At 42.2% G+C, this 144,179-nt stretch overlaps 3 protein-coding genes and 2 long non-coding RNA genes across 10 annotated transcripts in view; 2 read left to right on the forward strand and 3 right to left on the reverse strand.

Moving 5' to 3' along the window:
• The first annotated feature begins 23,810 nt into the window (after positions 1-23,810).
• LOC100706980 (uncharacterized) lies at positions 23,811-102,494 on the forward strand. Of its 6 annotated transcripts, none has more exons than XM_025903673.1 (15): positions 23,811-24,013; positions 25,478-25,556; positions 25,639-25,861; positions 26,977-27,257; positions 28,501-33,740; positions 61,957-62,173; positions 64,472-64,704; positions 65,078-65,608; positions 65,697-65,830; positions 82,289-82,360; positions 86,040-86,111; positions 89,812-89,882; positions 93,569-93,640; positions 97,311-97,382; positions 102,410-102,494. In XM_025903673.1, the coding sequence occupies exons 2-15, from the start codon at positions 25,488-25,490 to the stop codon at positions 102,428-102,430; spliced, it is 7,308 nt and encodes a 2,435-aa protein (XP_025759458.1). In that variant the 5' UTR covers positions 23,811-24,013; positions 25,478-25,487; the 3' UTR covers positions 102,431-102,494. The 6 variants fall into 6 exon arrangements, with proteins under 6 accessions (XP_025759458.1, XP_025759460.1, XP_019201678.1 ...); XM_025903675.1 differs by having other exon boundaries at positions 97,311-97,370; XM_019346133.2 differs by having other exon boundaries at positions 93,569-93,628.
• On the forward strand, positions 47,575-49,132 carry LOC109194881 (putative nuclease HARBI1). Its single transcript, XM_019346189.2, has 4 exons — positions 47,575-48,254; positions 48,331-48,443; positions 48,529-48,640; positions 48,721-49,132. Exons 1-4 carry the CDS (start codon positions 47,822-47,824, stop codon positions 49,101-49,103), a joined length of 1,041 nt encoding a protein of 346 aa, XP_019201734.1. The 5' UTR covers positions 47,575-47,821; the 3' UTR covers positions 49,104-49,132.
• Positions 49,158-50,376, reverse strand: LOC106097248 (uncharacterized). Its single transcript, XR_002056643.2, has 4 exons — positions 50,077-50,376; positions 49,754-49,815; positions 49,619-49,678; positions 49,158-49,534 (listed from the first exon to the last, which is right to left on the reverse strand). It is a non-coding gene; the product is annotated as an uncharacterized LOC106097248 (long non-coding RNA).
• Positions 102,495-135,482: 32,988 nt separating the features above from the next.
• Positions 135,483-136,196, reverse strand: LOC109194907 (uncharacterized). The gene is made up of 5 exons (XR_002056654.1): positions 136,139-136,196; positions 135,947-136,006; positions 135,801-135,851; positions 135,637-135,687; positions 135,483-135,523 (listed from the first exon to the last, which is right to left on the reverse strand). It is a non-coding gene; the product is annotated as an uncharacterized LOC109194907 (long non-coding RNA).
• Positions 136,197-140,193: 3,997 nt separating this feature from the next.
• LOC106096713 (uncharacterized) overlaps positions 140,194-144,179 on the reverse strand; it is a 4,307-nt gene continuing 321 nt past the window's right edge. Inside the window, exons 2-5 of the mRNA XM_025903679.1 lie at positions 143,375-144,179; positions 141,775-141,933; positions 141,245-141,340; positions 140,194-141,169 (exon numbers count right to left, since the gene is read on the reverse strand). The exon at positions 143,375-144,179 is cut by the window's right edge and continues 197 nt beyond it. Coding sequence (XP_025759464.1) covers positions 140,849-141,169; positions 141,245-141,340; positions 141,775-141,933; positions 143,375-144,179 — 1,381 coding nt within the window. The 3' untranslated portion in view covers positions 140,194-140,848. The remainder of the gene's footprint in view (positions 141,170-141,244; positions 141,341-141,774; positions 141,934-143,374) is intronic.

The following is a 144,179-nucleotide window of genomic DNA, read 5'->3' on the forward strand; positions in this document are numbered from 1 at the left end:
GAGGGCGCGTGCATGCTATGTACTGCGTACGTGTCATGACCTCTCACTATTTGTCTGTCTGTGCGTGCAGAGTTTGCATCTGCTTTTCTGAACCTTAGTTGACCTTAAACTGAACTTTCCCCTATCAGTGATTCCTATAGATGTACTCTACTGAATTAATGTTTTGATCAAAAGCCTCTACTAAAAGCTTAAATCAAAGATAAATGCATACTAACTCTTTGGCTCTTTCTGCTTTCGGTTTCGCTTCTGCAAAACATGCTCTGCAGACGCGTTTCGTTTCCTGTCTCATTTTAGCACAGAGAGTATTTTCCTGTCTCTGCCCTCTACACAGAGATCATAAAAGCATTAATAATATTTAAATTATAGATTCAACAGAACCATTTAAAATGGTTCTTCTTTGGACCTGTAATAAAGGCTATAACCATATATTTGAACATCTGAATGCATCTAAATGCAACCTCACTATTAATACTGAAATGTTAATGATGATTATAAAAATAGCAGCAACTAATAGCAGGACAATATTTCTATTCCTGACACTCCCTCTCTTGACCTCTTGACCACAAGAGGTCACCATACTGTGTGTTGGGTCACTCCTTGGCCCATTCAGCTGCTCCCCTGTCCATCCCAGACATCATGGACATTAGGATCACTGTTCTTAGCTCTGACCCTCTCTTGGCATCCTGTGACTTAACAAATCAGACAACCTCATGTCATCTAGGTGGTCTTAGTTATAAAATGCCCGCTCCCACTTGAGAACACTTCAGGCTTAAGTGGTCTCTGCTCCTCTTCTGGGTCCCTCTCTTCTGGGCCTCCTGCAAAGGATAGAAAACACTTTCTCCCTACTATGCTCTAAGTTACTCTGTTCCTCGATTGTTCTCAAAACATGAACCTAATTTCGTATTTGGTTTTTGACTTTTATTCCTATATAATCTTAAACATCACTCATCTCAATCTACAGCTTTCTAACAGTCTTACAGCACTGCTGACATACGTTTCCTGTTTTTCCTTATCTGATCATCAACATCCTGTACACAAAACTGCCACTGCTGCAAGGGCCTCTCATCTAAAGTCACCTTTCACAAGCAAAATCATCATAAAATCATTATAAGGGCTTATTCTACTAAAAGGATCAAAGAAAAACAACCATTTTAATCAACTAAGTTTAAGCATATAATCAATTACTCCTAAATAACTTTCATCATAGCTAAAAGCTGAACTCTAACAGTATTTTGAACTCCCATTTCCTGGGTGATAACCTGTTTGAATATATCATTTTATTTCATTTTGCTGCTTTTAATGTAATGGTACATTCTAATTATATTTTATCAGTCATTATATTTTATCAGTTTTAACCAAAATACATAAGCTTTTCCCCCCTTGGACCTGGTTTAAAGCAAAAACTTGATCCCTTCAACAAGTATTTGTTATTCTGTAACTGCATTTTATATAAGAGGACTAATTTAGAACTGCATGTGTTATCTCCATATTTTACATGTCACCCAATTTAGTTACAAACGAAACTCCTATTCAGTTAAATGCTAAATGGATTTCAGGCCTTTTGCCTGGAATCAATACTGTCAGGTCTTAATGAACTCTATATGTCTGTAAGCGTGTGCAATCCTTCAATAACTCAGGTCATTCTCACAGTAGATTGGCTAATCATAACGTTAACCAAAAGTTTATGACCCTCAAGAGACGACTCTCTGAGCCACAACTCCGTCAAAGGCACAAAAATGCAATGTGTATGAAAAATCATTTCTACATATATAATCTCCAATATTATTCATCTTATCCTAAAAATCAAAAAGAAATCCCACATTTTCTACTCATAAAATCTTCACTATTTTCCCCAAAGCATATCCTTTATTCCCACAATTTCCCCTTTAAGTTTGGTGTACAACTTCTTATTAACCCCAGCAATTTATCTTCTAAACCTAATTCAGTTCACTTTAATCCTTTCTTTTAACAAGTCCTCAGTTTTACTATATCTAGATTATCAAACAACCCCAATCATTATAAAATCCTAGTAAAACCCCTTTCAAATTAAACAAATTAAATCTTAAATCCCTCTCTTTTTTTGACACATCTCATGTGGCAAAAAACTCAACATGCTTCACCCAAGCTTAACAAATCAAAAGGAAAAAAGGTTAGTCATTTCATTTCTCAGAACAGCTCAGCAATTCTCCTCTCCGGTGTTTTGCTCCAGCCCTGAAAACCTGTGTTTAAGGAACAAAATCAATTCAATCATCATGTCAAATCCCCTCCAACTCGTTGCTCCATGCAAAGTCTGGATCCTTGGAATTTCCTGAAAACAAAACCTTTACTCAACTCTCCCCCTATATGATCCAATCTGTGTCATGACACAAAATAAACTTAAACAGAACAGTTATTAATCATGTGTTACCTCAGTTAATGGTAACTTAAGTTACATCAATGTTTCCCTTTTAGCATTTTATAATGTATTAATATGGTCTAACCCAAATCAACAAAGCAGAAATTCACCCAAAGGAACATCAGCATCCCCAGATTTAAGTCTTCCACTTCTCCTGTTTGTCAACCTTTTATTTATTTCCCCCCTTGGTCCAACCACTCACATTCACTCACATGCATTCACACATGATATTTTTGCTGATCTGCAGCCTCCTGCGCACGTCATCAGATGCTCCACATCAGCAAAATGAGCTCAATCATTTGCATTTGTTTCGTTTCGTTTTCCTTTTTAGGAAAATAGTTCTCTATACTTTTGACTGGATTGAATCGATACAACCCATTTTAGACAGAGACTCGCCGCCAATCAGTCTCTGATTGTAATCAATTATAATTCCGTAATGCCCACCTGATTTTCGTACTTGGTAATTTTGTCAGCGCCGTCCATTCACTCTCTTCCAGGCCTGCTTAGAACAAAAATGAAAAAGAGAGCTGATTATTAGCTCATCAAAGTACAAAACAAAATCACCTGACAGGTTTTTTCCTGAGTGCACTACTACAAAAATTTTTGGGGCCCTCTCAGACATATCCATGTCTTAATTAAACACCCTCTCTGGAAATAAAACAACGGCCTCAAAAATCTGAAACAATCTTAAATTTCACCCGTTCAACACACCGAAAACCTCGTCAAAAGATCAAAGACCGTTTTCATTCAGCACAAGATAAAAACCAATTTCAACAACGTATCATCCTTAAATTATAAATTTCCTGTCCAAATCTGCCCCTCTGAACAGACCTGACCACCGTAATCAAATATCCTGATACTTTACCATTATATATTTCTCCCCATACTCTTCATCAGCCCCGATCTCTCTTGAACTGAAAGCCTCCGACACACACGCACACAGGAAGTGTCTTTGTCACTCACTCACTCCAGCTAATTTGCATAAACCCACAGCTCAACAGCCAACTTAACAAGAGGAATACATGTTTAAACCTTATCACATTATTGAATTATTTTCATTTTCTTTCTATACTAATCACTTACTTTGATCAATCAGTGCAAGAGCACTCCTAAGTAATTACTCCTCTTTTGTTTTTTGTTTTTTTCCATAACTCACTCCCTTGTCATACAGCTTCGTTTGAGTTATTCCACAACTCTATTTTATCCAAGTGTGTTTTAAGTGTATTTTCTTCAACATTCACACCATTTTAACCCTCATGAAATTATCAGGCTGATTTAATTACATATGTTTGTGTTCTTAGCCAGGTTTTAAATCATTATCTGTTCATTAATCTTCATGAGCTTGTCTCTGTAAGGTTAGTGCATTTTCTGTTTGTATGTGTGATTTTTATAAATGTTTCTTTATGATCTTTGTGATCTTGTAAATGTTTCTTTTCCAGTGTTTCAAACTCCTTTTGACAGGGTGTGTTTTCTCTCTTTGGCTCATCACTGATCCTTGTTAATGACATTTCCCCTCCGCCTGTGCCCAGTGGCCTTACCTGTTAAATCCCGTCTCCTCCAGTGACTCCAAGGTCACTCCGGGACTTAGGTTCGAGCAATCGTGACTGCGCCTTGCCTTAGGTTGTCCCAGGGTTTCGAGGTGGGATCTTACCCGTCATGGGCTGTCCAGCCTTCCATGCCCGCCTACTACAGGAGCCAACTGGGCAAGGGTGTTATCAGATCTAGGGGACACACTGGTTCTGGAAATTAAAGGAGTGTAAACTGCTTTCTTTATTAAACTTTCCAACAATAATTTCACATGTAACAGTTTGTGTACGTGCGTTTTCAATTCATTAATGTAATTGTTAGTTCCTGTATTTATTTCTCTCAGTCTGTCTCTTTTCTAAAACCTGTAATTAATATAATTTTATTACCTTATTACTTTTTCTTAAAACATGCATCCGCTTCATCTTCTTAGAGTTTAACTCATCTGTCTATTTCTCTGGGAGCTCCCCTGACATCATCAGTCACACACACACCTTCCTCTCACACACACTTTTAAATAGAGCTCTTCCAAACATCAGGACAACTAACACTTCTCCACGCACAGGACCATTCTTTAGGTCAGTTTTATAGCATCAGTCACCCAATAATCTCTTAACTGGGCTTCCCAAGTGTATATACTTATGTATTTTCAATCAGAAAAAATAAACTCAACCTGTCAAACTTTAAAACATCCTACTTTTTATCACAAAAGAAATATATTTCATACCCCTTTCTTTCATACACACTTTTAAAGGTTCTAACCTCTTTCAGACGCCATGACTCGTCTCACACACCCTGCCTTCTCTCTCTCAAACTTCCATTTTCCACTCACTCAGACAAATCATGCAGAGTCACTCAAATCAAATACTGACAGCCTTCACACAGTTAAAATCACGCAAAATACGCTTTCATACGAGTATTTTGGACATGCCTTCCATGATCAGAAAGAGCAAGTCAAAAGAAAAAAGAAAAAGAAAACTGAAACCTCTCATCGTCTCACCGCTTCTCCCCACACACACATAACTGAAAATAAAACACACCAACCTTTATGGCTCACGAAATATACATCTATCAAAATTCAGTCATTTACTATACATCCACACTAATATATTCACACTGTATTTACACTCTCATAATAATCAAAACCAACCTCTTATATACAGGCATTTAGCAAAAAGCTCAGTCCTCTCGAAAACTGAAACCACCCTCTCTGCGCGTCACTGCTGCTCATTTGCATTTACACACACAATCAGTGCACATCCGGCTGTGCATGACTAACACAAAGACTGATCTCACTCATAGATCTCATATTTTATATTACAGACGTCTTAAATTACAACTGCACAGATTTTTTAGGCCTTGTCGCTCCTACAAATTTCGACAAATTTATCCATAACGGTCCAACCGATAAAAGTCCCTGACTTTTTTGCGACCAATTTTAGCCAGTATTCCGTCCCTGACGGTGGCCCGATTGCTAATGCCCTAACCAAATTTATCGTAGCCAAAAAAGCGCAAATAGGAGACTCTAACTCCTAGCAATTTCAGAGGTTCCCAAGTTCTCTCCCGCTGTCGACGGTACTATCCCTACTGTCCTAGTAGGTCTAAGATCAGCGTCCTGTCTTAGCGCAAGCGTTACCAAGGAGAAAATGCGCTTCTTAAGGGTCCCAGACTCCTCGTCCTCAAGTAATTTTAGAATAATTTGAAACAACAATCTACACCCAAAACAGGATTAAGATTAAGGACAACCCTCAACAGTTTTGGAGATTCCCGAGTCCTCCTCGAATGTTGCCCGAAACTATCCCTAGTCATCGCTAGGTGAAGGATAAATTTCTCTATCCAGCAGGGAGCGTCACCTCCGAGAAACTTCTTAAGGGTTGCATAACCAATGGGACTTGAACCCACACAATGACCAAATTCCCTATCATTCTAAAAGTTCACTTCGCAGTCCAACTGCTTTAATTCTCTTTTCATTCCTTTATTCTCATTACTCAGTACTGTCACTTATACTTCCTTATCATTATCATTACTTCAACCTTCAACTTTTCACCAAAATCAAAGCAGACATCTACCAGTAGTTTCAGTGAGTAGACTTTCAATTTACACAGCCCAATTTGACACACTTTGGTTCATAAGATCAACAGGTGGTGCCTACCTTTTTGTTATATGCCGGCTTGTCACTCACTTTGACCACTGACCAATGCCTGAGCGCCTGACGCCTCGGACCTTTCTCCGTCCTGTCTCACTTCCCCCCTCGGACGAAGCCCCCAAATGTTAAGGTTCAAAAATATAGGGAAGGAAACACAGGAGGAATGCAAGTAACCACACTGGTCCAAAGGGTAAAGACGATGATTTTAATGAAATGACACGCGTGGGAGAATGAGCGGACTCCGTAAGCAGACAGCCCCACAATCTCATCCTCCTAACATCAAAATACAGTTTTATATGCATCAGAGTATATTTAGTGACGCCCCCTCATTGCGTCATCACATACATCAGCTTCAAAACCACAAATGTTCTATTTGACAACTTAAGGCACAATTAAAAGTACACTGGCTTCCATCTTCTCCCCGGTGGTTTCCCGTAAGCCAGCTCAGCTCTCGCATCGTGCATCTACTGCTTCATCAGTCAACTCTCACCTACACCCTAACAGTGTGTGTGTGTATGTGTGTCTGTGCGTACACGTGCGAGGGCGCGTGCATGCTATGTACTGCGTACGTGTCATGACCTCTCACTATTTGTCTGTCTGTGCGTGCAGAGTTTGCATCTGCTTTTCTGAACCTTAGTTGACCTTAAACTGAACTTTCCCCTATCAGTGATTCCTATAGATGTACTCTACTGAATTAATGTTTTGATCAAAAGCCTCTACTAAAAGCTTAAATCAAAGATAAATGCATACTAACTCTTTGGCTCTTTCTGCTTTCGGTTTCGCTTCTGCAAAACATGCTCTGCAGACGCGTTTCGTTTCCTGTCTCATTTTAGCACAGAGAGTATTTTCCTGTCTCTGCCCTCTACACAGAGATCATAAAAGCATTAATAATATTTAAATTATAGATTCAACAGAACCATTTAAAATGGTTCTTCTTTGGACCTGTAATAAAGGCTATAACCATATATTTGAACATCTGAATGCATCTAAATGCAACCTCACTATTAATACTGAAATGTTAATGATGATTATAAAAATAGCAGCAACTAATAGCAGGACAATATTTCTATTCCTGACAAAGCCTACACAACAATGAGGCTCATTAACATTGTACATGTTTTACAACAGCCTGTGCTGGATCATTGCGTTTTACCCTGAGGATGGTTCAGACTACTCTAAACACTCAGTTTCAGACTTTTCTTTTGCTCATGGGCAAATTTTGTTGTTAACTGTTTTTAGAACACTGGATTCAATAGCTCAGTGCAAGAAAAGTTTAAAGTTCAACAGATTATTAATAAATGTGGGGAAAGGGGGAGTCCAGAGGTCCTGATGTGTAAGTGAGGGCAGAACAGTAAGTCTGTAATACTCCAAAAGCACAGGTGACCAGAAGGTCTGAAAGCTTCACAAACCTGCTGAAACAAGGACTCTGTGATTGAGAGGAAGGCCTGCTGTGTTACTGGAGCAAGTGAGCTGCAGACACACAGGAACCAGGAGTCATCCTCACCAGAAAAACACACACACATAAACAGAGGTAGAAATAGTGAGTCATTACTGTTTGATAAGAGAAACAAATAAATAAACTGTATACAGAGTTTGTATTTTTAATTTATAGTTGTCTGAAATTATTTTAAAAAAGGAAAGGGGAGAGAGAGCAGACTATTGGCGAATAAGGGAGCTGAATCAGCTCAGCAAGCAGAAAACTGATGGATGCAGTTAATGAAAACATGAGATAGAATCTCCATATTTTCATCATGTTCACTTCAAACAAACCAACTGATGATGCTCGTGTGACAGCAGTGGATGGAAACAGGCTTAAATTTGTATTTTATTGTGACATTTTTCTTGGAATTGTGGGAATTTTCTTAACTTGATTTTAAAAAGAAAAAAAAGGCTACCAGAGTTAATGATTATACATTTTAATCATTTTAACCCACAATCATTGCTATAGAACTGAAATGAGGGTTAGTGATTAGAAAACTAAAGGAAAGCTTTATTTTGTTTTTTCTTACCACATTGTGAAACTGTCTGGATGAAGATAATTTGGAGATATTTCCACTTTTGTTTCTGTTTATCTGCAGTAACAGAAACAGAACAAATCATCTTTTTTCCCCTTCCTCAGTTAAAAAAAGACATCTAGATAGTGTGTGACAGATTTTATGTTGATGATGTTTGAATATTTGTGTCCTCTATGATGATACGAGTTGTCACTCACCCTGCTCTGCTGCCACCATGAGGCTTGAAAGTGTTAAAGCAGGGGTGTCGAACTCCAGGCCTCGAGGGCCTGCAGGGTTTAGATCTCACCTTGGGTCAACACACCTGAATCAAATGATTAGTTCATTACCAGGCCTCTGGAGAACTTCAAGACATGTTGAGGAGCTAATCTAGCCATTTAAATCAGCTGTGTTAGATCAGCCATAGCTCTAAAACCAGCAGGACACCAGCCCTCGAGGCCTGGAGTTCGAGGCCTGTGTGTTGAAGCATCAATCTGCAGCTCAGTGAATGGGAGCTCGAAGTAACCATAACAGCCAACGCATGCCGAACAATCTTAAGCGTTAGCAGTACAGCTGCTGTGCTGACAGGTCACACTTTCTGACAGGGGATTTCTTTAAATCACCCTGCCGTTCTTTCTTTAGCCAAGACTCCTGAGTTTAGAAAACACTAACACACTGCAGTTGTCTTTACTCGCGAGGGCAGCCATTAACGCAGGATCTGCGCCTATTGACTGTCCGCGTCCTTTATTTATACAAGATGTTCCTGTGCATGTGTGTGTGTGTGTGTGTGTGTGTGTACAAAGATAACATCACTCAAGGCAGCGGGTTTTTCCCTTTTCTACATCTGTATGTTCTCGTAAAAGAGCTGAGCTTGGTCTTCTCTACATCTAAATGTTCAGAACAACAGGATGCGGTTAGTATCTGCATAAGTTCAGCACACAAGTTACTAGGTGAAAAGTCACATAGACATATGCTTAATTATAAAAAGAATACATTTCATGTAACTGATCAAAACATGCAATATTCTCTTAACATTCCCTCCTGTTGATCACGAAATGAAATGTATAATTCATCAGTGAGTAACTACTTGTCTTTCACATTCTTAGTTACTACATCATTAGTTACACTTCATCTTCATCTAACAAATAGGAAAAAGTCTTCATAATCTTCATTGATTTCAATACATCTGCATATGCTGTGAATGACAAACATGTCGTCTGTGAAATTACAGCTTTTAAACAAGGAATAACTCAAATAAAAAATAAAATAAAACCAGGAAAAGTCCAATGACGATCAACAGTCTCTTTAAAATCTGAAATCATGTTTAAAGAATGTACATTATCTGGTATGTAAGTGCAGCATGTGGTGTTGAATAAGACACACAATCCTCCTTTCTCAGCCAGGATCACGTGCAATGCTACACGATGTTGCATTACAGCAATTCTGAGAGCGTCTATTTTTTGATTTTGTCCCTCGTTGACCTTGCAGGATGCTTTGAGAAACAAGCCGAATCTATAGTCCATTATCTCACTTCTGAGAGCATGTTTTCCAACTCCTGCCCACAGGGAGAGTGAGTTGAGTACCTTTCGTCCAGTTGTCCAGAGTTTGAATTCTTCAAGAACGTCGGTTCCCCACATTGAATCATGTGGTCAGACTGTTTAAGTTGAGCGTTTCTTCCTGGTTGAGGATGATGATGTTGTGCACTTTACAAAAGTCATTAGTCTTTCTCTGTGGTACTGTTAAACACGTATCTGTATCAGGCATTTTTCATCCAAGGATGGATGTGATCTTGTGTCATGTCCATTAGGTGTAAGTTGTCGTACGTCCATCTTCTCAGTCTGCCTCATGGCTCAGCTGCTGTTGGCATCAGCTAGGGTCCTGTAAGGGTGAGCTTTTGCAGTCAAGGTAACCAGGAGGTTTTCCCCTTTCCTTGGTTGCACCCAGGTCCATCACACCCACACCTGGTCGCCCTAAAGTTGATCGGATGGAGAGTGGAGTGCGGGCTTACCCGACGGGGGCCCGATCAGCACTCTCAAACAAAAAGATAAAGTTAAAGCTGTTGTGTTGATATTTAAAGTGCTGTGATTAGGGATGGGTATCGTTTAGGTTTTATCCGATACCGGTGCCAAACCGGTACTTTTGAAACGGTGCCGGTGCTTAAACGGTGCTCAAACCGGTGCTTAAAGAATGGAGAACACAAAATTGGTCCAAAAACCTCTCATGTTCAGCTGTTTTTTTTAAAAAAGATAACAATGTTAGCCTTTTCTGCAGCTATAGGGCATATATGGTCTCACTCTTGGCTGGAAGCAGTGCTTAAACAATGGAAAAAACACAAACTTTGTCCAAAAACCTCTCATGTTTAACTGTTTTCCACTTTTTCTTTGGTCATTTTAGCCTTTTTGGCCAGGGTGAAGGGAGTATCTGCCATCAAACAAGAAGACAGCCGCATGTAACTACGACGGTGTTTGCTAGTTCACCTTACATGCATTAATGTAATAATGTGGTTAGCGTACTCAACGTTAATTACACACGAACAACATGAAGCTACTCATGCAGAGGAGAACGGCTGCTGCTGCAATCATCAGTCATCATTTCTGCTATGCTAACAGGGCTAGGGGCCAGGACTCTACTCTTCGGGTTTTTGGGGGATGTTGCTAACTCCGGGTCCGATAACAGGCACCACACCCGCAGTAGATGTGCACGGTGTGAGGTCTCGCAGCAAGCTATCAAACACGGCGCATTTCTCGGCTTTAAAAAAAAACGCTATGCGTCGCCAGGTGTTTCATCAGATTTGAGGTGTTACCTCCTTTGACAGTATCACAGTATCAGCTTAAAGCACTTGTTGCAGGCTGCTGAGTTTGCATCTTTTGCTGTGAAGTACAGCCAGACTTTTGATCACTTCGCCTTGGGCATTTTTAATCTGTAGCTCTGCTCTAAAAGAACGTACGTACCTGGGCCAGCCTACTATCCTCGGAAACGTAAAATGATTGGCTAGAATTGGCTCAGGAAGAAAAAAGCACCGAAATAAAGCACCGAAATGTGCGTTGCTTTTCGGTCTGGTTACTACCGTTTATGTCAGAACCGGTGCCATCATGGCACCGGACACCGGTACCCATCCCTAGCTGTGATTATGTTTTTGATAACAAGAGAACATTTCGAGTAGCTAAGAAGGAAAGAAAGCAAATAAAAGGAGACTGAAGACTAACTTCATAAAATTGTTTTATTTTTTATTTTGAGCAGCTGAAAGTAGCTCCAAGCTATGTCCAGCAAATTTGTACAGTTACAGTTTTGTGAAGCAAGTACAGGAACTTGTTACCTTGATGAGCTCATATGTGATCAACATGTTATTGCAGGACAGCAGAGAATCAGAGACAGTTGAAGAAGAGAAGACGTCCACGTGCAGCAGAGGTGCGATTATGACGAAGATACAAGCAGAGATGAAGATGAGTCTGAGAGGCTTTGTGATCTACTGATGGAGTCCTGATGATACGATCGGTTATTGACTGATTTATGTAAATTTAACGGCTAAGAGCCACAGCTCAAACCTGCGGGAGTGTGTGGGCGTGACCTCAGTGTCACACGGGAGCATGTGGTGAAATAGAAATGCTGCAATCCCATATAAATGAGCAGTGGCGGTCCTAGCCTGTTTGGTGCCCTGGGCGAACACTCCCTCTGGCGCCCCACAACATAACCTAATAGACCTATACCTTAGTTCACAGATTCGCTTTGTCTAATGTTTATTTCTGGGATTTCGCACAACCCAGAATTCAAATCATGAATAGATAATGGGCTTGGATTTACAACGTTATAAATGAAATGTGCTCTATTTGGAAGCAGCAGGTCTCCCTCCCCTTTCGGACGGGTTGTGTGTGAGACTTTAAATCATCAAACTGTAAAATATACATTTTAAATTGTTATTGATCCCTTTACCCCGAGTCCTAAAGTGTATATTCTCGTCGTCTTGTCTCTCTATATCCTGGACTGTATGTAGCGGAGATGACAATAAAGTTTACTTTGACTTCAGCACCAAGCAGGCGCACCGAGGGCTCTCGCGCTCACTTTTCGCGTATAGAATTTCGAAAAACCATCGGCGTAGATTATAAGTCTGTATCATAATGTCTGGTGTTTTCGTGTTTGTTGGTTTGTTTTTATTTTGTTTTATTTTGCAAGTTGGTTATTAGATGCTGCTCCAGCCAGCCAGAGAATCCCCCGCCGCCCCGCCCTCTCCTCCCTGTGCCGCAAGCAGCAGGCGCACCTCGCAAACGGAGGGCGCCCTTACTCCCAGCAAATGGGCGATAGAAAACCGATCGGTGCTCGTGCCATTCCCAATTTGTGCTGGCATGACAGTCGGGGCAGCATGAGTACCAGCAATTTTTTTTCTTTTTTTTTTTTTTGCCGATGCCCGTGATGCCGCCCCCCACCACGATGCCGCCCCGGGCAACCGCCCGTGTCGCCTGTATCAAAAACCGCTACTGTAAATGAGTTACAGTTACAGGAGATCCGCTTAAAACAAAATAGTTTTGATTCTTGATCAGCTCTGAAGCACGGAGCCTGCCAGACGTTTTTTTTGGTCATTTGAGCCTCCTCGTTATTACGCACGTGTTTCTGATCCCACCCTCAGACTGTTTTTGCTCCTGTTCAAGACACAAACAGTTGTCAGAGCGTGATGCTCAGAACAAATGCACCTGTCATCACACTCAACCCTTACCCCGTAAGGATTAAACTGGGATGTCCTGTTCTCGGGAAATCTCGCCATCCTTTGGATATTTAGCGAACTCCGAAGAGTCGGATCAGCAGACTAATGAGGCGGAAATGGCTGCTGGGACATTTGAGCGTCTCTGCTGGAGTCACCGTCTGTGTCTGCATGTGAGTGTTCACTCGTTTAGACTCCAGCAGTGTCACACAGGAGTTTTCTTCATATTTAAAATGTAAACAAGTTTGTAAGTGACCACGTGGTACTGCACAGTAACAACAGTTACTGACACGGAGTGTGGAGTAACTCCAGAGAAGGTTGAATATGTTTTCTTTTTTTGTTTGCTGGCTCCATAAAACCTTACAGTTTAATAAGAAACGCTTGAGGATTTAAAACTGTTTGTGCGCAGTCACATGAAAAGTGGGCGTTTTGTTTTCCTGTGCTGTTTGAGCGCTGCCTGGTTTAGAGTGAAACATTACAGAGGACAGCTTACTTCTAAAGCAGACATGAGCCCACCAGCAGCTGTGAACACTCAGTGTGATCGTTTATTTCAGATATAAATAAATAAGAGCTGGAACATTAATTTGATTCTGCTGCTCAGTGCGTTCAGGTCTGACCCTGATCAAGAATGAAGGAAACCTGGACTGCATGACTTTAGTCTTTACTGATTGAAAGTTATCGGTGGTAATTATCCAACAAATGTAACTGAACACATTTTCTGATCTGCATTCTAGCACCTGCAGTTCCAGACTTGGAGGCATCAGGACCAAACATAAAGGCATTTATATGCCCCAGTAGCTGGATTCAGGCACGGTCCAGAGTGACGCACAGTTTGCGCTGCTGTAACTTTACAGCAGAGCTCCGTTTGGTTGGTTTAATCAGGCTCAAGATCCAAAAAGGCAGCACACATTACCGGGGCTCCTTAAATGGAAATTACAGCTGCCTTAACAAGAAACTCTGAACCGGTTAACATATCTTACATATCTCTACGTCACGTCATACCACATCGTACATTTCTCTGATAACTTTGAGATCCTCATCAGTGATTTCTGTTAAGAAACATGACTGTCTGAACCTGAAATTTATTTTATTGGCAGATTAAACTGTCCACAACTTTGAATCATTACAAAATTAAATCTGAAATGAGACGATGGTTTGTAAGAAAGGGCAGTGCTTAGTATTGTGTCTGTTCTGATACAACCGAAGCTTTGAAGAACTGGATCAGCATTCAGTTTCCTGAAACAGTCTGTTGAGATGCAGAGAAAATCAATGAAGATCAAAGAAACTCTTTGTTTCACCGCTGCTCTATATGTCAACCCTAACACTGTTTACTGATAAATCCAGAGTCAATACCAATGGAGGTATGATTTATTCTAAATTTTGCATTAAGTATATACTCTAACAGATACTTTGATTTTGTCAGTGGGTATAAAAAATAGCAGATGGTATCTTCGGGGTAGGCTCTACCACTGGAAACCACCTGGGCAAACACGCAACTGTGAACTCATCACATTCCTGATCTTAATTATCCTCTTCCTGTGGATTTCATGGCACGGAAGATTCTAGTATTTGTTGATATTTGAGTTCATGTAACGTCGCTGCAGTGTGCTGTATGTTATGCTGTTTATAAACCCGACTTGGACGCAGAGTCTAGTTGGATTTTCTGTTGATTTGTTGAGGGGTTTTTTTAATCTAAATTCCCAAATGTTTAAACATATTATTTTAAGTGAGTGTGTTTCTGTTTCGCTTTCTCAATGACCCATCCGTCGCTATGAAAGGGTTGGTATGCACTTGAAGGTTTCTACTTTCTGTTCAGGTCAGGCAGCTGCCACTCCTCTCTCCTCTCGCCTGCCATAGATGGCTTCTGTCAGATTTCTCCTCTTTTTGTCTTTAATATCTGCATCTACAGGTGAGTACAACAGACGGTTTTTTCCTCAACTTTTTTCTTTCTCATAGCAAACAGTCATTTAAGAAGTCACATGGATTTTTTTGTGTGTGTCTGTGGATGTGTAGCAATGGCTATGAAAAAAAAAATATGAGGAGCAGCTTGAATCTACAAATTAAACTGAACTGCTTCTTTATAATTCCAACTATTTATTTGGGGATTTTTGTTTTGTTTTGTTTTTTCAGGGCAGATAAAAATTAGACCATTTACTAAATAAATAATTTACTTTAATTAACCTTTCTTGTTTAAACTTGTGCCATGTTGTGTTCTCCTTTTGCATGTGTGTTCTTGACATTTTTAAATATGTCACTTAAACATAATGTTATACATAATATGTACTATACACTTTGAGAAGAGGTGGGGAATATGCTTGTGGTGTGAGGTCCTGCATCTACGTTGTTATCAGCTGACCTGCCGGTCTTTGTGGATTTTCATAACCAAATCAAATGTCAACAATTTCTCAAGCTATCAGGGCTGATGTCCATCCTCTACACTGATGCTATGCTGCTTATGCTGTCCTTATATGGTATAAAGTTGGAATTCAGTGATTAAATCTCAGCATCATCTGCTTAAATGAAAATTAATCTCTCCTACACTTGATGTGACCCAACACTTACTACCCACATAGCACAATTGTTATGGTCCAGATCTGGCCCACACAGTGTGCTTACACATGGCCCACATACCGCAAATAATGACGGCCCTTTGGCGGCCCAGACCAGGTTTGCCAGAGGTAATCCACACATGGGCCAGCAAAGGGCCACCAGTGTGTCTGCAACTGGCCTTGTGGTGGCCCATTTGTGGATTACCTCTGGCAAACCTGGTCTGGGCTGCTGTTTCCAGTAAGAATATTTCATAGCGCTTTAAATTTCAATCTGTTAGGCCTGGTTTAAAGAGCTAATTGTTAAATCATGAACTCACAAAATATCAAAATATCACCACCGGTGGATCACACCTCCCCAATTTTCTTATCTCAGTGCACTATAACAAAAGCAAAAACAAACGTAACCAACAAAATACTAATAAAACAACACATACTAGGGCCCATTGCAGACATGTTCAAGCATAAAACCATCTTTCTCTCTCTTAGAGAAAGAAAACAATCCAAACCTCACTGATAAAATCAACCTAGTGCTAAGCAAAACCCAAAAGTCAACCGAAACTTCATCAGAAAGTTTTTCTCCCTCCCGGGACAATATTGTATAGAAATGAGAACCTCAGGTACAGTAACACCTTTTGTTCCTCCTTGAATTAAATCTCAATCACAGAAAATGCGGCACTCCAAAATAAAACTCACACCGTTACTTCATCATTTTCACTCTGTACCACTGCTCCTTATCAGGCTGTGTGAAGCACAGCAAACAATTCAATCAAGGCCTTGAGCCATAAACAGACATCACGCACAGACATTGTTTTCATAACCAAACTGTTTTAGACCTTGTCCCTTAAATCTACATAAATGACCTCTGGGTGACAAAAAACACATTTAACCAATAATGAAACACATTTTAAGTAATCAATGGCTTCTTATAAAAATTATGTATTCGGATGTCTGTGTGCATTTTGTATATTTTGCATATCAGCATAAGCATTTGTTAGTAAAGCATTCTTCATTGCATCAGCATGTGTGTGTATCACTTCTCAGTGAATCAGCATTTCGATTTGTGTGTGTGTCATTTCTCACTCAATCAACGAGTGCACATGTGTTCATGTGTGTGTTTCTCTTCATTCTGAGTCAGTGTATGTAGATGTGTGTGTTTGTGTTCATCACTTTCCTGTTCTGGTGTTCTGGGTAAACCACAAAGCGTCTCCTGGGGTCCTGCCCTCCTCCATTTCAGTCTGTTTGCCACCCTTGCTGCTGTTCAAAGTTCAGTCTGTCCTGGTTCTGGCCCCAAATCAGGCAGTCCTTTTCTCCAGTGTCCATGTTCATCGCAGGTGAAACCTTCATCTTCTCCTTGTCCAGCTCCTCCTGAGCCATGCTCAGTTTCTGCTCTGATGCCTTGAGCTCTTACTGAGGGCAGAAACCTCAGAGTCTTTTCCGTACACGTCATATTGAAGCTTATTGATGTTTTCCTTGCTTTGCTCCAAGGCCTTCTGCAGCTCTGCTGTCCGGCTCTTCTCAGAAGTCAGCTCCTGGCCGAGCCCCGACACCTGTGCCTTCAGCTTATTTTTTTCTTCTTGTGCTTTTGTCCATTCTGAGGTGCCTCCTGACCTCAGTTGCTCCTCCTGTCTCTGGCACGCCCTTTTTGCTGCCCGACCATTCGTGTTGGTCCATCACTGTCCTGCACAGTGTTAAATGCAGAGTTATTAAGGTCAGCATTCTGTTGCTCGGCCTTACTTTTCATCCGGGCTTAATGGGCGTCTCGTCACAGCTCCGTCAGCTGAAGCTGTCTGGAATTTTCCCCCGTGTAGTGAAACAGGCCTTGGATTTAACGCTCTCCGTCTCTGCTGCATGAGATCGCTTTCCTGCAGCACTGTTGACATTTTCAGATTGTTGTTATGGGTCCAGCTGTTGCAGCATTTGGTCAGGGTCACGTCAAAGATGGTAGAGGGGAGAGCAGGAGTCCAGGTCAGCCTCGGCTTTCCGGGCTGGCAAAGCAGCCTGTAATTAAACATAAAGGGAAAAAAACAAAACAAAAACAGACGAACAGGAAAATGATGCTGTGTTGGTTGTGTGATTCAGAGAGGGGAGAAACACCGGGCCAGGCCCTGTGTCAGCCTTCTCTCCCCCTTTTTTGTTTTTTCTCACCATATAATCAACTCATAACCCACCAAGTTGACAGGACAACACAGGTACATGTTAAAATTCTTAAGATCATGTTTAAAAGGCCAAAAAGCAATTTCCTTCCTTCAGTAATCACCTCTATTATTCAATCAGCAGAAAACATCTCACAATTTGACTCTTAACCACTAAATTTGTTGTTTCATCGCTGGTTGGTCATACCAGTCTCTTTCTTTTTGAAGTTAAGTTGTTGTCCTGCAACCCAGAAAGTTTATTTGTTAGCAATGGATAAACTTCATCATTCAACAACAGGTGTATGTTAAGTTTCGCTGCTTTAACCTTGCTGGAAAATCTTCACAGGTTCATGAGTGTAAGCTGTTTTTTCATTGCATGTGTGTGCGTTTGTAGGAGGGTTATTTTTATTTTTTTTTTCTCAAACAAGGCATTACCTTAAAAGGAGCCTTTCTCTCACATTTCTCTGCTTGTGTTTTTTTGTTTCACCTTTTGTTGTGATGCTCCGGACGCCTTCCCAACCTCCACAAGTCCGTTGGCCCCAATGTTATGTGTTACAGCTTCTCTTAATTTCTCCTCTAATTCTCTCCTCACTGCTGTCAGTTCCACAGCTGCTGATTCTTGCTGGGTGTGGTTCCCATTACTATAGTTTTGTTCTGGGCGCTGTGCTTGTGGTGGGTGGTTGGTCCAGGTCCGTAGCCACCTGTATTAACACACTAAAACATACAATTAGTATTTCTTTTCTTAAGACGTCCATTTACTCCATCTGCCTAGATTTCACTCTCTCTCTCGCTGGGTTCACACTTCACACAGTCAGGCAGTTGCCTTTTATGGGCATGCAGAGTTCCGGTCATACACACACAGCTACTCACACCCAGCGGCTGCAAAGCAGTCTTCACATTATCTATGCACACACTCAGCCACAATCATCCGCTCCTCAATGTAAATGTATAAAACCAGTAGTCATTATCCCTAGAAACACACACATCCTCAAGAAAATTCACTGTATTTATTCATTTATTCGTACTCACTGTGACAAATGCAACTCATGTAAAGAAGATCCCCTATAGGTGAAATTTCAATTTGGCACGGCCCTGAAATAAGCATGCCTTTTATCTACATAAAATGAAGTTGCTACACCACATATGGTGGTAAAATTCGTGCCTAATCACCCCCTAAATACTGATAGAACCAAAGAGTAAAGTAAATTAAATGTACATGCTTATATTATTGAACTGAAAGAATAACCACTTAAAGATCTTATAAAATCATGCTTCACACCACAAAAATGAACCAAATCATTTTATGATTTTATCAATTTCAAATAAAATTTTCTTTAAAGTCTGTCTGTAGGTACAAATCAATTTAAACTTTTCACCAGACTTATGTTAAACTGCCCCTAACAAGTCCACTTTATTGCGTGCTCATAGATTTTCTTTTATCAGAGTTATTCACCAAATGTACTTTGTTTAAGCTTATTGATCTGTCACGCTTATTAGTGGCTCATGACTGCTTAAAGCCTATGTCTTAACTTGACCACAGAGGCAGAGCATCATTCAACCCTCCAGAATGACAAACTCTACTTTCTCTGTATCAAGATAGCTCATACTCTAAATACACCATACATTATACTAAAATCAAAAGGTAACTGCATTTTTCAAACATATCTATCTATGCGTTTTCAAACTGAAAGAAAAAGACACTCAAACTCTTACAGCATCACGTATACATTGCTTGAATCAAAAGCATTTTCAAACTCTAAAACATCCAGCTTTGCATCACAAGAGAGATATGCCAACCACAGCCATTAATCATACAGTGGCTTGCAAAAGTATTCGGCCCCCTTGAACTTTCCCACATTTTGTCACATTACAGCCACAAACATGAAATGGGCAAGGATTTCAGTCTCTAGATGTGCAAAGCTGGTAGAGACATACCCTAAAAGACTGGCAGCTGTAATTGCAGCAAAAGGTGGTTCTACAAAGTATTGACTCAGGGGGCTGAATAATTACGCACACCCCACTTTGCAGTTATTTATTTGTAAAAAATGTTTGGAATCATGTATGATTTTCGTTCCACTTCTCACGTGTACACCACTTTGTATTAGTCTTTCACGTGGAATTCCAATAAAATTGATTCATGTTTGCGGCTGTAATGTGACAAAATGTGGAAAAGTTCAAGGGGGCTGAATACTTTTGCAAGCCACTGTATATTCACAACAATAAATCAAAACTCATTTTTACTAATATGGTGAGCAAAATCAGCATCTTATTTACAGGCTTTTAACAATATTTGCAAATCATGATTATAAAACTCAGTAATACGCTAAACAGGAAGTACAAGCCCTCTGTGCGCTTCACAGCAGCCACCTCATTTGCATGTTCACACACAGTCTAAAAATAGCTCGCAGCGCTGGAGCGTGCTGTTGTCACACAGAGCCTCCTTCCACACCAAACTCTCTTATTTTATATTACAAAGACGTCTTTTATTTACAACTGCAGAGATTATCAGGCCTATTCACGCCTACACAATTTCGACAAATTTAAATTAATGGTCCAACCGATAAACTCCCCGAGTTTTTTGCGACCAATTTAACCAGTATCCGTCCCTGACGGTGGCCCGATTGCTAGTGCCCTAACTGAATTTAAAAGCGTTAACCAACCCAAACTTTGCCTGAAGCTCTATTTTTGGCATTTCACAGCCAAGGCTTTCTCGAAGTTTTAAGTTAAAGTTTCACGCCCGAAACCGGGTTTCTGCTGACCAAAAAGCGCAGACTACCGTTCCAAATGGTAAGGAGACTCTAACTCCTAGCTTATTCCAGGATGCCCTGTACCCCACGGTTAAGCCAAACCGAACTAACCCTATTCGCCGATAGGTCAATGCCGAGCGTCCTACGGCAAGGAGGGAGCGTAAATTCCGGGCTATGCGCTTCTTAGCAGCCCCGCTGCCGTTCTTAAAGAATTTATAATACTTTGAAACAACAATCAACACCTCAGAACAAGTGTATGACTGACGCAGGTCCAACCTTATGACCAATGGGGACTCTAACCCACAAAATAACCAATTCCCTATCTTCTACGTGAGACTCAAACTCACTTTCACTGTTTTCCTTTTCCTTATTCCCTTTTACTCAATACTTGGGACTTGAACCCACTTAAAAACTTCCATTATTCTTATTTCAACTTCAACTTCTCATGAGATTTTCACCAAAATCAAAACAGACATTCACCAGTAATTTCAGTGAGCAGACTTTTAATTTTGTCAATGTCCAATTTGGCACACTTCGGAGATAATTCAACAGGTAGTGCCTCACCTTTTAGATGTGCCGGCTTGCCCACTCACTTCAGACCACTGGCTCGCGCCTGTCCGTTCGACCACCTCGGACCGTCCAAGCCTCCAGATTCAATTTCCACCCCAATACCACAGGACGAGCCCCCAAACTGTCACGGGTTCAAAATATTGGGGATGGATACAGGAGGAAAACCAAAATAACAACACTGGTCCGGCCGGGTCAGGTCAAAAGGATGATTTTAATGCACACGTGTGGGAGATGAATACTGCACGCAGACAGCAAAAGATCTCTCACCGAAAACCACACAACAATAGTTTTTATGAACATCAGGGTATTGGAACGCCCCCTCATGCGTAAAGTAGGTACAATACAATCAATGTTGACAACTTTTAACACATTAAAAGAACATCTTCTTCTTCCCGAGGCCAGATCCTTCCCAGTAATCTTCTAACTCTGCTTATCCCCTGGAACAAACAGTCTCTCCTGCAAGCATAATCAAACAGCTACAAGGCCTTGCAAACTATTATTTAAATGTTTGAACTCTCCCCTCTACATGAGTTTAACTACTGCTTGTGTGTGTGCGTGTGTGCCTCGACCTCAGCATTCACTCTGTCTATAAGGACAGAGGCCAACTCTTCATGTGTGCAATAACCTAACTGAAACCATACATGTAATATGTTGAATAAATGTTCTAATCAAATGCCACTACTCAAAGCTTAATAAAAGAATATAAATGAATAAAGGATCATGATGACTAACATGATATATGTGTTTTGTAAGCGTGTGCGGCCTTCTACGCTCTACGTCACTTCACTCAATAGATCAGCCAGACATCCCGCTGACTGTAGCTTTTAACCCTTACTGACGTGAGCACAACTCCATAATAAGCACCAAGCGGCAATATGTATAAAGATGATCATGGTTACACCTGTAATGAAAGATTATATGATTATACCAACACCTGTGAATAGAAGATTAACATGAGGTTATAACAATCACTGTAATACAAACGTTAATGTAATGTCAATAGCTTCAATAAATGCTTTAATGCAATGCTTATTATATGATTCTGATGCAATGATAAAATAACAGTAAAATACCTCCTCTCAAGACACACACACACACAGACACACACAGAGAGAGGGGGGGAGGGGGAGGGGGGGGGATCATTAATACAAAGCATTGGAGTCGGTTTTGGATTTTCACTTGTTGTTGGCTTTAATATGAACAGTCACATAAAATTAATTCCAATTTTTTGCCTTTGCTTCAATTAGGATGTTTCTTTAAATCTACCATACCTTCTATTGTTCAGAAAGTTTACTGACATAGTAAGGAAGTAGTTAGGGAACTCCGTAAGTATGAGCAACAATAGGACAGTTGTCTTTATTGGACAGTTTCTCCAATAAAGAGGAATTCATCATCTGCAGTTCGTCAAAAAGTGACATTAAAACAATTCAGCAGATCCTCAAAGTTTGGATACAAACTGTTTTCAGCTGTAGAGGTACACTTCATGCACTTATCAACATACAGTTTAGAGGCTTGCATTAGAGTGCATTGGTGCTTGGGCCTCTTTTATTTAGCATGGTTATACCATTGTGAATCTAGCTATATAAATACGCTCAAGAGTCTATCGTATATTTGTCATGCAACTAAAAATTCAAAAATATATTTTTAAATCAGTAACTTTGCAAATTTAGAGGATTTGTTTTCGGACAACATATGTGTCACATTTTAAACAGGGTTTGAATAATCAGCACTGACATACAGACATTTATGCACTGGGTATAACAGACATGCTTACTGTGTGAAAGGCCCTCTAATGTCTTGGAGCAGAGAAACACGCTGTATTGTTGCTTTTCTCTGTTGTACAGGGAGTGCAGAATTATTAGGCAAGTTGTATTTTTGAGGAATAATTTTATTATTGAACAACAACCATGTTCTCAATGAACCCAAAAAACTCATTAATATCAAAGCTGAATGTTTGTGGAAGTAATTTTTAGTTTGTTTTTAGTTTTAGCTATTTTAGGGGGATATCTGTGTGTGCAGGTGACTATTACTGTGCATAATTATTAGGCAACTTAACAAAAATCAAATATATACCCATTTCAATTATTTATTTTTACCAGTGAAACCAATATAACATCTCCACATTCACAAATATACATTTCTGACATTCAAAAACAAAACAAAAACAAATCAGCGACCAATATAGCCACCTTTCTTTGCAAGGACACTCAAAAGCCTGCCATCCATGGATTCTGTCAGTGTTTTGATCTGTTCACCATCAACATTGCGTGCAGCAGCAACCACAGCCTCCCAGACACTGTTCAGAGAGGTGTACTGTTTTCCCTCATTGTAAATCTCACATTTGATGATGGACCACAGGTTCTCAATGGGGTTCAGATCAGGTGAACAAGGAGGCCATGTCATTAGTTTTTCTTCTTTTATACCCTTTCTTGCCAGCCACGCTGTGGAGTACTTGGACGCGTGTGATGGAGCAAAAGTATACATTATTATTAACTGATAGAGGTTTTTCTTTCAGGTTTGGTGACTTTTCATCCACATCCTTGGGGTCCCTCAAGGATCTATCTTGGCCCCAGTACTCTTTCCCCTTACATGATCCCATTAGGCTCTATTTTCAGGAAAAATTTAATCTCTCTGATCTTTTAACAAAAATACTCCAAACAGAACTCTCAGGTCAGCTGATAAGTTGCTTCTGATTGTCCCTAGAAACAGGCTGAAACAGAGGAGACCATGTCTTTGTGATTGCTGCTCCTAAACTTTGGAACAGTCTGCCTCTTCAGACTAGGATCTCTCTAACACTCCCATTTTAAAACCTGTCTGAAAACTCATCTTTACTCTTTAGCTTTTAATTGTGACAGAGTTTCTGTTTTATTCTTTGTGAGTGTTTGTTCTCCTTTTTACTTTTGTACTATGTACAGCACTTTGGATAACCTCTTTCCTTCTTGCTTCCTGTGGTGCTTGTAGCTTGAGCATGCACTGCTGCTCAGCTTTTTGTAAATCACGTGACTTACAAAAAGCTGAGTAGCAGAGGGAGAGGAAGCGAGGTCACTCCAGGGTCCACTCACACATTGTCATACCCTCCCTCTGCTGCTCAGCTTTTTGTAAATCACGTGATTTACAAAAAAATGTGTGAGTGGACCCTGGAGTGGCCTCCCTGTTTCCAGCCCTCCCTCATTCCTCTTCAGTCTGTTTTTAGGAGCACCCATCATATGAAAAAGATTTGTCTGTCTGCAGGGACCCAACTCTTCAAGTTCAGTGTTGAGACTCCTGTAAGTAAAGCTCATTGATTTTGGCTCTTGTGATAATTTAGAATATGAGTCTAATAAATGTTTGTCTTCCTTTTTAGTGAAACATCTTTATTGTCCTTGCTGATGCTTTCCATATTGATGCCTATAAACACATCTCTGTTTGCGTCTCCATCATCCTCTGTCTCGCTCCCTTGCTGTCCGTGTCTTAGTAGTGTAAATGGACTGACCCGTTCCCATGTTCTTCTCTTTGTGTTTCATCCTATGTGTCCTATTCTGCACTTTATTTTTAGTCACACATGAATCATCTTCATGTTCACTTCATGTTTTATCTCGTCTCCTTTTTCAGTCTTGTTCCCATGTCTGTCCACTCCTGATACTTTTGATTCTTGGTGCTGTGCTCCTGGAATCAAGTTTCCTTTTTCTTTGTACCATCCTTAAGTGCACTTTTTTAAAGTTGCTTTGTTAAGTTGTTGAAGCTAGGTTAAGAAGGGAGGTGAGGATCAGTGAGCAGCAGTATGGCTTCATGCTGAGAAAGAGCTCTACAGATGTGATGTTTGAATTGCAGGTAGCAGAGTGTCTGAGTATGCTCTGAAGAGAAGAGGAGTAAAAAGTCAACAAAAGCAAGACAGAATATATGTGTGAATGAGAAGGAGACATGCAGGGAGCAGTAATAATTCACCTGTATGATTTTAGGGTCTTACAATATAAAGCACCTTGGGGAAGTTGTTGTTGTTATTTGCACTCAATAAATATTTACATGTATCTATAAATATGATTGAATTGAATTTAAATTGAGATCAATTAATCTATGAGTAGCCAATGTTTAAATCCAGTGTTGTAAAAATAACTACCCGTCCCAGAGCTGATCAAACCAGGCCAGCATTCAAAACAGCCATCAAAACAATGTCAGCCAACAAGGCTAACATTGTTCTCTAGCTCACAATGTCTCCTTGTCACAACTGATCCTTGTGCAGCTGTCTGCTCCTCGCCGCCCCTGAACCCCCTGCACCACCCCTCCCTTGCTGCTGAGCCACAGATCACACCCTGGAACAATGCTGTACACATACAGACGTATCTGGGTCAGGCAGTATCAGAATTATGAGAAAGAAAACTATAACATTTTATTCTTGCCAGAAACCCAATGTGCAGTAAGGTTTGACTGTGTTTCAGCCACAGAACTCTGGTTTCTCCTTAGAGGACTAATCCACTGATTCCCACAGAGTGAGTTTTAAGCTTCCCAGCTGATCCCAGAGTTTGCTGCTGAACCATAAACTGAGTAAACATATCTGTTCCCAAGTTCCAGATAAGATTTTATTTTTCACACAGCTCCAGTGTTGGCTACTCATGACAACTGCTGAACAGACAAACAGGTTTTCTGTTAACTCAGTTTGTTTTCTGAGGAGCAGCTTGTGATATATACAGAATCACTTAATAAATAAATATTACTTTAAGAATAATAAGTATAGTCTGTTTGTTTTCTTACAGAGCCTGGACCATGGGGAGCTCCTTTACAATACATAATAAGACTCCATATGCCCTTCACTACTCCAGTGTGGGTAGAGGGGTAAGTTAGAAAACAGTATATAAAATGATTTTACCATTGTGATGATATAATCATCTATATGCCCACCCTTCTCTGTTTACAGGGTGTCCGTACAGTGCATGGCCATAGCAAAGGAAAGTACTTACATCCAATACCTCCGTTCAATTCTGAGGGCCTCCGTTTCAGATATGGAGATCACTCAGAGTGGGACCTCAGGTGTGCAGGTCACAGTGCTCCATACACCTTAAGAGAAAGCGATGACGGTGAAAAAATTGAACTGGTCAATGGAAGACTGAATGTCATTGCTGACTGCTGTGCAAACTTTGGTATGTATGAGTAATAGGTGCCTGGGTGTGTGTTTGCACATGTTGGAGAGAGTCATTTGAAATTTAAGAGGAAAGGTTAAAGATTTGTTAATAAGACTATTTAGGTTTTATCACCTAAACCTAACCAATCATTTTGCCTAAACAAATGTCTGAACAGTTTTTACATGAATATAATAATAATAATATAATGTTAAGCACCAAAACTTAACACAAGAATCAGATAATTCCCTAAAAAATGAACAAATGAAATTACAAGTTTACAGCGCTGGACCTTTGCGTGATATAATATTCTGCCTCACATTTCCCCATGGGCATCAATAAAGTATACATTATTATTATTATTATCAAAGATAACCTTGAAACTGGCCTTACAGCTTGTATAGTGAGACAATAACAAAGATTGTTATGGCTGTCTTCTCCCAACACAAACGTGGCAGTTTGCTCCAAATCCTCCTCGTTCAGTCCACGTCCGCTTACTTCCTCGACCTCCTATCTGCTCTTTTTCCTGGACTCAGAGAGACATGGACACAAAAACACCCTGCGTAGCCTTGATTATCTAATGTTATCATTCACTGTTCTTCTGCTTATTTTAGGTCTGGTTCAGGATATCTTGTTCGGACTCTATGACCCAGAGACCTATTAAAACCGTTATCAGTGTGTGTAAGCGTGTTGCAAAATACCCCTCTGCACTCAACGTCCACTCTTCAATATTTCAAATCCAGACAATAACGCTGAATGAAGCTCTTAACTCTCAAAACATGGAGCGCCAACTTATTTATGAGCACAACTGCATTGTGTATAAATAACATAATTAAAACAGCTTTATTTAATAGAAAAACGAAAAATGTTCAACCCTAACAGTCCCTCCTTTTACATGTATTTTACATGTGAAGAAAAGAGCATGTGTCTCATTCAGCCTGCCATCCCACAGGTTACCTTCTAGTGTGATACTTATTTTGTGTTATATAAATAAAACTGAATTGAATTCAACTGAATAGAACACAACAGCGTGCAGCTTGTGGTAGAGACCAGTTTACAAGTTCAAATAAATCTTTATTGTTTTACTAATTTAAAGCAAACTTCGTTAACTATAAGATTCATTCGTTTCCCTGCAGGAAGAATTGATGACCAGAAACAAGAGCATGAGAGATGCCAACAACAGAAGAAACGCAGGAAAATAGAAGATGAGACGAGGCAGCAGGCAGCGCTTCACCGGAAGAGGACAATCCAAGAGCAGATTGAAAAGGAGAATAAAAAACTGAGGGAACTGCTTTCTGAAGCACACGACAGGCTTCAGCTGGAGTTAAACCTCAAAGCCCAGAAGCATTACCACCAGCAGCACTCTCAAGTCCTGCATGAGCTTGTGGCAGAGGAGCATGGAATAGAAAGGGATGAGGTAGGGTTGTAAGCTAACATCTTAATCTTTTTGGAAATGGAAATGTAACCCATGTAAATGCATTTGAAACAAGGGTGAGTTAGGTGGGGCGTGCAGGTATTTGAAGTTTTTGATAAACCAATGATCCTCAGGACCAGGTCAGGTGATGGGGAAAATGGCCCATGGTTAAAATGGCTTTATTGTAACCACTGAGTATAGACTGCCATGGAAATATTAAGCTGTCTGCAAATAATTCACTGTGTGTGGGGGGGTGGGGTTCTTCCACATGCTGCGAATGCGTCCCTAATTCGCCCCAATGAGAAAATTGCTGATTTTCTCTTTGACCACAAACATTACAGGTACTGCAGTGGTTTGTATCATATCTATCTAATAGACTCCAAATTTGTTCATGTAAAAGGAGAGTCCTCTTCACACACTGAGGTTAATTACGGTGTTCCACAGGGTTCAATGCTAGGACCAATTCTGTTTACATTATACATGCTTCCCATAGGCAGTATCATCAGAAGGCATAGCATACACTTTAACTGTTATGCAGATGGGGTACTGCATGATATCCCATAATTAATGTTTTATTTTGTTTTGCTTTTCCTACATCTTAAAACTGGCCTCCTTTTAATACTAACATTATGGCAACACGTTCTCACTCCCAAAGCGTAACATTTCACGCTAGGTGACAAATCGTCAACATATTACGTTTTCGGCCACCCAACGCATTCCTACATGACGACATCAGAAAACTGCGGACACATGAGAACCGTTTGGACTCAACCTACACATCTTCGCTTTTTCCCTTAAAATCGCTTGGGAAAACACTATTTCACGTCATTAAAGTGCTGGTTAAGGTTAGGAATAAGGTCATGGTTAGGTTTAGGGGTAAGGTTAGGTTTAGGCGTAGGGACACGGTTATGGTTAAGGTTAGGAATAAGGTTATGGTTAGGCATAAGGTTATGGTTAAGGTTACAAATAAGGTTATGGTTAGGCTTAGGGATAAGGTTAGGTTCAGGGCTGCAATACAGGGCTGGAACCCGCCGCGTACCATAACAACGTGGAAGGTCGCCTTTCGCGTTCTTCAGGAACGCCGCAGGACGTGACAAAACGTCGGGATGCTACGCCTCAGGAGTGAGAACAGGCTGCATTATGGACAATTAAAAGTTACATAGGCTATGACATTGTACATAATATCAATGCTTCCAGATTTGCTTACTGAGACTAATCTTATGCTCTTTTTTCCTTTTCAATACAGGTCACTGATGTTAATGACAAGTTTAAAGAACTTTTATCAAAGTATGACATCAGAGAGGATCAAAATGTGAAGATTCCACTGAAAAACAGGATGAAAACTCTCCAAAATGAGCTGACATTACAATATTTTAAAGAGCACCACATCCCCACTTCATTACAGTGGGCTTTGGATCAGGCTACTGGATATGTGAACCTCTCTCTGACTGAGCGGTTCAATATTCTGAAGTCAGTTGTGAAGATGACCTTAGATGGTGACTCTGATATTAAATGTTTCCTCATGACTGGACAAGACAAGAAGACTGAGTTCCTCTTTAAATTGCAGGAACAGCTACAAGCTGAAAATCCAACGCTGGCCAGACAGGTGTTAGCAAATGTTCTGGATCTGTCCTCAAAGCTGCCCCAATCATGTAAGGAGATCCTCTGTCACATAGTCTTCAACAGCATCTGGACACCAAAAGAAATCAGGCTTTTCATTAGACAGACCTCGAGAGTGGATCAGGAAACAGTCGCAAAAATCCTCCACAAAGCGTGCACCTACAGGCTGAGCTGTGACGACGCTCTCTCTGCATTGAAAAAGAAAAATCCTGTAGACTACATCCAACATTGTGTGGACAGAGCTGAGCTTGACAAAGATGCTGACACACTATTGGCTGAACTGGAAGACAAAAACTATCCAGAGTGTATCCTGTCACTCCTGCGAAAAGTCCTGACGTATATTGAAGAAGAGCTACCCAAATATGTAAGTAAGCCCATTAAGGCGAAGAAGATTGAAGATTGTAAAAAGATAATAAATTCTCTTGATTTTAACAATCATAAGATTGATGCTCTGAAGAAAGTCCTGATCGTCGTGTCCAGAGCTGTAAAGGAATGCACCACCTTTACCACTAAAAGCAGTGAACAAGTTCAGGGCTACTTCCCAAGACTCAGTCAGCTGGCCTCACTGCTGCTACTCCTGCTGCCACAGACTGGGGATAAAAAAGGTAGTCTGTTGGAAATTGGCACCGGAGAGGGCAAAACTTGTATTTTAGCCATGTTTGCTACAATACAGGCCACACGAGGCATAAAGGTGGACATTGTGACAAACTCTTCTTTGTTAGCAAGTCGTGATCAGGATGAGTGGAGAAAATTATATGATATGTTTGGTATTACATCATCCACGGTGCCTCCAACACACATCGATAACTGCTCTTTTAAAGATCATGACAAGCTGCTTGAGGATGCATACAGCCAGCAGGTCGTTTATGGTACAGTTGGTACCTTTGCAGCAGATATACTGAGGCAAGAGTTTGAGAAGAAGACTACTCGAGGTCTGAGGGGGTTTGAATGTGTGGTAGCAGATGAGGTGGACTACATGACACTAGACTGTGGAGTGCAGGTCACATATCTGTCAGACCAAGCCCGTAGCCTAAGACACGTGAAGCAAGTCCTGGCAAGTATCTGGGCCATGATGTCTGCCTGCTGGCCAGTAGAAATGTTTGAAACGGGGGAGATCAGGTGGGGAACCAGGATCCAGCACTTCCACAAGGTGTTAATGCAAGCAGTGGTTGGCTCAGAATCAGAAGATTTTTCAGTCGCTGACCTACTGATGCTTGGTGGACAGATGGGGTTTTATTCACAGGAGGATGTGGATGAATTAAATAAAGCAGAGGGTCAGACACAAACAGAGACCGACAGCTTTAAGGATGCCAAGTGGACAGCCACAGAGAACATCATGGCCAACATTGGACTGGAAGAACAGTGTAAGCTTCTGAGACAACTTGAGACAAAAATAGAAAACAATGTGTCTGTAGATTGTTACTCACTAATGGACAACAAAGCCAAACTTTACAGGAAGGACAGCTCTCATAGATACCCTGATGTCAGCCTGCTTCTTCTGGAGAATGGCTGTGCCTGTGAAATCATGTCAGAGGAATCCCTCATCCAAGGAGCTGTGGACAAATTAAAATCAACAATTAAATATTCTGACGAGTGTTCTGTGAAATCATTGGATGAATGTAAGGGATTTATCATCGTCCCTTCATTTTTGAAAACATACATTGAGAATCGGTTACCACTTTTTGCAGAGAATGCCTTAAAAGCCATCAGAATGACTCCGGGGAGAGAGTACATGATTGAAAAAGCACCTGAAGCTGACACTGGCAGTTTCAATGATGCTGACAGTCATCAGTATGATGCCATAATTCCTGTGGACTTTGAGGCCAGTGGGATGTTGGAGAAAAACAAGCGATGGGGTGAGGGCCTACAACAGTTTCTGGAGATGAAGCACCAGCTGGCCATTTCACAGCTATCCAATGTGACAAATTACATGTCAAATTTCCATTTCTTTAAAAGGTACCTCAGTGGAAAAGGAATTTTTGGTGTTTCTGGGACATTGGGAGATGAAGCTGAGAAAGTATTTCTAGAACGGCATTACAAAACAGCAAGCTATGTCATTCCAGCTCACCGCCATAAAAAGCTTGTTGAGTTGCCAGCAGTTCAGGTGAGTGGAGGCAGCACTCAGTGGATCCAGGTGATCTGTGAAACTGTACAGAGAGCTGCAGACAGAGGTCAAGTTGTTTTGATCATTTGTGAAGATGTCAACACTGCAGATGAGCTGAAGACAAAAATGGATCTTCCAGAAAGACAAGCCAATGACATCACCATGTACACAATCAGCGAGAAGCACAAGATCGAGAAACAAAACTTTAGCCATGGAAACATTATCATTGCTACAAACCTCGGTGGCCGAGGTACAGACATTAATGTTCAGCAGAACGTAAATGAGTGTGGAGGTCTGTTTGTGCTCCTCACATACTTTCCTAGAAGTCACCGTGTGGAGCAACAGGTCTTTGGACGCACTGCCCGGAAAGGAAACCCAGGGATGGTCCAGATGGTTCTCAACCAGGGCCATCTTGCACCAGCATATCAAGGCCATTCAATCGAAACCATGAGGCTGCTCAGAGAGGAATATGAGCTCAGACATTTAGACAGCATGGAGAAATATAAGTGTGACATTGAAATTAAAGAAGCTCTCTTCTCCACATTTTGTGAATTTCTGTGTGACTTTGACAAGAATTACACGGTGGAAGAAAGGAGTGACCTGTCCAAGCTGAAACTGAAGGATGTTCCTGAATATTTTAAGATCCATCAGAACAAGTTTGACTATCAGACTGCACTGAATGCTTTGAAAGAATCCTGGGCTTTGTGGCTCATCCTTCATGAAGAGCACATCAGCAGACATGATGATATCAGCAAGCTGAGAGAAGACCTCACCAAAGACTTGAAGAAGACTGGTGACTTCCTTCTGCAGGGGACCAGCTGTAATTTCTATGATTACATCAAACAGGCAACAAGCAGAACCGACCTGCACTGCATGAACAAAACTAAATGTGACTTTGGAGCAAAGACTTACTGGCAGAAAGCTGCAGAGTGTGATCATTTCTACAGTGCTGTGGCGCTTTATAATCAAGCTTACATCACACTCAATCTCAGAAAAGAAGACTACATAGCTGAGGCAAAGAAATTATTGGAGGAAGCTCAGTCTGCAGTGGAAGTCTATCTCTCAGAATCAACAAATACGATGATGTTTTGTAATTTTTCAGTGATGAGTGCCTTTGTTCCACACCACACAAACAGCAACCTCCAGATCCAAATGCAAGCCAGTATGAATATCTTCAAATCTTGGAAAGGATACATTGAAAGTGCCCTGACAACTCTGAGACAGCTCGACGACAGCGAAGGTGATGCAGAAGTAGAGGATTCCAGTGTGTACCATCTTTCAAAAGATAAAGATTTAATCACCACCAACGAGCTGATGATGCTTTGTGAAAATGGCCTTAGCATAGTCTTTGAAGTTAAAAAGAAGCCAGAGTTCTGCTATGATGCCCTTGCTTGTTTTGTTCTTGGTGCCCTTCAAGTAGCAGCAGGTGTTCTTGTTTGTGCTCTGTCATGTGGTGGTGCCAGTCAGTTTGGACTTGGACTGACTTGTGAGGGGGTATCTGACATGATTGAAGGGATCAAGGGAATGATACAAGGAGGCTTTGACTGGGCTGAATGGGCAATCTCCAAGGCCACCACAATTGGATTGTCTCTGATCTCTGGTGGATTCAGCCGACTAAAGAAAGCTAGAAGTGCAGTGCGAAGTGGCACAAAAAGTCTGATCACAGGAGCAAAGAGTACATCTGTCTGTACAGTTAAACAGTGTTTTCTGAAGGTGGGAAAGTATGCAGTTCAGGAACTGGGGAAGCAAGGATGTATCAGTGATCTGACTCATACTGTTGAGAAGGAAACTGATCCTTTTTTCCAAAAGGTTCTGAAGGACGTCTTTGAGAAAAAGGTGTTTTCACTGATAAAAGCCAACCGTGAGCTGGATGAAGTTCTCACAAACTTCATTTGCTCAGGGATACCAAAGACTGCCCTGGAGAATGGGTCCAGTGAATTCATAATTGACAGAGGGTGTGAGGAACAAATGCTTCAGTCAGTGGATCTGATAACAAGAGAAGTCATTCCTGCCCTGATGATGAATTGTACCATGGTTCTTAAGGTTCTTAATATACTTTCAGAACTGTGTGGTGCTGTAACACAACACACAGGAGGCCTCAAAGGGTTGGATCTAATGGAAAAATCAGCTGAAAATGTACAAGTTAATGTACAAACATTGGATTCAATACCTACGGAGAAGGTAATTAACAATACTTTTGTTCCTCAGCTGTTGCAAAGCATGGAAAAACTATCCCAAGGAAGGAATGACCAGGATGGAAGACATGGTCTATCAGATGTGAAACGCTTTAAACATGAACTCATCAACATGATTGCAGAAAGTGCTTCAAGCTCTTATGTTGAGGCCTGTTTCAGACATATGACCTCCATCATGAGCAAAATGTGCATGAGTCAAATAAACCATGTTGCTGGTGGTGCTGTTAGAAACATTCTCAGCAGTGTTGACGCCCAAAGTTTCTGTGAAAACCAGCTTTATAAACATCATATGAAAAAGGCAATCCAAAGTCCACATGATCTGTTGTCACAGTCTGAGAAGAGAGACTTGGAGTGTTACATAGAGAAAATTTCTGATGTTAACCACCCTGCTACAGCTTTGGACATCCATGTCCTCACACAAAGTGATGCTCTGGAGGGCAAAGGCATCAAACTGGTTATGGTGGACAACGATGGGAAGAAGCTTTCAGAAGACTATTTTCCAGGGAAGGAGGACTCAGCAGGTGATATAGTCCTCCAGCTGAAGAAGGAGCCAAAAAATCCAACACAGTGAGTGACAGATATTAATTATTTGAAATCAATCACATAAGTCATCACTAAAATGTTTTATTCTAAAATCATCAGATATTGACAGGACCCTCATAAAGTTTCCACTTCACTGCTAGTTTCAATTGTAACAAAGACTAAAAGCATTCATTTCAAGATGTTATAATCTCACAGACTTTAAAAGCAATGTGCAATTTTAATGCTCGGTTTTATTAAAACTGGTTCTTGTCATTCTTTTACTGAATAGAGAGAACACAACTCACTTAGTCAAAATATTTATAATTTTTTATTTAATCATCTTCTGGAAGAGAGACCTGCACAGCCCAAAGCCAGTTGCAAAATCTAGCATTAGAAACCAAAAATGTGTATCATATAGGTGTTATTTTGTTGGTGTTATTTTATTTTGGTCCTTTACACGTCACACATAGTTTCGATAAAAACAACTCCTTCTGTGTTACTAGTTCTGCTTTTTCTGTCTGGTTTCCTGCCTCTGCAGCTCTGCTCTAAACTTCCTGTTTCTTAAACTTCCACTAACTTAAACCTCTGTTGCTAAGGCGACCTGTCACCCTCTGACCTAGTTCTCTCTCACAGCTGGCCTTGCTTTATACAGGCCTTTATTATTAAAATACATAAAACAATATAATCAGAAAATAAGCACAAAGAACATATATTTATTCCTTAACAGTTTAAATCCTTATAGTGGGTTACTTTAACATTCATACAAACTAGCAGTTTAAAGTTTGGACACAACTTCTTATTTAATGGTTTTCTTTATTTTTATGGCTCTATACATTCTAGATTTCTAGAAGGCATCATAACTATGAATGAACACATATGTAGTAAACACAAATGTGTGAAATAAGTCCAAACATGTTTTATATTTTAGATTCTTCTAAGTAGCCCCCTGCTTCGAATGGTGCTTTGCACACTATTGGCATTCTCTTGATGGGCTTCTTGAGGTCGTCACCTGATGAAATGTTCTTGAAGGAGTTCTCAGAGATACTTAGCACTTGTTGGTCCTTTTGCCTTCACTCTGTGGTCCATCTCATCCCAAACCTTCTCGACTTGGTTCATTACTCTCCTTCTTGTTTAAACAGTCCTTACACATCCTGCAGGTGTGTTCGGGGTCATTGTTCTGTTGAAAAATAAATGATGGGATGCATGTCACTGCAGGATGCTGTGGTAGCCATGGTGGTTCAGTGTGCCATCGCATGTCCTCCTCCATGCTTCACAGTAGGAACCATGCATGTTTACCTTTTCTGCACAAAGACACTGCGGGTGGAACCAAAGATCTCAATTTTGGACTCATCAGACCAAAGTACAGATTTCCACTGGTCTAATGTCCATTCCTTGTGTTTCTTGGCCCAAACAAATCTCTTCTGCTTGTTGCTTTTCCTTAGTCATGGTTTTGTAGCAGCTATTTGACCACAAAGGCCTGATTCACACAGTCTCCTCTGAACAGCTGATGTAAAGATGTGTCTGTTACTGGAACTCTGTGTCTGGGCTCTAATCTGAGGTGCTGTTAACTTGTGATTTCTGAGGTTTGTGACTCAGATGAATGTATCCTCAGCAGTGATGGGAATAACAGTGTTACAAGTAACGCCGTTACTAACAGCGTTACTTTTTTCAATAACGCATAATCTAACTAATTAATATTCCTATTGTTACAATGGCATTACCGTTACTAACAAGAAAATGCGGTTGCGTTACTATTTTTCAACAAACAGACGGTTGAAGCTGTGTTCAGCTTACCGCATCTTATATTAGTTGAACAGGTGTTGCTGTCTATGTAAGTAATCTGGACCGTACAGCTTTAAGCAGCTGCGCGACCAATCAAAAAATGATATGACATTTGGTTGTTTAGGAATAGGGGGAAACTTTAGGTGTGACGTGTTGTCTTGTGTGGTTAGTATGTAGTGTTGTGGATAGTTTTGTGTTGTGTGTCCGAACAATGAGACGAGTATATAATGATATAAACGATATACGATATAAATTTGGCCAACAATAGAGATTTTGACTATACCACTCTATCGCGATAGCGCATGTTGATGATGTCATCAAGCTGCGCCTGTTTTGGTCGAAAGCATCGCAGCGGCTACAACCATTATCATCTGCAAATTATGCCGGGCAACAGTCATAGCAAAGAGATGAAGCACTTTTGAAATATGGGGAAAGCCAAAAACTGCGCTTCCTCCACTTCCGTAACATTGATTCATTAATGTTGAATTCTCTCGCAGATGCTCTATGTTGCAGTATATTAATAACTAACCTTGTATCGTGGATGGATTATCTCAGTTGTTCTCCTGACTGAAGTTTGGCCCGTGTATAGCATCCTGCTATGCGATTGCATTTGTCCCTAACCACCAGAATCCCTCACGTTAACTTTTATCGAGTGTAAAAAAGTTGGTGTTCATCCTCCAGCTTCACTATGCTAATGTTATGCTAACATAGCTGTGTCGCTAGCAATCACATAGCACAACATTATATACCAGGTAGTCCAACTTCAGTAGATAGATAGATAGATAGATAGATAGATACTTTATTAATCCCCAAGGGGAAATTCAAGGTTCCAGCAGCTTAAGAACACCACACACACAGCATTCACTACAATGTACCAGGATGATACACAACAATCAACAAAACAACATTACTAAATCTAAATCAATCTAGATCTAAATCAATCTAAATCAACAGTAGCCCTGCAAACGCCACTGCTGTTTAGTTTTTCTCTCTTCATTTATGTTGGAAGTGGTAGCAGAGCTGTACGTTTTAATTAGTTTCAAAAATCTCTCCGTCAGAACATGGTATGTCATGTTTAGGTGGAAATTAGCGAGCTAACGTCCTGTTAACTTCTAACTCCGTTAAATTTAATAAATTCTGTTTTCATGGATGCCTGGATGTTAAACTTAATTGTTACACCTGGTAAAGCAGTAACGCTGATGATTTTATTAAAGATTAAAGAATTTAGACTGTTTTTAACTCTCAGTGTTCGTTTGACTTTGGGACCTGAAGGGACGGAGTTTTGGACCCAGATTACTCCGCGAAGCTCCTACTACGGCAGCCGTAGTGCTCTGACAATCCATCAAGCAGTGCGGGTTACCACAGTTGTACTAAAACATTTTTTAACAGATTTCTGCTCGCCCAAATCGGTTCGAGGTCAGTAAGCACAACCAGAATTCATACATAAGGCACACTCTCGATTTTTGAGAAAAATAAAGGATTTTAAGTGTGCCTTATAGTGTGGAAAATACGTTATACAGAAGAAAAGAATATATCGTGATATATATCGTTACCGCACATGCTTCAAATTATATCGCGATATGAATTTTAGGCCATATCGCCCAGCCCTAATTTATATTCGCATTTAAAGTTATGAAATATGATTCATTAAACATGTTTGTGGTTGTTACATTAAAAAATATTCAATTCAATTCAATTTCAATTCAATTTTATTTATATAGTGCCAAATCACAACAAAAGTCGCCTCAAGGCGCTTTATATTGTACAGTAGATACAGAGAAAAACCCAACAATCATATGACCCCCTATGAGCAAGTGCTTTGGCGACAGTGGGAAGGAAAAACTCCCTTTTAACAGGAAGAAACCTCCGGCAGAACCAGGCTCATGGAGGGCCGTGGCCATCTGCTGCGACCGCCTGGGGTGAGAGAAGGAAGACAGGATAAAGACATGCTGTGAAAGAGAGACAGAGGTTAATAACAGATATGATTCAATGCAGAGAGGTCTATTAACACATAGTGAGTGAGAAAGGTGACTGGAAAGGAAAAACTTAATCCATCATGGGAATCCCCGGCAGCCTACGTCTATTGCAACATAACTAAGGGAGGATTCAGGGTCACCTGGTCCAGCCCTAACTATATGCTTTAGCAAAAAGGAAAGTTTGAAGCCTAATCTTGAAAGTAGAGATAGTGTCTGTCTCCCGAATCCAAACTGGAAGCTGGTTCCACAGAAGAGGGGCCTGAAAACTGAAGGCTCTCCCTCCCATTCTACTTTTAAATACTCTAGGAACAGCAAGTAGGCCTGCAGTGCGAGAGCAAAGTGCTCTAATAGGGTGATATGGTACTACAAGGTTATTAAGACAAGATGGGGCCTGATTATTTAAGAGCTTGTATGTGAGGAGCAGGATTTTGAATTCAATTCTGGATTTAACAGGAAGCCAATGAAGGGAAGCCAATACAGGAGAAATCTGCTCTCTCTTTCTAGTCCCTGTCAGGACTCTTGCTGCAGCATTGTGGATTAACTGAAGGCTTTTCAGCGAGTTTTTAGGACATCCTGATAATAATGAATTACAGTCTGGAAGTAATAAATGCATGAACTAGTTTTTCAGCGTCACTAAGCGACAGGATATTTCTAACTTTAGAGATGTTGCGCAAATGGAAGAAAGCAGTCTTACATATTTGTTTAATATGTGCGTTGAAGGACATGTCCTGGTCAAAAATGACTCCAAGGTTCCTCACAGCATTACTGGAGGCCAAGGTAATGCCATCCAGAGTAAGAATCTGCTTAGATACCATATTTCCAAGATTTTCAGGGCCGAGTACAATAACCTCAGTTTTATCTGAATTAAGAAGCAGAAAGTTAGCGGCCATCCAGGTCTTTATGTCTTTAAGACATTCCTGCAGTTTAACTAATGGTGTGTGTTTTCTGGCTACATGGATAGATAGAGCTGCGTGTCATCTGCATAGCAGTGAAAATTTATGCTGTGTCTTCTAATGATGCTGCCTAAGGGAAGCATGTATAATGTAAATAGAATTGGTCCTAGCACCGAACCCTGTGGAACACCATAACTGACCTTAGTGTGTGAAGAGGACTGTCATGTGAGGGCTGTGTGCAGGCAGGAGTGGTGGTAAGGAGGACCCAAAGTGCAGACGCTCGGAGGCAAAAGTATATTTCAAAAACTCAGCTTTAATGATGGATGGCAAAAAGTAACAAAACCCCCGAAAATACAAAATAAACTTACATGAACAGGCAGACGGAACACACAGCAAAATGAACGGTAGATCGCGACACGGACATAGAGAAACACAGGTCTTAAATACACAGAGGGAGCAATCAGGGAATGAGTAACAGGAGGGAAACACAGCTGGGGCAAATCAGAACTGACGAGACAAGGAAGCGTAAACTGAACACACTGAGATAAGACAGAGACCATCAAAGTAAAACAGGAAGCACATAACACAGACCGAACAAAAGACACAGACTCACATGCAGGCACTACACCAGAGGGAACAGAGACGTGAGACCAGGGCAGACAGACACTGACTGGACGTGGGGATACAGCAGACAAGGGAGACAGCAACTAAGGATCACACCAAGACATAAACCAAAAGACAGAATTAAAAAAAAACCCAGAAATGATAAATCATATAATAAACTCAAAAACCTCTGGGTCAACGACCCAGGCATCCTAACAAGGACTCTCCATTTACATGCACAAATTGGAGTCTATTAGATAGATATGATACAAACCACTGCAGCGCAGTACCTGTAATACCTACAGCATGTTCTAATCGCTCTAATAGGATATTATGGTTAACACTATCGAACGCTGCACTAAGGTCTAGCAGGACAAGCACAGAGATGAGTCCACTGTCAGAGGCCATAAGAAGATCATTTGTAACCTTCACTAAAGCTGTTTCTGTGCTGTGATGAGCTCTGAAACCTGACTGAAACTCTTCAAATAAGCCATTCCTCTGCAGATGATCTGTTAGCTGTTTGACAACTACTCTTTCAAGGATGTTTGATATGAAAGGAAGGTTGGAGATTGGCCTATAATTAGCTAAGACAGCTGGGTCTAGAGATGGCTTTTTGAGTAAAGGTTTAACTACAGCCACCTTGAAGGCCTGTGGTACATAGCCAGTTATAGGTTGATCATATTTAAGATTGAAGAATTAATTAATGGCAGGACTTCTTTGAGCAGTTTTGTAGGAATGGGGTCTAAAAGACACGTTGATGGTTTGAAGGAAGTAATTATTGAAGTTAACTCAGAAAGATCAATTGGAGAAAAAGAGTCTAACTTAACATCAATGGTACTAAAAGTAGCTGTAGATAATATTACATCTGTGGGATGATTATTGGTAATTTTTTCTCTAATGATAAAAATTTTATTTGTGAAGAAGTTCATGAAGTCATTACTAGTTAGCGTTAAAGGGATGGTTGGCTCAGTAGAGCTCTGACTTTTTGTCAGCCTGGCTACAGTGCTGAAGAGAAACCTGGGGTTGTTCTTATTTTCTTCAATCAGTGACGAATAGTAAGATGTTCTGGCTTTGCGGAGGGCTTTCTTATAAAGCAGCAAACTATTTCTCCAGGCTAAATGATGATCCTCTAAATTTGTGACACGCCATTTCCTCTCCAGCTTACGAGTTATCTGCTTTAGGCTACGTGTTTGAGAATTATACCACGGAGTCAAGTACTTCTGATTTGAGACCTTAGTTTTCACAGGAGCTACAGTATCCAGAGTCGTACGTAGTGAGGAGGTAAAATTATTAACAAGATAATCGACCTGTGTTGGAGTAGCGTTCAGATAGCTGCTCTGCTCTATGTTGGTACAGGGCATTGAAGATGATATTAGTGGGTGGATTATATTCTTAAACTTAGTTACAGCGTAGTCAAAGGAGTTTGCAAAGAAAAGCGTCTGGACTTCTTTGAGTTGCTTGAAGACGTTTCACCTCTCATCCGAGAAGCTTCTTCAGTTCTAAGGTCAAATGGCCGAGAGTCCCAGATTTAAACCCAGTGGGAGTGTCCCCCCAAAGAGGGACAAAGGACCCCCTGGTGATCCTAATCACATGAGCCAAGGTGTGAAAACGGGTGTGGGACCTAATCAGCCAGGGTTTCGGGTGAGCTCATTGTGAAACCTGGCCCCACCTTGTCATGTGAATTCCTGAGGTCAGATGGCCCAGGATGTGAGTGGGCGTTAAGGCGTCTGGGGAGGGAACTCAAAACTGGATTATAGATGGCAGACAGTTGGTGTCGTAAACCACCGCCTCTGTTCAAAGATGGTCACTCACAGTGGACATAGATGGCCTCTTTCACTCCTCTTTCAAACCATCTGTCCTCTCTGTCCAAAATGTGAACATTGGCATCCTCGAAAGAGTGTCCTTTGACCTTAAGATGCAGATGGACTGCTGAGTCTTGTCCTGTGGAGGTGGCTCTTCTATGTTGTGCCATGCGCTTGTGAAGTGGCTGTTTGGTCTCTCCAATGTAGAGGTCTGGGCATTCCTCGCTGCACTGTACAGCATACACCACGTTGTTAAGTCTGTGTTTTGGAGTTTTGTCTTTCGGGTGAACCAGTTTCTGTCTGAGTGTGTTGCTGGGTCTGAAGTACACTGGGATGTTGTGCTTGGAGAAAACTTTCTTTGCAAACTCCTTTGACTACGATGACCTGGATGACTGAGAACCTTCACAGACATACTTAGTTACAGAGCTTTCAGAAAGACATCTACTTTGATAAAGTCTACTCTCCACTGCTATGTAATCAATTATTGTAAATGTAAATGTTATCAGGAAATGATCAGACAGCAGAGGGTTTTCAGGAAACACTGTTAAATGTTCAGTTTCTATGCCATATGTTAAAACAAGATCTAGAGTGTGATTAAAGTGGTGGGTGAGCGCATTTTGAATGAAGCCAATTGAGTCTAATAACAGATTAAATGCCATGTTGAGGCTGTCATTTTTAGCATCTACATGGATGTTAAAATCACCCACAATAATTATTTTATCTGAGCTGAGCACTAAATCAGATAAAAAGTCTGAGAAATCAGAGAGAAACTCTGTGTAAGGCCCAGGTGGACGATAGATGATAACAAGTAAGACTGGTTTCTGAGTTTTACAGCTGGGGTGGACGAGGCTAAGCATCAGGCTTTCAAATGAATTAAAAGTCTGTCTTGGTCTTTCGTTAATTAATAGACTGGTGTGAAAAATTGCTGCCACACCGCCCCCTCGGCCTGTGCTTCGAGGTTTCTGGTAGTTAGAATGACTCGGGGGTGTTGATTCATTTAAACTAACATACTCATCCTGCTGCAACCAGGTTTCTGTAAGGCAGAGTAAATCGATTTGTTGATCAATTATTAAGTCATGTACTAACAGAGACTTGGAGGAGAGAGACCTAATATTTAATAATCCACATTTCACTGTTTTACTCTTTGGTTCAGATGTGGATACTGTATTGTTCTTTCGTTGTGATTTTTTTTTTATGTTTAAGTTGTTTGTTGCTGGTTTTTAGTTTGTTTTTTGTCTGTTTGGGAGCTGACACAGTCTCAATGGAGATGGGTTTTTGGGGGGGTAGCAGGAGGAGAGAAGCTGCAGAGAGGCGTGTAAGACTGCAACTCTGCTTCCTGGTCCCAACTCTGGATAGTCATATTTTGGGGTGTTTAATAAATTTGTTCATATTTCTAGAAATGAGAGCTGCTCCATCCAAGGTGCGATGGATGCCGTCTCTCCTAACATATAACTAAAATATCTCCTAAAATATAACTTTTTCTACTCTGATTTATGTTTTTGTCTGATTTTAGATCGATTGTGTTAATACAGTATGTCAAAATGAAAACAGAACTGTAAATTCAGGCACGTGAGGTTGTGCTGAAAAGGATGATACTAAACAAGGCAAAGTAAATAGTTTTTAAAGGTGAAATGTAGAGGAAACATTAAAAGTAGTTAAAAATGTCCAATTATACCCTGGACCCCAGAGGGTTAAATGTATTTTTTTAAAGTAAAGCAATAGCTACTTTTCAAGTAATTAATTACTTTTACAATATTGTAACTCAGTTACTAACTCAGTCACTTTTTTGAAGAAGTAACTAGTAACTATAATTAATTACTTTTTCAAAGTAACTTGCCCAACACTGATCCTCAGCAGCAGAGGTGAGCCTTGGTCTTCCTTTCCTGGGGCGGTCCTCACGTAAGACAGTTTCATCGTAGCACTTGATGGGTTTTATGACTGCACTTGGGGACACATTCAATATTTTAGCAGTTTTCCAGACTGACTGTCCTTCAGTTCTTAAAGTAATCATGGACTGTTGTTTCTCTTTACTCAGCGGACTGGTTGTTGCCATAATATGAATTCTAACAGTTGTGAAACAAGGCTGTCAGCTGTCCACCAACCTGACTTCTGCACAACACAACTGATGGTCCCAACCTCATTAAGAAGTAGGGGTGTGTATTGGCAAGAATCTGGCGATACAATATGTATCATAATACAGGGTAGACGATACGATACATTGCGATACTAAAAGCCAGACGATATTTGTGTTTAGTAGGACTGAATTTAATTAGGAAAACTCACAGTAAACAGTCCCAACTGTTAAATGCTTGACATGAAACATCTGAAACAAAAACACTCTCTCTAAGTTCAAAATGAATGGAGAAATTAACATCTGCCTTATTAGAAGTCATGTCAAATAAACAAACAAAAACTACTTTACTGAAATATCAAGTATTTTTTTTTTAACATGAAAAAAGTAAACATGTAACACTGAAGTCTTTCTAAGTACTATGATTGTAAAATACTTATCCAAAAAGTGCTCTATGGAGCATCAAAACAAAGCACTTTTTATGTGACCTTAACATAAACAAATATAAATCAAAAATGAAATTGCTTGAAGAATCCATCCAAGTAAACATTAACAAACAATGTAAAGTGCTATTAAAATAAAGTACAGCTCTGCAGTGTCCATCAATGGAACACTTTTAGTACAACCTGAAAAAAGGAATTTACTCATCTAAATAAAAGTGCTTATGAGACTCAACCAAAATGTCAAACATTCTCATATCAGAGATTTTACATGTTTAGTGTTTTCTCAGTGGTTATTGTTCAATTTCCAGATTTTTGTGCAGGAATACAAGCTGATCGACATGGTCAGCTCTCAGGACACTTCTCTGTGCATTTACTATGTCTTCTGCAGAGGAGAAAACTCTCTCTGCGGAGACACTTGTTCCAGGAATGCATAGGAAACTCCTTGCTACTTTGGATAGGTGAGGGTATTCCAGTTCATGGTCCTTCCACCAACTGAGAGGATTTCCTGTGAGAGGCAAAGGGGTCTCATCTCTATACCTCTTGATCTCAGCTGCAGCAACATCATGTTCTGATTTTGGTGCAGTATTGTCACTAGTAGAGGCAAACGTAGCTCCGAGCAAGTCCACCAATGCACATGAGGTCCTCTGTCTCTTTAGGGGTGGCCGAGGGATGGAGTCAAAGCTGTCTTTGATATGTGGGTGATGAGCCTCCTCTGTGGCATTCTCTTCCTCCACCTGTTTGTCAGTCTCCTTATTCTCTTGCTGCTGAAAAATGTCAGAAAGTCAAAATTCAAATCCAAGATTCACCCTGTTTTTCACTAATATTTAATGACAAATGTCATCAATATGCGTTTTTTTTTCCACTTGCTTAGAACTTCAGTTGAATTTTTCCAAATAAATTCATTTATTTACTTATATTTTTTTCCTTCTTTATCACAGTCACCACAGTGTCCAACAGTTTGGTCTCACTGGTCTCTGCTTCAGACAGGAAGGGCAGGTCCTTAAACCGAGGATCAACTGTTGATGCCATCCATAGTGGCTCCCTCTCATTTACATATCTCTTTCCCAGATCTTCTGCTATGGCAGTCTTAATGTCCCTTACTGTCGGTGTATTATCAACACTTTCTTGTGCACCCATCACAAGCTTGGCATGAAGAGGAGCAATGATGGACAGGGTTGGCATACTCTCCTCTGACATCACCAGGGTGGCGTCCTTCATAGGCTTGAGTGCCTTGACAACTTCTTCTGCACATGTGATGTCAGACTCACTTAATGTGAAAATTTCTTTTTCACTCTTCCTAACTTCTGCAGAAAGCAGAGCTGCACAGATGGCTGGTTGCTGTTCTAAAAATCGTTCTATCATATCACTGGAGCTGTTCCATCTTGTAATTATGTCCGTGATCAATCTGTGAGCTGGTAGCTGAAGGAGGCACAGTTTCTGCTTCAACTGATTGCTGGCTGTGGTGCTGCGCCTGAAAAAAGCTGTTACACGTCGGATCCTCCCGAGAAGTCGCACCACGGATTGTACTTTCAGTGCTTTCTGTGAGGCGAGATTCAGACTGTGTGCAAAACATTGTATGTGCGTCATGCCTGCAAGTCTAGCTGCGAGAGCCATGTTTGGTGCATTATCGGTAACAACAACAAGGTCCTTTATGTTCAATCCCCATTCAGCCACAGCGTCAGTTAGTAACGCTGCAATGTGCTCACCTGTGTGACTGTCATGCATGGCTCGGGTTTGTAGTACATGAGACTGAAGGTTCCACTGGTCCGTTATGTGATGTCCTGTAACAGTTACGTACGATTCAGTGGCTCTCGAAGTCCAAGCGTCGCATGTCAAAGCAACTGTCTCTGCCGAGCTGAGGGAGTCCAGCACTGCCGCTTTGACTTCTTGGTACAACTTTGGCAGAGCGATGTCCGTGATGTGTTGTCGGGAAGGAACGGTGTAACGGGGCTCCAGCGTTTTAATCATATTATGAAATCCTTTATTCTCCACAACACTCAGAGGGCGCATGTCTTTGCAAATAAAAACAAGTACTGACTGCGTTATTTTTGTTGCACGAGTTGAAGTTGCTGGTAGTTTTGAAAAGTTAACTTCTTCAATTGTCAGTTGAGCGGGGTCACCTTGTTTCGTTTTAAAATTAGCATTTGATGCTACGTCGCTATGGTGTCTAGACACGTGTGTTCGTAAATTTGTTGTGTTACCGAAATATTTGACTCTGGCGGTGCAGATTTTACAGACTGCATAGCTCTTGTCATAGTCTTTACCGCCTTCTTTTGTCCTAAATCCAAAATAAGTCCACAAATCAGCTTTGAAAGCTGCGGGGGCCGGCTGTATCCTCTCCTCTTCAGTCATCAGTTAGCTAGAACAATTGGCTACACATCCACTGTTCTACTTGGTTGGTTTTGGCAAACTAGACGCTTCAACAGTTATTGCGAGACCTTGTTTTTACGTCATAGTAAAGGCGGTAAAAACTGCAAACCAGTGGCCGGAGTTTGAATTGAAACATACAAAAGAAATAAACAGTAAATGCATGTAAATTTTCATTTAAAAAAAATCAATAACACTGATTTTGAATATCGATTCAGTATCATTGCACGAAATATTGCGATATTTCATTGTATCGATATTTTCTTACATCCCTATTAAGAAGGCAAGAAATTTCACCAATGAACCCTGACAGGCCCACCTGTGAAGTGAAACCATTTCAGGTGACTACATCATGAAGCTCACTAAGAGAAGGCCGAGGGTTTGCAGCGCTGTCAACAAAACAAAGGGAGGCTACTTACAGGAATCTGAAATACACTGTGTGCGTAATTATTAGGCAAGTTGTATTTTTGAGATTCATTTCATTATGGATCAAGGACAGTGCTCTCGGTCAATCCAAAATATTAATGAACCTAAACTCGAATGTTTAAGAATGTAAAAGTGAGGTTTTGTCTTTAAGAGGATATATATATTTATGTGCAGAATTATTAGGCAACTAAGTGAAAAAAACGAACCAATATAGCCACCCTTCTTTTCAATAACTGTCACAAGCCTGTCGGTTTCTTTTCTTTTTCTTTTTTTTGTTGCCTGTCCTGTTTGGTTCTTTTGCCATCAGAATTATGCCTGCCTGCAGTAGCGGTTTTTGATACGGGCGACACGGGCGGTTGCCCGGGGCGGCATCGTGGTGGGGGGCAGCATCACGGGCATCGGCAAAAAAAATGCTCGTACTCATGCTCCGCCGACGTCAGCCAGCGCATATTGGGAATGGCATAGGCACCAATCGGTTTTCTATCGCCCATTTGCTGGGAGTAAGGGCGCCCTCCGTTTCCGAGGTGGCCTGCTGCTTGCGGCACAGGGAGGAGAAGGCGGGGTGGCGGGGGATTCTCTGACCGGCTGGAGCAGCATCCATTAACCAACTCGCAAAATAAAACGAAATAAAAACAAACCAACAAACACGAAAACACCAGACATTATGATACAGACTTATAATTTGCACCGATGTTTTTTTTTTTCGAAATTCTATACGCAAAAAGTGAGCGCGAGAGCCCTCGGTGCACCTGCTCGCTGCTGAAGTCAAAGTAAACTTTATTGTCATCTCCGCTACATATAGTCCAGTATATAGAGAGACGAGACGACGAGGCTCCAGTTACAGCAGTGCAAGTAAACACACAATATATATAAGAAGAGTAAGAAAATAAATATACACTTTAGGACCAGGGGTAAAGGGATCAATAACAATTTAAAATTTATAATTTACAGTTTGATGATTTAAAGTCTCAAACACAACCCGTCGAAAGGGGAGGGGGGCCGGCTGCTTCCAAATAGAGCACATTTCATTCACAATGTTGTAAATCCAAGCCCATTATGTATTCATGATCTGAACCCTGGGTTGTGTGAAATCTCAGAAATGCACACTAGACAAAGTGAATCTGTGAACTAAGGTGCCAGAGGGAGTGTTCGCCCAGGGCGCCAAACAGGTTAGGACCGCCACTGCCTGCCTGCCAGTTTCTTGATCTGATCTCTGCTTTTTACTGTCGCCAACTGTCACCTGTCACTTTCACCAGTTTTGAACTGAATATGTTTGAGCTTGGTAGCAGTCATCCTGTTCTCTGTGCAGTGATCTACCGTCCACGTAAATATAACAGGGCTTTATTAATGACTTCTCTGAATTCTTGCCTCAAAAAATGCCAAAGTATGACGAAGTTCAATGCTGGGTGATATGAATATTCATGTGTGTTGTCCTACTGAACCACTGGCAAATAACTTTTTAAACCTACTTGATGCTTTTAATGTTTTGCAGTCTGTCACTTGTCCCACACATAAACATGGACACACTCTGGATCTGGGCCCTGTTTCAGAAAGCCGGTTTAGTGCAAACTCTGAGTAAGTATACCCTGAGTTAACGAAAACTCTGGGTTTTCGGTTTCACAAAACGAGTTTAGATTCAATCTGAGTGAGTTACTATGACGACACACTCCGTGAAGCTAACCTGCCCCCTAGCAGGTTTACTTCAACTAACCCTGACTGTCTCCGCCTCTTTGTCGGAAATCTGACTGTAGGAAGTGTCAGACATGGCGTGGCCCTTCCTTGAAGAGCCAGTAGATGTTGAAGCCCAAATTCTCCGCAGAGCTCTCCGCCGGGAGAGAGTGATTAGAGCGCGTTTGGACATTTTATCATTTCCTGATGATTTTCTGTTTGAACGTTACCGTTTTTCAGCACAATCTATAATTTATTTGAATAACATCCTCGGGCCTTATATTGCTCATGTGACACATCGCGGACATTCTCTCAGTTCTGTACATATTATTTGTATTGCACTTCGTTTTTTTGCAAACGGGAGCTTTCTGTACAATATTGGTGACGCTGAGCACGCTTCCAAGGCTACCGTCTGTCGGGCAGTCAGGAATGTGACAGTTGCACTGAAACGTCTCCTGTACTCGTTTGTGGTGTTCCCCGATCATAGACCCACAAGATTCATCAAAGAGGGATTCCACAAAATTGCAGGTATCAGGATGAACAAAACTTAATTCATGATGTGGTGATACTTGAACTACTACTTAAATTTTACATTTATTTTCAGGGTTCCCAGGCGTGATTGGCTGTATAGATGGCACTCACATTCCAATCATTGCCCCTTCAGTAAATGAAGGAGACTATGTGAACAGGAAGTCTTTCCACAGCATTAATGTACAGGTACATAGTTCCCTGTAGCATTTCAAACTAACACATTATTTCATTATAGTAATGGATGCTAATTTGTGTTCTCTGCACTGTGAAGATCATATGTGATGCTGCCAACATTATCACAAATGTGGAAGCCAAGTGGCCAGGCTCTGTTCATGACTCACGAATTTTTCGTGAATGTACACTGAGCACAAAATTTGGACATGGTGAGTTGAAAATACTTTAAAATATATAAAGACCAATTGCTACAGGGACATTTGAACTGAAGTGTATCCTTCTGTCTTAGGAGAGTTCACTGGCTACTTGCTTGGTGATAGGGGGTATCCATGTTTACCCTATTTGCTTACCCCTTACCCTGACCCTGAACCGGGCCCACAGCAGCGATATAATCTGGCTCATTGCAGGACAAGAGCCAGAGTTGAAATGACTATCGGAATGCTTAAGGCCCGGTTCCAGTGCCTTCAAAGACTCAGGGTCACCCCAGAAAGGGCATGTGACATTATTGTGGCATGTGTGATTCTTCACAACATTGCCACAATTAGAGGAGAACACTGTCCTTCTGAACCAAACATCCACAGTGATCCAAACCATGAACATCCTGACCCTCCCACGGACATACAAGATGGAAGAGCAGTCAGAGACACCATATGTCACAATCATTTCCTTTGACCCATCACCTCAATATGTTGAAAGAAGAATAAACAGATTTTTTGTTCAACTGGCTTTATTGGTCGCCTGTATTTCCTCTACACAAAGTATTAATAAGTATATTATTATGTTGTTCAAACACTGAAATAATTCGTCCATCTCTGACCACTTCACCCACCCTTAACTGATGTTCCAGCAGTAAAATCTCAAGCTTGGTCTTTTGGATCTGCTGCTTGAAGTGTTCCATTTCCAAGTCGCATTTTTCTATTTTCTTGATCAAGTATTTCTTATACAGCTGCTTTACAGGGAGCTATGGAAACACAGGAAATAGCATTGACATTCATAGTACATGCCTACTTAGGTTGGTTGTAAATCAGTGCTGAACATCTTACTGAGGAAAGGTTTGTTGGAGAAGTGGCTGGACCCTCTTCCTCTGCATTTCCATCATCACTCTGTTAGAGACATAGGAAGTCCATGGTTTTATTATAGTACCACATTTTATTCAATTGTTATATTTTCCATTGTAAGATGTAAACCTCATAAAGTGTCTCTGTTGCTTCCTCCTCTGTAACAGCTGTCAATGTTTCTTCAATTTCCTGTAGTAAAGAAATTAACAACATTGCTGTTCTACTGTAAACTCATATAATCTGTGGAGTATTAAGAGTACTCACAACTGCATGTTGGTCTGGCTCAACAGGAGGCTGCACCAGATGCAGTACACCATCACCATCAACTGATAGAATATGAGGTTTATACAGGTCACTTATAACTTACAAGGAACCAAATGGCAATTAACAAACACCAATCACCTTACACTTCATTGTCATTATGCTCTCAAAGACAACCAAGACTGAGGGAAGGCAAAATCATTAGGAAAATAACTTCACTACAAAATAATTCATTATGGTAAATAGTTTATCAAATGAATGAGTAGCACTGCAAAGGTGACTGTGAAGAAAGGATGTATGCACATCATGTATTATTTTGAATTTACCTCTTATGTAGGCACTTGTGTCTTGCGGGGTTATTGACTCAGAGGATGTCCCCGCAGAGATGCCTTCAGCCACAGGGCGCCCACTGTTTTGGCTGAGGGCCAACTGCTCAGCCTCTGTGAGTGGTGGTGGTGGAGGACCCCCACCTGTTTTTCGGGCCTCCGCTTTTTTTCTGTTGGCTATAACGGGTCACATTTGAGCATACAGAGTAAGCAAATATGTACTTGTAATGTGCTCAGATAATTTCAATAAGTGCTTACAGAAAGAAAATGAATGTAGCCTCTAACTGCAATTGATTTACACAGGACAAACAGACCAAGCACTATGGCTCATAATACAATTACACCTTACCTGTTTAGACTATATTTTTATATTTCATTTTTACTTGCTGCCAGGAACGTTTGGGGCCTGTTGGGTTGCACCTGCGCTCACATCACATCACAAAATAAAATGTATAAGATAAACAATAAAATGAAATATAATAAAATAACATGTTAAATGGGTGGAAATCCCTAGATCAATGTTTAAATTAACACTCACGCATTGACTCTGTCAGCTATGTTTTGCCATGCATGCTCCCTTTCTTTTGCAGCTGAGGCTGTGTTACTTTTTTCCCGCAAAATATGCATGTTGTCGGCATATGCTGCTGTCAGAATTTCGGCCTCAAGCGCTGTAAAATACATTGACCGCGCCTTCTTTCCCTCCGTCTCCATGGTGCCTCGCTTAATCTGTGCTCCACTAATCAGGGCTTTATGTATCCTCGTGCGCGCGCTTAACTTGGGGTTAAAGCAACTCCGCGTTGATTGAACTAATTGTTATCAGCCTTTCTGAAACCGAATATTCCGAGTTGGACAGTTCGGGGTTACTCAACCCTGAGTATCATTTTTAACTCTGAGTTTTCTAAACCGGCTTTCTGAAACAGGGCCCTGGTGTTGTAAGATGGTTTGCATGTTTATAACCTTAAAATTTCTGATGCCGTCTTTTCTGATCATATGCCTGTATTGTTTGAAACTTCTTTTCCCTGTAATATCACTACTTGTGGTCCTCCTACTGCTTCTCACATGTTTAAACCATTATGTGCCGCTCAGTTTTCTACTGCCTTTAATAAGGCCTTTAATGTTGATTCAGAGCTCTCAGCTTGTGCTGACACTGAGGAGCTGACTTTATCGCCACTTGTCAACACATTCTTGATATTGTTGCTCCCCTGAAGGTCAGGCCGCCTAAATCGAAGTGTGAGCCGTGGCTGAACGACATCACTCGGGCTGCTCGAAAAGAGTGCAGAAAAGCAGAACGTAAATGGAAAAAACACAAGCTGCAAGTGTCTTATGATATCTTAAGAGATAGCTGGCATAAATATCAGAAAACTGTTAAGAATCAGGAATCTGTTTATTTTGCAGGTGTTATTAACGACAACTACCATAATTATTTAGTATTTTAAACTCTGTACTGGACAGACGCTTCTGTTGAAACTTGTGAAGCTTTTTTAAATTTCTTTGTTGATAAGATTTTAACTATTAGAGCAAATATTTTACCCCCTTCTTATGACCCTTCTGCTATTTTTATGCCATTGGCAGTTTTTAGCCACTTTGAACCTGTGTCTCTGTCTTATCTGGGTAAAATTGTCACCCAAATCAAGTCTGGCTCTCCCAGTGATGTCCTTCTCCCTTGCTTTTTTAAAGAAGTTTGGGACACTATTGGAACTTATATTCAAAGGCTAATAAACAGCAGCCTGACATTAGGCGATGTACCTGTAATTTTTAAACAAGCAGTGGTCCAGCCTCCGCTGAAATGCCCTGGCCTGGAGGCCGCTTCGTTTTGTAATTTCAGACCTATTTCAAAGATGGTAAATGGTCTGTATTTGTATAGCATTTTACATCGTCCCTAAGGACTCCAAAGCACTTTACACGTTCAGTCATCCACCCATCCACATTCACACACTAGTGATGGTGGCTGGTGGCTGTGGCTACAACGTAGCTTGCCATCACCAGTGTGTGAATGTGTGTGTGAATGGGTGGATGACTGGATATGTAAAGCGCTTTGGGGTCCTTAGGGACTAGTAAAGCGCTATATAAATACAGGCCATTTACCATTTACAGGCCATGGTAAACTACATTGTAGCCACAGCTGCCCTGGGGCGCACTGACAGGGGCCAGGCTACCGGACACTGGCGCCACCGGGCCCTCTGACCACCACCAGTAGGCAACGGGTGAAGTGTCTTGCCCAAGGACACAATGACCGAGACTGTCGGAGCCGGGGCTCGAACCGTCAACCTTCCGATTACAAGACGAACTGCCAACTCTTGAGCCCCGATCGCTTCCTTTTGTTTCCAAAATTTTGGAAAAGTAGTGTCTTCACAACTGCAGACATTTTTAAACAGTCAGAACATTTTTGAGGTATTTCAATCAGGTTTGAAAGCACTTCACAGCACAAAGTCTGCACTTCTGAGAGTTTGTAATGATATTTTACTAACTGCTGACACTGGGAACTCCGTCTTACTTGTGCTTTTGGATCTCACAGCAGCTTTTGATACAGTAGATCACATAATTTTAATTTCTCGCCTAGAACATGTTGGAATTAGAGGCACTGCCTTGGAGTGGTTCAAGTCATACCTGTCTGACAGAAGTTTCTCTGTCTCACTTGGTAAATTTTATTCATCTTCCGCCCCACTACCATGTGGATTACCTCAAGGATCCATCCCTGGGCCCCTTCTTTTTAGTGCTTATTTACTTCCCCTCAGGGGCGGATCTAGAAGGGTGGCATGGGGTGGCAAGTGCCACCCTAAAATGATCCCTTGCCACCCCAAGTGCCACCCCAGTTTTGCATATGACAGTGTTGTTTATTAAAATAAGATAGCATTAACAGTTTGAGCGTAGTTACAGTCAACAGTGAATATAAATGCTAAAACTGAATATATTGCACAGTGTTCCCCCCCTCCACCATTAACAAATGGTTCAGCCCATAGCAGGACCGGCTTTTTTCTTGTTTTCAGTAGCAAGCAATATTTATGATTGTGCCAGAGCACATTTTGAACAACACCATGTGAATTTCGGATTTTACACAGGTGGTTGGATGTTACACTCTGGAAATGGAAGGAAGGTGAGTGTTATTAACCCTCCGTGGTCCATGGACACGCTGCACCTCCAAATCACATGACTGTTTTAAGCTGATATAGCAACAAGCTGCAGCCACGCCGAGTCTCTATTTCAGCCCACATTGAAAGTTCGGACTTCAAATTTTTACATTTTAATTACAGGCCAGTAAATCCAGAGTTATGATAATAAATATACGCCACGCTTTTTTCTAAATACTGTCGTCACGTTTTTGTGTGTGTGTGTTTTAAGCCTTTTCTAAGGAAAGCGCGAAAACAGTAAAGAAAGGGAAAAAAGCCACCGCTTTCCTATCGGTGGAAAAATGTACCATGTCGACCAATTCAAAAAAAGTCAACACGTGGGATTTGGTTGTTTAGGAAGAGGGGAGAGTTTTGGGAGTGACGGTAACGGCAGCGAGACAGCGCGACCGAGTGAGAGAGAGAGTTTTTAGATGTGGGAGATTTGTGACGTTTAGTGTGGAGTGTATACTTAGTGTGTTGTGTGGTCTTGTGTAGCTGTTCTGTTGTGTAGTCGTTTTGTTTTGTGTGTCAGTGAGGGCACTAATGAATGTCACAAAGGCACATTTGCAATGTAAACACTGTCACTAAGTAGAAAACCAGCGGAGTGATACACCTCCTGTTGTCAGGCCTGCAGGTTTATCCCTGTGCTGTTCTCCTCTGTCTTTTGGTGGACAAACTTTTTTTTAACTGGCACACATCATTTGTGGGGCATCTTATTGCAACACCTGATTGTTCTCTCATTTTAGTTTTAATAATATTTTTAAATGGTTGTACAAAATGAAAAAACGGCAGGTGTATTGGCTGCATTTTTAGATAAATAGTTGTATATGTTTACAAAATGTACAATTTATATTTGTATTTCAAGTTATAAAAATTTACTCAACATGTCTGTGTTTTTTTTACAGTAAAAAATACTACTAGGGTTTAAAGTTCTTTGTGTGATTTCAGATCAGTAATACTAATGCAGTATGTCAGTGAAAAAAACAACTAAATTCAGTTCAGCTGAAAAGAATGATACCAAACAAGGCAAGGGGAAAAAATTAAATGAAACAATTTGAGGGTGAAATACAAACGTAAACTCAAAAGGAGTCAAAAATGGCTGCTGTATTTCAGACCTCAGTGGGTTAATCCAACAAATCATGAAAAATTAGGTAAAAATTTTTGTTCATGACAGTGCAGATTTCTGACATTTTGTGTAATATAAGCTGTAACAATGTGACTGTTTTCTAACAAAAAACAGTGAAACTTAAGTTAGACTTGTGTCTGTAAATGAACCGCCCCATGTTGTGTAGCTTTCTGGATTTTATACTTATTGGGCGACATATTTATTTATTATACAGGCTATACAGTACATAAGATCAAAACTCACATGTTTTATGTAACTAAAGTGTGTAATTATGTGGGCTACAGACAATAATTAAGTTATAGACTAGACTATTTATATGAAAAACGTGTATACTTACTGCATTTGAATCATTTTAACCATATGTAACCACCTGTATATGTGTTTGGGGGGAAAAAAAGGCTTTGAATTTTCCACCCCATTTGATTTCTTTGCCACCCTCATGCCACCCTAAGAAAATTTCTCTAGATCCGCCCCTGCTTCCCCTTGGCCATATAATTAAAAAACATGAAGTCTCATTTCATTTTTATGCAGACAACTGTCAGATTTATCTATCCCTGAAAAACAACAAACCTAACCCCCTCAGGCCTATTTTAGAATATCTCAAAGATATCAGAGCATGTCTGGCTCTGAATTCTTTAAATGTTAATGAAAAGAAGACTGAGATCATTATATTTGTGCCAAGTGTCCCTGGCGTCCTCTCACATCCTGTGTCAAACCAGTTGTTTCCAACCTTGGAGGGAAAATTGACACAGCTCATACATGGGACAAACAGATAAATTCAGTGGTGAGAAATAGCTTTTTTCAACTGAGGCAGCTCTCTAAAGTCAAACCTTTTATCTCTTTTTGTGACTTAGAGAGAGAGTTTTACATGCATTTGTGACCACTCGCCTTGATTATTGTATTGCACTTTATGTTGGTATTGATCAGGCTTAGCTTACAAATGGTCCAGAATGCTGCTGCTCGCCTGCTGACAGGGACACTCAAACGTGAGCACATTACCCCTGTTCTTGCCTCTTTACACTGGTTGCCTGTCCATTTTAGAATTCATTTTAAAATCTTATTGTTTGCTTTTAAAGTTTTAATTGGCCTGGCTCCTTCTAACCTGTCAGACCTTCTACACCTTCACGCCTCCATACTTCACAAAGGTCTCTCAGATCAACTGACCAGTCACTCATTGCTGACCCCATGTCGAGACCTGGGTAGTTGGGTGTGGGGTGTGGGGGGTGGGGGTGGGGGTGGGGGCAAGCTTTCGCTGTTGTGGCCCCCAAATTATGGAATAAGCTGCCCCTCCATATCAACACTTGAAATGTTCACTTTTAAAAACGCACTTTATTTTAAAAGTGGAGTAGTTTTTTAGTTTTAGGAGTAGTATCAGAGTCAGTTTGTACTTAGTTTTAGTCAGCTGTTGGTCACTTTTAATCTTTTTATTTTGTTAATTTTATTCATTTTATATTTTATTGTCTATTTCTCTCATGTTTTAATATTTAATGTATGTACTGATTTATTTTTTATAATTTATGTATGTATTTTATTGTTATTTATATTTATTTCTATGTCTGCTTAATGTATGGTTAACTTTTATCTCTTTAATATTATTGGAAAGCACTTTGGTCAACTTTATTGTTTCTTTTTTTTTTTTTTTTTTTTTTGTCTGTCCCATTTGGTTCATTAGCCGTCAGAATTGTTGTCTGAAGACCAACAAGGATACCAAATGGATTTATTTTGCCAAATGGATCATCATGGCATTGGCATATTGGTCCATTTGATCAAACATTGTTGTTATTATATACTTTATTTTCAGTTATTACAGATGGGACAGACATGACTGGAGGATAGGAAAGGGAGAAAGAAAGAGAGGAAGGAAAAGAAAAACAGAAGGGAAAAGGGACAGTGAGAAAGGGCACTTACAAAGACAAAGAGAAAAAAAAATCTCCTGGATCACCTGTTGAGAGAAAAAGAAGAGAAAACAAGCAATAAAAACCAAAAAAACAAAGCAACATACTAAACACAACACCATCACGTTAATCTAGCTAAGTGTGAACAGCAGTAAATACTAAATATTGAATATTGTTGTGCAGCACGCAGGACAGACAGCGCACAATGTGCTTTGAAGTAGCAGCTAAGAAAGCTGTAGTTTGTCTACGAACAGTGAACACCCGTGTGCACACCTGTGTGGATCAGCGCGCTTGTATACAAAAGGTTTCCCCATGTAACGGTCTGCTAGAGGGTGTGGAGGGCCATAGCCCCGTCCCCCAGGGCATGAAGCAGGCATGGAGGAGATCCAGGCTCCAGACATCCAGAGGCCCCAGAGTGCAAGAGCCCAAGGAGTACCACCGGAGGGGCATCCGTGCCACCCTCCTGGGAAGGGCTGAGGAGATCCCCAGACGAGGGGTCACCCAGTAGCCACGGAGCAGAAGCCAGAGGGGCTGCACCGGCGTGCCCGCTGGCTTTGCCGGCAACCAGCTGTGCCAGAGTGAACCGAGTTGCAGGCCCCGAGGCCGGAGGCCCGAGGGCCCCCTTTGCCCTGGAAGAGGCCTGACTGAGCGACAGGCACCAGGACCCGCCAAGTAGCCACAGGGAGTGAGCTGGTGCATACCTGAGCGCCCAGCCCCGGACACCAAGAACCACCAATGCACCAACCCCTGAGGGCATCAGTTACCAGCAGGGAGTGTGGTGAGGGGAGATAGGCCTCCACACTTTGGAGGGCCTGGGAGTTCCCACGGAGGTGGAGTCTAAGACCCGACCTGACATATAGACACAGACAAACAGGCACACACAGACACAAACATGCTTTCCCACCCTCATGCACACATATACAAACACTCAGCACTCACCCAAAGTAGGGATAGACATACATGGACATGTACACACAATCATACTCCCCAAACATACTCTATACCCCGGGTCCAGGTACCCTCGCCCCCAGAGGGGGAAACGGCACCCAGACCCAAGAGATGTGACCCTTTCCCCCTGGGTGGAGGCAAGCAGACCGCCCCAGGCTCCACAGCAGAAGGGAGGCCAATCGGACAGCCAACACCTCCTCCCAGTCCCCCGCCCCGATGGCTAGTAGAGAACGGGGGTGTGTGAAGACCCCATACCTCCCTCCTCCCGCTCATGTGTAGTGTTGCTGCGTGTTGTTCTAAAGTGCATTTAAAACAAGGGAGGGCATGGTGCTGCTGCCAGAGAGCAGCAGGTGTTAGCACGGCCCCTCCCGAGAACCCTCAATGTCTACATGGATTAAAAAATTGAGAGGTGGGCACCGGCGCCAGAGGTAGGGTTGAAAACACAGACCGTCCACTGGACGCCGTTAACGTGGTCACCCTCAAGGCCCTACATATGTGTGTGTGTGTGTTATGAGAGTGTGAATAATGTGGATGTCTAAGTTGTGAAATAAAATTGAGGCACAGGTGGCCAGAAGGGGACAGAGGGGGGGGAATGCCTCCCCTGCACCCTGGTGACACACCCGCACCCCAAGGCCCTACCTGTGTGGGTGGGTGTGGTGGAGCAGGAAGAGGGAGGCAGCCAGGGATGGGGAGGAAAAGAAGGGAGGGGCAAGATGCCCCTCCTTAGGGCCAGCTCCCCCGCTGACCCCAGTAGGCACCCCCGTCCTCTGGTACCCACCAAGGCAAGGGAGCCCAGGCCCATCCAGACCGGGGCCTACGGCAGCAGCACCGCCAAGCCCCACAGGACCTGGGGAAGCCCACCCTACCCCACCGCAGAGGAAACTGTACCCACCCCAACATTCAATCATCTCCAGACTACACAAGACAACAGACACCCAGGTTAGGTTTATTCTCCACCTCTCCTATGTCTCTCCCCCACCTGCAGAGTGGACTTCTGCAAGGATGGAACAACCTCCCTGCCAGTTGACGAGCCCCCCAGTTAGGCCGATGCACCAGAGGCCCCCTGCGCCAGGGCTGAGCCCCCGTGGGGCTGGGGGATGGTTTATTGTTTCTAAAGTGCTCTATAAATAAAGTTGGATAGGATTGGATTGATGACCATCAACTCTTTGTGCAGCAGCAACCACAGCCAAAGACACTGTTCCGAGAGGTGGACTGTTTCCCTACACTTGAATCTCCCATTTAAACAGGGCCCACAGGGTCTCAATAGGGTTTAGGTCAGGGGAGGAAGGGGGCCATGTCATTATTTTTTCATCATTAAGGCCTTTACTGGCTAGCCATGCAGTGGAGTACTTTGATGCATGCGACGGAGCATTATCCTGAATAAAAATCATGGCCTTTTTAAAAGATGTAGACTTTTTCCTGTACCACTGCTTGAAGAAAGTGTCTTCTAAAAACTGGCAGTAGGTTTTGGAGTTGATTTTCAGGCCATCTTCAACCTGAAAAGGTCCGACCAGCTCATCTTTAATAATACCAGCCCACACCAGTACCCCACCTCCACCTTGCTGGCGTCTGAGTCGAAGTGGAGTATGGGCTCAAATTGTGGTCATAAATATTTTGTACTTGTAAATCAGGATTTGTATGTGTAAAAAGAATTTGTGTGGGTAAAAAAGATTTGTGCGTGGACTTATCCAAAAAATACGTGTGAAACTCTGCACTCACGTTTCAAGTTACAAGTATGACTTTTGAGCCTATTTTTCTTTCGTTCATCTGATTGGTCAATGTCATGTCAATCACAAATGTAACTATCCAATCAGAGAATAGATGGGTTTCACTGTCGGAGGGTGCTTTATGGAGCTTCAGGTCCTTGAAGGGAATAAATGCCCTTTTACATGCCAGCCCAGCGTTTTCCTTCATCACCACAAAGGAAAACAGTCTGTGGTCGTCCGAGTTTGGTGATTTTTTTGTCACAGGTTTACATGCTTAACACAGGGACCTCCAGAGCCTTTTCAACAGCGCTGCTGACCTAGGGGGGGCAGTGTTGTGGAAATGACAGTCTTCACTAGTGGGAATGGTTACAAAGCTTTCATCGTTATGATAGCGATACATTGTTTTTATTGAACATTTTAAGATAAAAAAAAAAAACAGAAACTCATGTAGAGGACATAAGGTCAGTGATAGAAACGACAAGGAGCAGGTGCATCTAGTACAGGTAGAGCTGCTGCAAAACCCCACAGAGCTCACCAGCCAGCTCAACAAATTCTGGATCCTTGGCTTTTAGTTAGCATTAGCAGCACAAGCTGCGTCCGATGTGAAAGGACCTTTATGCTGCACGCACACTGTGACTCACAGCAATGGTCCCAAGTCAGCCCTGACTGTTAAACAACAAATTCTAGGGGGTTGGGAAGCGCATCTGTAACCGGAAGGTCGCCGGTTCGATCCCCGGGCTCTCTGTCCTGGTCGTTGTGTCCTTGGGCAAGACACTTTACACTACCGCCTACTGGTCTTGGCCAGAGGCGCCAATGGCACGATATGGCAGCCTCGCTTCTGTCAGTCTGCCCCAGGGCAGCTGTGGCTACAACTGTAGCTTGCCTCCACCAGTGTGTGAATGTGAGAGTGAATCAATAGTGGCATTGTAAAGCACTTTGGGTGCCTTGAAAAGCGCTATATAAATCCAATCCATTATTATTATTATTATTATAAACTAATCCTAAAGTAATAATGGTATTTCTTTCCACTGATATGCCACAATTTATCCTTTGAACAGCTATTGAAAGTTAGGGGACCTAGCTGCTATCGGATATTTATATAGAGATCCTCCAGCTTCAAACTGTATTACCCTTCAAGGACCTGCAGTTCAAAAAAGCGCCCCTCTGACAGCCAAACCCATCTGTTCTCTGATTGGATAGTTACATTTGTGATTTACATGACATTGCCCAATCAGATGAAAGGAAGAAAAATAGGCTCAAAATTCGTACTTGTAACTTGAAACGTGAGTGCAGAGTTTCACACGTATATATTGGCTAAGTCCACACACAAATCTTTTTTACGCACAAACAAATTCTTTTTACACATACAAATCCTGATTTACAATTACAAAACTGATTTATAAATACAAAATATTTATGACCACAATTTGAGCCCATACTGAACCCTCTCAGTGAGATCATTAACAAAGACTGGCTACAGATACCGACGACGGACCAGAAAAGTTGTCAGCCACCTCCTGTACATGGATGACATCAAGCTGTATGCCAAGAGTGAATGAGACATCGATTCACTGATCCACACCACCAGGATATACAGCAATGACATTGGAATGTCATTCAGGCTGGAGAAGTGTAGTCGGATGGTAACAAAGAGAGGAAAGGTAGTCAGAACTGAGGGGATCGAGCTACCAGAAGGCAACATTGCAGACATAGAGGACAGTTACAAGTACCCGGGGATCCCACAGGCAAATGGGAACCATGAAGGGGCAACTAGAAAAGTTGCAACCACCAAGTACCTGCAGAGGGTCAGGCAAGTCCTGAGGAGTCAGCTGAATGGTAAGAACAAGATCCAGGCTATCAACACCTACGCCCTGCCCGTGATCAGGTACCCTGCTGGGGTAATAGGCTGGCCAAAGGAGGAGATAGAAGCCACTGACATAAAGACAAGAAAGCTCCTTACCATACATGGAGGGTTTCACCCCAAGTCCAGCATCCTGAGGCTGTACACTGAGTGGAACGAAGGAGGCCGGGGACTGGTGAGTGTCAGCACCACAGTCCAGGATGAGACAAGAAACATCCACGAATACATCACGAAGATGGCCCCAACTGACCGAGTGCTCAGTGAATACCTCAGGCAGCAGAAACCCAAGAAAGAGGAGGAAGGCGAGGAACCATCATGGAAGGACAGGCCCCTGCATGGTATGTACCACCGGCAGATAGAGGAGGTGGCTGATATCCAGAAATCCTACCAATGGCTGGACAAAGCTGGACTGAAAGACAGCACAGAGGCACTAATCATGGCAGCACAAGAACAAGCTTTGAGTACAAGATCCATAGAGGCTGGGGTCTATCACACCAGGCAAGACCCCAGGTGCAGGCTGTGTGAAGATGCCCCTGAGACAATCCAGGGATGAGGGATATATAATTTGCCTCTCACAAAAATTTACCAGTCTATCCTTCAAGGGTCCTCTACCAGAGGCCTGGAAGCCTGTCCACCTTTTCCCCTTTCTATACATCATAGATTTCTACTTCTCAACTTAATACAATAGGGTAAAGCCATTAGTAATCATCCCCACACAGTCAAACCATGTAGATGTTGTAGCTAGTATGGTCTTCTGTTCTGTTTGTACTTTATCCTCGTTTTTAATTAAAGTATCAACAAAATTAGCCTTCCTTTTGGGAAGAAACTAATTCAGGATTCATGGAATAATAGCACCTGTATTCACATGAAATTAATTATTTAATGATTTTCCTGTCACCAGATAAGTTTTCTCCATAACTGACCTTTGTTGTATATCACCAATTTTTCAAAAGTTTAAAAGTGAAATGTCAAACATTTAAAACATTAGCTCCTAGCATTATTGTACCTTGAAATATTGCATACTGTTGTATTTTAATAGACTTGAGCTACACAAAGTTAGAAAATATGTGATCCAGCACAGTTTTTACACTAATAAACTGCTCTTGTAGATTAGAATAGCCTGGAGAATAGCTTGCTGTGAATTGCAGGTAGATTTCTTAAAGTTTTAACAATTTTCCTATTTTCTTATGAATGTTTAATTGATTGAGTTGATTGTTTAATCTTTTCATTTAAACAGGACAGAGGGATCCTTCTCAGAGATGACTGAGGGGATCTGGGGTGAACAGAGCCAATGCAGTGGTCACTTTGAAATCCTGAGCCCAGATGGCACTCTGATCCCTGTAAATTCAGAGGGTCAGAACTGCCTCTATCATGCTGTTGTCCAGGCAACCTGGAAAAACCAAGGTGATATGGGAAATGAGGCAGTTATCCTCAGGAATGAAATCAAACATACTGTAAGTGTTTGATCATCAGTTGACACATTCTGAAAAATCAGTGTTATTCATAAATAAAAACAGAGGTTTTCTAGTCAAAAAAATATATATATAAAAAGATCTTATGCATGCACCACAAAGCAGGTTTAATCACAGTCTAATCTTGAAGTCTATTTAGAAAAACATCACTTCAGACTTTGTGACTCATTTTTAAGTATGTTATAAGTGTGACATAACCAGTGATGGGAATAACGGCATTACAAGTAACAGCGTTATTAACGGCGTTACTTTTTTCAGTAACGAGTAATCTAACTAATTACTATTCCTATCGTTACAACGCCGTTACAGTTACTAACAAGAAAATGCGGTCGTTACTATTTTTCAACAAACAGATGGTTGAAGCTGTGTTCAGCTTACCGCATCTTATATCGGCTGCACGGAAGTAGCTGTAAGTAATCTGGACGCTACAGCTTTAAGCAGCTGCGCGCTCCCGCGGACGGTAATCACGATCACTGTCTAGCACAACACCTGGAGCTAAGGGGGCAAAACAATCGCATGAGTGCTGCTGTTTGACTGAGGAAGAATAAAGTAGTCGTGGTAAGCCAATCACATGACCACTTCAAGATGACAAAGCAACAAGGTGCCAGTTTTTAAATTGTGTTGATAGGCCTCGTAAAACCAGAGTCATGATAAACAATATATAGGCGGCGTTTTCTCCTCAATAGTTTCATCACGTTTACTGTCTAAGGACAGTGCTAGCAAGCGCAATCTGCTTATGAGCAAAAACAAAATAAAAAATAAGTTTTAGGAGTGACGGCGAGAGAGAGAGAGAGAGAGAGAAGAAAAAGGGAGAGAGCGTGTTTTGAGATGTGACAGATTTGTGACGTTTAGCGTGTTTGGGGTGTGCAGTTAATATGTTGTCATGTGTAGTTAGTGTGTAGTGTTGTGGATAGTTGTGTGTTCTGTGTCAGAACAATGAGGCGACTGCTGTCTCCAGGTAGAAACAGGAGTGACACACCTGCTGCTGTCAGACCTGCAGGTATCAGGCTGTGATGTTCTCCTTTAAAGTGGACAGAAATTATTTCTTTGGAATGGCACAAATAATTTGTGTGGCATCTTATTGAATGCAGAACAGCTGTTTGTTCTGTAAATAGTTTGAAATGGTTATTTAAAATATCTAGGTAAAAGGTAAATGGATGCAAATAACTTTGTTGTTTGCAAAACTTGTGCATAGGATTTTAACATTGACAATTTATATTTGCATTTAAAGTTATGAAATATAATTCATTAAACATGTTTGTGGTTGTTACAGTAAAAAATATAACTTTTTCTACTCTGATTTTATGTTTTTTGTCTGATTTTAGATCAATTGTGTTAATACAGTATGTCAAAATGAAAACATGACTGTAAATTCAGACACGTGAGGTTGTGCTGAAAAGGCAAAGTAAATAGTTTTTAAAGGTAAAATGTGGAGGGAAAATCAAAAGTAGTTAAAAAAAAATTTTAAGTAACGCAGTAGTTTATTTTCAAGTAATTAATTACTTTTAGAATATTGTAACTCAGTTACTAACTCAGTTACTTTTTTGAAGAAGTAACTAGTAACTATATCCTGAAGATGTGGTCAAACACCCAGAGAGCTGAAACAAGCTTTGAGAACACCAGGACTCATGGCATCAGTCTTTTTCACCTCCTCCCTATTGCAGGCTCTATGGACCCTCTTCCTTAACTTGATTGGATAGATTGGTGCTTGAATAACACTTCACAGTCTCTGTTGGAATGACAGGTATTGATGTCATCCATGATTAGCTCTGTGAGCCCATTAGCGTGCTCTTCCTGAGACTGACACATTTCCTGCCAGCCCCTTTTTTAAGTCAACCTTTTTCAGGCTGTTAAGATCACCATGACCTGGATGACTGAGAATCTCATTGCAGCTTATCACATTGAAAACTGTAAAAGATTAAAGAGATTTATATGTTGTCATGTCCAAATATCCATAACAACACCCAGTCTTGTCCTGTGATCAGTAAAGTTGGATCACGCACTTTGCCACCAGGTCTTTCTGTCCTCGGTTTAATACTAAAACACTGGGTCAGACCCAAATCTCACACTGAAACACTCAGTTAAGACCCCTTTTTGAGTATTAGAGGACTGTACACCTGAAAGGTATTTGACTTATACCTGGTGATGTATTTATTTTCAGTGCATCATTTCTATGCACACTCACATAGACTGTACTGTGCACACAGTATAGGATGCATACACATGAATAATTTTGCTGCTGAGGTAACATGTCTCCGCTGCTCTCTGATCTCCACTCAGCTTCAACAAAACTTACCGAGATACGTGGAAGTTTTGAAGCTGCAGAAAGAATTTGAAGAAACATGTACGTCCCCTGGAAGATATTACATCTGTGGAGGACACAACAGATCCAGAAAAAACAATGGGGAAAGTTGGAAAAAGAGTTGGGACGATGAATTGATAGACAAAAAATGGGTCAATAAAGATGACATAGTTAAGAACTACCATCTTGGTATGGTCGGAAAATATTATACGTAAGTATTTTTTAGAAAACCTTTTAATGTATTAATTGGTATATTTTAAAAGTGCAGTAAAAATAAATGCCAAAGCATTCTTATAGATGATGATTTGCTGTTATGACCGTCACAGTGGGGTAGTGCTAAGCACTGCTGGTGCCCTAAATGATAAATATTCCCTGTTCCTGTGTGGCTTCTCTCCAGCTTTCTATCTCTTTGAGTTAGCATGTTGCTGTATGTTCAGGGTGTAACCTGCTTCTAGCACACTGTCAGCAGGGACAGCTGTGATTGGTGGTTCTGTGCTTGTTATGACATTTATGGACAAAATGTGACATGCTATCTAGTCCTGACATGAATGTAACCTTGTCATTAATGTGTTTCTTTTCTGAAGGCTTAAAGACAAAATGAAAGGGATCAAGATCGAGGGCAAGGGAGACGTGACAGTGGAAGCAGACCATATCCCTCCTAAATGTGTCTTTATACATCTAAATAATAATTTCGAAAAAGTGGACAAGTGGTTGAACGATCACAAAGACAATGATCTTACAGACCTAGTTGATAACACCATTAAGAAAATTATAAACGATGAAAATGAGGAAGTAAATAATAATGAAATGTGTAAAAATGTCATTGACAAATTGAGAATTGAATACACTACAGAACAGAACAAAAGCAAAGACAGCAAAACAGAACGAAAAAAAAAAATAGCCATTGAACTTTATATGAAAAAGAACAGACATGAAATGATGATCCTGGAAAAAATGAGGAAGGACATCATATTAAAAGCAAACCCGAATAAGACGGAGCAGATTTATGATCTGATTTGTAAACATGGAAATAATGGGGTATGCAGAAATGTTCTTCAATCACATCACCAACAAGGCCTCACGTATGGCAACTCTAACTATTCTAAGGCTGTCAGGTAAGAGAAAATATGTTTTCTGTTTGAGCTGAACTCAGATGTGTTGGTTTCTCTGTATAGCTCCCTTTCTTCTCTTCTTTCCTCAAAGTAAAATCCTACAAGATGCCCTTCTTGCTGGTGATGAAGTAAAAGTGATAAAATGGTCACTGATGGTGGCAAATCCAGAGGTCGCAGCATACATCCGGCAGAAAATTGACAGCGACAATCCATCACAGAACCACAGTATGTACCACCAGCAGACAGGGGAGGTGGCTGATATCCAGAAATCATATTCATATATATATATATATACACACACACACATTTACACACACACACACATATACACACATTTATACACACATATATATATACATACACACACACATATACATATATATATATATTAGGGGTGCAACGATACACAAAATTCACCGTTCGGTTCTATACTTTGGTGTCACGGTTCGATATTTTTTCGATACAAAAAAATGTTCATGCTTCTTTAATTTGTCATTTATTAAAATTATAAATATATATTTTAACACAAAAGTACAGTTTTTAAATTTAATGTTGCTGAAACAACAAAGTAATAAAAAAATAAATCTATCTGATCGAGAAATCCCTCATCTTTGGAAAAGAGAGTTTATTACAGAGAAATGGATCTTTCCAAAATAAAAGCTATACTATACGCTTCTTCTGGGGTATATTCTCAGCAGCATATTAAACATATGAGGTCCCCATAAGGAGAATCATGTGCTAACGGCTGTCTAAATGACTCGGGTAAAGTTTGTAGCATGCGTGCTTGTTGTTTTTGTCTGCTTCCACTTGTCTTTGCGCTAGGATGATGTCGGCGTAAATGTGCAGTCATATTCATTGTGTTCCCACTAGTGCTGTCAGCCTTATAGTTTTTTCTGATGGCTTGAGCACATTTTTTGTAACTATTGGCTATTTTTGCAAAACTCTACACACAAATAAGAAAACTCTTCACCCAATCAGCAAAACATTGTAGTTTTCTTGTAAAAGCGAATAACCTTTGCTTAACTCACCACACCTTTGTAAAAATGGTATTTTTGTATCAGACAGTAAACACAAGCCATCAAATTAATAAGCACACAGTGCACCAACTACACACTGATGGTATGAATGAAAAACACATCTGGCTTTTGCTTTCTCTGTGCACAAGGTAGGCCATGTCAGTTTGAGCTCATACTTTTGTCATAGATCCGTAAGCATAGAGGGATCCAAACTTCAAGTACTGGTGTTTATTCACACACATCAAAACAAACACAAGTGTTTATTTCCAAGTCAAAACGAAATAGTAATTTCACTGAGGAAAAAAAAGAAATCAGTCTACATTGTGTCATCTCTGTGGATCTGGCCACAAAATTTCGTCTACATCACATGAAATGTCCTCTAGTCCAGCGGTCCCCAACCTTTTTTGCACCACGGACCGGTTTATGCCAGACAATATTTTCACGGACCGGCCTTTAAGGTGTCGCGGATAAACACAACAAAATAAAACTAGTACCGGTACCAAAAAAAAGACGATTTATTCATAACACACGTGAAAAGACCCAGGAAAAGCGAGTTAACGATAAAAACGATAACAAAATAACGCTGAAAACCGGTAAAAACCCTGAAAACCATACATTTCACACCTGAGCCTCAACTCTCGCGACCTGGTACCAAACGACTCACGGACCGGTACCGGTCCGAGGCCTGGGAGTTGGGGAGCGCTGCTCTAGTCCAAGGCACAGGGGAAAATATCTTCTGGAATTTTACATCTATGGTATTGTTGTGTTTCTCATTAGCATGGCAGTGCTACAGATCTTAGTGCAGAGTGACTGTACTAACCGACTCTCATTTCAAAATGTCCTTATGATGCTTGCTACAGTGTAGCGGCTCAAGTTAGGCTGAACCCGTTGGCCAGCTTCCCTCAGGGTCATTCCATGGTTGATTACATGGTCCACTATTGTAGCTCTGATGTCATCAGCAATTCTATTTCTTACTCTTCTTACCCTTCCTCTCCCCCCTCCTCGTCCTCCTCTTGCTCCTCCTTGTCCTTGTTGTCCTCTTCGTCCTGCTTCTTCACCTCCACGTCCTCTTCCTCAGCCTCCTCTACTTCTCACTCTTCCTGCTCCCTCCACTGTACTCCACACACACAGCTTACCTGTATTATAGTGCTTAGGCTGATTGCAAAGTGAACTAATTATCTAAAGAAGTTTTCACATGTGACAGTGTGCCAGACAGTTGGCAAAATAGTGTAAATAATGGCCATAAATGTGTATAGTTTTGCTAGGAGTGTGTTGATCCTTTGCAAATTGAGTGTAAAGCCGTGAGTTGTGTTTACAGTTCTGCAAAAAGAGTGCTGTGCAGTGGATTGTAGCTACAGGTTTGCAAAGTGTGTGTTACAAAATGGCAAACTGAGTGCAAAGCAGTGTTTGTGCTTTTAGTTTTGCAAACTCAGTGAGTGGTTTTGCTATAAGTATTAATAGTTTTAGAAATTGTGCTATAAGAATCACAGTTAGGGTTTAAGCATTCAGAAAAAACTGTAATCTGAAATGACGTTAACACCACAACACGGCAAATCTCCGTTAAGGAGCTACCGCGGATCGACCCGTGCGTGGGGCTGGACAGAGTCAACACGTTAACGAGCAAACTGCAGTAACGCAGTAGTTCCCACCCATGTAATTGAGCATTGCGTGGCACATCCGACATACTGTTTTACTTTTGTCCATGACGCGCTTTCCTTCAGGGTCATACTTCACATGAAGACCAAAATAGTTCCAAAAGCCAGATCTGAATGCGGGCGGGGGAGGTTCAATTTGCCATGTTGCAATGAGCTTAGCTTCTGTCTTGCTAGCTTACGCTGCGTTCAGTGGATCTGCGCTCGACAGTGCAGCCTAGGTGGAGTAGTCGAACGCAGATCCACTGAGCTCTCAACACAGACAGCATCGTCAGAAGAAAAGTTGATAAAATAAATTAAAAATGTTGTATTGTTCGATACACATGCGTACCGAACCGAAAGCACTGTATCGAACGGTTCAATATTGATACGAGTATCGTTGCACCCCTAATATATATAAAAAATAAACACCCATCTCGCCCCTTCGGGCGGTTTATCCTTCAAGCTCGGGTCCTCTACCAGAGGCCTGGGAGCTTGAGGGTCCTGCGCAGTATCTTAGCTGTTCCCAGGACTGCGCTCTTCTGGACAGAGATCTCCAATGTTGTTCCCGGGATCTGCTGGAGCCACTCGCCTAGCTTGGGAGTCACCGCACCTAGTGCTCCGATTACCACGGGGACCACCGTTACCTTCACCCTCCACATCCTCTCGAGCTCTTCTCTGAGCCCTTGGTATTTCTCCAGCTTCTCGTGTTCCTTCTTCCTGATATTGCTGTCATTCGGAACCGCTACATCGATCACTACAGCCGTCTTCTTCTGTTTGTCTACCACCACTATGTCCGGTTGGTTAGCCACCACCATTTTGTCCGTCTGTATCTGGAAGTCCCACAGGATCTTAGCTCGGTCATTCTCCATCACCCTTGGGGGGCATCTCCCATTTTGACCTCGGGACTTCCAGGTTATACTCGGCACCAGGGTTTTAATAGTTTTGCAATTTTCATTAGTTTTTATTTTTATTTAGTTTTGACTTCAGATTTTCAATTTTATATCAGTTTTAATTAGTTTTTACCAATTGTTTGTTAGTTTAGTTTAGTTTTTATTTTTTTGAAAATCCTTAGTTTCAGTTTAGTTTTGATTAGTTTCAGTTATAGTTTTCGTTGTGTTTGCAATAATTAAGTGTAACAAAATCCCAGTTTCATCATATCAGTCATTCTCTTCTGCTTATCCTTGGGTATGTTGCTATTCCAGCTACCATACCCTGCACCCTGGATGGGTTGCCTGTCTGTCGCAGGGCTAACACGCAGAGACAGACAACTCACATTCCCACCTATGGGTTCTTTAAATAAATAAATGAAGGCAGATGAACAACCATTGATACCAGGCAATTATAAAATGTATATCTTGGCCGCAATGAGACTATTAACTCTTGCAGCACCGGGTGTTAAGGCAATTGACTCACACAGTTATGTAGATATCCCAGTCCTGTTGTCTCGGGATGCATCACGCTGCCTTGCCTGGGGTTAGCTTCTGTTTTCTGGGGATGAGGGTTGAGTGTGCTCCCTTACCTTCTCAAGGTAAGCTAGCTTAGCCTTCTTGTGTGAGCTTTTCAAGTGCAGGGTTAGGGTTTGTGAGATTTTTTTCCCTTTAGAAATGTCCCTTATAATTTGTCTCTTTCCACTACAAGACACTTGCTTTATCCAAAACACAGTCACATTCAAAGTAATCCCAAATTGGACTCTGGCGCTTTCTCCCGACTTTTCCTGACATGATTCTGCGCGTGGACGGAGCAGCGACACAGACGACTCGACTAACGTACTGCCACCTGCTGGCATAATGAGACACAGCAAGAAAAAAATCTGGAAACTACACTTCATTTGTATGACACACACACATCAATGAAAACTAAAGACATTTTTGCTATAAATTCAGTTAATTTTAGTTAGTTTTGTGAACACTCATTACAGTTTTAGTTAGTTTTCCTTTTTTTGTTTTTATTTTTATTTCCGTTAACGAAAATGTTTTTTCACTTCTAGTTTTCATTATTTCGTTAGTTTTCGTTAACGATAATAACATTGCTCGGCACAGATGTTCCTGTACACTATGCCGGCCACTTGATTATGGCGTTCCATGTGTGCTTGGCTGTTAGCATCTTGCACCCTGCTGTTATGTGCTGGATTGTCTCTGGGGCATCTTTACACAGCCTGCACCTGGGGTCTTGCCTGGTGTGATAGACCCCAGCCTCTATGGATCTTGTACTCAGAGCTTGTTCTTGTGCTGCCATGATTAGTGCCTCTGTGCTGTCTTTCAGTCCAGCTTTGTCCAGCCACTGGTAGGATTTCTGGATATCAATTCAATTCAATTCAATTCAATTCAATTCAATTTTATTTATATAGCGCCAAATCACAACAAAAGTCGCCTCAAGGCGCTTTATATTGTACAGTAGATGACACAATAATAAATACAGAGAAAAACCCAACAATCATATGACCCCCTATGAGCAAGCACTTTGGCGACAGTGGGAAGGAAAAACTCCCTTTAAACAGGAAGAAACCTCCGGCAGAACCAGGCTCAGGGAGGGGCGGCCATCTGCTGTGACCGGTTGGGGTGAAAGAAGGAAAACAGGATGAAAGACATGCTGTGGAAGAGAGACAGAGATTAATAACAGGTATGATTCGATGCAGAGAGGTCTATTAACACATAGTGAGTGAGAAAGCTGACTGGAAAGGAAAAACTCAATGCATCATGGGAATCCCCGGCAGCCTACGTCTATTGCAGCATAACTAAGGGAGGATTCAGGGTCACCTGGTCCAGCCCTAACTATATGCTTTAGCAAAAAGGAAAGTTTTAAGCCTAATCTTGAAAGTAGAGATAGTGTCTGTCTCCCGAATCCAAACTGGAAGCTGGTTCCACAGAAGAGGGGCCTGAAAACTGAAGGCTCTCCCTCCCATTCTACTTTTAAATACTCTAGGAACAACAAGTAGGCCTGCAGTGCGAGAGCGAAGTGCTCTAATAGGGTGATATGGCACTACAAGGTCATTAAGATAAGATGGGGCCTGATTATTTAAGACCTTGTATGTGAGGAGCAGGATTTTGAATTCAATTCTGGATTTAACAGGAAGCCAATGAAGGGAAGCCAAAACAGGAGAAATATGCTCTCTCTTTCTAGTCCCTGTCAGTACTCTTGCTGCAGCATTTTGGATCAGCTGAAGACTTTTCAGCGAGTTTTTAGGACATCCTGATAATAATGAATTACAGTAGTCCAGCCTGGAAGTAATAAATGCATGAACTAGTTTTTCAGCATCACTCTGAGACAGGATATTTCTAATTTTAGAGATGTTGCGCAAATGGAAGAAAGCAGTCTTACATATTTGTTTAATATGTGCGTTGAAGGACATGTCCTGGTCAAAAATGACTCCAAGGTTCCTCACAGCATTACTGGAGGCCAAGGTAATGCCATCCAGAGTAAGAATCTGGTTAGATACCATATTTCTAAGATTTTCAGGGCCAAGTACAATAACCTCAGTTTTATCTGAATTACAGTTTTTTCTGAATGCTTAAACCCTAACTGTGATTCTTATAGCACAATTTCTAAAACTATCAATACTTATAGCAAAACCACTCACTGAGTTTGCAAAACTAAAAGCACAAACACTGCTTTGCACTCAGTTTGCCATTTTGTAAGACACACTTTGCAGAACTTTAAACACAACTCACTGCTTACACTCAATTACCAAATTTTCAACACACTCCTAGCAAAACTATACACATTTATGGCCATTATTTACACTATTTTGCCAACTGTCTGGCACACTTTCACATGTGAAAACTTTTTTAGATAATTAGTTCACTTTGCAATCAGCCTAAGCACTATGAATAAGCTACAGGTAAGCTCTGTGTGTGGAGTACAATGGAGGGAGCAGGAAGAGTGAGAAGTAGAGGAGGCCGAGGAAGAGGACGTGGAGGGGAAGAAGTAGGATGAAGAGGACGACAAGGACAAGGAGGAGCAAGAGGAGGACGAGGAGGGGGGAGAGGAGGGGGGAGAGGAAGGGTAAGAAGAGTAAGAAATAGAATTGCTGATGACATCAGAGCTACAATAGTGGACCATGTAATCAACCATGGAGTGACCCTGAGGGAAGCTGGCCAACGGGTTCAGCCTAACTCAAGCCGCTACACTGTAGCAAGCATCATAAGGACATTTTGAAATGACAGTTGGTTAGTACAGTCACTTTGCACTAAGACTTGTAGCACTGCCATGCTAATGAGAAACACAACAATAGCATAGATGTAAAAATACTGAAATTGTTACTTTACAGAATTGCTAGACGACCAGATGCTGGGGGCAGAGGAAGCATGTTCACTGCAGACCAAGAAACCCATATAGTCAATATGGTGATTGCAAATAATCCTATACTTGGAAATAAAGACTTGTGTTTGTTTTGATGTGTGTGAATAAAAACCAGTACTTGAAATTTGGATCCCTCTATGCTTACGGATCTATGACAAAAGTATGAGCTCAAACTGACATGGCCTACCTTGTGCACAGAGAAAGCAAAAGTCAGATGTGTTTTGTATTCATACCATCAGTGTGTAGTTGCCGCATTGTGTGCTTAGTAGATGATGGCTTGTGTGTACTGTTTGATACGAAAACACCATTTTTACGAAGGTGTGAAGAGTTAATCTAGCTGTGTTCGCTTTTGCAAGAGAACTACAATGTTTTGATAATTAGGTGACAGGTTTTCTTATTTGTGTGTAGAGTTTTGCAAAAATAGCCAATAGTTACAAAAAATGTGCTTAAGCAATCAGAAAAAACTGTAAGAAGCAGAAAGTTAGCCGCCATCCAGGTCTTTATGTCTTTAAGGCATTCCTGCAGGTTAACTAATTGGTGTGTGTTACCTGGCTTCATGGATAGATAGAGCTGTGTGTCATCTGCATAGCAGTGAAAATTTATGCTGTGTCTTCTAATGATGCTGCCTAGGGGAAGCATGTATAATGTAAATAGAATTGGTCCTAGCACTGAACCCTGTGGAACACCATAATTGACCTTAGTGTGTGAAGAGGACTCTCCATTTACTTGAACAAATTGGAGTCTATTAGATAGATATGATACAAACCACTGCAGCACAGTACCTGTAATACCTACAGCATGTTCTAATCGCTCTAATAGGATATTATGGTCAGCAGTATCAAACGTTGCACTGAGGTCTAGCAGGACAAGCACAGAGATGAGTCCACTGTCAGAGGCCATAAGAAGATCATTTGTAACCTTCACTAAAGCTGTTTCTGTGCTGTGATGAGCTCTGAAACCTGACTGAAACGCTTCAAATAAGCCATTCCTCTGCAGATGATCTGTTAGCTGTTTGACAACTACTCTTTCAAGGATGTTTGATATGAAAGGAAGGTTGGAGATTGGCCTATCACAGTTGGGTCTAGAGATGGCTTTTTAAGTAAAGGTTTAACTACTGCCACCTTGAAGGCCTGTGGTACATAGCCGATTATTAGAGATAGGTTGATCATATTTAAGATTGAAGCATTAATTAATGGCAGGACTTCTTTGAGCAGTTTTGTAGGAATGGGGTCTAAAAGACACGTTGATGGTTTGGAGGAAGTAATTATTGAAGTTAGCTCAGAAAGATCAATTGGAGAAAAAGAGTCTAACTTAACATCAATGGTACTAAAAGTAGCTGTAGATAATATTACATCTGTGGGATGATTATTGGTAATTTTTTCTCTAATGATAAAAATTTTATTTGTGAAGAAATTCATGAAGTCATTACTAGTTAACGTTAAAGGGATTGTTGGCTCAGAAGAGCTCTGGCTTTTTTTCAGCCTGGCTACAGTGCTGAAGAGAAACCTGGGGTTGTTCTTATTTTCTTCAATTAGTGACGAATAGTAAGATGTTCTGGCTTTGCGGATGGCTTTCTTATAAAGCAACAAACTATTTCTCCAGGCTAAATGATGATCCTCTAAACTTGTGACACGCCATTTCCTCTCCAGCTTACGAGTTATCTGCTTTAGGCTACATGTTTGAGAATTATACCACGGAGTCAGGTACTTCTGATTTGAGACCTTAGTTTTCACAGGAGCTACAGTATCCAGAGTCGTACGTAGTGAGGAGGTAAAATTATTAACAAGATAATTGGCTGAGAGAGAGCGTCACCCTGTGACCATGGCAACCATAACGCTGCCGCCTGGAACAACAGAACGTAGCTGTCAAACAAAACCCAAACAGTCCTGACCCGCGACAATATGAAACAGGGAAGTACCGCCGTGTAATCCATTTATTTCAACAAAGTAACTGTATTCTGAATACTACCTTTTTAAACGGTAACTGTAACGGAATACAGTTACTCATATTTTGTATTTTAAATACGTAACGGCGGTACATGTATTCCGTTACTCCCCAACACTGTATATATATATATATATATATGTCTCTCTCTCTCAGAGGCTCGGTACTCTGTGAACAAAGGAGATCACTTACGCTGGACAGTAAAACACAGGAATATTCCTCAACTGTATTGTTTTTGTTACCTGTCCACAAGTTCGTCTCACACCCTAACAAATGTGGGTCAGTGGCGATGAAGTCCACCATACTGTTCTCACAGGAGCAATGTTTCCCACCTACAAGGTGCAAATAACTATAAACCTCTGCCAACAGCCAGAGCTCAAGTGGTACATTTTTGTGTAACCTACCATTCTAACAGAAGTTTAGGGGGACCCGTATCAGACTTTGATAGAAAGAAATTAAAAACACCAACTTGCCCAACTTGGACTGAGCACCCGCAGCTTCAGGTTTGCAGAGAAATACCCAATTTCCCACACCTGCGCTTATGAAAGGAGCAAAGACCAGCTCCGCCCACCAGGGGCGTTTCACAGACTCCAGGTCTCACCTGTCACATATAAAATAAAAAAAACACCCAGCACGCCCCTGCGGGCGGTTTATCCTTCAAGCTCGGGTCCTCTACCAGAGGCCTGGGAGCTTGAGGGTCCTGCGCAGTATCTTAGCTGTTCCCAGGACTGCGCTCTTCTGGACAGAGATCTCCGATGTTGTTCCCGGGATCTGCTGGAGCCACTCGCCTAGCTTGGGAGTCACCGCACCTAGTGCTCCGATTACCACGGGGACCACCGTTACCTTCACCCTCCACATCCTCTCGAGCTCTTCTCTGAGCCCTTGGTACTTCTCCAGCTTCTCGTGTTCCTTCTTCCTGATATTGCTGTCATTCGGAACCGCTACATCGATCAGTACAGCCGTCTTCTTCTGTTTGTCTACCACCACTATGTCCGGTTGGTTAGCCACCACCATTTTGTCCGTCTGCATCTGGAAGTCCCACAGGATCTTAGCTCGGTCATTCTCCATCACCCTTGGGGGCATCTCCCATTTTGACCTCGGGACTTCCAGGTTATACTCGGCACAGATGTTCCTGTACACTATGCCGGCCACTTGGTTATGGCGTTCCATGTATGCCTTGCCTGCTAGCATCTTGCACCCTGCTGTTATGTGCTGGATTGTCTCTGGGGCATCTTTACACAGCCTGCACCTGGGGTCTTGCCTGGTGTGATAGACCCCAGCCTCTATGGATCTTGTACTCAGAGCTTGTTCTTGTGCTGCCATGATCAGTGCCTCGGTGCTGTCTTTCAGTCCAGCTTTGTCCAGCCACTGGTAGGATTTCTGGATATCAGCCACCTCCTCTATCTGCCGGTGGTACATACCGTGCAGGGGCCTGTCCTTCCATGATGGTTCCTCGCCTTCCTCCTCTTTCTTGGGTTTCTGCTGCCTGAGGTATTCACTGAGCACTCGGTCAGTTGGGGCCATGTTCCCAATGTATTCTTGGATGTTCGTTGTCTCATCCTGGACTGTGGTGCTGACACTCACCAGTCCCCGGCCCCCTTCCTTCCGCTTAGCGTACAGCCTCAGGGTGCTGGACTTGGGGTGAAACCCTCCATGCATGGTAAGGAGCTTTCTTGTCTTTATGTCAGTGGCTTCTATCTCCTCATTTGGCCAGCCTATTACCCCAGCAGGGTACCTGATCACGGGCAGGGCGTAGGTGTTGATGGCCCGGATCTTGTTCTTACCATTCAGCTGACTCCTCAGGACTTGCCTGATCCTCTGCAGGTACTTGGTGGTTGCAGCTTTCCTAGCGGCCTCTTCATGGTTCCCATTCGCTTGCGGGATCCCCAGGTACTTGTAACTGTCCTCTATGTCTGCAATGTTGCCTTCTGGTAGTTCAATCCCCTCAGTTCTGACTACCTTCCCTCTCTTTGTTACCATCCGACTACACTTCTCCAGTCCGAATGACATTCCAATGTCATTGCTGTATATCCTGGTAGTGTGTATCAGTGAATCGATGTCTCGTTCACTCTTGGCATACAGCTTGATGTCATCCATGTACAGGAGGTGGCTGACAACTGCTCCATTCCGTAGTCGGTATCCGTAGCCAGTCTTGTTAATGATCTCACTGAGGGGGTTCAGCCCTATGCAGAACAGCAGTGGGGACAGAGCATCTCCTTGGTAGATCCCGCACTTGATGGTGACTTGTGCTATGGTCTTGAAGTTGGCCTCTAGTGTTGTACGCCACATCCCCATTGAGTTCCTGATGAAGGCTCTTAGGGTCCTGTTGATCTTGTACAATTCTAGGCATTCCAGTATCCAGCTGTGGGGCATTGAGTCATAGGCCTTCTTGTAATCAATCCAGGCTGTGCACAGGTTGGTCAGTCTGGTCTTGCAGTCTCGGCTGACTGTTCTGTCTACCAGTAGCTGGTGTTTTGCGCCTCTGGTATTCTTGCCAATCCCTTTCTGTGTCCCGCTCATGTATTGACCCATGTGCCTGTTCATCTTAGCCGATATGATGCCTGACAGGAGCTTCCATGTAGTACTGAGGCAGGTTATTGGTCGGTAGTTGGATGGGACCGGTCCCTTCTTGGGGTCCTTGGGGATCAGGACCGTCCGACCTTCGGTTAGCCATTCCGGGTGTCTCTCGTTAACTAGCTGCTGGTTCATTTGTGCTGCCAGACGCTCGTGGAGTGCAGTCAGCTTCTTCAGCCAGTAGGCGTGAACCATGTCGGGGCCTGGTGCTGTCCAACTCTTCATACTGGAGACCGTTTCTTGGATGTCTGCCACTGTGATGGTTACCGGACCCTGTTCAGGGAGGTCGCTATGGTCTGCCCTCAGATCCACTAGCCACTGAGCATTGCCGTTATGGGTTGTGTCTTTCTCCCATATGCTCTTCCAGTATTGCTCCGTCTCCAGCCTTGGTGGTGCTGTTCTGTTATTGTTCCCTTGCCACTGAGAGTACACCTTTGCTGGTTCTGTGGAGAACAGCTGGTTTATTCTCCTGCCTTCTATCTCTCTGGTGTACCTCCTCAAGCGGCTGGCCAAGGCTGTGAGTCTTTGCTTGGCAGTTTCCAAGGCCTCAGGTATAGAATAGAATAGAATAGAATAGAATTCAACTTTATTGTCATTGCACATGTCACAGGTACAGGGCAACGAAATGCAGTTTGCATCCATCCAGAAGTGCTTTAGCCGCGATATAGATATATTACAATATATATTAGCAATAATATAGATGTGTAAGTATATTACAGAAATGGGTCTATTATGGTATGTTATAATGTACACGGTGTGAAGTATGTTATGAATATTCTATAACTATAAGTTTGTACAGGCTGTAGTGAGTACAAGCTATGTACAGGCTATGAACAGGATATAAATATGAAATAAAAACTATACAGAAATCTGAGATATACAGTTATACAGAAATGTGAACTATGCAAGTTATAAACAGTTGTAGGATTGAAAAATTATCATATGTACAGAATGATATTCACACAGAACTATACAGTAGTGCAGTTAGGATAATTGTGATAGTGATAAAGTGCTAGTGGTTGTGGGTGTGTGTATGTTCAGTCCATGAGTTTAACGTGGGTCAGATGTCAGGAGGCAGAGTTCAGGAGTCTGACAGCTGTGGGGAAGAAGCTGTTCCGGTACCTGGTGGTCTTAGACCGGAGGCTCCTGTAGCGCCTCCCAGAGGGCAGGAGGGTGAAGAGTCCATGTGATGGGTGACTGGGGTCTCTGATGATTTTCCCAGTATGGAGAGCTTGCTGTATTTCTTATGCACCTTCTTTGTCGCACCTTTCTGCAACTCCGTTAGTTGGCTAACCTCCCTCCGTGCTACTTTGATCTTGCCCTCTAGCCTCCTTCTCCATGGAGGGTACTGCCCCTTGTGGCTGTTCAACTTGTAGCCAAGCATCTCACTGATCACTGCTGCCGTAGTGTAGATCAGCTTGTTAGTGTCGGTAATCGTGGTTGTAGGTATCATCCGTAGTGCTGCATTAACATCATCTAGCAGACCTTCTGAGGGTACTTCACGAAATCTTGGTAACCGGCTACGGGGGATCCAGGTTTCAAGCTTGGCCATGATCCTATCTTTCAGGTCAGTTCCTCTCGCACTCAACGATCCTTCTCCTATCGCACTTGGGGCTATGTACCCAATCTCGGGTGGGGGTGATGATATCTCCCCCCTGACCTGGCGTCCTGACTCCTCCTTACCGTAGCATTTATGTTGTACCTCGTCAATCTCTAGCTGTGAGAGCAGTCCCTTCTTTCGAATGTTGGAACACTGAGCTACTAGTTGTTTCGCTGTCATTGTGGATGTTGGGTATCGAAGAATCCATAGGTCCCTCATCTTATTCATGTAACCCCTTCCGCCAGGGTTACTTGCGTAGTAGCATTCCAACAACGCCCTAAGTTAGGCGCACCGGCACAAAAGTTAGGCGCACTCAAATTTTTCCTTTTTTGGGGGAGTTGCAGTCCATACAGACAATATTCATTTCTAAATTATTAACTAACAATCTTGTGCTTAAAGTGCTTTGTCAATATTGTAGAAAATGTTAAACTTAATCTTCATCTTGGCTCCTCTGACGACCTGTTTGCTGTTGCATGCTGCTGAAAGGCAGTGGGGAGAGGGGACACTTGGGCAGTGCATTTATTGCAGCATATAATGTGTTTTCTGTACACACTGCTGATTTTTCAGCATTCAAAGATTGATGGCACTGTGTCAGAGCTCTGGTTATGAATTTCAGATCAGGCCTTAACTTATCAATAGTTCTTTTCATCTTTTCTTATTACCCACAGCTACATCCACTTCTGTCGGGCCTAGGCTGCTCACTAGGGCTGGGTATCATCACTGATTTCTATAATCCATTCGATTCAGGTTCTCAAAGTCCTGATTCGATTCAATTTTCCTCAAACAGTCAGAAATATTATAATTCTGATCATTTATCAGTACTGATACATGTGAGACTTCATCAGAATTGTGAACATCACAGCAGATGCCTTTGTGTCAAAGTAACTGAGAATAAAACAGAAAAACATGAAGGAGATTTTTCTGGTCTGGCGTTTTATAGCAGATAACCTTAACAATATTCTGCAATTTTGCATAATTTTTAAAAAGTTAAAATTTCTTCAGTATTGAACAGCAGAAATTAGGCTTTCTTGTCCGAGGTCATTTAAGTGAAAAAAAGAAAGAAAAGAAAAAGACAGCGGCCTACAGCGCTGTAAACAATGGTAGACTGGTGGGTAATAAGCGAATGAATGATGCAGAAAACAGAGATTTGAGACGGGAAACTGTTCTTGAAGTACACACAGAGAGCTGTGTATGAAGTGTAATTTTTATCGTGGTGGAAGCAAAAAAGCAAAAGTCAGAGGGAATTCATGACGACATTGATCAAATGTGAAGCGCAGTTTGCTGCTTCTTTTGTTGCTGGCTCGGCGAATTTTGGTTGGAGATTACTGAATTGGAGACTCGGCTTCGCACCCTTCATTCACCCGTAGCTAGCCAGGCCCCTGTAGCTGGTGCAGCCGAAGATAGCGCAGGCCCCGCTAGCTGTTCCCCGGCAGACCCCAAGCAGCTGGGGAAAGAGGGCGGCTGTAACAAATGTAGCATATTTGCAGCTCTGGAGGCCAGGATTACTGAATTGGAGACTCGGCTTCGCACCCTTCATTCACCCGTAGCTAGCCAGGCCCCTGTAGCTGGTGCAGCCGAAGATAGCGCAGGCCCCGCTAGCTGTTCCCCGGCAGACCCCAAGCAGCTGGGGAAAGAGGGCGGCTGGGTGACGGTGAGGAGGAAGCATAGTCTTAAACAGAAGCCCCAGGTACACCACCAACCTGTTCATGTGTCTAACCGTTTTCCCCCACTCGGCGACACACCCGCCGGGGGTCAAACTCTGGTAATTGGTGATTCTGTTCTCAGACATGTGAAGCTAGAGACACAGGCAACCATCGTCAATTGTCTTCCAGGGGCCAGAGCAGGCGACATTGAAGGAAATTTAAAACTGCTGGCTAAGGGTAAACGTAAATACAGTAAGATCATAATTCACGCCACGTCTGTGTTGAGAGCTCAGTGGATCTGCGTTCGACTCAAGGGCGTAGATTTGGTTTTGGCATTGGTGGGGACGGATGATTCAACCACCGAACCCTGCCCTGTTTCTTTTTTTTTCCCTTTTTGTCTTTGCTTCTTGATAAATAAAAAGGAGAAATATACTTGCCTACATGTGCTATTCTACATGCTTTTAAACCATTTAAAATTACAATTCATAGTTTTATATGTGAATTATATAATGTTAAATTACTATTAAAGAAATGACTGACTAAGTATTTTAGGCTTTAGTTTACTTCAGCCATATTCCATATAAATCAGGTATCATACAAAAATAAAAATTGTTTCAAATAATTTCATGACAATAAAAGAATATGACTTTAAGGACTTAACAACATTACTTCAGTTATAGTACACCAACATCTCTTATACATTAGCACTAAGGCAGTGGTTCCCAAACTTTTTTTGCTGGGCCCCCCTTTGTTTTACAAGAAAAATGTTCACGCCCCCCCTTGCGGGCGCACACTCGGCACACGCACGCACGAACATATCCTCCAACCACACACACCCATATTTTACTCCATTGCGGTTTATTTCACACCTCAAACATTTAGTAAACAATTAAGCAAATACAAGTAATCTGCAATAAATTACAGGCAGTAAGGAAATAAACTACTAACTCTTTTACACTATGTCCACACCTACACGGGTATTTTTGAAAACGCAGCTGTTTCGTCCACACAAACGGCATTTGGAATCACCGAAAACTGAGATTTTTCAAAACTCTTTTGCGTTTACGTGTTGTCGAGGAATACAGAGTTCGTCACGCAACGTCAAAGGGATGTTCCTTTTTTCACGTCACGCTGTGCGCCACGTTGTTTACATGAGATGAATTGCAAAATAGCAGATGGAGACAAAATAGTCTTCAGGTTTTACACACTTACATATACACACGCTTCATCTCCTGCTTTGCGTTTGTGGAGGCGCCCCGTACTAGCAGTGTCCAAGCATTGTTTTTTTTGTTTTGTTTTTTCCTTTTTTATGCCGCGCCCCCCCTAGGGGGCGGGCCCCACACTTTGGGAAGGTCTGCGTTAGCACATGATTCTCCTTATGGGGACCTGATATGTTTAATATGCTGCTGAGAATATAGCCCAGAAGAAGCGTATAGTATAGCTTTTATTTTGGAAAGAGCCATTTCTCTGTAATAAACTCTCTTTTCCAAAGATGAGGGATTTCTCGATCAGATAGATTTATTTTTTTTATTACTTTGTTGTTTCAGCAACATTAAATTTAAAAACTGTACTTTTGAGTTAAAATATATATTTATCATTTTAAAAAATGACAAAATAAAAAGGCATGAACATTTTTTTGTATCAAAAAAGTATCGAACCTGAGGGACACCATGCTCAGAAAAGCAGATAAATAATCAGGTACACCTCCACACATGCACGACCACCACAACATAAAAAGAGGACCACCTCCATGTCCATAACCACACTGTTAGCAGATGAGCTCTGTGCTGTCCCTAAAAACCCAGAGAACCCCTAAAAAGCAGCTGATCTGATCAAGATGTCTGCATCACCAGTCCTGTTACAGTTACTGTGTGTAAGCAAGGAAACAATGTTTTTTCTCCGTAATGAGCAAAACTTCATCTGATGACAATTCTGTCTTCTGATTTCTGTGGGATTTTTTTTTTCTTGGACAGAAACATGTAACACTCCTGCCAAAACAGAACAGGAACGCCAACAAGGGGGAGAAGGAACAGGTAATGACAACAGTAAGTCAATGTCTGTTGAAGATACTATGAAATACCATAACATTGGAGACAAGCTGTTAGTGAAACATTACAGCACATTCATCACTCAGGATGAAAAAAAAACAAATTTGATGGTTGGTTGAAGTACAAGTAAAAGGAAGAATATAAAATTGAGACAGATGAATAAATCAAAAAAACCCTTGATGAACTAATCAAAGACCTACAGGCAGTACAGCATGTACTGAGTCCTGAGCTGCACAGTTTTACAGAATATTTATTAGGGAAACTCACTGGTACTCTCTGATGTCATGATTAGCACACATATAGAAGACCTTTCAGGACATAGTGATGACTATAGTTGAATTAAACACACTGATCATGATGATGAAGAACAGGTTGATGAGACGAGGTTGCCCAGCCATCAGAAAGATGATCCACTCACACTGAAGTTTGTAATCAGACGTGTGTTACTATGAGGTGCCGTAAGGGACATCATTACTGAAATGCTCTCACACACTCCACTGAAAACCAAGGTATTTCAGCTGAACAGGAAGTTGTTTCCTGAGAAGGAAACTGAAGGGAAAAGTTGTCAATTTCAAACCACTACACAGATGTCTACTCAGCAACCTGCTAGTAGCCTAAGTGAAGCAGCTGCATTAATTAACAATATATTCGCTTCAGCAGGGACCATCAGAACTCTGTCAAATGCAACAGCTGTGGGGCAGCAGCCTGTTACAAGACTGTGGTCAAGTGAGCCCAACCCACTTCAACTTGCGTTTTCCCCTGCAGGTTGTTTTTATTGGTTACACACATGAATATTCGGTGGCACTGTCACTTGGTGTTCGCTCGCTCTGTGGTAGAGTATCACTTCCTGTTCCTGCTCAAACACAGTGGTGTTTCTGAGTAGCTTTTCTGCTTAGCAATTTAATTTAAATCTTTTGATACATCCCTTTTTCATAGTATAATCTTAACGTGCTTCATCTGAATCACCCTTTCTGTGTGCTCACTACCTAATTTATAGCCAAAGTATTCACTCACTGTCTCTGTACTGTTTCGCTAGCTTAGCCTAGCTCGTAGCCAACTCGTTAGCACCATGGCTACTTCACCTGTCCCTCCTGCACTTTCCTGCTCATTGTGTCAGATGTTTAGTTACTCCTCGGCCTCCTTTAGCAGTAATGATACCTGTAACAAATGTAGCATATTTGCAGCTCTGGAGGCCAGGATTACTGAATTGGAGACTCGGCTTCGCACCCTTCATTCACCCGTAGCTAGCCAGGCCCCTGTAGCTGGTGCAGCCGAAGATAGCGCAGGCCCCGCTAGCTGTTCCCCGGCAGACCCCAAGCAGCTGGGGAAAGAGGGCGGCTGGGTGACGGTGAGGAGGAAGCATAGTCTTAAACAGAAGCCCCAGGTACACCACCAACCTGTTCATGTGTCTAACCGTTTTTCCCCACTCGGCGACACACCCGCCGGGGGTCAAACTCTGGTAATTGGTGATTCTGTTCTCAGACATGTGAAGCTAGAGACACAGGCAACCATCGTCAATTGTCTTCCAGGGGCCAGAGCAGGCGACATTGAAGGAAATTTAAAACTGCTGGCTAAGGGTAAACGTAAATACAGTAAGATCATAATTCACGCCACGTCTGTGTTGAGAGCTCAGTGGATCTGCGTTCGACTCAAGGGCGTAGATTTGGTTTTGGCATTGGTGGGGACGGATGATTCAACCACCGAACCCTGCCCTGTTTCTTTTTTTTTCCCTTTTTGTCTTTGCTTCTTGATAAATAAAAAGGAGAAATATACTTGCCTACATGTGCTATTCTACATGCTTTTAAACCATTTAAAATTACAATTCATAGTTTTATATGTGAATTATATAATGTTAAATTACTATTAAAGAAATGACTAAGTATTTTAGGCTTTAGTTTACTTCAGCCATATTCCAGATAAATCAGGTATGATACAAAAATAAAAATTGTTTCAAATAATTTCATGACAATAAAAGAATATGACTTTAAGGACTTAACAACATTACTTCAGTTATAGTACACCAACATCTCTTATACATTAGCACTAAGGCAGTGGTTCCCAAACTTTTTTGCTGGGCCCCCTTTGTTTTACAAGAAAAATGTTCACGCCCCCCCTTGCGCGCGCACACTCGGCACACGCACGCACGAACACATCCTCCAACCACACACACCCATATTTTACTCCATTGCGGTTTATTTCACACCTCAAACATTTAGTAAACAATTAAGCAAATACAAGTAATCTGCAATAAATTACAGGCAGTAAGGAAATAAACTACTAACTCTTTTACACTATGTCCACACCTACACGGGTATTTTTGAAAACGCAGCTGTTTCGTCCACACAAACGGCATTTGGAATCACCGAAAACTGAGATTTTTCAAAACTCTTTTGCGTTTACGTGTTGTCGAGGAATACAGAGTTCGTCACGCAACGTCAAAGGGATGTTCCTTTTTTCACGTCACGCTGTGCGCCACGTTGTTTACATGAGATGAATTGCAAAATAGCAGATGGAGACAAAATAGTCTTCAGGTTTTACACACTTACATATACATACGCAGCTACTGTCCCTCCATTCAGAAAGGCAGAGGCGTCATGGTGTAATTATTTTACATGTAGTTGTTTTTTCCCTGTGTAGTAATATTCAACATTGCTATCAATACATTTTTCAATCCCTCTGCAAAATGGGTTCAAAAACATAAATAACTGTTGGATGTTGTTTGTCCGTGATTTGAACAGGGGGAACAAATTGTGGCAGGATCAGCCTGATGTTATTTGTATCCCGCTGTAACTTTACTGTATAAAGAGCTAACATCTCCAAAATGTCAGGAGTAGTTAGTCATTACAACAAGTGTTTGTGAACTAAAAATCAAGAATCACCATATTTTCTAGTCTTTGGCTTAGAATGAAGTTGGTTAACATATTCAGCTATGCTTCATCTCCTGCTTTGCGTTTGTGGAGGCGCCCCGTACTAGCAGTGTCCAAGCATTGTTTTTTTGTTTTGTTTTTTCCTTTTTTATGCCGCGCCCCCCTAGGGGCGGGCCCCACACTTTGGGAAGGTCTGCGTTAGCACATGATTCTCCTTATGGGGACCTGATATGTTTAATATGCTGCTGAGAATATAGCCCAGAAGAAGCGTATAGTATAGCTTTTATTTTGGAAAGAGCCATTTCTCTGTAATAAACTCTCTTTCCAAAGATGAGGGATTTCTCGATCAGATAGATTTATTTTTTTATTACTTTGTTGTTTCAGCAACATTAAATTTAAAAACTGTACTTTTGAGTTAAAATATATATTTATCATTTTAAAAAATGACAAAATAAAAAGGCATGAACATTTTTTTGTATCAAAAAAGTATCGAACCTGAGGGACACCATGCTCAGAAAAGCAGATAAATAATCAGGTACACCTCCACACATGCACGACCACCACAACATAAAAAGAGGACCACCTCCATGTCCATAACCACACTGTTAGCAGATGAGCTCTGTGCTGTCCCTAAAAACCCAGAGAACCCCTAAAAAGCAGCTGATCTGATCAAGATGTCTGCATCACCAGTCCTGTTACAGTTACTGTGTGTAAGCAAGGAAACAATGTTTTTTCTCCGTAATGAGCAAAACTTCATCTGATGACAATTCTGTCTTCTGATTTCTGTGGGATTTTTTTTTCTTGGACAGAAACATGTAACACTCCTGCCAAAACAGAACAGGAACGCCAACAAGGGGGAGAAGGAACAGGTAATGACAACAGTAAGTCAATGTCTGTTGAAGATACTATGAAATACCATAACATTGGAGACAAGCTGTTAGTGAAACATTACAGCACATTCATCACTCAGGATGAAAAAAAAAACAAATTTGATGGTTGGTTGAAGTACAAGTAAAAGGAAGAATATAAAATTGAGACAGATGAATAAATCAAAAAAACCCTTGATGAACTAATCAAAGACCTACAGGCAGTACAGCATGTACTGAGTCCTGAGCTGCACAGTTTTACAGAATATTTATTAGGGAAACTCACTGGTACTCTCTGATGTCATGATTAGCACACATATAGAAGACCTTTCAGGACATAGTGATGACTATAGTTGAATTAAACACACTGATCATGATGATGAAGAACAGGTTGATGAGACGAGGTTGCCCAGCCATCAGAAAGATGATCCACTCACACTGAAGTTTGTAATCAGACGTGTGTTACTATGAGGTGCCGTAAGGGACATCATTACTGAAATGCTCTCACACACTCCACTGAAAACCAAGGTATTTCAGCTGAACAGGAAGTTGTTTCCTGAGAAGGAAACTGAAGGGAAAAGTTGTCCATTTCAAACCACTACACAGATGTCTACTCAGCAACCTGCTAGTAGCCTAAGTGAAGCAGCTGCATTAATTAACAATATATTCGCTTCAGCAGGGACCATCAGAACTCTGTCAAATGCGACAGCTGTGGGGCAGCAGCCTGTTACAAGACTGTGGTCAAGTGAACCCAACCCACTTCAACTTGCGTTTTCCCCTGCAGGTTGTTTTTATTGGTTACACACATGAATATTCGGTGGCACTGTCACTTGGTGTTCGCTCGCTCTGCGGTAGAGTATCACTTCCTGTTCCTGCTCAAACACAGTGGTGTTTCTGAGTAGCTTTTCTGCTTAGCAATTTAATTTAAATCTTTTGATACATCCCTTTTTCATAGTATAATCTTAACGTGCTTCATCTGAATCACCCTTTCTGTGTGCTCACTACCTAATTTATAGCCAAAGTATTCACTCACTGTCTCTGTACTGTTTCGCTAGCTTAGCCTAGCTCGTAGCCAACTCGTTAGCACCATGGCTACTTCACCTGTCCCTCCTGCACTTTCCTGCTCATTGTGTCAGATGTTTAGTTACTCCTCGGCCTCCTTTAGCAGTAATGATACCTGTAACAAATGTAGCATATTTGCAGCTCTGGAGGCCAGGATTACTGAATTGGAGACTCGGCTTCGCACCCTTCATTCACCCGTAGCTAGCCAGGCCCCTGTAGCTGGTGCAGCCGAAGATAGCGCAGGCCCCGCTAGCTGTTCCCCGGCAGACCCCAAGCAGCTGGGGAAAGAGGGCGGCTGGGTGACGGTGAGGAGGAAGCATAGTCTTAAACAGAAGCCCCAGGTACACCACCAACCTGTTCATGTGTCTAACCGTTTTTCCCCACTCGGCGACACACCCGCCGGGGGTCAAACTCTGGTAATTGGTGATTCTGTTCTCAGACATGTGAAGCTAGAGACACAGGCAACCATCGTCAATTGTCTTCCAGGGGCCAGAGCAGGCGACATTGAAGGAAATTTAAAACTGCTGGCTAAGGGTAAACGTAAATACAGTAAGATCATAATTCACGCCACGTCTGTGTTGAGAGCTCAGTGGATCTGCGTTCGACTCAAGGGCGTAGATTTGGTTTTGGCATTGGTGGGGACGGATGATTCAACCACCGAACCCTGCCCTGTTTCTTTTTTTTTCCCTTTTTGTCTTTGCTTCTTGATAAATAAAAAGGAGAAATATACTTGCCTACATGTGCTATTCTACATGCTTTTAAACCATTTAAAATTACAATTCATAGTTTTATATGTGAATTATATAATGTTAAATTACTATTAAAGAAATGACTAAGTATTTTAGGCTTTAGTTTACTTCAGCCATATTCCAGATAAATCAGGTATGATACAAAAATAAAAATTGTTTCAAATAATTTCATGACAATAAAAGAATATGACTTTAAGGACTTAACAACATTACTTCAGTTATAGTACACCAACATCTTTTTACACACTTACTTATACATTAGCACTAAGGCAGTGGTTCCCAAACTTTTTTTGCTGGGCCCCCTTTGTTTTACAAGAAAAATGTTCACGCCCCCCCTTGCGCGCGCACACTCGGCACACGCACGCACGAACACATCCTCCAACCACACACACCCATATTTTACTCCATTGCGGTTTATTTCACACCTCAAACATTTAGTAAACAATTAAGCAAATACAAGTAATCTGCAATAAATTACAGGCAGTAAGGAAATAAACTACTAACTCTTTTACACTATGTCCACACCTACACGGGTATTTTTGAAAACGCAGCTGTTTCGTCCACACAAACGGCATTTGGAATCACCGAAAACTGAGATTTTTCAAAACTCTTTTGCGTTTACGTGTTGTCGAGGAATACAGAGTTCGTCACGCAACGTCAAAGGGATGTTCCTTTTTTCACGTCACGCTGTGCGCCACGTTGTTTACATGAGATGAATTGCAAAATAGCAGATGGAGACAAAATAGTCTTCAGGTTTTACACACTTACATATACACACGCAGCTACTGTCCCTCCATTCAGAAAGGCAGAGGCGTCATGGTGTAATTATTTTACATGTAGTTGTTTTTTCCCTGTGTAGTAATATTCAACATTGCTATCAATACATTTTTCAATCCCTCTGCAAAATGGGTTCAAAAACATAAATAACTGTTGGATGTTGTTTGTCCGTGATTTGAACAGGGGGAACAAATTGTGGCAGGATCAGCCTGATGTTATTTGTATCCCGCTGTAACTTTACTGTATAAAGAGCTAACATCTCCAAAATGTCAGGAGTAGTTAGTCATTACAACAAGTGTTTGTGAACTAAAAATCAAGAATCACCATATTTTCTAGTCTTTGGCTTAGAATGAAGTTGGTTAACATATTCAGCTATGCTTCATCTCCTGCTTTGCGTTTGTGGAGGCGCCCCGTACTAGCAGTGTCCAAGCATTGTTTTTTTTGTTTTGTTTTTTCCTTTTTTATGCCGCGCCCCCCCTAGGGGGCGGGCCCCACACTTTGGGAAGGTCTGCGTTAGCACATGATTCTCCTTATGGGGACCTGATATGTTTAATATGCTGCTGAGAATATAGCCCAGAAGAAGCGTATAGTATAGCTTTTATTTTGGAAAGAGCCATTTCTCTGTAATAAACTCTCTTTTCCAAAGATGAGGGATTTCTCGATCAGATAGATTTATTTTTTTTATTACTTTGTTGTTTCAGCAACATTAAATTTAAAAACTGTACTTTTGAGTTAAAATATATATTTATCATTTTAAAAAATGACAAAATAAAAAGGCATGAACATTTTTTTGTATCAAAAAAGTATCGAACCTGAGGGACACCATGCTCAGAAAAGCAGATAAATAATCAGGTACACCTCCACACATGCACGACCACCACAACATAAAAAGAGGACCACCTCCATGTCCATAACCACACTGTTAGCAGATGAGCTCTGTGCTGTCCCTAAAAACCCAGAGAACCCCTAAAAAGCAGCTGATCTGATCAAGATGTCTGCATCACCAGTCCTGTTACAGTTACTGTGTGTAAGCAAGGAAACAATGTTTTTTCTCCGTAATGAGCAAAACTTCATCTGATGACAATTCTGTCTTCTGATTTCTGTGGGATTTTTTTTTTCTTGGACAGAAACATGTAACACTCCTGCCAAAACAGAACAGGAACGCCAACAAGGGGAGAAGGAACAGGTAATGACAACAGTAAGTCAATGTCTGTTGAAGATACTATGAAATACCATAACATTGGAGACAAGCTGTTAGTGAAACATTACAGCACATTCATCACTCAGGATGAAAAAAAAAACAAATTTGATGGTTGGTTGAAGTACAAGTAAAAGGAAGAATATAAAATTGAGACAGATGAATAAATCAAAAAAACCCTTGATGAACTAATCAAAGACCTACAGGCAGTACAGCATGTACTGAGTCCTGAGCTGCACAGTTTTACAGAATATTTATTAGGGAAACTCACTGGTACTCTCTGATGTCATGATTAGCACACATATAGAAGACCTTTCAGGACATAGTGATGACTATAGTTGAATTAAACACACTGATCATGATGATGAAGAACAGGTTGATGAGACGAGGTTGCCCAGCCATCAGAAAGATGATCCACTCACACTGAAGTTTGTAATCAGACGTGTGTTACTATGAGGTGCCGTAAGGGACATCATTACTGAAATGCTCTCACACACTCCACTGAAAACCAAGGTATTTCAGCTGAACAGGAAGTTGTTTCCTGAGAAGGAAACTGAAGGGAAAAGTTGTCCATTTCAAACCACTACACAGATGTCTACTCAGCAACCTGCTAGTAGCCTAAGTGAAGCAGCTGCATTAATTAACAATATATTCGCTTCAGCAGGGACCATCAGAACTCTGTCAAATGCGACAGCTGTGGGGCAGCAGCCTGTTACAAGACTGTGGTCAAGTGAGCCCAACCCACTTCAACTTGCGTTTTCCCCTGCAGGTTGTTTTTATTGGTTACACACATGAATATTCGGTGGCACTGTCACTTGGTGTTCGCTCGCTCTGCGGTAGAGTATCACTTCCTGTTCCTGCTCAAACACAGTGGTGTTTCTGAGTAGCTTTTCTGCTTAGCAATTTAATTTAAATCTTTTGATACATCCCTTTTTCATAGTATAATCTTAACGTGCTTCATCTGAATCACCCTTTCTGTGTGCTCACTACCTAATTTATAGCCAAAGTATTCACTCACTGTCTCTGTACTGTTTCGCTAGCTTAGCCTAGCTCGTAGCCAACTCGTTAGCACCATGGCTACTTCACCTGTCCCTCCTGCACTTTCCTGCTCATTGTGTCAGATGTTTAGTTACTCCTCGGCCTCCTTTAGCAGTAATGATACCTGTAACAAATGTAGCATATTTGCAGCTCTGGAGGCCAGGATTACTGAATTGGAGACTCGGCTTCGCACCCTTCATTCACCCGTAGCTAGCCAGGCCCCTGTAGCTGGTGCAGCCGAAGATAGCGCAGGCCCCGCTAGCTGTTCCCCGGCAGACCCCAAGCAGCTGGGGAAAGAGGGCGGCTGGGTGACGGTGAGGAGGAAGCATAGTCTTAAACAGAAGCCCCAGGTACACCACCAACCTGTTCATGTGTCTAACCGTTTTTCCCCACTCGGCGACACACCCGCCGGGGGTCAAACTCTGGTAATTGGTGATTCTGTTCTCAGACATGTGAAGCTAGAGACACCGGCAACCATAGTCAATTGTCTTCCAGGGGCCAGAGCAGGCGACATTGAAGGAAATTTAAAACTGCTGGCTAAGGGTAAACGTAAATACAGTAAGATCATAATTCACGCCACGTCTGTGTTGAGAGCTCAGTGGATCTGCGTTCGACTCAAGGGCGTAGATTTGGTTTTGGCATTGGTGGGGACGGATGATTCAACCACCGAACCCTGCCCTGTTTCTTTTTTTTTCCCTTTTTGTCTTTGCTTCTTGATAAATAAAAAGGAGAAATATACTTGCCTACATGTGCTATTCTACATGCTTTTAAACCATTTAAAATTACAATTCATAGTTTTATATGTGAATTATATAATGTTAAATTACTATTAAAGAAATGACTAAGTATTTTAGGCTTTAGTTTACTTCAGCCATATTCCAGATAAATCAGGTATGATACAAAAATAAAAATTGTTTCAAATAATTTCATGACAATAAAAGAATATGACTTTAAGGACTTAACAACATTACTTCAGTTATAGTACACCAACATCTCTTATACATTAGCACTAAGGCAGTGGTTCCCAAACTTTTTTTGCTGGGCCCCCCTTTGTTTTACAAGAAAAATGTTCACGCCCCCCCTTGCGCGCGCACACTCGGCACACGCACTCACGAACACATCCTCCAACCACACACACCCATATTTTACTCCATTGCGGTTTATTTCACACCTCAAACATTTAGTAAACAATTAAGCAAATACAAGTAATCTGCAATAAATTACAGGCAGTAAGGAAATAAACTACTAACTCTTTTACACTATGTCCACACCTACACGGGTATTTTTGAAAACGCAGCTGTTTCGTCCACACAAACGGCATTTGGAATCACCGAAAACTGAGATTTTTCAAAACTCTTTTGCGTTTACGTGTTGTCGAGGAATACAGAGTTCGTCACGCAACGTCAAAGGGATGTTCCTTTTTCACGTCACGCTGTGCGCCACGTTGTTTACATGAGATGAATTGCAAAATAGCAGATGGAGACAAAATAGTCTTCAGGTTTTACACACTTACATATACACACGCAGCTACTGTCCCTCCATTCAGAAAGGCAGAGGCGTCATGGTGTAATTATTTTACATGTAGTTGTTTTTTCCCTGTGTAGTAATATTCAACATTGCTATCAATACATTTTTCAATCCCTCTGCAAAATGGGTTCAAAAACATAAATAACTGTTGGATGTTGTTTGTCCGTGATTTGAACAGGGGGAACAAATTGTGGCAGGATCAGCCTGATGTTATTTGTATCCCGCTGTAACTTTACTGTATAAAGAGCTAACATCTCCAAAATGTCAGGAGTAGTTAGTCATTACAACAAGTGTTTGTGAACTAAAAATCAAGAATCACCATATTTTCTAGTCTTTGGCTTAGAATGAAGTTGGTTAACATATTCAGCTATGCTTCATCTCCTGCTTTGCGTTTGTGGAGGCGCCCCGTACTAGCAGTGTCCAAGCATTGTTTTTTTTGTTTTGTTTTTTCCTTTTTTATGCCGCGCCCCCCCTAGGGGGCGGGCCCCACACTTTGGGAAGGTCTGCGTTAGCACATGATTCTCCTTATGGGGACCTGATATGTTTAATATGCTGCTGAGAATATAGCCCAGAAGAAGCGTATAGTATAGCTTTTATTTTGGAAAGAGCCATTTCTCTGTAATAAACTCTCTTTTCCAAAGATGAGGGATTTCTCGATCAGATAGATTTATTTTTTTATTACTTTGTTGTTTCAGCAACATTAAATTTAAAAACTGTACTTTTGAGTTAAAATATATATTTATCATTTTAAAAAATGACAAAATAAAAAGGCATGAACATTTTTTTGTATCAAAAAAGTATCGAACCTGAGGGACACCATGCTCAGAAAAGCAGATAAATAATCAGGTACACCTCCACACATGCACGACCACCACAACATAAAAAGAGGACCACCTCCATGTCCATAACCACACTGTTAGCAGATGAGCTCTGTGCTGTCCCTAAAAACCCAGAGAACCCCTAAAAAGCAGCTGATCTGATCAAGATGTCTGCATCACCAGTCCTGTTACAGTTACTGTGTGTAAGCAAGGAAACAATGTTTTTTCTCCGTAATGAGCAAAACTTCATCTGATGACAATTCTGTCTTCTGATTTCTGTGGGATTTTTTTTTTCTTGGACAGAAACATGTAACACTCCTGCCAAAACAGAACAGGAACGCCAACAAGGGGGAGAAGGAACAGGTAATGACAACAGTAAGTCAATGTCTGTTGAAGATACTATGAAATACCATAACATTGGAGACAAGCTGTTAGTGAAACATTACAGCACATTCATCACTCAGGATGAAAAAAAAAACAAATTTGATGGTTGGTTGAAGTACAAGTAAAAGGAAGAATATAAAATTGAGACAGATGAATAAATCAAAAAACCCTTGATGAACTAATCAAAGACCTACAGGCAGTACAGCATGTACTGAGTCCTGAGCTGCACAGTTTTACAGAATATTTATTAGGGAAACTCACTGGTACTCTCTGATGTCATGATTAGCACACATATAGAAGACCTTTCAGGACATAGTGATGACTATAGTTGAATTAAACACACTGATCATGATGATGAAGAACAGGTTGATGAGACGAGGTTGCCCAGCCATCAGAAAGATGATCCACTCACACTGAAGTTTGTAATCAGACGTGTGTTACTATGAGGTGCCGTAAGGGACATCATTACTGAAATGCTCTCACACACTCCACTGAAAACCAAGGTATTTCAGCTGAACAGGAAGTTGTTTCCTGAGAAGGAAACTGAAGGGAAAAGTTGTCCATTTCAAACCACTACACAGATGTCTACTCAGCAACCTGCTAGTAGCCTAAGTGAAGCAGCTGCATTAATTAACAATATATTCGCTTCAGCAGGGACCATCAGAACTCTGTCAAATGCGACAGCTGTGGGGCAGCAGCCTGTTACAAGACTGTGGTCAAGTGAGCCCAACCCACTTCAACTTGCGTTTTCCCCTGCAGGTTGTTTTTATTGGTTACACACATGAATATTCGGTGGCACTGTCACTTGGTGTTCGCTCGCTCTGCGGTAGAGTATCACTTCCTGTTCCTGCTCAAACACAGTGGTGTTTCTGAGTAGCTTTTCTGCTTAGCAATTTAATTTAAATCTTTTGATACATCCCTTTTTCATAGTATAATCTTAACGTGCTTCATCTGAATCACCCTTTCTGTGTGCTCACTACCTAATTTATAGCCAAAGTATTCACTCACTGTCTCTGTACTGTTTCGCTAGCTTAGCCTAGCTCGTAGCCAACTCGTTAGCACCATGGCTACTTCACCTGTCCCTCCTGCACTTTCCTGCTCATTGTGTCAGAGGTTTAGTTACTCCTCGGCCTCCTTTAGCAGTAATGATACCTGTAACAAATGTAGCATATTTGCAGCTCTGGAGGCCAGGATTACTGAATTGGAGACTCGGCTTCGCACCCTTCATTCACCCGTAGCTAGCCAGGCCCCTGTAGCTGGTGCAGCCGAAGATAGCGCAGGCCCCGCTAGCTGTTCCCCGGCAGACCCCAAGCAGCTGGGGAAAGAGGGCGGCTGGGTGACGGTGAGGAGGAAGCATAGTCTTAAACAGAAGCCCCAGGTACACCACCAACCTGTTCATGTGTCTAACCGTTTTTCCCCACTCGGCGACACACCCGCCGGGGGTCAAACTCTGGTAATTGGTGATTCTGTTCTCAGACATGTGAAGCTAGAGACACAGGCAACCATCGTCAATTGTCTTCCAGGGGCCAGAGCAGGCGACATTGAAGGAAATTTAAAACTGCTGGCTAAGGGTAAACGTAAATACAGTAAGATCATAATTCACGCCACGTCTGTGTTGAGAGCTCAGTGGATCTGCGTTCGACTCAAGGGCGTAGATTTGGTTTTGGCATTGGTGGGGACGGATGATTCAACCACCGAACCCTGCCCTGTTTCTTTTTTTTTCCCTTTTTGTCTTTGCTTCTTGATAAATAAAAAGGAGAAATATACTTGCCTACATGTGCTATTCTACATGCTTTTAAACCATTTAAAATTACAATTCATAGTTTTATATGTGAATTATATAATGTTAAATTACTATTAAAGAAATGACTAAGTATTTTAGGCTTTAGTTTACTTCAGCCATATTCCAGATAAATCAGGTATGATACAAAAATAAAAATTGTTTCAAATAATTTCATGACAATAAAAGAATATGACTTTAAGGACTTAACAACATTACTTCAGTTATAGTACACCAACATCTCTTATACATTAGCACTAAGGCAGTGGTTCCCAAACTTTTTTTGCTGGGCCCCCTTTGTTTTACAAGAAAAATGTTCACGCCCCCCTTGCGCGCGCACACTCGGCACACGCACTCACGAACACATCCTCCAACCACACACACCCATATTTTACTCCATTGCGGTTTATTTCACACCTCAAACATTTAGTAAACAATTAAGCAAATACAAGTAATCTGCAATAAATTACAGGCAGTAAGGAAATAAACTACTAACTCTTTTACACTATGTCCACACCTACACGGGTATTTTTGAAAACGCAGCTGTTTCGTCCACACAAACGGCATTTGGAATCACCGAAAACTGAGATTTTTCAAAACTCTTTTGCGTTTACGTGTTGTCGAGGAATACAGAGTTCGTCACGCAACGTCAAAGGGATGTTCCTTTTTTCACGTCACGCTGTGCGCCACGTTGTTTACATGAGATGAATTGCAAAATAGCAGATGGAGACAAAATAGTCTTCAGGTTTTACACACTTACATATACACACGCAGCTACTGTCCCTCCATTCAGAAAGGCAGAGGCGTCATGGTGTAATTATTTTACATGTAGTTGTTTTTTCCCTGTGTAGTAATATTCAACATTGCTATCAATACATTTTTCAATCCCTCTGCAAAATGGGTTCAAAAACATAAATAACTGTTGGATGTTGTTTGTCCGTGATTTGAACAGGGGGAACAAATTGTGGCAGGATCAGCCTGATGTTATTTGTATCCCGCTGTAACTTTACTGTATAAAGAGCTAACATCTCCAAAATGTCAGGAGTAGTTAGTCATTACAACAAGTGTTTGTGAACTAAAAATCAAGAATCACCATATTTTCTAGTCTTTGGCTTAGAATGAAGTTGGTTAACATATTCAGCTATGCTTCATCTCCTGCTTTGCGTTTGTGGAGGCGCCCCGTACTAGCAGTGTCCAAGCATTGTTTTTTTTGTTTTGTTTTTTCCTTTTTTATGCCGCGCCCGCCCCACACTTTGGGAAGGTCTGCGTTAGCACATGATTCTCCTTATGGGGACCTGATATGTTTAATATGCTGCTGAGAATATAGCCCAGAAGAAGCGTATAGTATAGCTTTTATTTTGGAAAGAGCCATTTCTCTGTAATAAACTCTCTTTTCCAAAGATGAGGGATTTCTCGATCAGATAGATTTATTTTTTTTATTACTTTGTTGTTTCAGCAACATTAAATTTAAAAACTGTACTTTTGAGTTAAAATATATATTTATCATTTTAAAAAATGACAAAATAAAAAGGCATGAACATTTTTTGTATCAAAAAAGTATCGAACCTGAGGGACACCATGCTCAGAAAAGCAGATAAATAATCAGGTACACCTCCACACATGCACGACCACCACAACATAAAAAGAGGACCACCTCCATGTCCATAACCACACTGTTAGCAGATGAGCTCTGTGCTGTCCCTAAAAACCCAGAGAACCCCTAAAAAGCAGCTGATCTGATCAAGATGTCTGCATCACCAGTCCTGTTACAGTTACTGTGTGTAAGCAAGGAAACAATGTTTTTTCTCCGTAATGAGCAAAACTTCATCTGATGACAATTCTGTCTTCTGATTTCTGTGGGATTTTTTTTTTCTTGGACAGAAACATGTAACACTCCTGCCAAAACAGAACAGGAACGCCAACAAGGGGGAGAAGGAACAGGTAATGACAACAGTAAGTCAATGTCTGTTGAAGATACTATGAAATACCATAACATTGGAGACAAGCTGTTAGTGAAACATTACAGCACATTCATCACTCAGGATGAAAAAAAAAACAAATTTGATGGTTGGTTGAAGTACAAGTAAAAGGAAGAATATAAAATTGAGACAGATGAATAAATCAAAAAAACCCTTGATGAACTAATCAAAGACCTACAGGCAGTACAGCATGTACTGAGTCCTGAGCTGCACAGTTTTACAGAATATTTATTAGGGAAACTCACTGGTACTCTCTGATGTCATGATTAGCACACATATAGAAGACCTTTCAGGACATAGTGATGACTATAGTTGAATTAAACACACTGATCATGATGATGAAGAACAGGTTGATGAGACGAGGTTGCCCAGCCATCAGAAAGATGATCCACTCACACTGAAGTTTGTAATCAGACGTGTGTTACTATGAGGTGCCGTAAGGGACATCATTACTGAAATGCTCTCACACACTCCACTGAAAACCAAGGTATTTCAGCTGAACAGGAAGTTGTTTCCTGAGAAGGAAACTGAAGGGAAAAGTTGTCCATTTCAAACCACTACACAGATGTCTACTCAGCAACCTGCTAGTAGCCTAAGTGAAGCAGCTGCATTAATTAACAATATATTCGCTTCAGCAGGGACCATCAGAACTCTGTCAAATGCGACAGCTGTGGGGCAGCAGCCTGTTACAAGACTGTGGTCAAGTGAGCCCAACCCACTTCAACTTGCGTTTTCCCCTGCAGGTTGTTTTTATTGGTTACACACATGAATATTCATAAAGCTTGTTGCTGTATTACCTAGAAGAAATTACTGTAACTGGTTACAAAGTGTGTTTGTGCTGTGCAAGCATGATTATACATTTTTGTGTGGTTACATGATGGGAGTGCAGCTCTCCCAGATTGTTGTTGGTAGAATCTGTTCTTCCCAAGGCTGCTTGTTCCCCTTATCAATGTCATGCACGTAGTCATATGTATAGGTTACCTAGAAAGCAAACAGAAGCATTCTAGCTTTCTAAATGGCATTGTGTACCTTTTTAAATGGCAACCTACAAAACATTGTGAAAACATTGTGCGGGGAGTTTGCTTCTTTCGCCCCAGCTAGGGTTAGGGGCTTAGAAACTCTGGATACTGGCATATATATAGCTAATATTTCAAAACTCCAAGTGGATTGAGAAGATAAATTGTGAAGAATGCCAGTACCCAGAAGACAATTGTGCTTCTAAGCCAGTCGGCACCTGTACCTTAATATGCGTAAGTAAAGTGCAACAAGAATGTAGGTGCGGCAGGCGATGCGGCTAGCTTAACTGTGACTTTGCATGTGAGGGCTCACTTGACTTGAAGTCTTGCAACAGGCTTCTGCCCCACAGCTGTCACATTTGTCAGCTGTCAACCACCTGCATGAGTACAGAACTGCCTCCGTTCTGGCATTTACAGAATCGTGGTTAAACAACAGCGACGGCGACAGCACACTGCACATTGATGGCTTTTCACCACCTCTTCGTCTGGACAGAGACCACACCGGGAAGCAACATGGCGGCGCGTGTCTGTATGTAAACAACAGCTGGTGCTCTACAGTCACTGTGAGGGAGAAGCTGTGCACTACAGACATCGAGCTTCTGGCTGTTTCCCTGCGCCCTTACTACCTCCCCAGAGAATTCCCACAGCTTTCCATCATCCTGGTTTACATCCACCCTGATGCAGCTAAAGCCACAGAGTACATCAGCGGTCCCCAACCTTTTTTGCGCTACGGACCGGTTTATGCCCGACAACATTTTCACGGACCGGACAACATTTTCACGGACCGGCCTTTAAGGTGTCGCGGATAAATACAACAAAATAAAACTAGTACAGGTACCGAAAAAAAGAAGATTTATTCATAACACACGTGAAAAGACCCAGGAAAACCGAGTTAATGATAAAAACAATAACAAAATAACACTGAAAACCGATAAAAACCCTGAAAACCATACATTTCACACCTGAGCCTCAACTCTCGCGGCCCGGGGGTTGGGGACCGCTGGAGTACATCACCAACACTCTGTACAAACTGGAGCAATTATCACCGGACTCTCCCATGTTCATTCTGGGTGATTTCAACCACTGTTCCCCTGACAAATCGCTTAAAGGATACCAACAGTATGTTTCATGCAGCACACGTCAGTGGAAGACTCTGGACAAATGCTATGGCTCTGTACCAGATGCATTTAAAGCCCCACCCCTCCCCCCTCTTGGCTCTGCAGACCATCACACCATCCTGCTGGCCCCTGCTTACACCCCAGTCATCAAGAGGATTAAAAAGGTCACCAAAAACATCAAGCAGTTGACAGCGGAAAGTATCCTCACCCTACAAGGATGTTTCGAAGTCACTGACTGGGACAGCCTTCTTTCTCCCTCTGATGACATTGACGAACAAGTCAACACGGTGACATCATACATCTCCTTCTGTGTTGACAACATTATCCCCCCAAAAACAGTCTCCATCTAATCCAACAACAAACCTTGGATCACCAAGGAACTCAAGGAAGTCCTTAATAAAAAAAAAGGGAGGATTTTCTTCACCGGCTCTGCACTGGACAAAAAGGAGGTCAACAGGGGGGTGAAGAGGGCCATAAAAACTGCTAAACTGGAGTATAAAAACACAGTTGTAAAAAAGAAATTCACCACAGGGGATCTCCACTCAGCCTGGCAGGGCCTCAAAACCATGGCCTCTGTGAACACTGTGGTCACTACCCCCAGAACCATCCACTTGGAGGGCAGCAACCCCTTCTCCCTCCCTGACAACCTCAACGCTTTCTACACCAGGTTTGAGACGGACAACATCACCCAGCTTGAGGAGTCCAGATCCTCACTCAAACCTGGCAGCTCTGCACTCATGTTCAGCACTGAGAATGTGGTGAGAGCCCTCAGGAAGACCAGCCAGAGGAGCTCACCCGGCCCTGACAACATCAGCAGTCGAGTTCTGAGGCACTGTGCAGGGCAACTAGGAAGTGTTTTTCGGACTCTATTTCAACACTCAATTGACAGTCACACCATCCTCCAGCTGTGGAAACACTCCACAGTCATCCCCATCCCCAAAAGAAACAACCCAAAGTCTTTGAATGATCTTCGTCCTGTGGCCCTCACCTCCCTGGTGATGAAGGCCATGGAGAAGATAATAAAACAGCACATCGTAAGAGCAACCCCCTGATGGACCCACTCCAGTTTGCTTACCGTGCACGCAGAGGTGTCGATGATGCAAAAATCTTCATCTTGGACTCCATCCACAAACATCTGGAGCTCCCTGACTCCTCCGCCAGACTTCCGTTTGCTGATTTCTGATCAGCGTTCAACACTCTGCAGCCTCATATCCTGGCCACAAAACTTTCCTCCTGATTTCACCTGGATGATCAGCTAACCCTGTGGATATTGGACTTTTTGACCAACAGGACTCAGAAAGTTCGGGTCAACAACTCTCTTTCCAGTCTCCGTTCCACCTCAACTGGCTCCCCCGAGGGCTCTTCATCCTCTACACTGATGACTGCAGAGCCACACAGCCCAACTGTCACCTGGTGAAATATGCTGACGACACATTTCTCCTGTCACTGCTGTCAGGCCACTCACAACACCATGGGCCCGCTTTGTAGAGTGGTGTGACAGCTCCAAACTTGAACTGAACGTGAGCAAAATCAAAGAGATGGTGGTGACCTTCTCCAGCAGGCAGAGGGATCTGGCTGCTTCAGTCACCACCACCATCCATGGGAAGCCAGTGGAGGTAGTTGAGGAGTACAAATACCTGGGAACCATCTTTGACAACCTCCTGAAATTCTCAGCCAACACAGAGGAGATTCTCAGGAGGTGCCACCAACGGCTATACCTCCTTAGGAGTCAGCACACCCATCATGATGACTTTTTACTACGCCTTCCTGGAAAGCATCATGACCTTCTCCATCACCTGCTGGTTCCACTCCCTCAGCATGTAGAACAGGAGCAGACTGCAGCACACTGCATCAGTGTGCTCTAAAATCATTGGCCTGCCTGTCAGAACTCTGGCACAGGTTTTCAGCCAACAGGCCCTTAGACAGGCAGTCAAATTCATCAACAACCCCTCTCACATTCTTCACCCCGCATATCAATGGCTCCCCTCTGGACAATGCCTCCGCTGCATTTCCAGCAGGACTGAGAGGAGGAGAGCCACCTTTGTCCCCAAGGCGACTCTTTTTAACTCCAGCCGATAAGACCATTTCCCACACCAGAAACTACACTCTTTTTATACTACTGATACTTTATTCACTTTTAGTCACTTACAGTTATTTATTCACCTTTCAGTCACTTTAATTTATAAAACTGTGTAATTTTAAAACTGTATATTCTGTATATACTAGCACAGCGGTCCCCAACCCCTGGGCCGCGGACCGGTGCCAATCCCTGAGTCATTTGGTACCGGTCCACAATAATTAAGGCCCGGGTGTGAAATTTATGGTTTTCAGGGTTTTTATTGTTTTTTTTATCGTTATTTTTTGTAGTTTTTATTGTTAACTCTGTTTCCCTGGGCCATTTCCCATGTGTTATGAATAAATCTTATTATTTGGTACGGGTACTGGTTTTATTTTGTTATAATTATGCACGACAACTTTTGTGCGCCGGTCCCTGAAAATATTGTCGGACATAAAGCGTTTCCGTGGTGCAAAAAAGGTTCAGGACAGCTGCACTAGCAGGTTGCTCAGTAGACATCCTTGTAGTTGTCTGAAATGTATCACTTTTTCCTTTAGTTTCCTTGTCAGGAAAAAACTTCCTGTTCAGCTGAAATGCCTCGGGTTTCAGTGGAGTGTGTGAGAGTGTTTCAGTATCGTGTGTAAGAGCGTTTCAGTAGCGAATGTGAGAGCATTTCAGTAATAATGTCCCTTACGGCACGTCATATGTTACAGTCTATATCAGCAGTCAGTTTACTAGTGCTGCCCTCTGTTTTCTCTCCTTATTGAGTAAAATTTCATCTGATCACAATTTTCACTTCTGTTTTCTGTAGGAGAAGAACAGGGATCAATAAAAAGACAACTGGGGAATGACAGTTCTGATTCCAACACAGAGGATGTATGTAAAAAAAAAAAAAACTACAAACATATACAATGTCTGCTGAAGATACTATGCAATACCATAACATTGGAGACAAGCTGTTAGTGAAACATTACAGCACATTCATCACTCAGGATGCAAAAACTGAACTTAATAATTGGTTGAAGAAAAAGGAAAAGAATGATTATGACATTAAGACAGACCAAGAAATTGAAGAACTCATTGGTGAACTAACCAAAGTATTAAACGCCTACAGGCTGGAGTACTACATGTACTAAAAATTTCATGATGATGAAGAACAGGTTGATGAGACATAGTTGCCCAGCTGTCATAAAGATGATCCACTCCCACTGTAGTTTGTAATCAGACGTGTGTTACAGTCTATATTTGACTTCATGATCAGTCAGTTTACTAGTGCTGCCCTCTGTCTGTGTTACATCACTTTATTATTTGTTAACTCTGTTAGAACGAAATGTCTGTGTTTAACTGAAAACTTCACAAGGTCCAAACTGAAAAAGACCAGCTGGCTTTAATACCTGTTCATCTCCGCTCAGTGCTGATATCTTGCCATTTATGATTTGATCATATATTATTAATATATTAACTGTTTCTAATGATGCACTCTGATTACAAGGACTGTCCTTCATGGACTTAATAAGGCAGTTTGAAAGTTATTACATGGTTTCTTCTACTCAGTAGATTGATTCAGTGTTGTTATTATAAAATGTGTACTTTTACTTTATGTCCCAATTTACCTGTGTCCCCCATCACTCTGTCCTTCTCCTCTTTGACCATTGTTCCTTCATTCTTTGTAAAACTTCTTTGTTTCTCCTTTCACGCACAATATTACACAAAATAACTTTATTAAACTCTGTTTCTCTCATCCATCACTGAGGAAAACTGGAGTTCTGTTTTTCTTCTCTGAGTTTACAGATACATGTCCACACAGCTGATGCTGGTGTGGTTTGTGGTTCAAATGTGGCAGCGACTGAAGAATTTGCTTCAGTCTATCATGTAGGAGCTCAAACAGACCCAAAGCAGGTTGAGCCATATTATGAGATGTGGGAGCATATCACATATTGATATGAAATAGACTGTGGTGTGAATAAGCTACGGTGTAGTGGCCCAGAGCACAGGTTCAGAAGGTCTGCACTCAAATCTGTTAGACTACAATGAATGACGAGAGGGTTTAACTCAATTTACAACACTTCTTCTATTTAACAGAACTTTATTCTTTTTATTACACATGGAAATAAAATCATTCATTGTTGTACTTTAATGTACCTTAGAACCATATTCCCCTGGTAAGGGTAAGATCTAGAAATGAAGAGTGCTGTATTTCTGTTAAATTTTATTTTGAAATTTCAAACAATCGGTCACTTTAAAGACACCCTTATGTTCTGTGTGAAGCAACCACGTGTGCCTACCTCCCTCTGAGTGTCTGCAGCCACGCTCACTCTTTCACACATTAAAACTTTATTGAGCATCTTCAGGAGCTTTTGACATCACAGTGTGATGAATGTGCAAGCCACAGCCTCACAACCACAGTCCCCTGACCTCTGACCTCAGGACTGAGAAGTTACAGAGCCTCGGGAGAGAAACCAAAGAGTTCCTGAAACACGGTAAACAGAGAAGCAACAGCAACACCTGGTGATTCAGCTGATGTGCAGCAGGTAACAGACTAGTCAGTCAGCATGAGCCTCTGAATTCAGTAAAACAAGCCCATATGCTCCAAAGTAACATGGCAGGAGTCATTTGACCCAATAGCATCAAATCCTATATATATATACAGGGAGTGCAGAATTATTAGGCAAGTTGTATTTTTGAGGAATAATTTTATTATTGAACAACAACCATGTTCTCAATGAACCCAAAAAACTCATTAATATCAAAGCTGAATGTTTTTGGAAGTAGTTTTTAGTTTGTTTTTAGTTTTAGCTATTTTAGGGGGATATCTGTGTGTGCAGGTGACTATTACTGTGCATAATTATTAGGCAACTTAACAAAAAACAAATATATACCCATTTCAATTATTTATTTTTACCAGTGAAACCAATATAACATCTCCACATTCACAAATATACATTTCTGACATTCAAAAACAAAACAAAAACAAATCAGCGACCAATATAGCCACCTTTCTTTGCAAGGACACTCAAAAGCCTGCCATCCATGGACTCTGTCAGTGTTTTGATCTGTTCACCATCAACATTGCGTGCAGCAGCAACCACAGCCTCCCAGACACTGTTCAGAGAGGTGTACTGTTTTCCCTCCTTGTAAATCTCACATTTGATGATGGACCACAGGTTCTCAATGGGGTTCAGATCAGGTGAACAAGGAGGCCATGTCATTAGTTTTTCTTCTTTTATACCCTTTCTTGCCAGCCACTGTGGAGTACTTGGACGCGTGTGATGGAGCATTGTCCTGCATGAAAATCATGTTTTTCTTGAAGGATGCAGACTTCTTCCTGTACCACTGCTTGAAGAAGGTGTCTTCCAGAAACTGGCAGTAGGACTGGGAGTTGAGCTTGACTCCATCCTCAACCCGAAAAGGCCCCACAAGCTCATCTTTGATGATACCAGCCCAAACCAGTACTCCACCTCCACCTTGCTGGCGTCTGAGTCGGACTGGAGCTCTCTGCCCTTTACCAATCCAGCCACGGGCCCATCCATCTGGCCCATCAAGACTCACTCTCATTTCATCAGTCCATAAAACCTTAGAAAAATCAGTCTTGAGATATTTCTTGGCCCAGTCTTGACGTTTCAGCTTGTGTGTCTTGTTCAGTGGTGGTCGTCTTTCAGCCTTTCTTACCTTGGCCATGTCTCTGAGTATTGCACACCTTGTGCTTTTGGGCACTCCAGTGATGTTGCAGCTCTGAAATATGGCCAAACTGGTGGCAAGTGGCATCTTGGCAGCTGCACGCTTGACTTTTCTCAGTTCATGGGCAGTTATTTTGCGCCTTGGTTTTTCCACACGCTTCTTGCGACCCTGTTGACTATTTTGAATGAAACGCTTGATTGTTCGATGATCACGCTTCAGAAGCTTTGCAATTTTAAGACTGCTGCATCCCTCTGCAAGATATCTCACTATTTTTGACTTTTCTGAGCCTGTCAAGTCCTTCTTTTGACCCATTTTGCCAAAGGAAAGGAAGTTGCCTAATAATTATGCACACCTGCTATAGGGCTTTGGAGCGTGATGTCACTGGAGGTGGGCCACGCCCCTTTCCGCCATGACAGTAGGCTAGACACAGGATACAACTTCAGCTATGGTTCGTACGTGTTGTGTTATCAGTTGCAACGTTTGATCACACGATCGTGAAGGCAAGAAGCTGGATAATGGGCTCTCTTTTCATCGTTTTTCAACCTGGAGGCAACGTGAGGGATCCCATGTATCCGATATTACTAAACAAAGACGTCAGGCTTGCATTGCAGCGGTGAGACGAGCGGATCGAGTTCTGTGCAGTCCCCAGCTTTTTGTTGGTTTGGTCTCCGCATCTTCTTTCCGGTGAGTTCTAAATTAATTCATATCACTATTAAAATGCTTTTAGTGTTATTTTCAATGTGCTGAGGTCATAGATAATGAGATAAAACATGCTAATGTGTGATGCTGCAGAACCACGTCATGTCATCATGTCGACTGAGTAGCTTATGATTTAGCATTATTGCAGGCAAACCAGCATATGAAATGGATGTAACAAATCCAAACTGGGCACCAACACTGCTCATGGGCCTCTAAAAACATACTAAATTGCTCTCATTGTACACTAATCCGCACATAACTTCCAGATGAATCACACACCTGTCATGTGCACTAATTTTATCTTACCGCCTTTGTCCTATCCCGATCTTTGCATACCTTGTCTGTGGAGTCAGCGCATACACAGCAAACCAGTTTAAGAATTATAAATAACTGGAGGCCCACATCCAATTCACGAATGGCTGGGTGCAAGATTTGTCCATCTTTATGCCTCCACGCTGCGACAACTGTACGTTGTCGTGATAAAATGATAACTTTCTAAACAACTTCCTTGTTACAGTTTTTGATTTGCACGTACAGCCAAACCATCTATATTAGCCTTGGTTCATTACAGACCTTTTATTAAAAGTGGTTTTTGTGTGTTTCAGGTACTGCACTCACAACGACTGAATGAAACTGCACTGTGACCTCGTTGTGTGGACACAGAGAGACCTTCTGTCATACGCATCTTCCCTGATGTGGATTTCTGGGAACCACGTTTAAAGCAAGCACAAGAGTTCTTTCTTAAAGTGTGTCTTCCTGAACTTGTTGGGAAATACTTCTCCAAACAATGTGCTGCTCTAAATAGCCTGTAATGTTTCATTTTGTGGTTCAAGATTGATGCCAGCTGTGTGTTGCCATGTAAATAGTTTGCATTTCATTTCTATGTACTTGCTAAGTACATGTGATAAGATCAAGAATAAAAAAAAAAAAACATGTATACTATTCTTTTCTGTTTTATTGAAACTACTTCACACAAAGTACAATTATTTACAATGAACTACACATGCAACACAACAGCTTTATGACTACTCAACAAGAGCAAGTTTCATTTGGCGCTGGTTTGACAACCACACTGAGGCACATATTCACCAAAACACAGCAAACCTTAACAATCTTATCAAGCAGTGTTGTGTTTATTTCTGCTCTGCCCTGTTCATTGCACACACAATGCTTCGTCTGCCCTTTAGCTTCTGTGATGCTGTCTGTCCGATCACCACTGTCCACATTTACAGGTGGTACCTCAACCTCCACTTGTCCAACACAACTGCTGTCCACAGCTATGACATTGTAATTTTGTTGTTGTTCTTCTGTCAGATCTTCATCGATTACTTCTGCACGGGGCACACCTTCAGACTCTGCAGCTGCATAAAAGCCTGTAAGATAAAATTAGTGCACATGACAGGTGTGTGATTCATCTGGAAGTTATGTGCGGATTAGTGTACAATGAGAGCAATTTAGTATGTTTTTAGAGGCCCATGAGCAGTGTTGGTGCCCAGTCTGGATTTGTTACATCCATTTCATATGCTGGTTTGCCTGCAATAATGCTAAATCATAAGCTACTCAGTCGACATGATGACATGACGTGGTTCTGCAGCATCACACATTAGCATGTTTTATCTCATTATCTATGACCTCAGCACATTGAAAATAACACTAAAAGCATTTTAATAGTGATATGAATTAATTTAGAACTCACCGGAAAGAAGATGCGGAGACCAAACCAACAAAAAGCTGGGGACTGCACAGAACTCGATCCGCTCGTCTCACCGCTGCAATGCAAGCCTGACGTCTTTGTTTAGTAATATCGGATACATGGGATCCCTCACGTTGCCTCCAGGTTGAAAAACGATGAAAAGAGAGCCCATTATCCAGCTTCTTGCCTTCACGATCGTGTGATCAAACGTTGCAACTGATAACACAACACGTACGAACCATAGCTGAAGCTGTATCCTGTGTCTAGCCTACTGTCATGGCGGAAAGGGGGCGTGGCCCACCTCCAGTGACGTCAACTCCAAAGCCCTATAGGGTGTTGATGTCATTAGACCACACCCCTTCTCATTACAGAGATGCACATCACCTAATATGCTTAATTGGTAGTAGGCTTTCGAGCCTATACAGCTTGGAGTAAGACAACATGCATGAAGAGGATGATGTGGACAAAATACTCATTTGCCTAATAATTCTGCACTCCCTGTATATATATATATATATATATATATATATATATATATATATATATATATATATATATATATATTCCTTCTCCATGGAGAAGGAGGCTAGAGGGCAAGATCAAAGTAGCACGGAGGGAGGTTAGCCAACTAACGAAGTTGCAGAAAGGTGTGACAAAGAAGGTGCATAAGAAATACAGCAAGCTGTCCATACCTGAGGCCTTGGAAACTGCCAAGCAAAGACTCACAGCCTTGGCCAGCCACTTGAGGAGGTACACCAGAGAGATAGAAGGCAGGAGAATAAACCAGCTGTTCTCCACAGAACCAGCAAAGGTGTACTCTCAGTGGCAAGGGAACAATAAGAGAACAGCACTGCCAAGGCTGGAGACGGAGCAAGAAGGACGCAACCCATAACGGCAATGCTCAGTGGCTAGTGGATCTGAGGGCAGACCATAGCGACCTCCCTGAACAGGTGGTGCCTGGATTGATTACAAGAAGGCCTATGACTCAATGCCCCACAGCTGGATACTGGAATGCCTAGAATTGTACAAGATCAACCGGACCCTAAGAGCCTTCATCAGGAACTCAATGGGGATGTGGCGTACAACACTAGAGGCCAACTTCAAGACCATAGCACAAGTCACCATCAAGTGCGGGATCTACCAAGGAGATGCTCTGTCCCCACTGCTGTTCTGCATAGGCCTGAACCCCCTCAGTGAGATCATTAACAAGACTGGCTATGGATACCGACTACGAAACGGAGCGGTTGTCAGCCACCTCCTGTACATGGATGACATCAAGCTGTATGCCAAGAGTGAACGAGACATCGATTCACTGATCCACACTACCAGGCTATACAGCAATGACATTGGAATGTCATTCAGACTGGAGAAGTGTAGTCGGATGGTAACAAAGAGAGGGAAGGTAGTCAGAACTGAGGGGATTGAACTACCAGAAGGCAACATTGCAGACATAGAGGACAGTTACAAGTACCTGGGGATCCCACAGACGAATGGGAACCATGAAGAGGCCGCTAGAAAGGCTGCAACCACCAAATACCTGCAGAGGGTCAGGCAAGTCCTGAGGAGTCAGCTGAACGGTAAGAACAAGATCCGGGCCATCAACACCTACGCCCTGCCCGTGATCAGGTACCCTGCTGGGGTAATAGGCTGGCCAAAGGAGGAGATAGAAGCCACTGACATCAAGACAAGAAAGCTCCTGGCCATGCATGGAGGGTTTCACTCCAAGTCCAGCACCCTGAGGCTGTACGCTAAGCGGAAGGAAGGGGGCCGGGGACTGGTGAGTGTCAGCACCACAGTCCAGGATGAGACAACGAACATCCAAGAATACATTGGGAACATGGCCCCAACTGACCGAGTGCTCAGTGAATAACTCAGGCAGCAGATACCCAAGAAAGAGGAGGGAGACGAGGAACCATCATGGAAGGACAGGCCCCTGCACGGTATGTACCACCGGCAGATAGAGGAGGTGGCTGATATCCAGAAATCCTACCAGTGGCTGGACAAAGCTAGACTGAAAGACAGCACAGAGGCACTAATCATGGCAGCACAAGAACAAGCTCTGAGTACAAGATCCATAGAGGCTGGGGTCTATCACACCAGGCAAGACCCCAGGTGCAGGCTGTGTAAAGATGCCCCAGAGACAATCCAGCACATATCAGCAGGGTGCAAGATGCTAACAGGCAAGGCATACAGGGAACGCCATAACCAACTGGCCGGCATAGTGTACAGGAACATCTGTGCTGAGTATAACCTGGAAGTCCCAAGGTCAAAATGAGAGATGCCCCCAAGGGTGATGGAGAATGACCGAGCTAAGATCCTGTGGGACTTTCAGATACAGACGGACAAAATGGTGGTGGCTAACCAACCGGACATAGTGGTGGTAGACAAACAGAAGAAGACAGCTGTAGTGATCGATGTAGCGGTTCCAAATGACAGCAATATCAGGAAGAAGGAACACGAGAAGCTGGAGAAATACCAAGGGCTCAGAGTAGAGCTCGAGAGGATGTGGAGGGTGAAGGTAACGGTGGTCCCCGTGGTAATCGGAACACTAGGTGCGGTGACTCCCAAGCTAGGCGAGTGGCTCCAGCAGATCCCGGGAACAACATCGGAGATCTCTGTCCAGAAGAGCGCAGTCCTGGGAACAGCTAAGATACTGCACAGGACCCTCAAGCTCCCAGGCCTCTGGTAGAGGACCCGAGCTTGAAGGATAAACCGCCCGCAGGGGCGAGATGGGTGTTTTTTTATACATACATATATATATATATATATATATCCATGCATCCATCCATCCATTCGCTTCCGCTTATCCCTTCCAGGGTCGCGGGGGGCGCTGGAGCCTATCCCAGCTGTCATAGGGCGAGAGGCGGGGTACACCCTGGACAGGTCGCCAGTCTGTCGCAGGGCCAACACACAGGGACAGACAACCATTCACGCTCACATTCACACCTAGTGACAATTTGGATTATCCAATTAACCTATCCCCACAAGCTGCATGTCTTTGGACGGTGGGAGGAAGCCGGAGTACCCGGAGGGAACCCACGCAAACACGGGGAGAACATGCAAACTCCACACAGAAAGACCCCGGCCTGATGGTGGAATTGAACTCAGGACCTTCTTGCTGTGCGGCAACAGTGCTAACCACCGTGCCACCGTATATATATATATATTATACTGTCAAAAAACTTGTCTTTGAGGGAAGATTTAAGGTGATAGGAAATATGAATAACTGCAACTTGAATCTTTACTGAACCTCATTGTTTGACAGAGTTTAAACTCACTGCTGTAATAAATCATAACTAATATAATAATAAATATAATATTGACCATATTATATTTACATTCCCAAAGTGAGATGACACTAGTCTCATCAAGAGTTCATTAACAAAACACAAACGAACCAAAAAGCTTTTTTCTCCCTTCCATTTCTGTCAAGCAATGGTGTGGTGGATAGTTGTTTTGTGTGTCAGAACAGTGAGGCGACTGCTGAATGCCACAGTTTTGCCAAAAAGCCACCAAAGGCAGACTGCAGTGTAAACGCTGTAATACACCTCCTGCTGTCAGGCCTGCAGGTATCAGGCTTGTGATGTTCTCCTTTATCTTATAGTGGACAGAAATTATTTTTTGGAGTGGCACAAGTAATTTGTGTAACTTCTTATTTGATGCAGAATACCTGATTTTTCTGTAAATAGTTTTCAGTGGTCATAAAAAATGTCTTGGCTGCATTTTTTTAGATAAATAGCTGCATATAACTTTGTTGTTTGCAAAACTTGTGAATAAGCTTTTAACATTCACAATTTATATTTGCATTTAAAGTTATGGAAATGATTTGTTAAATACGAATGGATCAGGGTCATGGAATCAGGCTCGATTAGGCATAGACCCAGTTAGTCATTCTGGTAGTAACAGCTTAAAAATGTGTAAAAGCTGAAACATTTGTAATATGTTTATGTTTTATGGTAACGAGTCGTAAAGCTGCCCTGCATTTCTTTTTGTTAAATGTGAAACTATCACAGATCTTATCAGTGACGCTGATATTGGATCAGATTATCAATGTTCACAATGAACCACCGTGATATCTGCCACAGGAGCTGCTGACATAATCCAGTGTGTCCTGTGTATGCCCATCATCGTCTGGGTCGGCTCAGCCGTGAAGCAGGACGGGAACAGATTGGAGCCTGTTGACTACCACAGGGCGAGCCGCAGGGCTAACACATAGAGACAGACAAGCGTTAGCATCTATGGGCACTTCATGATGTGCAGTTAACCTAAGTGCAGGTCTACATGTGTCAGTGTCCTCAGTTTCCCAGCATGCCTCAGGAATTCAGGTGGAGGTGTATGAAGGGGAGGAGCCTTTCCTGCCACCCTGTCGGCTTCCTGCTCAGATACCTGCAGATTATACAATCGTGTGGAGACAAAGATCTGAATCCTAAATTTGTCCACGCTCTCGTGAGTGGAGAAGATGGATGTATGTTGTGCAAAAGTCTTGAGTCATAATCACCCTGCCTTAGCAGCGCAGGCTTCTTTTTAATAACATGATAATAAAAAGTCAGTGTGCAGATGGCTCAGGTGTGGGTTTAGAATGACACACTCACTAACGTATGCATGATAACAGACCCGGTGTGTGTGCATTTGTCATCAGTCTGATGGTAAATGTGTGTGCACATATTTATCATGTATGGTAAGAACATTTGTCATTATAAAAGTTTATTTAAATACAGAGTAACACATGTCACTGTCTGAAGAATTTACTGTAATGAATCATGCTGATTATTAGTACAGCTGCAACCATTCATTGACCATAACCTGATTATAAAATCCTCGGTTTAACTTTCAGTCATCACCAAATGTGAGTAGTTCACCCATAGCCGTCCATTATTTTAGTTGTCAAGTAATTGGATAAGAAACACTTTTCTTATTAATGACCAATATTAAGAAGTGAAAAAAGTGCTTGAACACCCGCCCCTTTCCTCCAGGATGCCTCAATCACATGACTACGATTAATCAATGCTCGCCCTTGAGGTCAGAGTGCGCTCGTTACGAGCCGGGTACGAGCTCGCAAAGTGCATGCGCCTTTTCTGCAGGCTTGGTGGTGCAGAGCTGGAGGAGAATAGTCTATAGCAAAAACAAATGAATTGAAATAAATGACCGTGCTGTTTGTGCAACAGCGTGACAAACATTACATGTACTTTTATGAACTGCACAAGTAGTGGTGGTCATTAACTGCTAGCTAACTGGGTAAAGGTGTTACAAGGGGGTCTGTAGCTCTTTTAAAGTAATTTACAGGGCTTTTCCCTTTTCTGGAGGGCTTTTATTTCACTAAAAATGATCTAATATGGATATCCACATAATTATGGATTATTATATTTATGATACTCAACCCCCCTAATTCCAAGTAACAGATGGAATTAGGTTTATATTTCAAATTAGATAAAATGCTGATTTTACAGCAGTAAAATTATTGTATCTCTACTGTTTAAACATTTAATAAGCACAGCATGTGGATGTGTGGATGTGTTTTACGTGTATAGATTTTCAAAAATTATCACTAATAATATAACAAATATTCCAGAAATGCCTCGTAAGGAGAGGAGGAAGAAACAGCTACAAAAGGAGCTTTGTGAGGCTGCTAAAGGCAGTAGATCCCTCACCAGCTGCATTGTAGAGGATAAAAACAGGATAAAAACAGCGTGTTCAAGGATAACAAGGAAAACAAGGATAAAAATAGTAATTAAAACAGTTGCAATGTTTTGGTTCTATAAAATTTTCTATCATTACTTTATTATGGACTAGGTGCAAAAGTTGTTAAGTGTAGATAATTAAATAACAGATTAATGAGATATTAACCCTTTAAAACTGGTTGGAGCGGGCACCCTCTGTTTTGCGTAACTATTTTTAAATCCCGGTAGCACTGCAACCACATGAGCAAGCGCAATATTTTTTTTTGCATATGAAACCGGAGGAGTTGTACTTACATCTTATGCCATTAGCTTGTCCTAGGTCACAGTTTCCTTCCACATATGGCTTTGCAAAAACTGCATAAAAAGCGCTTGCAGCAACAAAAACATAATATTCCAGAAACACGCTTTGCCGATCCGATCAGCTGTTCATAACACTTCCTAGGTTGGAATAGACATCAGCCCGAACTTTCGCATGTCCGCCATGACCTGCCCGAAACCGGAAGTGACGTCATTTCCGCGGAAATGTAGTTTTTTACCATCAGGGCCTCATGAGCCTGTACTGGTGTTTTTAAAAGTTATCTTTGACTTTATGACTTTCTGTGTCGTTTCTGGGATGCTTAGAACTCAAATTGCACTGCTGGAAAAAGTTTATTTTGATGCATATGCTGCTTTTTTGCAAATTTGCATTATTATATTTATTTCCGTTTCTCCTGCAGTATATAAAAATTGGTGTATTTCAAAAATAAAACTATGAAGACACTCAAAATAAATTTCCTGTGGTGGGAAACTATTTTGTGCAACTTTTTTGTATTTACAGTTTTGAGGGATAAGCCTCTTAAATTTCTCTAACTAGAAATATATGTTAAAAAAACAAAAACGATTTAAAAAATTTTTGTAGTTTATTGCACTTTTTGGCAATTTATGTAATTACTATGCACTTAATGCATACATATTATTAAAATTTGGGCTATAATGGTTGTACTGATATATAGCAACTTGAAATGCTCCCAAAAATGGCACTACAGCATGTAAAAATATAATATAAGCTCTGGCGGACTTGGTTCTATGGTAGGTCTTAAAGGGTTAAATGTGCGTTGTTCTCAGATAAACAGCAAGTGGAGAGTGATAGTTCAGATGAGGAGATGGAAAGAGGAAGCAAGGCAAAAACTGAGTTACTGGCAGGGCCTGAGAAAATGTAGAGGAAAGGGCAAGCCAGGAGTTGCACACCCAACTGATCCCATGTCATGTCATGCAATTCCACATACAGTATGATGAGGCCTTTATTCAAATGTGTGAAAATATTGGACCCTGACAACCAGTCCTGTCATCATATCCAAAGAATGAAGAGGGACGATCTGGAAAACGGAAGGGTTCAGTCGGTGGAGAAGGGCTTTAGAAAGGATTAAAGAGCACAGAGCCTCAGTCTCATATGTATACCACACATGTGAGACTGGTGAGGTGGAACTCATTTAAAAAAAACAAAAAAAACTTTGGAGGCAGCTTTTGAAGTAGCTGACCAAGTGTCACGAGCTGCAAAAGACAACGAAAGAGAGAGACAGAAGCTGTCAGACACTAGGTGGGCCTGCAGAGAAGCTGCCCTCAAGACAATGAGGAAGATCCTCCCAGCTGTCATGCAGTTTCTGGAGGAAATACTACAGCAAGATCCTCCAGACTCTTCAGCAGGTGATGCAATGATCCTTCTCAAAAGCATCAATTCTGAATTCATCCTGTGTCTGGAGATCACCTGTCCCATCTTCCAAGTGACTGCTACTGCATCTGATGCATTGCAGAAGAAATACATTGACCTGGCTGCAGCATACAAGATTGTTGATGGTGTTTTGCAGAGCCTGGACCACAGCAGAACGCAGGAAGAGTTTGAGAAAATTTATGAACTTTATGAAATTTATGAAGGCTAGAGAGAAGGCTGCATCAGTGGGCCTGGACCCCCCATCTGAGGTCCCTGGACAAGCTCGGAGGAGGAAAGTGCCAGCAAAGTTTAAGTTTGCTGCCACAACAGCTACTGCTGATGACCATACTTTCCCAAGAATACTACCGTGGTAAAGTGTTCTATGTTTTTGTTGACACAATGACACAGGAGCTTCTGAGACACTTTAAAGGAGGAGATAATTCCACATGGGGAATTTTGAATGCCTTACATACCGTGACAGTCACAGAGAACTGGAAAATAATCTCAACAGAGGCACACCAAGCTGTTAAGAAACTCTGCCAGGTCTATGACATTGAGGAGGAAGGTTAGCTAATTATAGGCCAATCTCCAACCTTCCTTTCATATCAAAAATCCTTGAAAGAGTCGTTGTCAAACAGCTAACACATCATCTGCAGAGGAATGGCTTATTTGGGGAGTTTCAACCAACCAACAAAACCCACAACACAAAACCCAACAAGAAAGCATAACTTTGCCAATCCATGGTACAAAGTTCAAAACAAGACTGTTCCGGAGGCCGGCCAATGCGAAAGGCAGTGGCTGGTGGGATCGACGGAAGTGAAGCAAATCCAGGGGCAGCCCACACATAAGGTAGCGGTGGTGAAACAGTTCTTGAGGCCGCCCATGACAGCCAAGAAGTCCTGCCGATGGCCTGGAAAGTGGCCGGTGACGGTGCAGTTGGGGGCGTGGCCTGGCTGGCTGCGAGCGTGAGCATGGCCTGGCAGGACCAGGCGAGGCAGCCGCAGGTGGTGGCACTGTAGGCGACGGCGTGGCAGCCGCAGGTGGTGAAGCAGGTGGTGGCTGGACAGGCTCCTCGGGCCCTCCACCTGACGTGGGATGAGGCAGGACGGGCTCCTCTGGCCCCCCAGCTGACATGGGATGAGGCGGGACGGGCTCCTTGGGCCCTCCAGCTGACGAGGCAGGTGGCTGGACAGGCTCCTCGGGCCCTCCAGCTGACGAGGCGTGGTGCTGGCTGGGCTGCTCGGGCCCTCCAGCTGACAAGGCGTCAAGCTGGCTGGGTTCCCCAGAACCCCCAGCTGGAACAGATGCAAGGCCAGACTGTGTGGGAACCTCTGGCTGAGGCGAAACAGACAGACTTGTGAGATGTCATTTCTGCTGTGGAACAAACAGCTTTACAAAAAACAAGTCCTGTATTATTAACCTCAAGCTCAGAGGCAGTAATGGTGATGTGGTGGATTTTTGTGTGATATGTATAACTATGTAACTATATACACTATATATCTATGTGCACTGAACATATATATTTTAACTTTCATATAGAGTCTTAAGCACAAGACATTTTTGCTTCATCGAGGTTTATTAAGTTGGTACAGTAGCAGGGCAGTTAATGCTGTTGAGAGTTCACCTGAATAACTCACTCTCCAGCTCTGGTAACTAACCTCCTCCAATACACACTCCACGTCTTTCATGCAGCACAACCAAAACAGTAACATTGTAACAGAGATCCTGAACACATCACAATAAAATATCATACGATATAAACACACACACACACACACACACACATACGCAGACAATAAATGTTACATGGTAGCAGAGATACTGAAAACAACATAATGAGATCACTGTCATGTACACACACACACTATAAACCTACACTGGAGTGTTTATTTTTATGTAATGCATTTAACTCATATATTTGATGTAGTTAGGCCAAGTATTATTCACATTAATATCATAAGATTATCACAAAAACTATGCTACTTGCTGTACTAATGTGTGACCTTTGACCATGTTGTGACCTATTGTCAGAGGGTAAAGCAAAGGGTTAACCTATTGGTGTCACTTTGGACCGGGCCCTCAGCCAGCGCCAGGTGTGAACTCTGGCCGGTATTTGACCCTGCACCTGCTGTTCCTGGGTGCGTGGGAAAGTTACCCAACAGTAGGGGGCGGGGATACTGGTCCCTATATTAGGGGACCAGAGGACGCCCCCAGAGCTCTTTTTTCCTCCTGCTGCTGCTACCTGTCCGTCTCTGTGTTGCTCTGCTGTCTGTGCTTAAGGCTGTACACCCCGGGGTTTTGCTTTGCTTGCTTTCTGCTTTGTAATTTTCTTGCTAAATGTCTGTATGTATTTTTCCTGCTGTTCATATGATTCAGTGTATTAAACTCTGTTCCAAGAATTCTACTCTTTTACAGAGCATCTTTTTGAGTGCCTTGATTTTAATTGGATTTGGATCTCCACATCGTTGGTGGGAGAAGGTTATCAGGATGGCTTCAAAAATTTGCGACCACAATTGGCGACGTACGAAGGGACAAGGAATTAAGGTGATTGCTGGGAGCCTTGGGGAATGCCAAAGCCTTGCACATCAGAGAACACCAAGCGGCCGCTACAATAAGGTAAGCAGAGTTCTTTTTTTTCTGCTCAATGTCGGTGTTGTCTGAGTGCAGAAGGGGGGTTCCACCTTGGCTCCTAGTAGATTTCACCTAACCTTGAAAAGGACTTTAATCAAATGGTCGCTGTTATTCTAAGTGATAAAGTGTTACATTGTAAAAATAATGTTGCGGATGCTGAAGGAGTGGAGTTTAATACTGCATCATATGTGTGTGTGTTATTCCTGTAACTTGTGTGACCCGCGGGGGGAGTGTGAGTATGGGCTCAAAATGTGGTCATAAATATTTTGTACTTGTAAATCAGGATTTGTATGTGTAAAAAGAATTTGTGCGTGCGTAAAAAAGATTTGTATGTGTAAAAATAATTTGTGCGTGTGTAAAAAAGATTTGTATGTGTAAAAAGAATTTGTGCGTGCGTAAAAAAGATTTGTATGTGTAAAAAAGATTTGTGTGTGGACTTAGCCAAAAACCCCCCTGCAAGTTACAAGTACGAATTTTGACCCTATTTTTCTTCCTGTCATCTGATTGGTCAATGTCATGTCAATCACAAATGTAACAATCCAATCAGAGAACAGATGGGTTTGGCTGTCGGAGGGCACTTTTTTGAACTGCAGGTCCTTGAAGGGAATAAATGCCCTTTTACATGCCAACCCAGCGTTTTCCTTTATCACCACGAAGGAAAACAGTCTGTGGTCGCCCGAGTTTGGTGATTTTTGTGTCACAGGTCTACGTGCTTTATACAGGGACTTCCACAGCCTTTTCAACAGCGCTGCGGACCGCGGGGGGGGGCAGTGTTTTGGAAATGACAGTCTTCATTACAAAGCTTTCTTCGTTATGAATTAGCATACATGTTTTTATTGAACATTTGAAGAACTAGCAAAAAAACCAGAAACTGTTGTAGAGGACATAAAGTCAGGGATAGAAACGACAAGGAGCAGGTGCATCTAGTACAGGTAGAGCTGCTGCAAAAACCCACAGAGCTCAGCAGCCAGCGCAACTAATTCTGGATCCTTTGCTTTTAGTTAGCAGTTAGCATTAGCAGCACATCCTGCGTCCGATGTGAAAGGACCTTTATGCTGTGCACTGTGACTCACAGCAATGGTCCCGAATCAGCCCTGACTTTGTGTTAAACTAATCCTAAAGTAATAATGGTATTTCTAACCACTGACATACCACAACTTTATCCTTTCAACAGCTGCTGAAAGTAAGGGGACCTAGCTGCTATCGGATATTTATATAGAGATCCTCCAGCTTCAAACTGTATTACCCTTCAAGGACCTGCAGTTCAAAAAAGTGCCCCTCCGACAGCCAAACCCATCTGTTCTCTGATTGGATTGTTACATTTGTGATTGACATGACATTGACCAATCAGATGACAGGAAGAAAAATAGGGTCAAAATTCGTACTTGTAACTTGCAGGGGGGTTTTTGGCTAAGTCCACACACAAATCTTTTTTACACATACAAATCTTTTTTACGCACGCACAAATTCTTTTTACACATACAAATCTTTTTTACACACACACAAATCTTTTTTACACATACAAATCTTTTTTACGCACGCACAAATTCTTTTTACACATACAAATCTTTTTTACACACACACAAATCTTTTTTACACATACAAATCTTTTTTACGCACGCACAAATTCTTTTCACACATACAAATCCTGATTTACAAGTACAAAACTGATTTACAAGTACAAAATATTTATGACCACATTTTGAGCCCATATGTGAGTGAGCACTGTGTGTGTGTGTATGTGGGGTTTGTGTGTGTGAGAGGCTGCTCTGCCCTGTGCTGGAGTACGACTCCAGGGCTGTGTTGGGGGAGTTTGGGTTTATTTCTCCGCTATTCTTTAGTGTATCTGAAGAATAGGCGCAAGTTGCGCAGAAGTAAAAAGTTGAAGTGATGAAAAGTGATAAAAGTGATGAAAAGTGATGAAAAGTGATAAAAGTGATGAAAAGTGATGAAAAGTGATAAAAGTGATGAAAAGTGAAATATATGTCGGCACCCCCAAGGTGGTTACCGCTGGAAACCTTGTTATCCATTTAGGTAGATAAGGTGACACAGGTTAACTAGGTTAACCATTTAATTGGTTAACCTAGTTGACCCAAGTGAATTGCTAGGTAGTCAGGACTGCTCGGGCTTTGGGGGATTTTTGGAGAGAAATTCCTAGCCAGTAACGCGGGGACTTGGGGCTCACAGTAGGGATCTGAGGGCTTTCGAGTCCACCGGTCTGGACGGGCTAGATGAAATGCGTGCGTCGCTGTATGAAAGGCGACACCTTCGGCCAAAGTGTAAATATGTAAATAGCTGTTACTAACCTTTAAGTATAATCGCTGCTGTAAATATTGCTAAGTAGTAGTCTAGAGTATAACAATGTATTGCTGTAAATATTGCTTAAAATAACTCTTGCTGTAAATAAGAGGAATACGCGTAAGGGGTGGGTTTTGATAAATAAATACGGAAAAGGGAAGTTAGTAGGTAGATAAGTAAAAAGTTGTAGAGGGACTGATTTGATGGAGACTAAAAACTGAGCTCTCTGTGCTGCAGAGCACTGTGTCTGCAGGCAGTTTGTGAATCATCCCTAAGGTATGTGGAGGAGTGAGAGGAGCATCAGAGCAGTGAAAAGAGATAAGTCGGCAAAAATTAAGAGTTTTTGAATATAAAGAGGAAAATAGACACTGCTGCTGAAAAATAATGCTGTTGTTTAAGGAATTTAAACAGAAAGATCTGTAGAAAAATATTTGTCAAGCAGTAACATGAAGTAAGTTGGAAAATTTGTTTGTAAATTTGAGTAAAAGAAAATATTAATTACCAAAATAGGGATAATGAGTAAATAGGGATTGCAGGCACTTATTTGGATTATTAGCTTAATAAAAGTATGACCAAAAGTTAAATAAATTGGAAATAGAGCTGCTTGACTAAAGTAAAAAAAAGGATAACCTAACCTAGAGCTAAATTGTAACATATCCAACCTAATAACAGTAAGAATGAGAACTATAAACTAATTCTAATAATGAAACATAGCTGGGATAAAACTCAGGCCTAAAATAATTAGAGGGAAAGTAAATAAATCACACAAACAAATAATAAATGAAATAGAGAGGCTTGTGCTGTGTTTGGAGAAATATAGAAGGCAGTGGTGATGATCTAAGACCATCTGAACATCTTAGTAAGGAATGAGAGATAGAGACTAAATAAAAAGAACATGTTTGGGCTACAACGGAGATAAGAGAGTCAAAAGAGCTTCCATAAATCGATCTCAGTAAAATGCAGGAGTTGTAGAAGAATCTAATAATGTCTCAGAGTTTGCATGTGAAATGTATATTGAGGGTTTGTTATCACTCACCAAAGAATAGTAAATAATGAAGTTTTGCTTGTTGTAGAGAGTTCTGCCGAGGGGTCATAAACTCACCCAAAAGCATACAGAGAGTGCAAGAGGCACCTGAGTATTTTGATGTGAAATGAATGATTGTTGGAAATAAATTGTGTGAAGCTTAGAGGAGTTCAGAATAAACAGGCTGACATGTTGGGTGAAGTGGTAATGAGGACGAATAATGAACAAATTAACAAAAAGAGACACCTGCTAGAGATCTGTTTAAAATGCTGCCATCACAAATAAGTAGTTGGGAAGAGAAAAAAAAGGTAGACAAGGTTTAAATGCAACTAACTGATGTATTAAACCCAGAGTATAATAGCTAAAATCACTGGATGCAAAATAGTGAAGTGAAATAGAAAAGTTTTGTTGGAAATGGTGGTTTAAGTCAGAGATTGTGACTTAACAATTTAAAGTAAAGTTTAGCGCCTGTTGAGTGTGGCAGAGGGAGTGTGTTGTACTGAGAGAGCTCACATCAGCTCAGCCGCTGCTGCAGGAGGCGGCCCGTAAACAGCGTCAAAAAAATAGGTATACAGCTTATGTCTCAATTTGATTGATGACCCTAGCCTTGACCTTTTGACCCCTCCCCTCCCCCACAGGAAGTGTGTAATTTGATCCCTAAGCGTGACAAATTGCATCAGCAGCTTGTGTCAAAATTTGATTGATGACCCTAGCCTTGACCTTTTCACCCCTCCCCTCCCCCACAGGAAGTGTGTAATATGATCCATAATCGCGCCACCTGTTGTGAGAAAAAAATAAAAAAGTTTTTAGAGGGGGGGGGGTCTGCGGAGGGAGGAGAATAAAAACAGAGAGGGCGGCGCACTATGCGCAGACGCAAGATGGATCCTTTCATTCTGCAGCCCTGTGTTCCTCTGTACTTGGACGGGGAAGAGATCTGCTCTGCGGAGGCCGTAAGCATGGGAGGCAGCAGCAGCGGCGAGTGGTCTTCGTCGATTATCAGCAACACCCCCGTCACCGTCTACAGTAACAGATCAGAAGCAGCTGATGCTCCGCGGAAAGAAGGGAGAAATAAGGAGGTCTTTATGTTTCGCAGCCAGATACCGGCTCCGAGGAGCTTGCGGGGAGAATGGACTCTGCCTATTGAGGGCTGTGGAAAGTGGGGCTACATCTTCAAATACGAGCTGGGAGAGCTTTGGTTCTATCAGCTTAATGAAGGAGAAAACTTGACGGAATCGAGCAACCTTGTGAAGCTGACTTCCGGTGACTGGGCCGTGTTGAAGCGGCTGATTGCGCTGGTTATCGGAGAGGCTAACGAGGATTTTCCTATTCCAGAAGAGGAATATGTTACTCCTAAAAGACGCCGGAGAGAGGAGGATAATCCTCCTCCTCCCCCTCCTCCTCCTTCTCCTTCCGACTCCTCTGCAGAGGATGATGAAATAGAGGTTGATGATCCTCCTGCCACCATCGCTGCTGAGAATGATGAGGATGAAATAGAGGTTGATCCTCCTCGCCTCCCTGCTGAAAAAACTCCGGACAAACAGGACCCCCCTGTAGAGGATTCCTCCTCGGATGAGGAGGATGATTCTTCATCCGATGAGGATGACAATCCTCTCTACACCATTACCGAAGAAGAAGAAGATCAGCCCCTGGCTGAAAAACTTTCAGAAGATGTTCCCCCAGCTCCAGAAAAAAAAGAGGAGAAAGCAACCCCTGCTTCGGCGGATGAGAATAAAGAAAACATCCCCCCAGCTGCTGAAAAAAAAGCTTTGGAAGAAGAAGAAGAAGAAGAAGAAGAAGAAGAAGAGGATATTCCTCCTCCTCCTCCCCGGAACGGGGGCATACGCTTCAAGGACGGAGAACTAAGCAAGACTAAAATAATCTTGTCAACCGTCTGGTCTTCAGGAGCCACAGCCACGGGCAGATGGAGACTGCGGGCCAGCCTGCGCTCAACGGATGAGTCTGATGCGCCCGACATTTTCGTCATGGAGAAATTCAACCCCGACTGCGGTTTATTTCGCAGCATGATGGTTTTACCCGCCAAAGAATGGGTTGTAAGGATGCTGCAAGTGAGGAAGGATATTACAATTCTTTTTCAAAGTTGCCGCTGCTGGAGAGACGCCGTAGCGGTGAAAAAAACTCTGAGCTTCTGAAAATCCCCGCCCATCCCGGACCACGCCCCCTTCCTTTTGTTTTAAAAAGGAAGCCCGCGGTCGTTCAAAAAGCCTATTTTTTAGCTCTGAGAGAGAGAGATGGACTCTGCACCCGTGCTTCGCAATGAGGAGGTCAGTTCCTCGGACGAGGGTGAGCTGGTACCCGACACTCCTGGCTACTGCGAACCTCCGGAGCAGCAAGCCGACCAGCCGGACGGCTGGGCGTCTTCTTTATTCATCGACGCTGTGAAAACCGCCGTGTATCATCTGGTCAACTTGGTGATCAACAGGTACCGCACCGAGGAATGCAACGGCTGTAAGATCGATCATCCCAGCCAGAGACAACACGAGTGTCTGCAAATCCTGGAGGATGATTTTTACTCGGACAACTATTACAGCATCAGGAAGAAACTGCTCACCCCTAGTTTCATTCCTTCCATTCAACGTCTGCTGATTGCCCGCAACATCAAGACGGATGACGCCAAAGTCAGCACGGTGGCGGAGACTCTGCTCCATGAGCTGAAGTCGGTGAGGAGAGTTTTTGACGTCACCACCGAGGCTTACGACAATCTGGTGGGGCAGGATGTGGTCAAAATCGGGGAGTTGCGATTGGTCACAGAGTGCTACAAAGGATACTGATTCTTATCCTGCATGCATGCATGTATCCTATATTTAACCTCGGTTTTTTAAACACGTATCCTCTTTTTTTAAAAAACCTACCTCGTTTTTTAATCATGTGCGTTGCTTTTTTTTTAAAAACATGTATTGTGTTTCTTAAAAAACCTACCTCGTTTTTTAATCATGTGTTGCTTTTTTTTAAAAACATGTATTGTGTTTCTTAAAAAACCTACCTCGTTTTTAATCATGTGTGTTGCTTTTTTAAAAACATGTATTGTGTTTCTTAAAATCCTACCTCGTTTTTTAATCATGTATGCTGCTTTTTTAAAGTATATATCAGGGTTTTGAAAAAAACACTGATCATCCTGCATTTAGCACACTTTTAAAAACATGTATCCTGTTTTTTTGTAACCTTTTTCAAAAGCATGTTTGATCTCAGGTTTTTTGAATTAAAAAAATGTATTCCTGTTTTTGCATGTTAAAGCCTCTGGTTTTGAATAAAATGTATCCCGTTTGATTCTATAAGCGTGTTTTATCTCAGGGTTTTGAATTTAAAAAATGTATTCCTGTTTTTGCATGTTAAACCCTCTGGTTTTTGAATAAAAATATTTTTAAAAAGCCTTCATCTCTGGTTTTTGAATATAAAAGTATGTTTAAACAGATCATTGAATAAAATAATAAAAGCCGACTCCTGCGACGCGATAACGCAGACGGCTTTATATCACAAGACGGGATGGCTGAGAAAAGAGCGATGAAAAAAGTGTATTACGACCCCTTCACCCCGGTAGTTTCGGAGGAGTAGATAGGCTCAGGCGGGGTGTGGAAGAGGAGACGGGTAAAAAAGTGGATGTTCGCAAGGTGCAAGATTTTTTATCCGAGCAGGACGCTTATACTCTGCACAAACCGGCGCGAGTAAGATTTAAGAGAAACAGAGTGTTTGTGACCAAACCGCTGAAGCAGCTTCAGGCCGACCTGTGCGACATGAGACACCTGTCTGAATACAACGACGGATTTAATTATTTATTGACCGTCATAGACGTATTTTCAAAAAGGCTTATGCGCGCGCCCTTAAAAAGAAGACGGGGTCGGAAGTGACCGAAGCTTTCGAGTCTGTGTTGAGAGAGAGTCAAATACCCGAAAATGTACAAACCGATGCGGGAAAAGAGTTTTTCAACAAGAGTTTTCAGGCTCTGATGAAAAATCACGGCATCACCCATTTTGCCACCGCCAGCGACCTAAAGGCCTCGGTGGTAGAGAGGTTTAACCGCACGCTAAAAACGCGAATGTGGAGGTATTTCACCGCCCACAATACCAGACGCTATCTGGAGGTGTTGCCCGATCTGTTAGAAGGGTATAACCGCAGTTATCACAGCGGCATTAAAATGACGGCCGCCGAGGTGTGCCCCGAGAACGCGGATCAAGTGTTTCGCAACTTGTACGGCACGACCCCCGCCCGTCCGAAAATAAACGTGAAATTTAAGAGGGGGGATCTGGTGAGAATATCCAAAGTGAGAGGAGTATTTGATAAAAAATACGAGAAGAGTTTCACGGACGAAACCTTTACTGTGACCCGGGCCCTTCGGCGCTCACCCCCCGTGTACAAGCTGGAAGATTATGACGGGGAGCCCATCAAAGGGTCGTTTTATGAGGCTGAGCTGCAGAAAGTGAAAATGACAGAGGACAAAGCGTTTCATGTGGAGAAGATTTTAAAGCGGCGCGCGGTCAGAGGCGAAAAGCAGGTGTTTGTCAAGTGGAAAAACTGGCCCGAGAAATTCAACAGCTGGGTGAAAGCCTCGGAAGTGGTCGGGGTATAAAAAAGAAAGCCCCCGGGATCATTCGGCTCATTTTTTAATTTTCACTCGCCTCATGGAGTCCGAAGGGTTTTACGTGACCCTGCCCTCCAACGCCAGCAAGGAATTATTTAAAGATAATACGAGCGGATGCTACACCGTGGACCTGGCCAAACCCATAGAGCTGACCGGAGAATGGACCGTGGGTGTTTGCGAATTTATTTATCCGCGCACTTGGTACAACCTACCCCCGGACGCCTCCTACTTGGAGCTGATGCGGACAAAGGGAGAGGAGGAAGATCAGCCCCTGGTGATTTTAAAATTTGGCAGGGGAGGTCATTACAGCCGCATTAAAGATCTGTTGGAGCACCTGGTGCCGGCGATTCAAAAGTACGACCCCTCGTTCGAGGCCTCTTTCAACAACATCACCAAACGTCTGGATGTGAAAGGCAACGGGAGCCATAAAATCAAGGCCTTCCCTCCTCTGGCTTACATGTTGGGATTGAGAGCGAACGAGTGGTGGACCGTGTCGAAGCGCTCTACCCCCTATCCGTGCGATATGAGCGCGGGAGTATATAATCTGTCTCTCTACACCGACATCGTTCAGTATCAACCGGTCGGCGACAGCTACTCCCCACTGCTGAGCGTAGTGAACGTGAAAGGCGATTACGGAGACGTGGTGAGCATCAGGTACAACACGGTGCATTACCTGCGCGTATTTAAAAAATACATTAAAACCATTCGCGTCGAAATTAAAACGGACCGCGACAGGTTCGTGGATTTTGTTTACGGGAAAACGATAGTCAAGCTGCACTTTAAACCCGCTTGAGAATGGCGGCGCGCCTCCCTCAGGACCCCCACCGTTTTGTGCGCTATTATGAAGGGCAGGTGGGCGGATCCCTTCCGGGGTTTACGGAGCCCCCGTGATGTACGGCAGAGGGATAGGCTCCATCTTCTCCAGGCTGTTTCGTTTCGTATCTCCTCTCTTCAAAACGGGGTTTGCCGTAGCCAAACCTCACCTGAAAACGGCGGCCACCAACATCGCTACGGACGCTGTGAAAAGAGTGATGGGGAAGCTGACCGAGCCCCGCCAGGAGGGGCGGGAGGCATGATGGTGCTGTCCCGCAGGAAGAGGAAACGCCCTCCGGGCCAGCGGGTTAAAAATAAAAGCCCCGGAGTAAAAACCAAATCAGTCAAGACCGGCGGCGGGAAGAGAAGGATCCCTCAACGGAGCTCGGACATATTTTAATAACGCATATTTTTTTGAGAAAGAAAAAAATATATAAATTAAAAAAAAAAAAAAATGTCTCTCTTACACAAGAAATCTGCCGAATGCACCCTGGCCGAACTGGATCTATTTTCGGCTCCCATGACCCAGCTATCCATAGAGGATAAAAAATATCAAGAATGCCAGCCCCTCTCTGCGCTGAACGACAACTCACCCATTGAATTTTTCATCCCGGGAGACGGGGAAAAGTATCTCGATCTGAACGACACCATGCTCCATCTGAGGGTAAAGATTACGGAGAGAGACGGGAGCAACATCCCACCTGATGCCGGCGTAGCGCTCATCAATTACCCCCTCAATACAATTTTCAGTCAGTGCGACGTTATTCTGGGGGATCGTCTGATTTCACAGTCCAGCGCCACCCACCCTTACAGGGCCATGATCGAGACGCTGTTCAACTTTTCAGAAGACACTCTAAAGAGTCAATTCAGCGCCGGCCTGTTTTACAAAGACACGGCGGGAGCCATGGACTCTACGGTTATAAACAACGGGCCTAACAAAGGGATACAGCAGAGAGCCGCTTTCACGGCAGAGTCGCGAGAAGTGGACCTGCTGGGTCCTCTTCACGCCGACATTTTCTTCTGCGAGAGGCTCCTGCTGAACTCTGTGGATTTGAGAATTAAATTGATACGCAACAGCGACACCTTTTCCCTGATGGGGACTCGGGATTCACAGTTTGCCCTGAAAATAACCGCGGCCTCTCTATTCGTTAAAAAGGTCACAGTTTCGCCGGCCGTCAGGCTGGGCCACGCCGCGGCCCTGATGAAAGGAAACACCCTCTATCCTCTTTCGCGCGTTTCTGTGAAAACCTACTCCATCCCTGAAAATTCCAGGATCTGCAACCAAGAGAATCTCTTTCTGGGAGCCATGCCTAAATACGTGGTCCTGGGCATGGTTCACCACGACGCCTTCACCGGGAGGAGGGACCTGTTTCCTTTCAACTTTAGACACAACGACGTGGAGTATCTGGCGCTGTGTCAGGACGGCAGGCAGGTGCCCGCCAAAGCTTTCCAGCCCCAGTTTGACCGCAGAAATTCGGTCAGAGAGTTTTACCACATGTTTTCCGCCACCGGGAGACACCTCAAAGATTTGCCTCTGAGCATCGACCGCCGGGAATTTAACGAGGGGTACGCCCTGTTTGCCTTTAATCTGGAGCCCAGCGAGGACGCGGACGCCCTGTCTCCAGTCTCCAACGGAAATTTGAGGCTGGAAATGAGATTCAGAGTTCCTCTGCCTCAGACCACCACGCTCATAGTGTACGCCTGCTACGACTCCATTTTGGAGATTGACTCTAAAAGGCAGATGCAGGTGGATTATTATTAAAAAAAAAAATACATGGATAATCTTCAACTGGAGCACATTCTGCATCGCGCTTTGGGAGACGTTTTCTGCGCGACTTTAAAGCACCCGCCTACTTTATAGTAAACACTCACCCGTCTCACTTGAGGGAGAACACTGGCTGGCTCTGACTCTGGAAAAGGACGGCTCCTCCACTTTTTTTGACTCTTACGGATTCCCTCCCGACTTTCTTCACTATCCCTCGGTCATCTCAGAGTTTCTGGAAGACCGCTCCGAAAAAATACTCTATCATGATCTTCAGCTTCAGCACCCTCTGTCTGTCGTTTGCGGGCAACATTGCATTTTTATCTATGTCACAAGGCTCAGGGGTTATCCGTTGACAAAATACTCTCTCTGTACTATAACGATGTGTTTAAAAATGATGGCATGGTGTCTGACTTTTTGAAAGGGCGCTGTCCCGCTCGATCTCACAGAGGTCATCACGGGGCTTGCTCCTTACAAAAGTTTTAAAATGCGTGTATCAAATAAAGAATCGTAAACAACGATCAATTTGTTTGCAGCGTTTTTTATTTCATTTGTGAAAAAACATAACAAAAACACGGTTTTATATAGAGGTCCAGGTCGGGGAAAGCATCTTTTTGTACCGAGAGGGTTTTCTCCCCCTTCGCGCAGGTGTCAGTCCTCCCTCCTTCTCCTCCTCCTCCTCCTCGGATTTAAGACGAGCGTACTGGTCGCGAGCTCTACGGTTATGTATGGAGGATGAGGGGATGTTTGATTCGACCAAAGTAGTTAAAAACGCCGTCCATCCTTTCGGACGCGTTTGGTTTTTACTTTTAAAAGAGAGGGAGAGGTTTTTAAATAGATCGATCATGTGAGAACCCCGCAACGCATTCCCCTTGTAAACAAATTCCCCCCTCTTTGTCCATCCTCCTCCCCCTCCGCTAATTTCTGCATAATGTAGCGGGCGTTTTTGCGGTCTCGAGGGGTAGGGATTTTAATACTTCTTCCACCATTTCATCCTCTTCCCCGGGCTGCTCCTGTTGGTGCGGATGCACCTGCTGCTGCAGATGCACCTGTTGCTGCTGCTGATGATGCACCTGCTGCTGCTGAGGCTCCTCGGGCGGCAGGTGGAAAGTCACCCGACTCTCCTCGTCCCGACCCTGTTTATAGAGCGTGAGATATCTCCGCAGCAGAGACTCGTATCTTTTGACTTTTTCGTACAAGTTTAGCCGCGGATCCTCCAGTATAGCTTTCATCTTTTCGTCCAAATCGTCTTTGGCGGCTTCTCTGACCGTGGGCTCGGCGGGTCGGGTCAGTTTTTTCATCTCGTGAGAGGGAACGAGAATCATTTTTTTAAACATCTCAGCGTTTCTGAAATATTCCTCCCAATATACCTGCTTCATGCCCTGGAGGACGGGGCAGTGGCCCCCCACACCCTCTAGCAGATCATTACATGAAGGAACCTTTTAAAAACAAGCGCGTTCATGCTCACAGGTGTACACACAGGTGCTCACACACAAACTACACCCTTTTTGGCTCTTACCTCAAAGCACACTGTGCGCTGTCGATCTTACGTGCTGCACAATAATGTTTAATATTTAGTATTTACTGTCATATTCCCATAGATCATTGTGATGTTGTTTATTACTCTCGTTTTCTTCTGCTTGCTTTCTCTTTCTTTCTCAACAGGTGATCCAGGTGATCGATATATGTATTTTTTTGTCTGCTTATTCTGTTGGTTTTTGTTTTTTTGGCCTTTTTCCCCGTCCCTCTTCCCCGCTGATTTTCTTTCCCTCTTTCTTTCTCCCCTTTCTTTCCCCCAGTTAAGTCTGTCCCGTATTCAGCAAGTGAAAATAAAATAAACAATAAAAGGTGAATCAAATGGACCATTACGGCAAGGCTGGGATGGTCAATTTGGTAAAGTAAATCCGTTGGGCATCTTTCTTCGCCTTTAGACAATAATTCTGATGGCAAAAGAACCAAACGGGACAGGTTAAAAAAAAGGAAAAAAAAAAGAAATATTCCTCCCAGCAGGTTTCCCAGAATAGGCACGGCGGCGGACAGGAGAGGGAATAGAAACCCTCCCGTCTGTTTCTTTAAAACTTGACGTTTTCGGTTTAAGCTCGTTTTCTTGTCGGCCAGCAGTCTGATGATCTTTTCCGGCGTTTCAGTTTTTGGTATTGAGAAGCGGAAAGAGGTATGTTCCCCTTTAAAAGATTTAAAGCTATCTCGCACAGCGCCTGGAGGAAATCCGGGGAGCTGTGAGCGAGAATGTCTTTGCGTTTCTGCGGCGACGCGTGGTACAGAGCCTGCAGTAAGACGGCGTTCCTTTTTATACGCTGAGACATAGCGAGCTGCTACTTGGATTTGGGCAGGTAGATGACGGGGTGCTGTCCCGGAAGCAGACCGGCGCGCACTCTGTAACGTTCTGGGCAGGAGGGAGTGAGATCGAGGATTAAATACCCGTGGGGCTCCTCCGTGGCGTCTTTGAAACTGTCTGAGAAAAATGTTTTTGCGAAGGGAAAATTTGGCGGGCCAAAATCTCAATCTGCAGCTTGTCTCTGGGGTTTTTAAACAGCACCATATAATTGGAGTTTAAGCCGATGGTGCGGCTGTATTTGCCCTGATGGAAAACGTTCTGGGTCAGCATCATGACGGAGACGTTTTTATGGTGGCGGTATTGAGTGAAAATTTTAACCACTTCCGGGTGATCCGAGGCCTGAAAGATGACGTCATCCAGCACCACCAGAGCGTCTTGGAAATCTTCGAAAGAATCGGGCAAACCCTCGACAAATTTAATGTTTTTATTGGTCTTTGACAGTTCCTCGTACATGGGTTGAAAAGAAGTATAAATCCACACAATATTCGCGGGCACAGTATTCATGGAGCGTTCACAGTTTTCCAAAACACACTTTACAAAATGAGTTTTCCCACACCCGCTAGGCCCCACAATGAGACAGGAAAAAGGCACTTTCAGTCTGTGATCAAAATCAGTTTCCTCCATTTTAGAAGAAAACAAAGATAATTAAACAAACAAAACAAACAAACAAAACAACACTAGTACCCGAAAGGCAGAGTTGTGCCGTCTGGAAAGAGGCGCCTCTTGTCGTAGACCACGCGAAACTTTTTCTGAAATGTTCTGTTTTTGAGCACAAACCCTCTCTTATCCCTCTGAATGCCGTGCTGTGGGGTCTCGAGCTCCGCCTCCTTCATACCAGAAAGGTAACTTTCCACCAGCTCGCTCATACTGTCAAAATTGACCCGCTCGCAACATTCTCTCGTCTGCGTTATACCTTTCATTTTTACCACAAGTTTCTTCTTGTTTCTGGTCCTGTAGGCGTAGCTCTTTGGACCTGCGGAGACAAATTCCTGGATGGTGTCCCCGCGTAATTCGTCCGTGAGATCCCCAAGAAAATTGCCCAGCTCTAAAGGTTCCTCCCCTCTTTCACTATGTAGATCAGAGAGTCGGTGTCGGTGTACAGAACGTTGCGCTGCAATTTTTCTAAATACTCGTAGAGTTTTAGGCGGGCGTAGGCTGTGGTGAAAGCCGCGATGAAAACGTTATTGGACGCGCCGGGAGGTATCACGCAGCGCTCGTTATAGCTCCACTGAATTAACGCCACGTCCTGTTTTTTGGCCTTTAAAAAAGAGACGTGTTTAAAGTCGTACTGGCCGGAAAAGACGTAGTTAAAAAACTCACTGGGTTTTCTGACCAGAGTGGTCTGAGTCAGGTTGGTTCTCTGAGCAAACTTTCCCCAGAAACTGTTGAGACACAATTTCGATACCTGTCTTTTGGCCGGGTTCACCTCGATTTTTGACGGGTCTAAACGTATGCCCTGATGCCTGTGGTACTCTTCCACGTATTTACTCCTCGCCTCCTCGTCGCGAGCTTCCGGAGGATAGCCGGAAGCTTCCTGTTTGCCTTTGAGAAAAGTGTTAATATAGCCGGCAAAGATGTCGCTGCTGCGCTGATCAAAGTGCCAGACCTCTGTGATTTTAGCCACCCTGTAACCCAGTTCTAAGGCTTTGTTAAACTCGACGGTGACCCAGACCCTGTGAGAGCTCTGGCCTCGTCGTCATGAGGGCACGGGCCGCTTTGGTGATTAGTCTCGGCGCAGGTGCGGCAGAGGGAAAATATTAATTTACCTCCGGGGGTTTTGTACGGTAGAACGGGGAAATAGAGCCCGCGTGGCGGGTAAACGGTGGCTCTGATCAGCCCGAAATAACGGCGAGGGTCTACAAAATTCTCTCTGATGATTTTCGGGTGATGGAGAGGGTAAGCGCGCTTGGCGTTGACGTAAGGGTACAGGGATGTGACGTCTATGTAATACACATTTTCTCCGGGCGAGGCGCTGTAACGCAGCCTCAAGGCCGAAGTGCGTCCTCCGTAAAGGCCCGAGCGAGGAGACAGAGGTTCCGGAGCTTCGTAGCTTTGCAAAAACTTTTTAACCTCCTCGTTCGATTTTCTCATCTCGCTCCACTCGTGCTCCCACAGCGTGACCGTGCGGACTCTGTAAACGTTTCTCAGCTCCCGGAGCCTCGCCTCGGTAGAGGCATGCAGGTTCCCGTAAGGAGTGCGGGTCAAAGGGCAGATTTCCTCGGGCATGTAGCACTTTGGACACCCGTGATAAAAGCACCCCAGAAATTCCCACACCCACTTTTCACCATCAATCAGCGCGTATCCGTCAACATAGTGCGGACCTATTTTTTTCTCCCCTCCCGTTGTGAGAGCGTGTTGAATGGGGATTTTCTGAGAGCGAGATACCCACTCCAGCCACTGAATGGACGCGTGCGAATAGGCTTTGGACGTGCGTCCGTAGTTGTCGGGCGAGGGGCTGGCCAGAGTGTTTTTGGGAAGGAAATTGGTGAGAAACACTTTCATGCAGGTGGAAGCTATAGTGACGCAGCTGAAAGGGTCGATTTTAGTTTCGCCTATGAACCCGTCTCTGAACTTTATGCACGCCTCCCTCAGGATATTAACGTCGTTTTGACAGTAATACAGCGACTCTTTTTCAAAGTTAAAGACGCCTCGGGAGGCCTCGCCGTGCCAACGCAGAAACTCCTCTCGTTCAGAGACGGACATGCACTCTACCCCGTAATCCGAAGGAGGGGGGTACGGGCCCACGTATTTTAAACGGCCCCGCGAGCTGAATTTGTGGGGAAAAAAACCCTTGGATTTATCCTCGAAGCCTAAAGCTTTGGGCATGGCGCTGAGACGCATGGTGAGGAAAGAAAGCGAGTCTATGAATTTGAGAAGGAAATCGGATTCTGTGAAACATATAATTTTACTGCCTTGCATGATGAGCGAGGGCGTCATGCCCTCCCCCACCAGGTGGCTTAGAATTATGTAGCTGTCGAACCCTTTCGCATTGTGCGCGATGAACGTGGTCTCTCTGTATCTTTTCCTTCTGTATCTTTGAACAAACTTTTCAACGCAGTCTACACCGTATGCGTGCCACTCTTCTCCTTCTAGCGATTTTGTGCACACTAGGTAAGGGACGTGCGTCCCCTCCCGGTCTGGGAAGGTTTCAAAGTCATAAAAGATTATGGAAGCGGTATCGAGGCTTTCGTGTTTCAGAGGTTGAATGTAACACAGGTGCTGATTTTCGTCGGGAGGAAGCTCCGCGCGGCAGATTTTACATATGGCTGCTGTGCACCTGTGCTTCCCGCGACGGGAGAGGAGTTTGCAGTCAGGGCATTTATACATTTGTTGACAAACGCTGAGGCCGGAACTAGAGTGAATTCTGGGCTGTTTGTGCTTCAAGTAACACTCGCGAGTGCGACATGACCTGTTACAATCCGGACAGATTACAGTGTCCAGAAAGTGTGCGGGGCATGCGGGGTCGAAACAGAGATTGCAGCGATTTTGGCAGACGTGTTTCTCCAGGATATGGTACCCGCGGTGACACTCCTCGCAAATGTACGGGACTCCTAAAAATGTTTTTAGATTTTTTATCCCGTAATAGTGATGCCGGAATAAGAATAAGTACAGCGGGTGAGGAGTGTTTGGGGACTCTGTTTCGATTAGCGAAAGAGTCCTGTCCTCGGGAGGGCGGTAAAACACAACGATTTTACGATTTAGTATTTGCTCAAATTTATCTATGTCGGTGAGGGTTACCTGGGTCCGTTCGCTCAGCCCCGCTAAACGCTGCAGGGCCTGTTTATCTGTGAAATGAGGCTCGGTGAGGTGAGCCAAGTTAATGGCGAAGCACAGATTATCGTTTTTATTTTTTACCACGTACAGACAGCGCCGCTTTTTGACTATAATTTCATCATCTAACGTTTTGTGAATCTTTTTACGCGGGCCTCCGCCGCCTCTAGGATTTCTGATTACTTGTGCAACAATTTCTAGGGGAGAGCCGACCACGATCGCGCCGTTTGATTGTATCAGCCTGGCCAACAGGTTCTCAAAAGCCGGTACAATGTTTTCGCCGCGATCGTCGACGTTAAAAACGGCGTGATTTCGCGCGTGCTCGCTGATAATCTCCAGTTGAACCCGATCATTACGACTAACTTCCGGTCTCACCCTATCCGCTAGATCTACAAAATTGTCCCTGACGTCGAGGTAAAATTGAGCGAGGTCGGCCGCGTCATCCTGAGAGGGAATGTTAAATACTCGCCTTATTTCAAAATTATTAAATTGTTCACGGCGAGTCACCGCATCGTTCTGTACCCGAGATCCTCCTCCTCCGTGTTGATGTTCTGCAGGCTGCTCCTCCGCAGGCTGCACCTGCTCCTGCCGCTCCTCCGCAGAGCGCTCCTCCCTCTGCTGGTCGTAGAGCTGAAGAGCATTTTCTAACGGCTGCAGAGGGTCAAAGTTCAGTCGGTCGGCACGCCGTTCGTTTTCAATGTTTTGAAGGAGGGCCTGCAAAGCGTTTTCTAAAGGCTGTAGGGGGTCGATCGGTGGTGCTATATGATCATCGTCTCTGTTCAATTCTGCCACGGCTTCCAACAAAGCGTCAGGAATGCTGCGTTCTTCCGACATGATTTTCTTTATTTCTTAATTCACAGACTTTTACATGTGTATGCTTTTACTTTGCATCCCTTTTACAGATCCTTGTGTCGATATATTGATGCATATGCACGGACGGTTATGGCGTACATGAATTTGAGGTCTCCGAGGATCCTCCTCTTATGAAGTCTGTAAGAAAAGACAAAACAAAATGTATTTTTTACTCCTTCGAAAGGACGATCGTGTTTTGCACAAACGTTTTATTTATTCTTGCTGTATAAAGTTGAGAGTAAAAAAAAACCACACATTTTTTAAAAAATTTTATTTTATAGAGCGGAGAACTTTATTAATACAACATAATTATTTATTAGGGCCGATTCACCCCCCCCCCGTCAAGGATGGTTCCTCCGCCTGATTTTCTGTATCGGTTGGTATATTCTCTGTCGAGAAAAACAAGAGAAAAAAGTTTAAGAAAACACATTGTACCTCTCCGGGTCAGCATGCGCGGCATATCCTTCATATTTTTAAAAAAAAGAAAAAAACTTTTATTTACCTCGCTCCTCCGCCCTATCGTCTATAGCGGGGGTTTGAATGGGTATATTCTCTGTCGAGAAATAAAACAAAGAGAAAAAGTTTAAGAAAACAAATTGTCTCTCTCTGGGACGGCATGCGCTGGTTATCCTTCGTATTTTAAAAAAGAAAAAAACTTTTACTTACCTCGCTCCTCCGTCCGATTGTCTGTAGCGGGGGTTTGAATAGGTATATTCTCTGTCGAGAAAAACAAAAGGGAAAAAGTTTTAAGAAAACAAGGGAGGGGTGGATTATCCTTCGTATTTTTAAAAAAGAAAAAAACTTTTATTTACCTCGCTCCTCCGCCCAATTGTCTGTAGCGGGGGTTTGAATAGGTATATTCTCAATCTCGGCTTTGAAGAAATAAAACAAAGAGAAAAAAGATTAAAAAACTTTCTAGCACACGTTATACCACTCCAAGTTGGGAGGGGCGGTATAGCATGCTCCGCTTTTCGAATACGTTATTTTGTAGAAATATTGTTTACCTTCGGATTTAAAAGGTATTTTCCTGCAGTTCTCCTGGTATGCGGTGACGAAAATAACATCGTCTTCTTGTTCTTCTTTTCGCTGCGGCGGGGTCTGTATATTCTCGATTACCGCTGTCACGAAATAAAGCAAAAAGTTTTAAAAATCCGCTCCGGGTCGGGAGGGGCGGTATAGCGTGCTCGGATTACTCCGTCACATCCTGTTATTCAACAAAATGGCGAATAATACAACATATTGTTTTACCTTCGGTTTTAAAACATATTTTCCTGCAGTTCTCCTGGTGTGCGGAGACGAAAATAACGTCGTCTTCTCGCCGCGGTCTTTCGCCGATCGGCAGCGGAGGTTCTGCGGGGAGGATGGCGTCTAAATCGCCTTGGAAAACGGCCGGATTTATGGTGCTCCTCACCGTGCTATCGATAGCGTCTGTAAGTAACAGAGTTTCATTAAAAAACAAGTCTATCTAAACTTATTTTAAAAATGATATATCCTTATTTAAACGCACCGTAGTCCACTTGCGTGAAATCATCGTTGTAGAAATCTAAAAGAACGTAATCAAATTATTGACTTCTGTGTTGATATATAATTTAAAATCGTAAAGAAAAAAAAACTTACCGTGGTGAGGCAGGAAAAGTTCTGGCGAGCTGGCCCTGGCGCTCTGATCGACGGCGTTGTTTGGACGGAATACTGACATAATATTCACGGACTCTTCCTCGCGATTGGTAGAACCGTCACAGTAGGGTCTGAGCAGATAACGGTTCTTTTGAGCCCCCTCTCGTTTCTTCTCTCATTTTATCCTCGTCTAGCATCTGTTTTTCGCATCTTTCTCCTGACAATATCGACAGTTAGAGAGTGTTTTTTATTGTTTTTTGTTTTTTTCTCTCACCCTTCGGTTCTCTGTTTTGTGTGTGTGTGTGTGTGTGTGTGTGCGCGCAGCCGGGAGAGGGGGGAAAGAAAGTTGAGGTGTCCGATTCCCTTTTTTTTGGGTGCCTTCTTGTGAGGGTTGTCTGTTTTCCACATTCTCCGACGGTAAAATACGACTTAGAGGTGAATATTTGTTTTACTTTATGGGCAACAGTTGTCTGCGGTTGTTCTTGCTCGTGACAAAACTCGCCTCCTGTTGACAAAACTTGCCTCATGGTGTAAACTAGACACTGAGAAAATAACTCTTTCCCACAGAGGGGGTGCTTTAATAAACTAATTCGAATATGAGCTTTTTTTCCACTAAGGGTTATTTTATGGGGAGATGTACGAAATTATTTACCGGGGTTACAAGCAATGAGAGATGATAATATTGGCTGTTGACTCCTTAGTGCGCGTAGTACAAGATCATTTTCTGTCTATTGAGAAAAATCTGCTGTAAAAGTAGGTAAAAATAATGAAGAAAAAACTCTGTACTTTGGTCTGACAAGGAGCGGGCTGCACAAAACAAACCTCATATAGATGATTTAATAATATTTTTTTGAGGCTATAAGCATTGAGAAAAACCGATATCTGCTGTGTCACTCCTCCTTGACCCGCGGGGTGTGTGTGTGTGTGTGTGTGTGTGTGTGTGTGAAACAAGACCTCCTGCCTCGGCAATTATCTTTTATGGCTTGTTTTTCAGTCCCTTGTAAAAGGGACTCTCAAAAAGAAAAGTAGTATTCAAAGAAAAGTATTCACTAAGGGATATATATATTTTAACACATACAAGGATGTAGCTAGGTGTTTTAATAATAATATTTTTTGAGCGTGTTATAGGCTATAAGCATTGATATCCGCTGTCTCACTCCTCCTCCTTGACCCGCGGGGTGGGGTGTGTGTGCGCGCGCGTGTGTGAGTGAAACAAGATCGCCTGCCTCAGTAATTATCTTTTATGGCTTGTTTTTCAGTCCCTTGTAAAAGGGACTCTCAAAAAGAAAAGTAGTATTCAAAGAAAAGTATTCACTAAGGGATATATAGATATATATATTAACACATACAAGGATGTAGCTTACCTCCACCCCCACTCTATATAAATGCAATTTGTTGCTAGGCAAATAATCTTAAAGTTTTTTATTGCGCATGTCATATAAGAAAGCAAAATACTATTGAAAGAAACGGTTCTCTACAGGCAATAGGAAGTCACTCTTTTTTCATTACAAGCGACGGTGCATCTTAAGAAAGTAAAATACATCCGCTATTGTAAAAAGAAATACAGAGAAAATTGTCATAATACTGAAACAGAATTCAAACTATGAGTTTGTGGAAAATTAACTGCCGCTCTGTCTCTCTATACAGCACTGACTCAACATAAAGACCTTCTTATTTCTCCCTTCTTTCCGCGGTGCATCAGCTGCTTCTGATCTGTTACTGTAGACGGTGACGGGGGTGTCGCTGATAATCGACGAAGACCACTCGCCGCTGCTGCTGCCTCCCATGCTTACGGCCTCCGCAGAGCAGATCTCTTCCCCGTCCAAGTACAGAGGAACACAGGGCTGCAGAATGAAAGGATCCATCTTGCGTCTGCGCATAGTGCGCCGCCCTCTCTGTTTTTATTCTCCTCCCTCCGCAGACCCCCCCCCTCTAAAAACTTTTTTTATTTTTTTCTCACAACAGGTGGCGCGATTATGGATCATATTACACACTTCCTGTGGGGGAGGGGAGGGGTGAAAAGGTCAAGGCTAGGGTCATCAATCAAATTTTGACACAAGCTGCTGATGCAATTCGTCACGCTTAGGGATCAAATTACACACTTCCTGTGGGGGAGGGGAGGGGTCAAAAGGTCAAGGCTAGGGTCATCAATCAAATTGAGACATAAGCTGCTGATGCAATTCGTCACGCTTAGGGATCAAATTACACACTTCCTGTGGGGGAGGGGAGGGGTCAAAAGGTCAAGGCTAGGGTCATCAATCAAATTGAGACATAAGCTGTATACCTATTTTTTTAGCGTCACAGGGTGTAGGTGGCTCAAGTTGCTCAGACTGTGGAGTGTGTGGGGTGGGCCCCGACATCCTGCCAAGAGTGTCCTTGACCAGTGCACAGGCTTTCAAGTGATCTAAGCCAAATGCAAGTGTGTGAGAAGAAGAGTAAAAGACTGACCTGCATGTCTCAAAGAGGTTATTGTTATGGTGAGCTTGTGCGAAGCTCAGAGGAGTCACCTGAGACAGGAAGCAAAATAATTTGCTTTAAAAAAAAGAAAAAGAAAAAAAAAGAAAAAGATGTAACTTGTTTGTAAAGTTTAAGGCCCACATCAGTGAAGATGCTTAAACAAGTGATCAAATGCTGAGTACTATGAACAAAAAAAAAAAATGTAAAAAGAATAGTGCCCATCAGAGTGAGGAACAAGAAGAAAGAAGCTCTAAATTTGAGAATAAAATATTAGAAGAAACACCTGGGAGGAAAATGATAAGGCCAGTAAACTGGTTCTCGGGTAAATTAAAATAAATATAATAAACTATTAAAATAAGAACAGGGAAGTAAGAGGGAACTGAATGGGAGAGGGGCATAAGACATAACAGTAGAGAAGTAGTGAAAAGAATTGAGAATGGTATAATTCAGTGAGTAAACAAAAAGTTTAAATATAATAGTAACTGATTAGAGTGTAATGTTAACAATAATAAAACAATAATTAGAAAGATGTAATAAGTAATGCCATTAAGTGTAATAGTAAAATAAGAGGAAGAGTACACTGTAAAAAAAAAAACGTCACGAAAACTTAAAAACTCAAGGCAACCCACTGCATTTATGGTTTTAGGTTCTGATGGATAACTTATAATTTTAAGTTTAGGAGAAAAGTTGCTTCAGCTAATGTTTTTGTGTTTACAAAATTGATAATTGTGCTTTTTCTTAACTCATATTTTATTGTTTTTGCAATGTATTTCCTAAAGTTTACACAAGGTATTAGTTTTAGTTTTGGCAACGTATTTCCTAAAGTTTACACAACATATTTTTTTTTGTTTTGCCAATTAATTTCCTAAAGTTTAGAAAAAGTATCTTTTATAGTTTTCATGAGGTGCTCCCTGTTGTACCAATGAATGTTTACACAGTTGATTTTCAAATAACTTTGTGTTCAAACACAACTGCACCACAGACAATGTTGACTTTTGAGATGAGCCATTTTTAACATACTGACAACATTCAGCCACAAATAAAGTCCTTCCAAAAACACAAAAAGTCAAATTTTTGTAACAAATGTTACTCATTCAATTTTAAAGGTGTGGTATTGTCAGACAGAATATCAAACCTATCTTGATAGATAGTCACTAACAAACAGATTCAAAACATCAGATGGCAGGATGTGAACATCTGGTATGTGAATATCTGGTTTCCATACAGCAAACAACTTTCAAACAAATTTTTCCACCACTTGTCTTTTAATAGTAATGTATCAACACTCTAATTTCCTCTGAAGTTCAGTATCGCGCCACATTTGTTATAAAACTAGTACAAATGTACCTAAAACCAGATTATAAAAATTGCTTAAAACAGTTCAAGTTAGAATAAACCCTTTCAACATTTTATAAAAAACTTGTTATACATGAAATCTGCAATCTGTCATGCAAGCTACATTAAGTAAAGTTAGAACAGAAGAGATTGATTCAAAACTTTCTGCACCTTACCATTTTCTTAAAGCCAGAAATTAACTTTTTTCAGAGCAACTTACCACAAAACCCAAAAACTGTAAATCAAAACAAATTGCTGCATTCTGTTTTACACAAGTTGCATTTGAGTTGAACATGTTGTCAAATAGGTTAGACTTTGGTTAAGAGCTTGGTTTTGAAGCTTCTTATCCTCTGGGAACAGGTAGATGTCAACTCCATAAAAATGTGTTGCACAGCTTCAAATGTGTACTTGAGTTCTTTGGGAAACTCCATGTTGAGCCCATAAAGTAGGCCAAACAGGTAGGCAAAGGCAGTAGGAAGGTCTGGCAGATCATCAAGAATAATGTCCTCTTCCAGAACAATGGCAGTGTTGATCACTGTGGACTGCGAGTTGGGTCCCACGTAGTCCTCCAGAACAGTGAGGATGCCCACCGTAACACCTCGGGTTACCCTCTCAACTGGATCTGTATCCTATGCAAAATAAAAAACAGTACATATAAGTCTCTGAAAACCAAAACTGAAGATTGAGTAGATTTGCATACTCACCAGACATGTTAAGAAGAGTTTGGTCTCATCGTCGCGAACAAATATCGGTAACCCTTCCAAACTGATGGTTCGTCGATGCTGGACTATGTTTGAGACCTAAAACAAGGAAATCAAATAAGACTCAGTCTCATTTATAAACCTACCATTTTGTTTTTAAAACACATTAAGTGTTGTTGCTAAAAATACAGCCTTAAGAAATAAGATGTTGAAATTAGTTATTCCAGATACTTGCTCATGGTTTTGTCAGTTTTTTTTAAAGTAATTTTGATGTGCAACAAATGTAGCACACTTATTACAACATTTATAACAAAAAGTGCCATGAGTGGGATGAGAGTTGAACTGTCTGTCATGACCTGCCATCTGCCAAACACACAGCGCTGCTTGTTAGCTTATAATCCCATTCAGGACACACTTTCTGAAAACTAACAATTTTTACGTCAATTTAGTAAATATTTAATAAAGTATCTTTCATTACAGTGGGAACTTCAGGTTCCTCATAAACCAGACACAAATACATTTTTATATATTACCTGTTCATCAAACTTCTGCAACAGGGAATCCATGTCATTGCGGAAAGCAGCTTTTCTAACTCGATACAGCTTAATCAGCCGAAGTGAGTAAGTGTCGAGGGCAGTCATGAAGGTCCCCATGAGATCCTTGGTAGTAATGCGTGAGAATTCCGCACAAATCTACAAAGCAACAAAAAAATATAGAAGAAAACTTTTAAAGGTACATTATATAAAAATAACATTGTTTTCAAATTTGGTTAAAACAGCTTAATTTCAAAACATTTAGTTAGTCTCGGTTGATCTATTGGTCAGGTCTTGATTGGATTTTTTTTTTCTCTTTTAGTGGTAGTACAAATTCTAACTGACACATTTTAGGAAAAAAAAAAAAAGGAACAAGAAAAATCTGATCTGCAGATTTTACATTAAGTCTATAGAATACCTAATCAAATGTTGATTAGACAAAATAATGGTTTCAATTGTTACAGGATGCATTGCAGAAAAGAAATAAATCAATAAATTGTATTTTAAATTCATTGCAAAAATTTCATTAATTTTATAGTTATGTAGGAATGAAGTAAGAATAACATCCTGTGGTCAAATTTGGATACTTTCATAACACGCAAGTGACTTTCTCAATCCTGTTCTGTGAGTTTCATGGCTGTTGCCTACTAAGGGTCAGCACCAAAAGATTCTAGATGCCCAGTGAAGACGAGTCATTGCGGCGACCGTGGTTCAGGGGGTTGGGAAGCTCATCTGTAACCGGAAGGATGCTGGTTCTTGTCCCCCAGCTCTCTCTGTCCTGGTCGTTGTGTCCTTGGGCAAGACCCTTTACCCTACCGCCTACTGGTGTTGGCCAGAGTGGCCAATGGTGCGATATGGCAGCGTCGCTTCTGTCAGTCTACCCCAGGGCAGCTGTGGCTATAACTGTGGTTTCCCTGAACCGATGTGTGAATGTGAGAGTGAATAAGTAGTGGAATTGTAAAGCGCTTTGGGTGCCCAGCAAAGAGCGAAATAAATGCAATCCATTATTATACACAATAAGTTGACAAGTAAATAGATTTCACTTCAATAGAGTTGTTGGTAATACCAAAATTAGCTTCATATATTTAGAGCCAACTATTTTTTATATTTTACCATTAGCATTGTTAGCTCAACGGTAGCCTTCAACCTTTTCTACAAGACATTGCAGTGATACAAACAGATGCTTGTCAAGGGCACAAGAAATGGAGCTCACATTCATTTACTCACCCAGACAAGTTTCGAGGCATTTGGAGTTGTTCAGAAGAAATTTTAAAGGTCCTATATCATGTAAAATCAACTTTTTGGAGCTTTTAAACACATTTTAATGTTATTTCCTTATATTAAAAACCCTCCAGAGTGTTTTTTGTCTTAATTCAGGCATTTCTTAGTTGTCTCAGTGAATCCTTTCCCCATAACCGTGGCTCAGCTCTCTCCTGCAAAATGACTGACTCGTAACATTGGGATTAAAATTTCTTTCTAACAACACCAAATGCCTTGAAATTTGTCTGGGTGAGTAAATGAATGTTTTCCATTCTAGAAATAAGACCACACTGAAAAAAAAATGGAAGTTTTCCTTTAAATATTTAAGAGATTATCTTACCTGTTCTTTCAAGAAGAGAGCTGGCCATCTGAGCTGCATTTCCTTGACCAAGGGCTGCATCTCCACAACTTCTTTCCTCCTGAGAGAGAATGTGATGTCCATCTTTTGGGTGATGAGTGCCATGTTCTTATCCCTCTTCTTCATTTCATCTTCCAAAATGCATCTTTCATTTTCAAGAGACTCATCATTGTAGTTTTCTGGGGCATCAGGGATAAAGTTGACTTCACCTCGCTTTGGTTTCTTTAAGGAAAATCTATTTGATCCACTGTCATCTTCTTCCCCTCTTCTTTTTCGATTGACTGCAACTTCACTACATCCAGCTTGACTTAGCTTGGAACGGTAGTTGCCAAGCTTGAACTTAATGCTTGTTGCCCAACCATCATATCCTGTGCCATTGCCGGGCTCTTTGAGGCAGGGATGTTTGGAAACTAGCTCCTGGGCAACAGATGTTATTTCATTCTTGTCAGGGTAGGCTTTGATTGCAAACATTTCTTGTGCCAGCTTGTCTAGAATTTCCATCTTGATGTCTCTTGTTACACTTAAATTTGCCCCTGCTTTCTCATATACCTCATTGCCCTTGCGAAGTTTTAACTCTACATCATAGGAAAAGATTGGGATAGGAAATGGATTTGGCCACTGTGAAGTGCTATGCATGTAGGTATGGGTGGATGAGGATGGGCTGAAAGAAGATGCTGAACTCACACTGGCTGTATCAATAGATGAGATGGCGCTATGATCAGATGGAGTCTGTGGTGGCGAGGCTGATGCATTTTCCTCCCAAATGAGGTGCAACACTGCCCGTCCA

This window comes from Oreochromis niloticus, linkage group LG16 (assembly GCF_001858045.2).
Source record: "Oreochromis niloticus isolate F11D_XX linkage group LG16, O_niloticus_UMD_NMBU, whole genome shotgun sequence".
Lineage (NCBI taxonomy): Eukaryota > Metazoa > Chordata > Actinopteri > Cichliformes > Cichlidae > Oreochromis > Oreochromis niloticus.

Bases quoted from the DNA above. Each gene is read 5' to 3' on its own strand.
- LOC109194881 (XM_019346189.2), top strand. From the start codon at position 47,822: ATGGCGTGGCCCTTCCTTGAAGAGCCAGTAGATGTTGAAGCCCAAATT. The intron at 48,255-48,330 runs GTATCAGGATGA...ATTTATTTTCAG, and splicing joins GGGATTCCACAAAATTGCAG to GGTTCCCAGGCGTGATTGGC. The intron at 48,641-48,720 runs GTGAGTTGAAAA...CTTCTGTCTTAG, and splicing joins GAGCACAAAATTTGGACATG to GAGAGTTCACTGGCTACTTG.
- LOC100706980 (XM_025903673.1), top strand. From the start codon at position 25,488: ATGGGGAGCTCCTTTACAATACATAATAAGACTCCATATGCCCTTCAC. The intron at 65,831-82,288 runs GTATGTACCACC...TTTCTTGGACAG, and splicing joins CAATCCATCACAGAACCACA to AAACATGTAACACTCCTGCC. The intron at 86,112-89,811 runs GTAAGTCAATGT...TTTCTTGGACAG, and splicing joins AGGAACAGGTAATGACAACA to AAACATGTAACACTCCTGCC.